The following is a 111,597-nucleotide window of genomic DNA, read 5'->3' on the forward strand; positions in this document are numbered from 1 at the left end:
CGTTACATTTTTGCTTTTTTCCATCCTTACCTTTACCACATTTTTGCTTTTTCCCATAATTACATTAGATAAGGCACTGGCTTGACGTGGTCTTTTATTAATTTGATCTATTGGGAGCAGACGGAAAAAAAAAAGAAAAAAGAAACCTAAAAATGTCTTCAGGTCCCAGGCGTGTTCAGAAAAGAAAGACTTCTGTGGTGAGAGTGCTACCTGGTAGGGGCGTATGGACGGACACACGTGGAGGGCAAGAAATGTTGGGTCTGGTGCCGAAACATCTTCCTTCCCACTGCTGTGATTTTTGTTTTCTGGTCAAAGTAATATATGCTCGTTGTGGAAAAAAAAAAAAAAAGGAAAATTCAGAGGAAATTGAAAACAACTCGTAATCAACGTGCTTTTTGGATGTGAACTACTCCCTTTGGGAAGCCAATGGAGAAGTGAGGATGCACTGGGTATTCGGCAGTGGGTACACCCTGGCTTATGGATTCGACCGGGGTTTGGGGGACCCGCCACTCAAAGGCCAGGAAGCAGGGCCGCCCCACGGGCGCTCCCCTTTGGCCATCTAAGTGGCGACTTGGCGTCTTCCTCGGCGCAGCTCCCGGGCTCAGTCGCCCAGGTTCCCACCGGTCCCCTACAAGAGACCAAAGCCAGGAACCTTCCCTCGTAACTATCGACCGACAGAAAATAGATTGAGTCCGCCCCCACCCCTCCCCCCTTAAAATCCTCTCCCCTCTTAAAAATCCTCCCCTTTAAAGGGAGCCACAGGGTGTCGCCGGGGGAGTTTGCGGAAGCGCTAACCGCGTTGGGGACTAGGGCGGATCCCGTGATTGGAACCGGCCCCGCCCCCGGCGCCACTTCCCCCATTGTGTGAGCGGCTCGGGCCTAGGCCCCGCCTCCCTTCGGAGGCCCGGCCCCTCCCCTTTTTCACCCCCCTCCTTTGGCTCATTTCCGGCCGCCGCCGCTACCGCTAGCCTGTAAGGAGGATTCGGCAGAGGGAAGAAACAACAGCCGCCATCTTGTTTGTGTGCTAGGTTGGGGGGGAGAGAGGCGAGAGGGAGCGGGCGAGAGTGGGCAAGCGGGACGCCGAGCTGAGTGCGAACTGCGGGAGCCAGAGAGTGCGGAGGGGATCCGGGACGGAGAGAGGCGGCTGGGGCCGAGACAGTGGCAGGGGGCCTGGGGCGCACGGGTTGAGGCGACCCCTAGCCCCCTCCCGTCCGCACACACCCCCACCGCGGCCCGGGAGCGGGGCCGGCGTCGACGCCTAGGGGGGACCATTACATAACCCCGCGCCCCGCGGCGCCTTCGCCCGCCGTCGCGGTCGGCCCCGAGCGGAGCCCCGGGGGGGCGGGCTCTCCCAGCACCTGGCCGCCGGCGGAGGGGACCGTAGCGGCGGCCGTATTTATTTATTTTCCGCGCGAGAGGAGGGCGAAGGAGAGAAGCGCGGCGCGAGGAGGGGCCGCCTGCGCCGCCGCCGGAGCGGGGCCTCCTCGGTGGGTTTGGCGTCGGCGCGGGCGGGCGGCGCTGCTCGGCCCGGCCCCCTCGGTCCTCTGGGCCGGCCAGCTCCGCGCCTGGCGTTCTTGCCGCGCCTCCGCCGGCCGCCGTGCGATGTGAGGCGGCGGCGCCAGCCTGGCTCTCGGCTCGGTTGAGCTCTCTGCGGCCATTAGGGGCCGGTGCGGCGGCGGCAGCGGCAGGAGGAGGGTTCGGAGGGTGGGGGCGCAGGCCCGGGAGGGGGCACCGGGAGGAGGTGAGTGTCTCTCGTCGCCTCCTCCTCTCCCCCCTTTTCGCCCCCGCCTCCTTGTGGCGATGAGAAGGAGGAGGACAGCGCCGAGGAGGAAGAGGCTGATGGCGGCGGCGGAGCTCCGAGAGACCTCGGCTGGGCAGGGGCCGGCCGTGGCGGGCCGGGGACTGCGCCTCTAGAGCCGCGAGTTCTCGGGAATTCGCCGCAGCAGACGCGCTCGGTGAATTTGTGCTCCTGTGCCCTCCTCCGGGCTTGGGCCCAGGCCCGGCCCCTAGCACTTGCCCCTACCTTTTCTATCGAGTCCGCATCCCTCTCCAGCCACTGCGACCCGGCGAAGAGAAAAAGGAACTTCCCCCACCCCCTCGGGTGCCGTCGGAGCCCCCCAGCCCACCCCTGGGTGCGGGGCGGGGACCCCGGGCCGAAGAGATTTCCTGAGGATTCTGGTTTTCCTCGCCTGTATCTCCGAAAGAATTAAAAATGGCCGAGAATGTGGTGGAACCGGGGCCGCCTTCAGCCAAGCGGCCTAAACTCTCATCTCCGGCCCTCTCGGCGTCGGCCAGCGATGGCACAGGTTAGTTTCGGCAGCCCCGGCCTTCCACGTTCCTCTTAATCTTTTCTACTCGGTGCTCCTTTATTCCATTTTTTTTTTTTCCTCTCTCCCTGTCCCTTAATTAATTTTAAAGGTATTTGAATGAGCTGATCGAAGACGTCCAGTAGCCCAACCATTTTCTTTGCCTCCTAATACATTGGTTGCAACACTGTGTCATATCGGTGTGTGTTCTGGAATTAGAGCTCGTAAGTGGGTGCTGTATAGAAATGGCCTGTATTGTTGCTCCCGTGCAGTTTAATTTGGGAAATGCCAGTGCATTTATGAGTAAGAGCTTCTATGCAATTTAAGTTTTAATTTTTTTTGTTCTTGGTAAATGAAGAATTTCGAATCCTTTCTCCTCATTGTACTTACTCTATTTTCTCTACTTTCCACCCTTTTCAAAATTTTCTCTCCTTTGCAGAATATTTTCTGTTAAATAGGATGTAAAAACTTGATTTTTGTGTGTGCGAGGTCCAAGATTTCAGATTAGAAGCGAAGTTTAACAATTGTTTTGTCTTACCTACCCTTCTTAGCTTTTTCCCCCTGCTTTTTCTTATTTGCTGTAAGAATCAATATGGAGTGCAGTTCATCTCACATCTTCCAGTTTTGGTGTGAGACCAAAATGTCTGAAACTCTGGATTTTCAGGTTGTGAGAACAGGGTCATGTTCTTTGTAGTTTGCATTCACTTTATCATTTTAGGAGGAAGAAAAAAGATAAACAATTTTGTGGAGTTATGTACCTGAAAATCAACGTTAGAAGTTGAAAGAGTTCCAGTCAGGAACTACGAACATGAACTGATTATACAAAAGTTTAAAATGTGCATTAGCTTTGGTGTTTTTGTGTTTGTCTTTTTACACTTTTAAACACATTTGGAGATCAAGATTTTTATTTAAAAGCTTTCCGGATTCTTCAGTTCATTCAGTTGTGGACCAGCCCCTTTGTCAGAGAAGTTCAGGGAGACTTCTTCCATCATCCCCTTCATTCTCTTCTTACAGTTAGTTTAATGGTGTTATCCTGATGGGCGAGGACCTTTTCTTTGCTGGAATAATGAAGATGAAGAATGGCTGGCCATCTGACAGCCCACAAGATGTTCCCCTTTACTACGGAGCATCTCTTTAACTCCCTGAGAACAGGCTCAACGTCATCCTTCCATCTGCCAGTGAGAGTGCATAATGGAGTTAAATGTACCCTTTGAGTTTGTAGAGAACTTGGAGAACATGTTTCTAAGTAGGCTTCATTTCAGAGTGAATATGGAAAGACGGAACAAATGCTTTGAATTCGTTGCTTTTATAAGAAAGATGTAAAATGAATTTCAGTTAACCTGCAACAATTGGGAAATAGGAATCTTGCAGAGTTCCTCTATTTAAGGCTTGTAACACTGATTATGCATGTACTTTGATCTGTACCTATTCTATGAAGGTACTGTAGTCTCCAAGGATATTTTTTAGCTGTTTTTTTTCTTCAAAATTCACGCACATAGACGCACATCATTGTATTCCTTTGCACCTACGAAAGTGCCATTCAGAAGGATTTTTTAGATCATCTTTACACACTTATTCACCTGTAGATTTTTGTGGTGTTCCTTTAGTGTTTGTGAAATGTGGTACTTTTTGCATTTTAGTTTTGGTGTAATGTCATGGAGTTTACGTTGGAGTTAGCCAGAGACTTGGAAAGTAGGGGAAGCTTTTTAATACACTTTACCTTGATGAGTCCTGATTTGAGCGGCTTCATCTTGGAGCTGTATTGTTTAACTGCTTATGTTCAGGTGTGCTACTGCTTTCTTCATATCTGGTCTGTTTTGCTACTTGCAATATGTTTGAATAATTACAAAAGTTCTAAATGTATCAAGTGGGCTTTTGTAGTTTTAAAAAAATCCCTCAACATTGAGATTGATTAATTCATTGGTAATACTAAAAGTTTGTCTTACTTTTATAAATTTTGTAATGAGGGTTGATTTCCCCCCCTCCCCAAATCAAGATTCTACTCCAGGAATTCTTTGGTGTACAGTTTTTAATTGTAACCAGTCTGGGTTTGGGGGAGGGGAGAAATGAGTATAAAGAAAATAGTGTTCCTCTGTGAACTTACTTCAAGTTGGGTACCATTATATTTTTTTTTATTATTTTTTTTTCCCAAGACAGAGTCTCACTCTGTCATCCAGGCTGGAGTGCAGTGGCAGGACCTCACTACAGCCTCTGCTTCTGGGGTTTCAATGGACAGCAGGCACAGGACACTATGCCTGGCTGATTTTTTTGTATTTTTAGTAGAGATGGAGGTTTCACCATATTGGTCACACTGGTCTCGAACTCCTGCCCCCAAGTGATTCACCTGCCTCGCCCCCCATAGTACTGGGATTATAGGCATGAGCCACCGTGCCTGGCCAGGTTTACCATTATATCTTGATTTATTACTTTTTTTTCCACTCAGCAGTTTGTAATATGTTTGCAGGTAACTTTTATTGGAGGCGCATCACCTCTTAAAACTTTAAACTTTTTTTTTTTTTTTTGAGACGGAGTTTCGCTCTTGTTACCCAGGCTGCAGTGCAATGGTGCGATCTTGGCTCACCGCAGCCTCCGCCTCCTGGGTTCAAGCAATTCTGTTTCAGCCTCCTGAGTAGCTGGGACTATAGGCACGCACCACCATGCCCAGCTAATTTTTTGTATTTTTAGTAGAGATGGGGTTTCACCATGTTGACCAGGATGGTCTTGATCCAAAGTGCTGGGATTACAGGCTTGAGCCACCGCGCCTGGCCAAAAACTTTAAATTTCAAACTTGTAACTTTGGACTTTTGAGTTGTCACTTGGGTATTTTATAAATGTGTAAGGAAATTATTCCTTGATACTATGGTTTTTATCTAGAACTGGTTAAAATAAGCCCAAAATTCTAGATCATAAAAACTTTTTTTAAGAAAGTGATTTAGGCTTCCAAATCTTAGGGTGTAAATATATCCACTAAGGGTGTTCTAGTGTCAGCTTTAAAGGAAAGAAAACTGGAATCCAATGGGATGATATGCTAAAGTGTTAAAGATCATATTAGTACTTAAGACTCAATGTCTGAATTTGTTTAATACTCAGATATTCTCCCAAAATATTTACAGGTTGATTCAAATAACTTAAGTTAAACTCAACTTTTACATGTTGGGATGGGGAAGAGAGGACTTGTTTGTAGCGTTTACACCTTTATGTTCCTGTTTCGTATTTGCATTTAATCCATCAAAATTTTTATTTCATTTGGTATGGTTAGGGTAAAATAAATCATTTGGGAAATGACATTTTGTTATACCTCTCTTCCCTCAAAAAAAAAATTATAAAAGCCACTCGTAAACATTTTTTTATAAAATTATTGACCAAAAGACTAGAAAAGTTAGTGTTAGGCAGATCCTGGAAATATTTCGTGAAGCTGTTTCTGATCATCTGAGTGATGGAAATGATGAGGGTCATCTCTTGTCTTCATTACTCAGTGAAGATGTTTTGTCACTGCTTTGTAAATGCTTAATGCCATATGCACTTAAAGAGCACCTGGAAAAATAGGATTTTAGGATATGACATATAATTAAGTAGGGTAAAGATCCTTCTGGTCTTGGTACAGTTTTATGGCCCTGGGTTTTGTGCTTTTTTTTTGCTTTTTGGACTTTTCCCCCATTCAAAGACACACGGCAGGTAGTGTGTAAAGTATACCTGCTTTTTGACCAGTAGAATAATGTACACAGTGGAGAAGTGGTAATTTTGTTTTTTTTTTTCCGTTTGAAATACACAAAGCAGTTAATGTATAAAGTATACCTCCCTTTCGATAGTAGATAAATGTACACAGTGGAGACGTGGTAAGATTTTTTAAAGTGTCAGCTCTACTTTTTTTTTTTTCCTTTTTTGAAACAGTTTCGCTCTTCTTAACTTTTTTTTTTTAAGACGGGGTTTCACCATGTTGGTTGGGCTGGTCTTGAACTCCCAACCTGAGGTGATCCACCCGCCTTGGCCTCCAAAGTGCTTGGATTACAGGAGTAAGCCACCATGCCCAGCTTTCCCCCGACCCCTTCATACCCCGGCTGGAGCGCAGTGGCAAGACTTGGCTCACTCTAACCTCCAACTCCTGGGTTCAAGTGATTATCCTGCTTCAGCCTTCTGAGTAACTGGGATTACAGGCGCCCACCACCATACCTGGCTAATTTTTTTTTCTTTTTTTTTGAGGCAGAGTTTCACTCTTGTTGCCCAGGCTGGAGTGCAATGGCATGATCTTGGCTCACTGCAACTTCTGCCTCCTGGGTTCAAGGGATTCTCCTGCCTCAGCCTCCTGAGTAGCTGCGATTACAAACGTGCCACCACACCTGGCTAATTTTGTCTTTTTAGCAGTGACGGGGTTTCACTCTGATGGTCAGGCTGGTCTTGAACTCCCGACCTCAGGTGATCTGCCCACCTCAGCCTCCCAAAGCGCTGGGATTACAGGTGTGAGCCACCGTGCCCGGCTGTCAGCTCTACTTTCTAAAAATGCCATTGTGTGTTAGTGATTTGTCATCCTGATCAAAACATTTTGGTCAGGACCATTTATTTTCCAGCTCTGTAACTTGTGATATACTGTTTTATTTTATTTTACTTTGGCATGAATGTTTACATGAGAGTTTGCTTCTGGAGTCTTTCAGATACAGGTTTTGATTTAGGGAGGCATTGCTGACCTCAGTGTTAAATTGCAAAACATTTACTAAACTGCCTTAAATTTTTCTGACAATTACTTATTCTTAAGGCCTTCTAAGTTCATTTATAGGACTTCAAGAAGGTTGTCTCTGGTTGATACTGAGATAAAGTGACTTTGAAGTTGTAAATCTTGTGTGCCTTACAGTATGGACGCCTTATTCCAGCAGGAGTTCATCTTCTATTGCAGAGGTAGGAATTGTACTGGCAGGTCCAGTAAATGGATAATAGGAAGGGAGGAAAGGGCTTATGCCTTGGTGGCCTTTTGGCATTATTTTGTGTTTTTCTTTGCTTTTCTGTCTCCTCTTTAGTTTATTTAATAGAAAGGAAAAACATGGAAACAGTTAAAAATTAGTGCAAAGCGGTATTTGTAGAGACATTAAGTGGTAAGTAGGAAACAGAAAAAAGAGTAGGAAGAATGTTGCAGATACAAGTGGGAGTGTAAAATGCTTTTTTCTGGTATATTTATAAAAACAATTTGAGTTATTCTGCCAAGTCATATACCCAGCAATTAATGGAAAAATAAAAGATGCTACTTTTGTGTTTGTCCAGATTTAAGGGTTTTTTCTTTTCAAGATTTCTAAAGTTGAATTTTTTTTTTAAGTGAGGCAAGCAGTAAAATTAATGGACAAAAGAAAAATTATACCAAGTCTAAAAATTTTTTAACATTGAACTTTGCTGGTGATTTTTTTTCCCACTTAATAGATGGTAGTTTCATTCTGAAATTTTAATGCAAAGTTTTTTATTACTGCTCACTTTCCCAGAAAAGCTTAAGAGGATGAATATTAATTGAGGTGTTAAGCCTCTTCTGAGCATTTTGGATATAATTTGTTTTTAGATATAGATTCCTTTTTATAAATGCCCCAGAGCAATTAGGAGTAATTTTGTTAAGAGAGAAAGTAAAACTAAAACTACTGAATGAGTATTGGAGTCAGACTGCTGGAGTTCGTATCCCAGACTTCTATTTATTAACTGGGAACTTTGGGCCAAATATTTAACCTGGCTCAACGTCTTCACATTTATTCCTAACCACAGCCCTATAGAGTGGGTCAGGTGGGTACCCACCTGACAGAAACCCACCTCACCCATCTTACAGGGTTGTGGTTAGGAATAAACGAGAATTCTCTTTATCAGATGCTTAGGGCTATGCTTGCTCCTGTGTAGTATGTGTTCATTGTTAACTGTTTTTAACTTTACTGCTAAATAAACCAGCAGGAAAGCAGTGGTAGATAGTTTGGTGGTGGTTTTGTTTTTTTTTTTTTTTTAGTGAACATACAGTAGTCCTCCCTTATCTTTGGGGAATGCATTCCAAGATCTCCAGTGGATACCTGAAGCCCTGCATAGTAGTGAACATAATTGTCATCAGTCAAAACACGTTTCTGTCCATGTCTTCCACACACAAATTTAATGGCCTTTTTCATCTTAACTAATCACTTGTCTTGCACTGTGGTGTGATGTTTGCAGTTTGAGGTGCAGCAGCAAAAACTCACTAATTTTTTTCCTTCACAATTTCACAGATAGATTTGATCTTTGCAACTTTTGCGTACAATTTTTTTCATTCCTTATTAGTCAAGAACTTTCACCTTTAAGCAATTTACAGCTTCTCTTTGGCATATCCAAATTGCTGTCATCGCTACTCCTGCACTTAGAGACTGTCATTAAGGAAAGTAAGAATTTCTTAAAACTCAAGCAGTGCCCTACCCCGTGGTCAGTCTGACAGTCGATCTGATAATAGAGATGGCTACTAAGTGAGAAGTGGCTGATAGTTTATACAGGTGAATACATTAGACCAAGGGGAGATTCACTACCTGGTCAGGTGAGATTTTGTCAGGCTACTCAGCTCCTAGCACTTTGGGAGACTAAGGCAGGAGGATTGCTTGAGGCCAGGCATTCAAGACCAGCCTAGGCAATGTAGTGAGACCCCCACCATCTCTACAGAAATTTGTAAAAATTAGCCTATGATGGCATGCATCTGTAGTCCTGGCTACTTGGGAGGCTGAGGTGTGAGACTCACTTGAGCCCAGGAGTTACAGTGAGCTATGATCACACCACTGCACACTCCAGCCTGGGTGACAGAGCAAGACTATGTTTCTAAAACCAAAACAAAAATTAGTGTTTATTTCTGCAATTTTCTTTGTAATACTTTTGGACCACAAGTATCTGAAATGGCAGAAAGCAAAACAGAGGGTAAGAATGAACTACTCTATAGATAGAATGGATAAAGAGAAAGTCAAGTGCATGATGTTCATAGACGAGTCTTAGAATGAGCCTTATGTCATCCATCCAAAGGTGGTTTTCTAGGAGCATAAGCATATGGGAACAGAGCTTAAAATAGAAAAATACAGTACAGTTAGCCTTTCATATCTGTGGGTTCCACGTTTGTGGATTCAACCACGGATTGAAAATATTTAGGGGAAAATATGCATGGTTGCATCTGTACTGGACATGTGCAGACTTTTACCTGTCATTATTCCCTAAACAATACAGAATAACAGCTATATATGTTGCATTTACACTACATTAGGTATTGTAAATACTAGAAAGAATTCAAAGTATATGGGAGGATGTGTGTAGGTTATATGCAAATACTACGTATCCCCTTTATATCAGGGACTGGGGTATCCTCAGATTTTGGTGTCTGCAGTGGAGTGGGTTCTGAAACTAATTCCCAGCAGATACCAAGGGACACCTGTATCTATATCTATCTGTATAATCGCTAAGATGTCTTGTATACGTAAGTAATTGAAATGAAAAGCAGCAGCAGATATTTAAGGCATAATGAGAAAATGGAAAACATTGTTCATGTTAGAATTTGTTCAAGATAAGAATGGCTTGCTAAAGAACTGTGTAACTGTTAAGCATAATTTTTTTTTTCTTTCTTTCTTTCTTTCTTTTTTTGAGACAGAGTCTCATTCTGTTTCCCAGGCTTGAGTGCAGTGGCACAGTCTTGGCTCACTGCAACCTCCAGCTCCTGGGTTCAGGTGGTTCTCCCGCCTCACTCCAGCTCCTAAGTTAAAGCAGTTCTCCTGCCTCAGCCTCCGAAGTAGCTGGGATTACAGGCACCTGCCAGCATACCTGGCTAATGTTTGTATTTTTAGTAGAGAAAGGGTTTCACCATGTTGGTCAGGCTGGTCTCAAACTCCTGACCTCAGGTGATCCACCTGCCTCGGCCTCCCAAAGTGCTACAGTCAGGAGCCACCATGCTTGACCGATTAAGCATAATTTTTTTTCTATTTTTCATTTTCTCACCTGGGTCTTAATTTTCTTTTTTTGAAATGGGGGTCTTCCTGTGTCGCCCAGGCTGAAGTTAACCTTCTGCTTCAGGTTCCTCAGTGGCTGGGATTACAGACATGAGTCATTATACCTGGTTCCAAGAAACTTTCTTATAAAGGAAGAAGAAGAAAAGTAGAAGCAGTGCAGTGCTCCAAATAATTTTTTTTTGCCGCAATTAAGGAAGAACTACCTTTTACTTGTAGCACTAGAGACTGTTTCAAAGAATGAACAAAGAATACATACACTTATTACTTGTAATGTCCTCTGATATTTTCTGTTGCTTTTTCTTTTAGTACTGGTTGCAACCTACTATATTGATTTCATGACCCACTGTTGGCTTGTGGGCCATAATTTGAAGAATACTGGCTTAGAAGAGTTAACAAAACAGTAGTTATTCTGTATTGGACCAACATTTTCTGTATGCTAAGCACTTACCCTCAGTACACTGTTCCTTCTTTCCTTCCTGAAGTTTATAGATAAGGGGAGAAGACTAGCATTCATTAAATCTGGTATGATCAGCATTGTATTTGTAAAGTACATGTATAGTGGGAGGAACAGGAGGACCTAACCCAGTAGTTACAGACCCTGGTGGCTGTCTTTGAGGAATTGTTTCTGATCTTGAGATCTCAAGGATAGAGATAGGATTAATAAAAACGAGCCCAGGCTGGAAAGGAGATTGTATGAGGCCTGAGTATACCCTGTTCTGAGAACCCATAAGTACTATCTAACTGGTGGGAAAGCAAAAAACAGGACTGTAGAGGTGAGCAAGGAGCCAATCCTGCAGGTATTATAGGAATTTAGACTTTACATTTTACCCATTTAATGGATAGGACAGAATTGTACCTTAGGCAGCTCAGTGAAAGTAGAAATGGTTTGGGAAGAAGCAGGGAAAAATGGGAGGCAGGGAGACCAGTGAAACAGCTGTTTTAGGGTTCCAGCCACTCTTGCCACAGAAGATGGAAAGACTTGGAAAGATTTGAAGGAAGATGGATGATTGACAGAACTTGGTGATTGATTAGAAAGCACTCAAGATGGAAAGAAGTGGGAAGATTTGAGGGAAGATGGATGGTCAAGAGAACTTGGTGATTGATTACAAGTTAGGTAGTGAGATGGAGAAATCAAGGATAATTCCCAGGTTTAAAGTTTGAGCAATTTGATGGGCGACGAATTATTTATTTATTTATGAGAGTGTCTCTCAGTCACCCAGGCTGGAGTGCAGTGGCATGATCTTGGCTCACTCCCTGTAACTTCTGCCTCCCAGGTTCAAGCGATTCTTACGCTTCGGCTTCCCAAGTAGCTGGGACTACAGGCATGCACCACCACACCCAGCTGATTTTTGTACTTTCAGTTGAGATGGGGGTTTCACCATTTTGGCCAGGCTGGTCTCAAACTCCAGGCCTCAAGTGATACACCCGCCTTGGCCTCCCAAAGTGCTGGGATTACAGGTGTGATTCACAGTGCCTGGCTGGGTAATGATTTAAGAAATTTGGAAACATAGGAAGCATAGTATTTTTTTTTTCTTGAGATAGTCTCCCTCTGTTGTCCAGGCTGGAATACAGTGGCACGATCTCGGCTAACTGCAACCTCTGCCACCCAGGTTCAGGCAATTCTCCTGCCCCAGCCTCCTGAAGAGCTGGGATTACAGCCATGCACCACCATGCCTGGCTAATTTTTTGTATTTTTGGTAGAAACAGGGTTTCACCATGTTGGTCAGGCTGGTCTTGAACTCCTGACCTCCGTGATACACCACCTTCGGCCTCTAAAAGTGCTGGGATTACAGGCATGAGCCACAGCATCTGAAATCATAGTATTTGTGAGGTGGGTGGGCAGGTGTGATGGGGGTAGGGATGTTACATTTGGGGCATTTGGAAGTTGTGTGGTTCTTCTGAGTTGAGTAGTCACTCTTTTCATTTGCTGTACCTTTATCTTATTTCAGCCGACAGACACTAAATACCTACCAAGTCTTAGGCATTTGAAATACAAAAACAATTAAGGTGCCTTCTCTTAAAGCCTTTAGAGATACAGTGGGGTTGTTACACATGTCCACACAATTTTCCCATGAGTTATGCTTTAAAGGTTTTTTTAAATGGTCTATATAAAGGCAGGGGATAGGGCTTGTTTTTGACAATTTTCTTCATGGAAAACATGTATTATTTGAACAGGGTTTGGAGGGAATTAAAGTAGCGTAGGGAAAGTTGGAAGGGTTTTTCAGATGGAGCTAAAGAGCATGGTTCTGATGTGGCTAGAATATAGGCTATGTGGTAGGTTTTTCATGGGCGATAGATGGAAAAGGATGTTGGGGTCCCATTATGGAAAGATAAGTATGCCAAGGAATTTGCCATTTATCTTAGCATCAGGATAAAAATTTTATGACCAGCGGAGTGACAGCATTGAGGAAATTCTAGTAACACTGTACAGAGCAGCGGTAGGGAGAATAATGGCAGGAAGACTAGGAGTATGTTATTTACCTCTTTTGAAATGAGCTTGTCATTTGCCTTGGAAGTTTTTGGTAAATTGTAATTGAGAAAGTGAATTGTTTATTTTGTTCAAGATCCATGTTTGAGTTACCAGTTGTCATAAATGTAAAAAATATACCAGATACCAACCTGGATACTATTCACTCTCCCCGTTGTTTACAGATATACAGGTTTTTGTTTGTTTTAGTTTTTAAAAGGTAGTATGTTATTTTCTCCATCTAGGATTCCCTTTAGGCGTTTCCTTGTAACAAATACCAAGGTTTGCCCAAAATCAAGAAATGTTCAGTGACAGTTAAGTTAGCACACAGTTTTGGTGTACTATAAAACACGTCCTTGAGTTGATTCTTAAGGTGAGATTTTAATAAATAATAGTGTCCTCATTGGGTAGTTGTGTTTTTATTTTGTTTTGTTTTTTGGCCACAGAGTCTTGCTGTTTCCGAGTGCAGTGGCATGATACCGGCCCACTGCAGCCTCTGCCTCCCGGGTTCAAGCAATTCTCCTGCCTCAGCCTCAAAAGTAGCTGAGATTACAGGCACACTCCACCACACCTGGCTAATTTTCGTATTTTTAGTAGAGACAGGGTTTTGCCAGGTTCACCAGGCTGGTCTCGAACTCCTGACCTCAGGCCATCTGTGCACCTCTGCCTCCCAAAGTGCTGGTGTTACAGGTGTAAGCCATAGCATCTGGCCTTTCTAAACAGAGCTCCAGGTCACATTCTTGATCAATTAAAGCACTTCATTTCTGTTTAAAATTCAAGACTTAAGCCTGGGCAAGGTGGCTTACACCTGTAATCCCAGCACTTTGGGGATCCAAGGCAGGCGAATTGCCTGAGGTCAGGAATTCAAGACTAGCCTGGCCAACATGGTGAAACTCCGTCTCTACTAAAAATACAAAAATTAGCCAGGCGTGGTGGTTAGTGCCTGTAGTCCCACCTACTCTGGAGGCTGAGGCAAGGGAATCGCTTGAACGTGGGAGGCGGAGGCTGCAGTGAGCCGAGATTGTGCCATTGCACTCCAGCCTGGGCAACAAGAGCAAAAAACTCCATCTCAAAAAAAATTTGTGTGTGTGTGTGTGTGTGTGTGTGTGTGTGTGTGAGAGAGAGAGAGAGATGCTTTGGTTGTTTTGTTTTTTTAAGATGCAGTCTTGCTCTATCACCCAGGCTGGAGTGTAATGGTATAGTCTTGGCTCACTGCAACCTCCTCCACCTCCCAGGTTCAAGCGATTTTCCTGCCTTAGCCTCCTGAATAGCTGGGACTATGGGCACACGACTCCACCTCCAGCTCATTTCTGTATTTTTAGTAGAGACAGGGTTTCACCATATCAGCCAGGCTGGTCTTGAGCTCCTGACCTCATGATCTGTCTGCCTTGGCTTCCAGAGTTGCTAGGATTACAGGTGTGAGCCCCCGTGCCCACTGTGTTGGGGTTTAAGAATAAACTTCAATATGGTCTCTTCCCAAAGTAAAGGTATACCTTTTGATGTTATGATAGCAGGACAGTGTTAAGAGTACATATTTTGAAATTTGCTTGCACTTTTGCCCTTTCACTCTATTGGATTTCAAAATTCAACAGCTGCTAGCATTTGTAGCTATGTAATTGTGTGTAATTATCGTCTTTTATCCAAATTAGTATAAAATGTACAGGTTTTTCTGATTTTTTTTGAAGTATTAGAAATCTTGCCTATCGTTCCGGCATGGATATTTCATTTTAATTTTCTTAATGTTTCTTTAAATTATGTAGTTTGAAATGTTTGTACATCTTTATTTCCTTGGTAGCTGGGTTCTTTATATGATTAGATAATTCTGCTTCATCTATGGAGGGTTAAAGTACCTTTTATAATGAAGTACTGAATAGAGGTTGGGACAGTTGTTTGAACCTGATAAATTTGTAAGATATACAAAATTTTCTCGTTTTAAAAAGCTATAGTTGTAAAATTCATGCTTTTTAAGCATCCAGTTTAAGGGTAGAAGTGTCCCAAAGCAATAAGAACAAGAAATCTTTGTAAGATCAGTAGTTTCAGTGTTTAGCCAAACCATTATGAGAATTAGAATGACTCATGTTATGTAGATTTGATTTTCAACTCCATTCTTTTTGTTTGTTTGTTTTTTTAAAAATCCCAAATCTGTAACCTGGACTAGGGACTCTGAAATGTTCTGATCTCTTCTCACCTCATCACTCATTCTGTTCTCCCCACTCTTTCAATTGCTGAACTAACTGGCTGAGCTTTTACTCTTCCCCACCATAGGTTGTTCCACTCTTTATCTGTCTAGCTCCTGCTCAACCTGTGGACTCACCACTGGATTAGATAAAAGAAATAAAAGATTGTATTGTCCACTCTTTAAAAATATTAAGCATTTTTTATTGTTTGTTTGAGACAAGGTCTCACTCTGTCTTCTGGCTTGGAGTGCAATGGCTCAATCTTGGCTCACGGTAGCCTCGACCTCCCAGGCTAAATGATCCTCCAACCTCAACCTGTAGCTGCAGCCTAGCTAATTTTTAAATTTTTTTTGTAGAGACAGGGTCTTGCTCTGTTGCCCAGGATCATCTCAAACTCTTGGGCTCAAGCAGTTCGCCTGCCTTGGCCTCCCAAAGTGCTGAGATTTCAGGTGTGAGCCACCCACTGGCCTAAAACAATTTTTTTTTTTTTTAACCTGGAGTCTCGCTCTGTTGGGCAGGCTGGAGTGTAGTGGCATGATCTCTGCTCGCTTCAACCTCTGCCTTCCAGGTTCAAGTGATTATTGAGCCTCAGCCTCCTGAGTAGCTCGGATTACAGGCATGCACCACCACGCCAGCTCATTTTTGTATTTGTAGTAGAGATGCGATTTTACCATGTTGGCCAGGTTGGTCTCAAACTCCTGATCTAAGGTGATCCACCTTCTTCCACCTCCCAAAGTGCTGGGATTACAGGCATGAGCCACCATGCCAAGCCCTAAAAGCATTTTAATGCTACAGAGAAAGCCAGCTAAAGGGAGGAGGAACAGAAGATAGATTCTGTCTTCTAAGTGGGATTTGAGAATTGACTAGATTTAAAATAGTTAATAAAGGTATTTTACTTAATGAACACAGTTTAAAAGAACTGAGTTGATTTTACTTCATTTTACCTTAAATATAAAGGTAAGTGTGTTTATTCAACAAATAATGTGACCCTTTTAAATAAAAAAAAGTGTAAATGTGAGAGGTACTAATATAGTAGAATTATATTTTGAGCCAAATTATTTTAATTTTAAATTAAATTTTATGTCATAGTTTAGTAACTAGAAACTTGTCTGATTATGTTCGTAGACAGTGCAGTGTTTAGGGTTATGATTTTAATGGTACTAATTTTGAAGGTTATGCAGTTATATATATTATATTTCATTTGTTTCTCACATATCATGGAATTGTTTTGATCCTTTGATTTTTGGAAAGACTAAATGAGCCGAGTTTACTATTTATTTATTTATTTTTGAGACAGAGTGTTACTCTTGTTACCCAGGCTGGAGTGCAATGGATCCATCTCAGCTCACTTCACTATCCGCCTCCTGGGTTCAAGCGATTCTCCTACCTTAGCCTCTCGAGTAGCTGGAATTAGAGGCATGCATGCGCCACCACACCCAGCTAATACTGTGTTTGTTTGTTTTTAAGTAGAGATGGGGTTCTGCATGTTGGTCAGGCAGGTCTCGAACTCCCGACCTCAGGTGATCCACTCACCTTGGCCTCCCAAAGTGCTGGGATTACTGGTGTGATCCAGTATGCCTGGCTGCCAAGTTTATTTTATAAGGGATTATATGGTTAAATCTATTTCAAGGAGCAGACCACAAGCAATATAGAGGACAGCAAGAGTGATCTACAGAATCAGTATGTAATAATGAAAGGATAGTTTGACTCAACACTGGTTTCCCCCGTGTTTAATCCAGACTTGGTGGTGGTTGAAATTGTCACATTTCTAATACGTGGTCCACTGGGTAAATCATGTATTAGGCTAAACCTCTCTCTTTTTTTTTTTTTTTCCCCAAGGCAGGGTCTCATTCTGTCACCCAGTCTGGAGTGCAGTGGTGTGATCATGGCTCACTGCAACCACACCCTCCTGAGCTCAAGCAGTCTTCCCATCTCAGCCTCTCAAGTAGCTGGGACTACAGGTGTGCACCACCATGCCTGGCTAATTTTTGGGTTTTGTTGTTGTTGTTGAGACTGGGATCTTTCTACATTCCAGGCTAATGGTCTTGAACTCCTGCACTCAAGCAACCCTTCTGCCTTGGCCTTCCAAAGTGCTAGGATTACAGGTGTTAGCCACGGCACCCAGCCTATGCTAAACTTCTCAAATCAGATTTATATGTGTCCTGTCAGTCACATTTTACTCCACCATGTTTGGACTGAATGTACACTCAGATGAAGAAACTTAAAAAAAAATACTGCTCCTTGGGAAACAGAAGAAATACTTTACTCAGAGTCATTTTTGTACTGAAGCATCATTAAAGGCATAAAGGAACTTAAGAACAAACTACTGGTAGAAGCAGCCTAGTGATTTTGATTGGTTGACACTTTTGTAAGCAGGAAATGTCTTACTGGAGATAGTTTATTCATTTCAGTATTCATTTGTGATACTGTTTTTCAATATTTGCTACAGGATAGTTAGATGGTAATGGAACAAACTTCAGATTCATAAATTTTTAATTAAATATAAAGGGGGCAAAAGTAGATAAACATCTGAGAGCTCACCTTACTATCTAGAAAAAATACTTGCTGGCCCGGTGCCATGGCACATGTGTAATCCCAGCACTTTGGAAGGCCAAGGTGGGAGGCTTGCTTGAGCCCAGGAGATTCAGGCCATCCTGGACAACATGGTGAGACCCCATCTCAATAAAATTTAAAAAATATTAGTCAGGTGTTGTGATGTGTGTCTATTTGAGAGGCTAAGGAGGACTGCTTGAGCTGGGAGGTTGAGGCTGCAGTGAACTGTGATCCTCCCCACTCCACTCCAGGCTGGGCAAGAGAGCAGGAAAGACCCTGTCTCCAAAAAAAGAGGAGAAAATATGAGACAGCAATCAATTACAATAGATTTGGCTTCAGTACAGATTAAATTAAAACCCTCGCTGTAGGCCCTAGAATAATAAAGACTTCTGTATTACTAAAGCTGGTTACTGCTTCATGAACTCTGTACATGGGCTAGTATGGACTTAGGAGGTTATCGAGATTAATGACAATAATATGTGAGGTGCCAGGAAAAATGCCTGACACATTGAAAGTGCCAGATAAATGCATGCTGGCATCATTATAAGCTGGCCTAGCTCCTAATAGTGTAATCAGTCTATTGAATAACAGTCGGTAACATGTTTATAGTGTTTAGTGTGTGCCAGGTACTGTTCTAAACACTTTACATTTATTCACTCATTTAATCACAAATAACATGAATTAGGCACTTTGTTGTTATGCAGAGGTGGAAACAAGGTTATTTCCTGCTTTTTTTTCTTTTTCTTTTTCTTTTTTGAGTTGTAGTCTCGCTCTTGTTGCCCAGGCAGGAGTGCAGTGGTGTGATCTTGGCTCACTATAACCTCTGCCTCCTGGGTTCAAGCAGTTCTCCTGCTTCAACCTCCTGAGTAGCTGGAATTACAGGAGACTGCCATCATGCCCAGCTAATTTTTGTATTTTTAGTAGAGCCAGGGTTTCAGCATGTTGGCCAGGCTGGTCTGCAACTCCTGACCTCAGGTGATCCACCCGCCTCATCTTCCCAAAGTGCTGGGATTACAGGCATGAGCCACTGTACCTGGTTCATCCTTTTTTTAAATTATTGCGACAGGGCCTCACTTTCACTCAGGCTAGAGTGCAGTGGTGGGATCATAGTGCACTGCAGCCTCAATCAAGCCCTGTGAGTAGTAGGTGCATGCCAGCACACCTAGCTAGGTTTTAAAAATTTATTTTTGTAGAGATGAGGTCTTTCTCGCCTTGGCCTTCCAATGTGCTAGGATTATAGGCATGAGCTACCCTGCTGGCTTTCTTTTCCTTTTTATTTTTTCACAATTCCAATGGTCCTTGGGATTTGTGTATACTTTAGAATCGTCTTGTCCAGTTCCCTGAAAAACCTTTAGAAGTTTGATTGATATTTGCATTGAATCTATAGATCAGTACTCCGGGAGAATTAATGTCTTTTAATACTGAGGATTTCTGTCTAGGTGTTTTTGAGATACTCCATTTAAGTAGCCTTCACTTTTTTGTATGTTGTCAGTTTTTCCCTATGTTATAAATCATTGCTTTTTTTTTTTTTTTTTTTTTTTTTGACTAAATTTCACGGCTGGGCACAGTGGCTCATGCCTGTAATCCCAGCACTTTGGGAAGCTGAGACAGGCGGATCACCTGAGATCAGGAGTTCAAGACCAGCCTGAGCAACATGGAGAAAACCTGTCTCTACTAAAAAATACAAAATTAGTCGGGCATGGTGGTGCATGCCTGTGATCCCAGCTACTCTGGAGGCTGAGGCAGGAGAATCACTTGAACCCGGGAGGCAGAGGTAGCAGTGAGCCAAGACTGCACCATTGCACTCCAGCCTGGGCAACAAGAGTGATACTCATTTTCAAAAAAAAAAGAATTTCACCCTGTCATCCAGGCCTAATGCAGTGGCCCAATCTCTGCTCACTGCAACCTCCATTTCCTGGATTTAGGTGATTCTCGTGCCTCAGCCTTCCAAGTAGCTGGGACTGCAGGCGTGCGCCACCATGCCCAGCTAATTTTAGTGTTCTTAGTAGAGACCAGGTTTTACCACATTGACCAGGCTGGTCTTGAACTCCTGACCTCCAGCAATCCACCCATCTCAGCTTTCCAAAGTGCTAGGATTACAGGTGTGAGCTACCATGCCAAGCTATACATTGTTTAAAAAAATATTTGTAACCGTTTGTTGCTGGCATGCAGAAATTGACTTTGATTGGTTATACCATAAATAAAAACAAATCACCTTCCTAACCTCTCACAATTTCCAGTTGTTTGTATTTCTTTAAAATTGACAATAGTTGTATATATTCATGGGACACAGTGTGATGTTACATGTGTTTGCTTTGAATTTTCTCTGTCAGCAGTTATATTATCTGTAGACAGTTAAGTTTTGCTTCTTTTTTTTTTGAGACAGAGTTTTGGTCTTGTTGCCCAGGTGGAAGTGCAATAGCAGGACCTTGGCTCACTGCAACGTTCGCCTCCCGGGTTCAAGCGAATTCTCCTGCCTCAGCCTCCTGAGTAGCTATGATTACAGGCATGTGCCAACATGTCCAATTAATTTTGTATTTTTAGTACAAAGGGGGTTTCACCATTTTGACCAGGCTGGTCGGCCTCCCAAAGTTTCGAGATTACTGGTATGGGCCACTGTGCCCGGCTCTTTTTTGCAAAGGAGTCTCACCCTGTTGCCCAGGCTGGAGTGCGATGGTGCGATCTCAGTTCACTACAACTTCTACCTCCCAGGGTCAAGCAAGTCTCCTGCCTGCCTCAGCCTCCCAAGTAGCTGGGACTACAGGTGTGTGCCACCACACAGCTAATTTTTTTTTTTTTTTGAGTTGTTGTCTCGCTCTGTCGAGGCTCACTGCAACCTCTGCCTCTCAGGTTCAAGCTATTCTTCTGCCTCAGCCTCTAAAGTATCTAGGATTACAGAGGCCCGCCACCCCACCCGGCTAATTTTTGTATTTTTAGTAGAGTTGGGGTTTCACCATGTTGGCCAGGTTGATCTCAAACTTCCTGACCTTGTTACCTACCTGCCTTGGTCTCCCAGAGTGCTGGGCTTACAGGCGTGGCGTGAGCCACCACATCCAGCCAAAAAACTTGTAATCTGTCTTATACTGTTGCTCTAGCTAAGTAGATAACTCCAGTACAATGTTGAATAGAAATAGTAGTAAGAAGTTTTTTTCTTGTTCTGATACTGAAGAGATTACTTTTAATGTTTTAATGTTGGTTCATTATGCAGATTTGCTCTTAGTTTAGGTTTTGGAGGAAACTTCATGAGTATAAAGCTTCCTTCAGTTTCTAGATGGCTGAAAGTTTTGTTGTTATATTGTGATTGGGTATTGAATTTTATCCAGTGCTTTTCTTAGAGTCAAAATGAATCTTATGTTTTCTTTATCCTTTGTTATTATGGCGAGTGACAGTTACTGATGTTCTCATGTCCCCTAGGTTCCTGGGATTATCCCAACTGGATGATGATTTTTTTTTTTTTTTTTTTTAATATGGAGTCTTATTGTGTTGCCCAGGCTGGAGTACAGTGGTGTGGTCTTGGCTCACTGCCACCTTCACCTTCTGGTTTCAAGCGATTCTCCTGCCTCAGCCTCCTAAGTAGCTGGGATTACAGGTGCCCACCACCACGCATGGCTAATTTTTGTATTTTTAGTAGAGATGGGGTTTCACCATGTTGGCCAGGCTGGTCTCGAACCCCTGACCTCGTGATCTGCCTGCCTCAGCCTCCCAAAGTGCTGGGATTACAGGCGTGAGCCACCACACCCAGCGAATGATGATTTTTAAGACATGAATTTGGTTTTCTCTTTTAAAGAGTCTTGTTTCTGTGTCCGTAAAGAAGATTGACCTGTTCTTATATTGGCCTTTTGTCATTTTTAAAATGCTACTTGTAGTTTTTAGAAGTATTTTCATAAGCTTGAATTATCTTTTCCTTGAAAGTTTGGTGTAGGACATGCCTGTAAACAATTCAGATAATGATGCTTTTTTTATGGAAAAATAAAGCAAGGATTAATGTTCTTTAGTAGTAGTAGGATTACAGTAGTCTGACTTCCCATGTTGTTTTCTTTTAAACTTTTTTAAATGGGAAATTTTAGTTTAATGAAATATATATTAAAAAATATATATATTTTAATAAGAAATACGTTGTGCTTATTATCCAGCTTCAAGTTTATTAGTATATGCCACCAACACCCCCCCTTTTTTTTTTTTTTTCCCTGGAGTATTTTAAAGCAAGTCCTAACCATGTCGTTTCACCAGAAATATTTTAGGTACATCACTCAGTAAAAAGGATTTATTTAAAAATTTTGCCATTGTTGTAGTCAATAAAGTTAATAATTTTTTAATATCACCCATTACTCAGTCTGTATTTAAAGATCCCTTACTCTCATTTCAAAATGTGTTTTTTTTTTTTTGAGACGGAGTTTGGCTCTTGTTACCCAGGCTGGAGTGCAATGGCACGATCTCGGCTCACCGCAACCTCCGCCTCCTGAATCCAGGCAATTCTCCTGCCTCAGCCTCCTGAGTAGTTGGGATTACAGGCACGTGCCACCATGCCCAGCTTATTTTTTGTATTTTTAGTAGAGATGGGGTTTCACCATGTTGACCAGGATGGTCAAGATGTCTTGACCTTGTGATCCACCCGCCTCCCAAAGTGCTGGGATTACAGGCATGAGCTACCGCACCCGGCCTCAAAATGTGTTTTTATAGTTGGGTTGTTTGAATCAGGATCCCCACCGCCCCCCCCAAACCAATTTAGGCTATGGAATTGTTGGACAAACTGGGACATTCCATCCTATATGATTTTTTTATTAAGGTTTAAGTATTTTCTCTGGAATGTATTTATTTTGTATATTTTAATTTTTTTTTGTACAAAGTTGATAATAGTATTGCTTTGTCAATTTTTTTTTTTTTTTTTTTTTTTGATACAGCGTCTCACTCTGTCGCCCAGGCTGGATGGAGTGCAGTGGCGCAGTCTCGGTTCACTGCAACCTCCACCTCGCAGGTTCAAGCGATTCTCCTGCCTCAGCCTCCTGAATAGCTAGGATTACAGGCACATGCCACCATGCCCAGCTAATTTTTTTTGTATTTTTAGTACAGATAGGGTTTCACCAGTTGGCCAGGCTGGTCTTGAACTGTCTCAAGTGATCCGCCTGCCTCGGCCTTCCAAAGTGCTGGGATTATAGGTGAGCCACTGTACCAGGCCAGGTTATATTATTTTTTAAGACGATAACAGCTGTGGATTTTTTGTTATTGTTAGTAGACAGGATCTCACTATGTTGCCCAGACTTGATATGAATTCCTGGGCTCAAGCTATCCTCTTGCCCCAGCCTTCTGAGTAGCTGGGACTATAGGTGTGTACCACTGTGCCAGCACCCAGTTTAATGTGAAAACTACTTTAGAGAATTAAAAGGAAAGAAAACTTAAATAATTTCTATAATAGGTTAATACTGTCAATAGGTCAATCAGGAGTAATTTTGTTTCCCCAGGGGATGTTTGATGATGTCTGGAGACATTTTTGGTTGTCACAATTGGGGAATGGGTGCCACTAGCATATATAAGGACCAGGAGACTCTTGATGGTATTAGAGGGCACAAGACAATCTCCTTCCACTTACAGCAAAGAAAATTATACAGCTCAAAATGTTAACATTGCCAAGGTTGATTATCCCTGCATTAATTTATAATCACCGGTTTTGTTTGTTTCTTCTTTTTTGAGACAGGATCTTGTTCTTTCACCCAGGCTGGAGTGCAGTTGTGCAGTAGAGCTCACTACAACCTTAAATTCCTGGACTCAAGTAATTCTCCCACCTTAGCCTCCTGAGTAGCTAGGACTATAGCCAAGTACTACCACACTCAACTGACTTTATTATTTGTAGAGACAGAGTCTTGCTGTGTTGGCCTGGGCTCAAGCATTTCTGCTGCCTTGGCCTCCCAAAGTACTTAGATTACAGGTGTGAGCCACCAGGGCTGGTCTTGCACTCTGTATTTGATAGGGGTGGTTTGTATGGTGAAGGAGCCAGAGGCATGGTTTTCTACCCTGTTCTGCTATGTTTTGCTTAAGGAAAAGTATTCTGTAGTTCAAGTTGAAAGTAAATTTACTCAGCCTGTTGAGGGCCTACTTTGACGCCCTTTACAGGAACTTGGTAAAAATAATGAATAGCTTCTGCTTAACTGGAGCACACACTGAATGTTCCACAAATGACAGGTCTTTTGTATCAGTTGTCTGTCTTTATGTATTAGAATATTTAAAATCTTTCCTTTCCTTCCTGAATTTAGTTTGTGTATAGACAAGTTATTATGACTGTTCTTCTAAGGAACTTGGGAATATTAATACAGCTTAATTTCATTACTTTTTTCCATGACTGTGAATATAAACTTTTAGCAACTCATGTAATAATTGGTGTTCTACTTATTATTATTTTTCTTTTACTAAAAATAAAATTTCATTTCAACTACTATGTTAATTCTGTAACATTATTTAGAATGTTGGGTTTTTTTCTTTTTTTATTATACTTTAAGTTCTGGGATCCATGTGCAGAATATGCAGGTTTGTTACCTAGGTATACACGTGCCATGGCGGTTTGCTGCACCCATCAATGTGTCATCTACATTAGCTATGTCTCCTAATGCTGTCCTCCACTAGCCCCCTACTCTCCCACAGGCTCTGGTGTGTGATGTACCCTTCGCTGTGTCCCATGTGTTCTCACTATTCAACTCCCACTTATGAGTGAGAACATGCCCAACCAAAAAACTTGTAATCTCTTATGAGAACATGCAGTATTTGGTTGTCCGTTCTTGTGTTAGTTTGCCGAGAATGATGGTTTCCAGCTTCATCCATGTCCCTGCAAAGGACATAAACTCATTTTTTTTTATGGCTGCATAATATTCCATGGTGTATATGTGCCACATTTTCTTTATCCATTGATGGGGTGGGGGGGTTGTACTTTTAATTCTTCTTTCCTTCAGTCTTACTTTAGGTATAGTTCTTAAGTGTTTAAGTCTGTTGATATAACCAAATATTTCCTCAATTTAAATAATCTGTAACATAAAATTGTTTTAGTATGAACTAAAAAACTACAATATGAATAATATATAAGGGTGCATGTGGTGTCTCAAGCCTGTAATTCCAGCACTTTGGAGGGCCAGCATGGGTAGATAGCTTAACTCAGGAGTTCAAGCCTAGCCAGGTCAGCATGGCAAACCGCGCCTCTACTAAAAATACAAAATTTAGCCATGTGTGGTGGCACACACCTGTAGTCATAGCTATTTGGGAGGCTGAGATGGGAGAATCACTTAAATCTGTGGATGGAGGTTACAATGAGCCAAGATACCTGCCACTACATTCCAGCCTAGGCAACAGATCAAAACCCTGTCTCAAATAAATAGAAAGAAAAATGTGGAGTGAGGTTTGGAAATGATGTTTAATGCTTATGAAGAAATAAAATATAGAGCAGTTTTTTATTTTGGTTTTGTCATTCTTTGACCTTTATCTTTTCCCTTTGCTTTTTAGATTTTGGTTCTCTCTTTGACTTGGAGCACGACTTACCAGATGAATTAATCAACTCTACAGAGTTGGGACTAACCAATGGTGGTGATATTAATCAGCTTCAGACAAGTCTTGGCATAGTACAAGATGCAGCTTCTAAACATAAACAGCTATCAGAATTGCTGCGATCTGGTAGTTCGCCTAACCTCAATATGGGAGTTGGTGGCCCAGGTCAAGTCATGGCCAGCCAGGCCCAACAGAACAGTCCTGGATTAGGTTTGATAAATAGCATGGTCAAAAGCCCAATGACACAGGCAGGCTTGACTTCTCCCAACATGGGAATGGGCACTAGTGGACCAAATCAGGGTCCTACGCAGTCAACAGGTATGATGAACAGTCCAGTAAATCAGCCTGCCATGGGAATGAACACAGGGATGAATGCTGGCATGAATCCTGGAATGTTGGCTGCAGGCAATGGACAAGGGATAATGCCTAATCAAGTCATGAACGGTTCAATTGGAGCAGGCCGAGGGCGACAGAGTATGCAGTACCCAAACCCAAGCATGGGAAGTGCTGGCAACTTACTGACTGAGCCTCTTCAGCAGGGCTCTCCCCAGATGGGAGGACAAACAGGATTGAGAGGCCCGCAGCCTCTTAAGGTAAGCACAGTTTTGATTTGTGTGCACATTTGGCACACATGAGTATTCCCATGATGGAGGGAGGGTTTGCCTTACATAGTGAAGCAGTTTCCACATATTACATGCCAGGAATTTACTGTGCTATCTTAAGTTTTAAGAAGTGCATACATTAAATTTAAGTAAAACATGTATTTTACAACTGATGTTGTATAACTTCATATTTCCAAGTGATCGCTGGCTAATGCCGTTTCTCTCTGGCACAAGCATTGGAATGTTTTTAATCTCATTTCCAAGTCCAGTTTAGCCTTGTAGTAGCATCATTATAAAAATACAGTTTGGAGGTCAGGCACGGTGGCTCATGCCTGTAATCCCAGCACTTGGAGAGGCCGAGGTGGGTGGATCATGAGGTCAGGAGTTTAAGACCAGCCTGGCCAATATGGTAAATCCCCATCTCTACTAAAAATACAAAAATTAGCCTGGTGTGGTGGTGCATGCCTGTAGTCCCAGCTACTTGAGAGGCTGAGGCAGGAGAATCACTTGAACCCATGAGGCGGAGGTTGCAGTGAGCCGAGATCATGCCACTTACTCCAGCCTAGGTGACAGAGTGAGACTCTGTCTCAAAAAAAAAAAAAACCAGTTTGGAGATAGCTGGCATTACACTGTCTTCAGATGGAGACTTCATTTGTTCCTATTGCTTTGAATGTCCCTGGTTATCAGGAGATATGTTTATTCTGAGAAATGTATTACTGTTTTTTTTCTTTATTGATGGAAATTAAGGTACATTTGTTTATGTGAAACCTCAATAGTCTGGATGTTTCAATGAAACCAGATCTTGGCCAGAGACTTCTGTTAGCTTTATTAACTAGAGAATGCTAAGTATATTATTTAAAATATTTTAAACTGGCCAGGCGTGGTGACTCTCACCTGTAATCCCAGCAGTTTGGGAGGTTGAGGCAGGCGGATCATGAAGTCAGGAGATCGAGACCATCCTGACCAACATGTTGAAACCCTGTCTCTGATAAAAACATAAAAATTAGCTGAGCATGGTGTTTGAGCCTGTAGTCCCAGCTACTCAGGAGGCTGAGGCAGGAGAATCACTTGAACCCGAGAGGAGATTGCAGTAAGCTAAGATCATGCTGTTGCACTCCAGCCTGGGCAACAGAGTGAGATTCTCTCAAAGACACTTTTAAATGTGTACCCTATGTAGACAAATAAGACATAATTACACGTACTTTAGTGTTTATTCCTCCTTTTTTTTTTTTTTCCCCCGTATTTCATCTTTTTTTTTTTTTTTTTAAATTGAATCACACTGTGGTTGCCAGTGCTTGGCATGTAGTTACTTTTTGTTGAATTAGAGATGGCTTCACTTGGAAGATGGAATTGGAGATAGATATGATTTTCACAAGGAGTCAAGAGAAAACTTTCTCTGTAAGAGGAATAATTTGAGCAGACATTAGGACTTAAGCGTTCCCGAGAATCTTGGGTGCAGTGGCTCATGTCTATAATCCCAGCACTTTGGGAGGCCGAGGCAGGAGGATCACTTGAGCACAAGAGTTAGGGAGCAACCAGGCAACTTTGACCCCATCTCTATTTAAAGAAAAGAGAGAACCTTGACGGTGACAGAATGCAAGTGTGAATTGAAGACAAATTGACAAACTTGTGTTGAGGGGACTGAGGTCACATGTAGGAATTCAAAAGCCTTAAATGTTTTTTTGCTACAAGAATATTGACAAGTTAGGATTAGGTTTTAGCATTAGTGCTTTGTAGAGTCTCCCTTTCTGTCCCCCACCCCCACCACTTTTTTTGTTTTTTTTTAAGACAGATCTTGCTTAGTCACCCACGCTGGAGTGCACTAGCCTAATCATGGCTCACTGCAGCCTCAACCTGCCAGGCTTAAAAATCCTCTCGCCTAAGCCTCCTGAGTAGCTGGAATTGAAGGCATGCACCATCATGCCTGGCTGATTTTTTATTTTTTGTGGGGACGGAGTCTCACTATGTTGCTCAGGCTAATCTCAGGCTCCTCCTGGACTCAAGTGATCCTCTTGACTCGGCCTCCCAAAGTGCTGGGATTACAGGTATGAGCCACTGTACCCAGCCTCTTGACACTTTTAGATTGTTGTGTCAATGTGGTTTACTTACAATATTTGGAATGAGAACCAGAAACAACAAGGTAAATTATTAAGTACCTTTTAAAAGATCTAGAAACCTAGCTATAAAGAGATAAAATCCTTGCCACCAAGGTTTATATTTTGCTATGGAGAGGAGGGATGACAGACAACCCTCATTGGTTGACAGAATACTGTAGTGTATGAATTTACTTCATGTAACCTACTTTCTACTATGCACATAAGATATAAATTTAGAGTATGCCCGGTAAATGCTATGGAGAAAAATTAAGGCTCATTGACAACTGCTTGGGAATGTGGCACTATTCTGGTTATAATCTAAATTTCTTTTAGAAACTGGGTTTATATAGAAGTGAACAAAACAAAAATCCCTATGCTTGTGGAGCTTTTATTTTGATGTGAAGGAGCAATTCAAATTTTAAACTTTCATTAAATGATATTTTATTTCCTCATTTTTATTTTTATCTTGAGACAGAGTCTTGCTCTGTTGCCTATGCTAGAGTGCAGTGAGACAGTCTTGCTCTGTTGCCTATGCTAGAGTGCAGTGGCATGATCTTACCTCACTGTAACCTCTGCCTCCTGGGTTCAGGTGATTCTCCTGCCTCACCCACCCAAATAACTGGGACCACAGGTATGTGCCACCATTCGTGGGTAATTTTTGTTTTTAGTAGAGTAGGGATTTCACCATGTTGCCCAGGCTGGTTGTAAACTCCTGACCTCAAGTGATCTGCCCACCTTAGCCTCTCAAGTGCTGGGACTGTAGGTGTAAGCTACCATGCCTGGGCTTATTTCCTTTTTCTTTACTTTTTTTTTTTCTTTTGTGAGACAGAGTCTCACTCTGTCATTCAGGCTGGAGTGCAGTGGCGCGATTTCCACTCACTGCAGCCTCCACCTCTCAGGTTCAAGTGATTCTTCTGCCTCAGCCTCCCGAGTAGCTGGGATAACAGGCACTCACCTCCGTGCCTGGCTAATTTCTGTATTTTTAGTAGAGACAGGGTTTCACCATGTTAGGCTGGTCTGGAACTCCTGACCTCGTGATCCGCTTGCCTAGGCCTCCCAAAGTGCTGGGATTACAGCCACCACACCCAAGTATTTCCTTATTTTAAATGAGCCCACCTATATTGATATTTGTAAAGTACTTATATTAGTGTTTGACAAATGAGGGAGCTTTAAATGTTTAATAAATTAAAAAATCTGGAGCCAGGCGTGGTGGCTCACGCCTGTAATCCCAACACTTTGGGAGGCCGAGATGGGCAGATCATGAGGTCAGGAGTTTGAGCCCAGCCTGGTCAACATGGTGAAATCTGTCTCTACTAAAAATACAAAATTTCCCTCCAGATACATAGTTAGGTACTAGGTTTAAAAAAAAAAAAAAAATACAAAAATTAGCTGGGCGTGGTTGTGTCTGTCTGCAATCCCAGCTACTCATTAGGCTGAGGCAGGAGAATTGCCTGAATTGGAGCCGGAGGTTACAGTGAGCTGAGATCACGCCACTGCACTCCAGCCTGGCGAGAGAATGAGACTCCGTCTCAAAAAAATAAGTTAACTGAGGTTTAGGGTAACATACCCATTTAAGGCTGGGTATGATGGTTCACACTTGTAATCATTCCGACCAGCCCTAGCAACATAGGCCCCCATCTCTACCAAAAAAAAGTACCCAACTCTCATGGCACACCCACACCAGCAGTTGCCCTTTCACTGTAGTCCTAAAATTATCTTGTAGAGTTAATTATATTTATTATATTTCTTATTTCTTCTAAAACCTCTAAGACTTGGGATATTTAAGAATTAGGATTTAAGGTGTAAGGAAATTTTCGTGAGGTTGGATGACTGGAACCCTGCTTGCAAATGACATCAGCCTTTTTATGGATGAATCTGGTTCAGAATGTGCAGGCAGGTGGTGACATTACTACTACAGCTGTCTTCTGAAAGCCTGACCCATGGTGGTTTATGGGAAGAAATTTGGATCGAATTGCCTTTCACCCCAGTCTTCAGAATTAGCATAAACTATTCAAAGCCAAAACATTTTAAGTTAACTTCTGTTTTTGAGACAGAATCTCTTTCTGTCACCCAGGCTGGAGTGCAGTAGCACAATCATAGCTCACTTGCAGCCTTGATCACCCAGGCTGAAGTGATCCTCCTATCTCAGCCTCCTGATAGCTGGTACTACAGGGACTGCCATGCCCTGCCAGTTACTTTTATTTTTGTTGAGACAGGGTCTCACTATGTTGCCCAGGCTGTTCTCAGACTCCTGGCGTCAAGCAGTCCACCTGCCTTGGTCTTCCAAAGTGCTAGGATTACAGATGTGAGCCATTGAGCCTGGCCAGCTTTTCAAAAAGAAAATATAGGCATGGCTCAGTGGCTCACTTCTGTATTCCTGCCACTTTGGGAGGCTGAGGCAGGAGGATTTCTTGAGGCCAGGAGTTCGAGATGTACCTGGGCAACATAACGAGATCTCTACTTTTTCCTTTTCTTTTCTTTTCTTTTTTTTTCCCCAAAAAAAAGAATAGTTCTCTGCAGGACCCATTTCTTATAGCTGCCTAGAACTGAATGTGGCTTCCTCACCCTCTGCCTTTTCAGTTTAGGGTGGTGGGTAGTTGGACATCTGGAGAATATTAGCTATGGAGAAAGAAACAAGATGAAATAACGATAGTGTAGCAGAACTTAAATACAAATATTTCTTCCTTACTACATTTAGTGCAGAGAGTAAATAAAGGGATTCAGGAGATAGAAGGGGCAATGATCTGGAGATTGGTTGTTATTTTATTTTCTAACTCCTCAGCAGATTCTGTAGGAGATGGAAAAACAAAAGCTAGAGAAATCTTTTTTGGTTACAGTGACCAAAAATGTCAGGAAGAAATTACTTCAAGTTGATCAGCAATCTGTAGTCTGTGTATTTGAGCACATAGTCTGCCATAGAGGAAACTGGAGTTTCCAGGTAATAATGCATCGTGATTGAGGGAACAAGCAGTGTAAGGAACTGGTCAAAATTCAGTTGGTCTAGTCAGACAAGGCTATGCAATCATGAAGGACCACATTGTTATGGAAAATATTTGAATGAAGACATTACGTTTATTAGCAAGAGACAACTAGGCAGCTTCGAACTTCCAGCGTTTTGTTCATTTAGATAATGGTACTCTTTAGGGCATAATTTATTGTCTTAGTTTTTTATTGTCTGTCATGCAGGTTGTGTGATGGAATGGCCTTCATATTATGTCATAGGTAGCAGCAGCACTTGGAGCCAAATTTGTTACTACCAAAAGTAGCCTGGACTTCATAATCTGTTTCTAGATTCTATTGCCCCTACAATCTTATTGGCCATATATATATTTTTTTTTTTTTTTTTTTTTTTCTTTTTTTGAGACAGTTTCACTCTTGTTTCCCAGGCTGGAGTGCAGTGGAACAATCTTGACTAAGTTGCAGCCTCCGACTCCTGGGTTCAAGTGATTCTACTACCTCAGCCTCCCAAGTAGCTGAAATTATGGCATGCGCCACCATGCCTGGCTAATTTTGTATTTTTAGTAGAGTTGGGATTTTTCCATGTTGGTCAGGCTGGTCTTGAACTCCTGACCTCAGGTAATCCACCCACCTTGGCCTCCCAAAGTGCTGAGGTTACAGGCATGAGCCACCCTGCGCAGCCTAATTTTTGCGTTACTAGTAAAGACAGGGTTTCACCATGTTGGCCAGACTGGTCTCGAACTGCTGGCCTCAGGTGAATCTACCAACCTCAGCCTCTCAACGTGCTGGGATTACAGGTGTGAGCCACTGTGTCAGGCCAAGAAGTTATTTTCTCTGAATTCTCATTTCAGGCCACCCCATTCTTTTATGCTTCCATCAAACAGCCACTTGTAAATTACTTGCAAATCATTCTTAGAAATTACTTACCTTAGATTACTTTAGTCTCTAAGTTTCATCTAGAAACGAAAATGTTCTTTAACTTTTTTTTTTCCTTCATTCTTTGGTAATACCATAAAGAAGGAAGATTGCCAGGCGCGGTGGCTCATGCCTGTAATCCCAGCACTTTGGGAAGCTGAGGCAGGTTCGAGACCATCCTGACCAACATGGTGAAACCCTGTCTCTACTAAAAATACAAAAATTAGCCAGGTGTGGTGGCACGCGCCTGTAATCCCGGCTTCTCAGGAGGCTGAGGCAGGAGAATTACTTGAACCTGGGAGTTGGAGGTTGCAGTAAGCCAAGATTGCGCCACTGCACTCCCACAGACAGAGTGAGACTCTGTCTCAAAAAAAAAAAAATATTAATTTTTTTTTTGTTTTTTTAATAAAGGCAAAAAGCTGAATAAAGATGTTATATTCATATAGATTGGCAGAGTATAGATACTGCATATAATTTAAGAAACAAATTTTAGGCCAGGCATGTTGGGAGATGCTGGTAATCCCAGCACTCAAACAGAAGGATCACTTGAGTCTAGGAGTTAGTCAACTTTCTACAAAAATAAAAATGAAAATTAGCTGGGCATGGTGGCGTTAGCTGGTAGTCCCAGCTACTTGGGAGGCTGAGGTGGGAGAATTGCTTACCCCAGAGGTTGGAAATTATAATGAACTATGATCACGCCACTGCACTCCAGCCTGGGTGACAGAGTGAGACTCTTGTCTTTTTATAGAAAATTTAGAAGAAAAAGATTTTATCAAGAGTTCTATACTTGTGTAAAACAGACAGATGCTTCACAGAGGTAGTAATATTTGATATAGCATAAGGATGAATAGAATCTGCAGGTGTTTCTTAGGTTGTACCATCTAAGGAACCAGACAGAAAATGCCTGTCTGTGAACTTGGTATTTATTTCTAGGGCAGCATTAAGGAGTCAAATAGGAAAGGAAATGTGCCACTGTTAAGTTGCAGGGAAAAGGAAAAGCTTGAGGCAAATGCTGAAGGTTCAAGGTGTATGGTACTTTCATATTTTAAGAAATCGGTACAGGAAATAAAAAGACACCATAGATAGGCAGTCAGATTTCACAAAGTCTTTAGTGTACGTACTGTGGGCTTGTGGTTTTTTTTTGTTGTTTTTTTATTTTAATAGAGGCAGGTGAAAATAGACGACAGGCAGACCTGTTGTCTACAATGTACTGGTTTGAATTAAGACAGTCACAGTGGGTAGGAATACATGGGAAGGATTTTAGTGTATATGTGCTTAGAGGTAGAATTGAAGGACCCTTTGGTCTTGGCAGACAGAGATAGAAATCTGATATGAATTCTTTGATTGGGCAATAGCAATAGCAATTTTTGTGTTTTGGAGGCAGAGTTTTGCTCTTGTTCCCCAGGCTGGAGTGCAGTGGCTTGATCTCTACTCACTGCAACCGCTGCCTCCCGGATTCAAGCAATTCTCCTGCCTCCCCAGTAGCTGGGATTACAGGCGCTCACCACCACACCTTGCTAATTTATGTATTTTTAGTAGAGACGAGGTTTTACCATGTTGGCCAGGCTGTTCTTAAACTCCCGACCTCAGTTGTGATTTGCCTGCCTCAGTCTTCCAAAGTATGGGATTACGGGGTGAGCCACCGTGCCCAGCCAGCTATAGCATCTTAAATTATTCTGAGTGCTTGCTGAATGTTTCTTTCTCTCTTTTTTTTTTTGGAGACTGAGTCTCACTCTGTTGCCCTGGTTGGAGTGCAGTGGTGCGATCTCGGCTCCCTGCAACCTCCACCTCCTGGGTTCAAGCGATTCTCCTGCTTCAGTCTCCTGAGTAGCTGGGATTACAGGTGCGCACCACGATGTCCAGTTAATTTTTACATTTTTAGTAGAGACGGGTTTCGCCATATTGGCCAAGCTGGTCTTGAACTCCTGACCTCGTGATCTGCCTGCCTTAGCCTCCCAAAGTGCTGGGATTACAGGCATGAGCCACTATGCCCAGTCATGCTTGCTGAATTTTCTAGTAGTGATGTTGACTTACAGTTGGGATCCTATGTGTAATTTGGCAGAAGAGAAGGAAGGGTGGCTTCATACTTTATGTTTGGGATATAAAGTTGACTGCAATTTTAATTATTTAAAATAATTTTTAAATAGTTTGAAAGATTAATGAAAATTCATTATTATAACTTTCATTATCAGTAAAATGTTTGACTTTTGAATAATAAATGCTGTTTTTCAATTTATTATTCTAGTATGATGGCTCCAAGTGAGCTTAACGTGAATATAGAAAAGAACTGCTTTTTAATGTACATGTGGGGCCTTACACAGCGGCTCACACCTGTAATGCCAGCACTTTGGGAGGCCGAGGTGGGCAGATAACTTGAGGCCAGGAGTTCCAGACCAGCCTGGCTGACATGGTGAAACCCCATCTCGACTAAAAATAACAAAAATTAGCTGGGTGTGGTGGTACACACCTGTAGTCTCAGCTACTCAGGAGGCTGAGGCAGGAGAATTGCTTGAACCAAGGAGGCCCACAGCCTAGGCAACAGAGTGAGACTTCATCTCAAAGAAAAGAATAATACCTAGGGGTTGCAAAGTCAAATGACTTGAAGGGCCAAGCAGATAACTTAGAGCAGGTAGATTTAGAACAGCAAGGAGTAGTGTGGAGTCTGGACTTTGGCATGCTATATCTAAAGGATTCAGAATCAGAAGTTTTAAAAAATACTCTTACCATAAGTGTCCCTAAACAAAAAAGGACATTCCCAAAACATCCATTTTCTACTTTTTTTTTTCCCCAAGGCAGAGTTTTTGCTCTTGTTGCCCAGGCTGGAGTGCAATGGTGTGATCTTGGCTCACCACAACCTCTGACTCCCGGGTTCAAGCCATTCTCCTGCCTCAGCCTTCCAAGTAGCTGGGGTTAAAAACATGTGCCACCATGCTCGGCTAATGTTGTATTTTTAGTAGAGATGGGGTTTCACCATGTTGGTCAGGCTGGTCTTGAACTCCTGACCTCAGGTGATCCACCCACCCAGGCTTCCCAAAGTGCTGGGATTACAGGTGTGAGCCACCACACCCAACCAAGTTTTCTGCTTTGTATATAAGCAAAATATAGGAATAATCATTTAAATGAGGCCCAGCATGGGGCTTACATTTACAATTCCAGCACTTTGGGAAGCGGAGCGGGGAGAATTGCTTGAGCCCAGGAGGTTGAGACCAGCTAGGCAACATGGCAAGACCCTGTCTCCCTTTTAATAGTCAGAAAAAAATAAAATCATTTAAATGTTAGGACATGACAAAAGGGTTAGGTGGTTTATTAAGTTGAATTTGCCATATAGTATCATGTGTCACTTTTAGTGGATATGAATGGCAAACCTTGTTTAGCAGATAGAATTAAATGAAGATGATTAAAAGTATTAAACACCTTTATTTCAAATATTTACAAAAATATCCCTGTAAATGTGCCGTACCCAAGGCCCCTAAATCTTAATCTTGAAAATGTATTCTTATTAGCATATTTATAGAGTGGGTTTTTGGGGGTTAGTTTGTTTTGGAGATAGGGTCTCACTGTGTTGTCCAGGCTGGAGTACAGTGCCCTGATCTCACGCCTCACTTGCAGCCTCAGCCTCCCTGGCTCAGGTGATTGTCCTATTTCAGCCTCCTGAGTAGCTGGGACCACAGGCACATGTCATCATGCCCGGCTTTTTTTTTTTTTTTTTTTTTTTGTATAGATGGGGTTTCACCATGTTGCCCAGGTTGTTCTTAAACTCCTGGCCTCAAGAAACCCTCCTGCCTTGGCCTCTCAAAGTGGTGGGATTACAGGTATGAGTCACTAGGCCCGGCTAGGCCATTGCGACCATACCTCCCTGCAACCTCCACCTCCCAGGCTTCAGTGATCCTCCCACTTTAACCTTTCAGTTAGCTGGGACTATACACATGCACCACAATGCCCAGCTGATCTTTGTATTTTTATTAGAGATAAAATAATAAAATACAGATGGGGTTTTGCCATGTTGCCCAGGCTGTTGTATGTTGTTGAGGATTTTCTTTAAAACCTGTCTTTTCGAATGAGGAAGTAAAATCAGAAAGAGAATAATAATGTCTTAAATTTTATTGCTCATTTTGTTTTCTTTTGTTTCTTTCTCTTAGGTGGGAATGATGAACAATCCCAATCCTTATGGTTCACCATATACTCAGAATCCTGGACAGCAGATTGGAGCCAGTGGCCTTGGTCTCCAGATTCAAACAAAGACTGTACTATCAAATAACTTACCTCCATTTGCAATGGATAAAAAGACAGTTCCTGGTGGAGGAATGTCCAGCATGGTGAGTACTAATCAATTACAGACTTGTTTTCATACTGGCATTTTGATAAAAGAATTGTGTTAAACTTTTCACAGCTTCTATTCTATACACTGAGATTTGTATACACTTGAAGCCTAAATTGATAAGTAATTGATGATCCCTGTGAGTCAGAAGACTTGTCCTTCCTTTCCATTTTTCGTAATTTTGTTTTCCTTGTGGTTGTTGATCAGTGAGCATGTTGATCCAAACAGGAGTAAGTAGAAACAGTGATTTTTGTTACAATTTTTGTACAGACCGCTAGTAGTAAATATGTCGTAGTCTGCATTCATCTTTGGAAAAAATTGTCCTGTAATTTCTCTTTCAGATGTTTTAGTTTTTCCTTTCCTTTGTGTCATTATGTTCATGGACTACTTGTATTTCAAATACTCTCCCAAGTACTAGAGCTATACAGGTGAATGAAACATGTCATCTCTGTCCTGTGAAATGTTCGCTTTTTTTTTTTTTTAAGTCGGAGTCTTGCTCTGTCCCCCAGACTGGAGTGCAGTGGCTCGATCCTGACTCATTGCAACCTCCACCTCCCGGGTTTGAGCAGTTCTCCTGCCTCAGCCTCCCCGGTAGCTGGGACTACAGGCACATGCTGCCATGCCTGGGTAATTTTTTGTATTTTTAGGAGAGACAGGGTTTCACCATGTTGCCCAGGCTGTGGAACTCCTTAGCTCAGGCAATCCACCCTCCTGGGCCTCCCAAAGTGCTGGGATAACCGGTGTGAGTCACCTGCCCAGCCCCAATGTTCACTTTTCAGTTTAAAAAGCTAAATTTCTCCCAGAGCTTAGAAAAACTAATTTTTCAGCCACCTGAAAAACCCCTCTGCTCAGTCTCCCGAGAATTCTTCATTGCTCTTTAAAACCTAATTTGGGTATGCTTCTGACTACAGACACCTTTTCTCCTTTCCCTCTTCCACTGGAGTTTACCATGTCCTTCTCTCTGCTTTTGCTCTCTGTATATTATGCATAGTTATATCACTTAATAATACCTTTTTTTGTCTTACTAAATTGAGCTTCTTAAAAGTAGGAGCCTTGGTTTATGAATTCCCTGTGGCAAAAAATGGAGTCTGGCTTATAGTATATCAACCATAAAGGTTTTAATTGAAAATATCCACATCTCTATTTATTAAGAGATAGCACATTATGACTCCTGCCGTTAAACATATTATTATATCTCTCAGGGCCAACAGCCAGCCTCGCAGGTCCAGCAGCCAGGCCTGGTGACTCCGGTTGCCCAAGGGATGGGTTCTGGAGCACATACAGCTGATCCAGAGAAGCGCAAGCTCATCCAGCAGCAACTTGTTCTCCTTTTGCACGCTCACAAGTGCCAGCGCCGAGAGCAAGCCAATGGGGAAGTGAGGCAGTGCAACCTTCCCCACTGTCGCACAATGAAGAATGTCCTAAACCACATGACACACTGTCAGTCAGGCAAGTCTTGCCAAGGTAAGTGGACCCGCAGGGTTACTGTATTTAGCAATTAATTTTTACAGTCAGGGAGAAGGAGGTAAATGTGACCAAGTCTATTTTGTGGTGATGGATATGTTTAGTACCTTAATTGTGGTGTATGGGTATGTACAAAGTCATTAAAATAGGCCAGGCCAGGTGTGGTGGCTCACACTTAAAATCCCAGCACTTTGATAGGCCAAATGGGGAGGATTTCTTGAGGCCATGAATTTGAGACCAGCCTGGACAACACAGTGAGACCTCGCCGGGCATAGTGGTGCAGTTGTAGTCTTAGCTGAGGACTAAGAAGGCTGAGGAAGGAGGATTACCTAAGCCCAGGAAGTCAAGGCTGCAGTGGGCTATGATTGCACCACTGTACTTCAGCCTGGGTGACAATGCGAGACCACGTCTTTAAAAAAAAGTCGGCGCGGTGGCTCATGCCTGTCATCCCAGCACTTTGAGAGACTGAGACGGGCAGGTCAGTTGAGCTCAGGATTCAAGACCAGCCTGGGCAATATGGTGAAACCACATCTCTACAAAAATTACAAAAGAAAATCAGCCGGATGCCTGGGTATGTGCCTGCAGTCCCAGCTACTTGGGAGACTGAGGTCGGAGGATGTCTTGAGCCCAAGAGAGAGGTTAGGGTTGCTGTGTTTCAGCCTCATACCACTGCACTCCAGCCTGGGCAATAGCGCCAAACCCTATTTCAGAAAACAAAAAAGTATACATAAATATGTGCAATTTTTAAAATACCGTGTATACCTCAGCATTTTAAAAATTCGATTGTCTAAATGCATCATCACAGTTCACTCGGTAAAGGTCGTCTTGGCTGCATCCATTCTATGGTAGTTACGGATAAAGCTGCCATAATAAACAAAATCAATTTTGAGACTCCTTTGCTAATAGTGTCTAACATTATTTTAGGAAATGATAAAAAACACAGTATCATTTTTGTGAGCAAATATTAAGAATATGGGAAGAGAAGAAATTTAAAAGGTCTTTCCATGTGCTGATCCTAATAGACTTTGAGTTTTATTTGCCCCAGCATAGCATACTTTAAATGTTATTGAGGGTTTGCTAACTGTCATGTAGGCAAGTGTTCAATTTAATACAATTTACTATAGTCATTTTTAGCCAATCTAATGCAGTTTTTGTGGAGTCATTAAACGTGTTCTTATAGGTATGTATGTCATAACATTGGTTTAGAGTACATTTGCTTAGACTAAAGTAGGTTGTATAGCATCATGGTGAAAAATGAGGGCTCTAGAGCCAGACTGCTTGAGGTTGAATCTCACTTTGAGTACTCTGTGACTTTGTGCAAATTGCTTTATCCATTCTTTTGTTTTCTTGAGTGTAAATTCTGAGTATTAATAGGAGCTATACCTTATAGGGCTGTTATGAAGATGAAATAAGTTAATGCATTTATAGTACTTACTAAGTGATCAACAAATTAGCTATTATTAATGTAAAAGCATAACCTGTTCTTGAAAAAAATTTTTCTTCTCTTTAGTGGCACACTGTGCGTCTTCTCGACAAATCATTTCACACTGGAAGAATTGTACAAGACATGATTGTCCTGTGTGTCTCCCCCTCAAAAATGCTGGTGATAAGAGAAATCAACAGCGTAAGTGATGAAGTCTTTAAAGGTTTATATGAAAAGTTTTTAAAGGTCTCACCAGTGCCATTTATAGTACTTCTTGATTATGTGAGGGACCTGTGGTATTGTACTACTGTGTTGAAAAAGTGTTTTTTTTTCCCCTTTTAATTTTTTTGTATCCCTCATATTAGTGCATAGAATTGAACTGCTTAGGGAGTTTGAAGCTACAGTGAGCTATGGTTATGCTACTGTACTCCAGCCTGGGTGATGGCATGAGACCTTGCCTCAATTTAAAAAAAAAAGAAGACCAATGCAGTGGCTCACACCTGTCATTCAAACAATTTTAGAGGCCAAGGCAAGAGGATTGCTTGAGGCCAGGAGTTCAGCCTAGGCAATTTAGCAAGACCTTGTATCTTCCAAAAAATTTAAAAATTAACTGTGTGGTATATGCAACCTCCATCTCCCGGATTCAAGTGATTCCCCTGCCTCAGCCTCCTGAGTAGCTGGGGCTATAGGTGCACACCACCACACCTGGCTGATTTTTTGTATTTTAGTAGAAACGGGGTTTCACCATGGCCAGGGTGGTTCTCAATCTCCTGACCTCATGATCCGCCCGCTTTGGCCTCCCAAAGTGCTAGGATTACAGGCTTGAGTAACCTCGCCTGGCCTCAATAGTCATTCTTTAGACAAACAGCAAATAGGTAAATTTATGTTCCACTTTGAACCTATGAAAATTCAAAGAATATTGCTTTGGCATTGGGCAAGTTGCACTTTAATACTTGTGATCTAAACATTCCAGTACTTGGAAATTATTTAAAAGCAAAAAATTGGGGATTATTTTTATAATATTGGGATAAAGAAGAACTTTTAAGAGCAAAGACAAGTAAAAATATTAACATTTTAAAACTGTAGCTACCACATCTCTGTAGCAATAGAACTTTGAACGTTTAGGGTTAAAGGACAAATTTGGGATGTATATGTACAGCATATGAAAATGGAATTACATTTTATTACAAAATTTGGAATAGGAAATAGACAATTCAGCAGGGCTAGAGGAGAGAGTGGGGACTCCCATATAATTCACTATTGAATTAAGAGAAACAGGTACTATTTCTCTTTTGTGGTGTTGGCAGAAATGATGCTGCCAGGTGTTGGCAGTTGAATGGCTCTAAAGAATTCATACAGTGTTGGTCAGAACATTAATAAAGCCCTTTGGGAAGACTGTTTGGCATTCAGAATCAAAAGCCTTTTATACCAGTAGTCAACTTTTACCAATTAGTTCTGCAACTAGAAATTTCTTCAAGGAAATAATGGAAGACAAGATTCATGTACTAAGATGTTTCATAATCACATAACAATTTTGTGTGTGGGGGTGTGTGTGTGTGTGTGTGTGTTTAATTTACTCAGACATGTTAGTTTTCTTTTCTCACCAACCTTAATGTAATACTGTGTCTTTTGTTTTTTTGTAGCAATTTTGACTGGAGCACCTGTTGGACTTGGAAATCCTAGCTCTCTAGGGGTGGGTCAACAGTCTACCCCCAACCTAAGTACTGTTAGTCAGATTGATCCCAGCTCTATAGAAAGAGCCTATGCAGCTCTTGGACTACCCTATCAAGTAAATCAGATGCCAACACAACCCCAGGTGCAAGCAAAGAACCAGCAGAATCAGCAGTCTGGGCAGTCTCCCCAAGGCATGCGGCCCATGAGCAACATGAGTAAGTTTGTGTCATCCTAATAACATGGTTTTGGTTGTGTTGGTAAATGACATCTATAAATGGAGGGTTGTTAGCTTCTTCTTTTTCTGCGACGTGATTAATTTTTTGAAGTAATTTTTTTTTTTTTGAGACTGAGTCTCACTATGTCACCCAGGCTGGAGTGCAGTGGTGCAATCTCAGCTCACTGCAACCTCTGCCTTCCCTGTTCAAGCGATTCTCCTGTCTGAACCTCCCAAGTAGCTGGGATTATAGGCGCCTACCACCATGCCTAGCTAATTTTTTTTTTTGTATTTTTAATAGAGACAGGGTTTCCCTGTATTGGCCAGGCTGGTCTCAAGCTCCTGACCTCAAGTGATCCTCCTCCCTCTACCTCCCAAATTGCTGGGATTATAGGCGTGAGCCACTGTGCCTAGCCTAAAGTAATTTTTTAAAGATTACAGTTTAAAAGGTCTCTAACAATTCATCTATATGAGGTAACCGCCGTTGGTTTGTATCTTCGTTGATCCTTTTTTGCATTATATGAGTTTAGATTTGCAGAAATGAGATCCCATATATTATTACACAACAGCTTTCTTTAATAATGTGTAGATATCTTTCATAGTCAGCACCCCATGTATCGTTTTAAATGGTTTTGTAGTATGTCATTCTATGTAACAGTCTTGGCTTTTGTTTTTTGTTAGTTTTTAAGATAGATTCTCGCTCTGTCACCCAGACTGGAGTGCAGTGCCACAATCTTGGCTCACTGCAACCTGCACCTGTCGGGTTCAAGTGATTCTCCTGCCTCAGCCTCCCAAGTAGCTGGGACTGCTGCTAAAACCAGCTACTATATGTATACACATAAACACACACACACACACACTCTCTCTCTCGCTCTCGCTCTCGCTCTAACCGTAGTAGCCACCATGCCTAGCTGATTTTTGTGTTTTTAGTAGAAATGGGGTTTCACTATGTTGGCCAGGCTGGTCTCGAACTCCTGACCTGGTGATCCACCTGCCTCTGCCTCCCAAAGTGCTGGGTTTACAGGTATGAACCATCACACCCGGCCTAACGATCTTTTACAGATGGACATTGAGATCTCTAATTAGTTAGCTTTTTTAAACTGTACAATAGAAATTGTTGTGTTTTGACTTGAGGCATTTTGGTTTGAAATGTATAGAAATGAGTGTAGTTGTTGGTAATGATTATTTCCATGTGTTTGGCAGGAGGTATGGTATGCCTTTTCAAATATGTGTTTTTTGTTTTTTTGTTTTTTTTCTTGAGGTGGAGTTTCACTCTTGTTGTTCAGGCTAGAGTGCACTCTTGGCTCACTGCAACCTTCGCCTCCTGGGTTCAGGCAATTCTCTTGCCTCAGCCTCCCAAGTAGCTTGCGTTTACAGGCATGAACCACCACGCCTGGCTAATTTTTGTGTTTTTTAGTAGAGATGGGGTTTCACCGTGTTGGCCAGGCTGGTCTTGAACTCCTGACCTCAGCCTGCCTCGGCCTCCCAAAGTACTGGGGTTACAGGCGTGAGCTACCGCGCTTGGCTCAAATAGTTTTTTTTATGACTTGTTTGCCTCACTTGTATGAATGACAGAGAAGAGGGAGAAGTGTTCTAATATCCTAATGTGGGGATATATGTATGTTTCTCTGATTGCATATGATAAAAGTGGGAGATTTGTTCTAATATCTTAATTTTGGGATATATATGTTTGTCTAATTGCATATGATAAAATCAGACAGCTTTGTTCTGTGTCTTACCACTCTGCTGTCAAGCAATTCAAATATCTAAGCTGTTTTGTTTTGAGTAGTTAGACATCCAGCATTGTAAAGATGGGGTCTTGTCCAGGCTGGTCTTGAACTCCTGGGTTCAACCACTTCTCCTGTCTTGGCCTCCCAAAGTGCTTTGATTATAGGCATGAGCCCCTGCACCTGGCCTAAGGTTTTTTTTTTTTTCCCTTGAGACTGAGTCTCACTGTATCGCCCAGGCTGGAGTGCAGTGGCACAGTCTTGGCTTACTGCAGCTTTTGCCTCCCAGGTTCAAGCATCAAGCAGTTCTTGCTTCAGCCTCCCGAGTAGCTTGAATTGCAGGTGCCTGCCACTATGCCCAGCTAATTTATTTATTATTTTTTTTATTATTATTTTTTGTAGAGACAGGGTTTTGCCATATTGGCTAGGCTGGTCTTGAACTCCTGACCTCTGGTGATACACAGGCCCTGCCTCCCAAAATGCTGGGATTACCAGCATTGGCTTGAACCATCACACCCGGCCCTGCTATGACTATTTTAGAAAGTCATGCTAATGCTTATTACCAGACCATTTCTACTTTAATATTACTTATATTCTTCATTCCTGCCCTGTTGTTATTGTTTATTACTTGGTCCGTTTATTTCATTCCTTTTTTTTTCTTTTCTGATTTCATTCTTGAAAGCAGCATTTTCAAAGAGGATGTTTTTCTTGATTTTTACCTAATTAGGAATTTAGATAAGTTTTCTTAGATAAATTTTGGATAACTAGAAGATGTGTGTGTGTGTGTGTGTGTGTGTGTGCGCGCGCGTGTGAGAGAGAAAGAGACTGACTGAGACTGACCGGGTCTTGCTTTGTCACCCACACTGGAATGCAGTAGTGCGATCTTGGCTTACTGCTACCTCTGCCTCCTTGTCTCAAGTGATTCTCCCACCTCATCCTCCCAAGTAGCCGGGTCCACACATGTGCACCATCACACCTAGATAATTTTTGTATGTTTTATAGAGACAGGATTTCCTCATGTTGCCCAGGCTGGTCTTGAACTCCTGAGCTCAAGTGATCCACCTGCCTCGTCCTCCCAAAGTAGTTTGTGTTTTTCATTACTTCCGGGGGACAATCAGTGTAACTTGTTAAATAATTATTGAGTGACCAGTTTTTAAGCAGGACTAAGAAATGGAATGAGGAGCAATCCTGCCTTTTCAAGCCTCCTTTCACCTCTTCTGTATTGAAAGTACATATACAAGGGTAATGGAAAGTTGGACCTCAAGATGATCATATTTTCCCCTCTTGTTTTATATCTTTTGTCTTGGAATTAGCATTGCTTTTTTCTCTCCCATTCCGTGTTATGCAGAATGCACCTTGCCTTCTTCCTTAATTTTTAGGATGTTGACCTTAGGTTGTTGTTTTCCCCTGGCCTAAAATTTTATTATTGTAATTGGGTAGTTCCCTTTTATTGTTCAAACTTCTATGTGCAGTTCCTATTACAGCTCTTTTCCTTTCCTTGTATTATCTACCTGTATACTTTTTATATATGCAGAATTATTTGAATGATAGTTTTGGGGGATTTTCTTTTCCCCATTTCTTGGTTGTCTTTTTATGTTAGAATTAGGTTTAAGATTATTCCAGTTTCCTTGTTTTTTTTTTAAATTTCTTCAGTTAATAATATCTTTGTAGTAATAATTGTCTTTGTGAACAAGAACCTGGAGACTTCGGAGAGAATGTGTTGCTGTGTTTTTATGTATCAGCAGACGTCACTAAGATAAGCAAATTCATGTACAGTGTAATCAGTCTTTCATTTCATTGCAGTAAACAAGTTTATGTTAGATATAATTTATCTACAAACGTGATTTTCACACAAGATTTTTTTTTTTTTTTTAATATGGAACACTTCATGAATTTGCGTGTCATCCTTGCACAGGGGCCATGCTAATCTTCTCTGTGTTGTTCCAAGTTTAGGACATGTGCTGCCATAGCGAGCACTGACAAAAGATTTTTACAGTAACACATACATAATTAATGACGTCACAGTTCTAGTTGGAAAAGACCACTTGTAACAGCTAAATTTCAGAGAACTAGCCTGATAATATTAGAAGGAAAATTTTGTCTGGGCACAGTAACTCATGCCTGTAATCCTGTCACATGGGAGGCCAAGGTGGGAGGATTACTTGAACCCAGGAGTTTCAGGATGCTGTTGTCATTGTGTGCCTGCATTCCAACCTGGGTGACAGAGTGAGACTTTGTCTCAAAAACAAAGCAATGAAGGAAAGTTCATCCTAAGCATTTAGGGAACATGATGAATGAAGGCAGCAGCATTTCTCTTCGTTAAAAATGATTTGTAGATTGAGCCAGTTATTTTCATTTTAGTGGGAGGTTTTGTTTTTGACTAAAAATAACTTGGGTGTATTAATAGAACTGTATCGAAAGTCTTTTAACTACATGAAAATTTGGTTTGATGTGAGTGTTGCCGTTGGTTTAGTGATTTTTTTTAACATTGAACAACATGGGTTTGAATGTGTTTAGTTTTTCTTTTTTGTTTGTTTGTTTTTTTGTTTGGTTTATCTCTCCGAGTCACTTAACATGTTTTTAGTGTTTAAAGCAATAGAATATACAGCCAGGCGTGATGGCTTATGCCCATAATCCCAACACACTGGGAGGCCAAGACCCGAGGATTGCTTGAGCATAGGCATTTGAGACCAGCCTGGTCAACATAGTGAATAGCCCCATCTCTATTTACTTTTTGAAATGGAGTTTCTGTCAGTGCAGTGGCATGGTCTCGGCTCACTGCACCCTCTACCTCCCAGGTTCAGGCAATTCTTCTGCCTCAGCCTCCCGTGTAGCTGGGACCACCGGCACGTACCACCACACCCAGCTAATATTTGTATTTTTAGGAGAGATGGGGATTCACTGCTCATTCTATACGTATGTAACTGTAAGACATCAAAAGTGGAAATTCTAGGAATATATGCATGAATGTTTTTACTTGCCAAATAGCTCTTCCAAGAGATTATCAGTTTATACATCTGTGCATTTTGGTTGAAAAATGTATATTTCCACACATCACTCTCAACACTTGGATTTAGAAAACCAACATCTACAAGCTTTGAGAATTTCATACATGAAAATATGTTTTAACTGTAAGTGTTGTGCACATTTGTATTTTTTTTAAAAAAGTTACTATATTTCATTTTCTATAATTTACTGTTGGGTGGTTCATCTTTTTCTTACCTGTTTGTAAGGGTTCAGCTCAGCCTTTATATTGCCAATTATTTATTGTATGTGCTGCTAATATTTTTTCTGATTTGTCATTTGTTTGTTGACTTTATGGTGTTTATTGTATGGTGGCTGTTGGATTTATTTCTGTCTTTTGTTATTTTGTTTTGTCTTAGGTGCTAGTCCTATGGGAGTAAATGGAGGTGTAGGAGTTCAAACGCCGAGTCTTCTTTCTGACTCAATGTTGCATTCAGCTATAAATTCTCAAAAGTAAGTCTTATCATGGTTTGTACCCTGGGTCACATTACAAATACTGGTTAACAACTCCTTGTTTGAGTTTTTAACTTAGTTTTCATGGTTTGTGGATGTCCTTGAATATAGACAGACGTTTAAGTCCATTCATTCTTCTTTCTACAGTCTTATTTGAAATTATATTGATTATCTAGTGTAGCCTAGACCTTCCCTAATACAGCAGGATGTTGCAAGGTTACAGCTCTATTAGAATGAGTTCGCCTTATCCTGATGTTAAGAATTAGTCCACCAGCCTGGGCAATATGTCAAGACCTCTTCTCTACAAGAAAATACTAAAATGTTTGCTAGGTCTGGTGATGTGCACCTGTACTCCCAGCTACTGAGGAGGCTGAGTTGGGAGAAGCACTTGAGCTTGGGAGGTCAAGGCTATGATGAGTGGTGATTACACCACTGCACCCCAGTCTGAGTGACAGCGAGACTCTGTCTGAAAAAAATAATTTTTTTCTTTAAAAAAAGAATTAGTCCATCATCCAAAGGATTCCCTGAGGTGAGCTGTGTTAAAATGGCAGCTTAGTCTGATAACACAAGACTTACAAAACTTAAGTCTGGACCAGGCATGGCAGTTCACCTGTAATCCCAGCACTGTGGGAGGCTGAGGCAGGTAGATCACTTGACCTTAGGAGTTCAAGACCAGCCTGGACAACATGGCGAAACCTTGTCTCTGCTAAAAATACAAAAATTTGCCGGGTATGGTGGCACACATCTCTAATCCCAGCTACTCAGGATGCTGAGGCAGGAGAATCACTTGAACCCGGGAGGCAGAGGTTGCAGTTAGCCAAGATCACGCCACTGCACTCCTGCCTGAGCAACAGGATAAGACTGTCTCAAAAAAAAAAAAAAATAGGCCGGGCACGGTGGCTCAAGCCTGTAATCCCAGCACTTTGGGAGGCCGAGACGGGTGGATCACGAGGTCAAGAGATCGAGACCATCCTGGTCAACATGGTGAAACCCCGTCTCTACTAAAAATACAAAAAATTAGCTGGGCATGGTGGCGTGTGCCTGTAATCCCAGCTACTCGGGAGGCTGAGGCAGGAGAATTGCCTGAACCCAGGAGGCGGAGGTTGCGGTGAGCCGAGATCGCGCCATTGCACTCCAGCCTGGGTAACAAGAGCGAAACTCCGTCTCAAAAAAAAAATAGTACAAAAAATTGCCAGGCGCAGTGGCTCACGCCTTTAATCCCAGCATTTTGGGAGGATAAACCAGGTGGATTACTTGAAGTGAGAAGTTTGAGACCAACCTAGTCAACATCGTCAAACCCCGGCTCTACTAAAATAGAAAAATTATCAGGATGTGGTGGCAGGTGCCTGTAATCCCAGCAACTCAGGAGGCTAAGGCAGGAGAATTGCTTGAATCCAGGAGGCAGAAGTTGCAGTGAGCTGGAATTGGCTCACTACACGCCAGCCTGCACGACAGAGCAAGGCTCCCATCTCAAAAACAAAATAAAGAAAATTAGCTGGACATGGTGATGCATGCCTGTAATCCAAGCCACTTGGGAGGCTAAGGCACAAGAATTGCCTGAACCTGGGAGGCAGAGGTTGCAGTGAGCTGAAATTGCACCACTGCACTCCAGCCTGGGCGACAGAACAAGACTGTGTCTCAAAAAAAAAAGCATAACAAAACCTAGAAAATTAAGTCTTATGTTATCTTGTGTGAGGACCTCATTCTGCCCTCCAAACAAAGAAATACAACTTTCCCTCACACCGGTATGAACATGCACACTTTAAAATGAGTCTAGTCACATAGTTCTCCCTGCCCATCTCCTTAATGCAAATAAACGTGACATAGTGTATTGGTTCCATTACAATAATCAGTCAGCTTGAATTAAATGAGGTCTTCTTTCTCCTACCCTTCTTCACTAAAACTATTTGGTGACCCCTTTTTGAAGCCCAATGATGAGTGAAAATGCCAGTGTGGCCTCCCTGGGTCCTATGCCAACAGCAGCTCAACCATCCACTACTGGAATTCGGAAACAGTGGCATGAAGATATTACTCAGGATCTTCGAAATCATCTTGTTCACAAACTGTAAGTAAGATTGTGGACATGTCTTATTCATAGATGTCATGCTAACATGCTTTAAATCTCCTGGGCATTTAACCACCAAAGGAGTATCAGCAGTTCTTCTGTAGCCTGGCCAATGATGTTAATACTTCTAGTCTTGCGGAATTCTTGCTGCTGCTTCTTTTTTCCTTCTCAGCCTTTCTCATCATCTATAGTCTTTCAGCTTTAATAGCGTGTGAACGGTTCTATCTAGTGCCATTAATTAACATATTAATTAAAAATTTGTTTTTAGTCATTGCCTTTGCAAGACTTATAAGAAAAACTAGGCCTCAGCTCATTAAAATATTGTGGTGGTAACATCCTTTTCTGTTACTCCTTGTAGAGGTTTTTTTTGAGACAGTCTCACTCTGTTGCCTAGGCTGGAGTGCCATGGCTCAATTTCAGCTCACTGCAAACTCCGCTTCCCGGATTCCATTGATTGTCCTGCCTCAGCCTCTTGGGTAGCTGGGACTAAAGGCATGCGCCACCACACCTGGCTAATTTTTGTATTTTTAGTAGAGATGGGATTTCACCATGTTGGCCAGGCTGGTCACGAACTTCTGACCTCAAGTGACCCACCCACCTCGGCCTCCCAAATTGCTGGGATTACAGGTGTGAGCCACTGTGCCCAGCAAAGTGGAGCTTTTATTATGCTGAAAAGTTGAATCTGATAGGATCGTCTCTCTGGTCGTCTCGTCCTCCAGATGTGCACATGGCAGTTTATTTTTGAGAAGTTGGTATATTTCATGTACTGTCCCCTCACAAACTCCATCTTAATCTAAAAAGTTCTTGTCAGATGAAGGAAGGGGAGACATAGAGCAAGGAAATGAAATGTGCTCAGCATCATAAAAAGGTTGAGCTTGGACCTCACTGATTACAGAGTTTACCCTTCAAACACCATGCTGCATTTTTTTCTTGGAGAAGTCTTTTCATTTCAGTTCCACTTAATAGCAGGGTATTCTTGACTGTATCCATATTTTTAATTGATTGGGGAACTATTTATCATCCTGTTTTCATGTTAGGTCAGATTACCAATTATATGTGTTTAATTTAGGAATTCTTTTTTTGGAAACAGAGTCTTGCTCTGTTTCCCAGCCGGAGTGCAGTGGTGCAATCTTGCCTGGCTAATATTTGTATTTTTAGTAGAGATGGGGTTTTGCCATGTTGGCCAGGCTGGTCTTGAACTCCTGGCCTCAGGTGATTAACCTGCCTTGCCCTCCCAAAGTGCTGGGGTTACAGGTGTAAGCCAGTTTGACCAGTCAGAAATTTTTTTTTTTTTTGAGACCAAGTCCTGCTTTTGTTTCCCAGACTTGAGTGCAGTGGCACGATCTCGGCTCGCTGCACCTCCACCTCCTGGTTTCAAGAGATTCTCTTGCCACAGCCTCCTGAGTATCTGGGACTACAGGTGCCTGTCACCATGCCTGGCTAGTTTTTTGTATTTTTAATAGAGACGGGGGTTCACTGTGTTAGCCAGGATGGGCTTGATCTCCTGACCTTGTGATCTGCCTGCCTCGGCCTCGCAGAGTGCTGGGATTACAGGTGTGAGCAACTGCGCCCAGCCCAGAAATTCTTAAATGGTAGTACTTAGTAGTAGGATTTGACAAGGAAAGAACTCCATCCACAAGTGGAATGAAATGATTGCTTTAATAAGGAATAACGAGTCTCTTATTTTGTGACAAAAAATTAGCACCTAAAAAATCACATTTATCAATCATAGGAAATACTAATGCAAAACATTTTGTTAGGGAATTGTTAGAAAGTGAAAAACTGAATCTAGCAGAATCATTATGCATTTCTGCTCCCTCCACTTCAGGTTTTTGGTTTTTTGTTTGTTTTTTATAAGGCTTTGTCAGAACACTTTGAGTTTTTGATGTTTAAAAAATTTTAGAGTGGTTGGTTATTAAGTTTCATTTCAATAAGATGAATAATAAACTTAGAAGAGTAGAAGGAACTCTGAAGGCTTTTGCTACTTGATACTATGACAAAGTTCGTTTTTCTCACTTTCTTTACTATGTAGCTCAAAGTAATATTTTGCTTTACGTCTAGAGTAACAGGGACCAAAGAATATTTTTTGTGGAGTCATTTTCTGTATTGTGATCGGAAATATAGACAGAAATTGTTTTATTTGTCACTAAAGGACAATTTGATTTCACTAAGTATTACATTTGAATATGTCTCACCTTGCCATTATTTTTTCTTTTCCTCTATGTGTTCAGTGTATAAAAATCAGGAAAAAAAACCTAATTAAAAGCTCACATGATATTACAGTGGTGGGATTTTCTTTTTCCAGCGTCCAAGCCATATTTCCTACACCAGATCCTGCTGCTTTAAAAGACAGACGGATGGAAAACCTAGTTGCATATGCTCGGAAAGTCGAAGGCGACATGTATGAATCTGCAAACAATCGAGTGAGCATCTGGTTTTTTTGTTTTGTTTTGTTTTGTTTTGTTTTGTTTTTTTCTATTAATAGCCAAGATTGGGCCTGTTGTGGTTATTTGTTCCTGTTTGTTTTTTGTTTTGAGACAGAGTTTCGGTCTTCTTGCCCAGACTGGAGTGCAGTGGTGCAATCTCGGCTCACCGCAACCTCCACCTCCTGAGTAGTTGGGATTACAGTCATGCGCCACCATGCCCAACTAATTTTTTTTGTATTTTTAGTAGAGACGGGGTTTCTTCATGTGACAGGCTGGTCTTGAACTCTCGACCTCAGGCAATCCACCCACCTCAGCCTCCCAAAGTGCTGGGATTACAGGCATGAGCCACGGTGCCTATCCAGTTTATTCCTCTTTAGCATGTGCAGGTAGTACATGTTCTTCAGTCGGGGTACACGGTCAAGCTATCCCATCTTATTGTCACCAAGCACAGTTAGGATAACAAAGCAATTTCTTAAATGTATGTCATCAAGAATTTTATTTTTTTCCTCCTAATACAGTGCACTCATGTGGCACTTGATTTAGTTGTCTTGTCAACCTAAAAAGTGTCGAGTTGGCCGAGCACTGTGGCTCGGTGCCTGTAATCTCAGCAGTTTGAAAGTCTCAGGTGGGTGGATCATTGAGCCTAGGAGTTGGAGACTAGCGCAGGCAACATGGCAAAACCCTGTCTCTACAAAAAATATAAGAAATTAGGCGGGCATGATGGCACATGCCTGTAGTCACAGCTAGTCAAAAGGCTGAGGTGGGGGAATTAACTGAGCCTTGGAAGTCAAGCTACAGTGATCCATGATTGTGCCACTGGCAACAGAGAGACAGACCTTGTCTCTCCCCAAAAAAGGGGTGGTGGTGGTGCTGAGCTGTACCATCTCTGTTCTCTCTTCACTAGAATATGAAAAGTAACTTAGTATTGTTCATGGTAGTTCAGTTTCTTTGCATAAGTTGAACTTTTTCTAAATTGGTACCACTTCTTAATGCAGCATAAAAAACGAAACTAATACCTGTTCTCAGTTTATTTTTCCTGTTATCTGGTGGTAGTTCCTTTTTCCTCATCTCCCTTATTTTACTTCAACAATTCAAAAGGCGGAATACTACCACCTTCTAGCTGAGAAAATCTATAAGATCCAGAAAGAACTAGAAGAAAAACGAAGGACTAGACTACAGAAACAGAACATGCTACCAAATGCTGGAGGCATGGTTCCAGTTTCCATGAATCCAGGGCCTAACATGGGACAGCCGCAACCAGGAATGACTTCTAGTAAGTATTTTTTGTTATACTTACATTTGAGAGAAATTGATAAACAAATAGTTTCTATCCAAAGTCATTAATTTCTATAGGCTTGTGTTACTATTTTAGAGTTTTTAAATAACGATTTGCCTTTGCAAAGAAAATAACTTATAGTAAAAAACAGAAGCAGAACAGTATATTTAAGATGTCTGGGCATAGTACTTAACACACCTTGATGATCTGGCATTGATTTAGAGCCCAAAGTAAAGTTCTCTAATGGTGACACCTAGAAAGTGATAACCTACAGATATTCACAGATTTCTCTGAGACTGGCTTGTGTTGTAAGTAGCCAGTAGATGTTTGTAGGGTGACCAGGTTCAGGACCCCCATAGAGGTTTACACTCTGTGACACACATAATATCATGTTACACTGTCACACTTTCTAATTGACATAAATATTCTAAGGCTAGGAGCTCTTTTTTTTTGCGGGGCGGGGGGGTAGACATTGACGCACTGTGTGTCCTAGACTGGAATGCAGTGGCAGGATCTCTGCCTCCCAGGTTCAAGCAGTTCTCCCACCTTGGCCTTCCGAGTAGTTGGGATTACAGGCACATGCCACCATGGCTGGCTAATTTTTGTATTTTTCATAGAAACTGGTTTCGACATGTTGGCCAGGCTGGTCTGGAACTCTGGGCCTCAAGTGATCCTCCTCCTCCCCCCCACCCCACCCCCCTACCTTGGCCTCCCAAATTACTGAGATTACAGGCGTGAGCCACCACCACCCAGCCTAGAAGCATCATTTAAAATTACATTTTGGCAGCTTCAATTTCTGGTTATATCATCATTGTTGACGTGATGAATTAACCAGATAGCCAAGACTATGATACATTGTTGTCTTATTCAATCATTGACTTACTGGTAGAATCAAAATATTGAAATACTGAGCAGGCACACCATTTTCAGGAATGATACAGGCTGTTTAAATGCTGTGGCATTGATAAGAAAAACCTGCCTTTGCTGAGTTAGGAAATGCTAATGACCTAAAGTGCCAACTGAGCCAGCAGGTAGTAACCCTCATACCATCAGTAGATTATAGGTAGACTGAGAAGTTCATCTTCTTTATTTATTGAAGTAATAAATGATTTCCAATGGCCATTAGCAGCCTCATTTATTAATTTCATTATTAACTAAAGTGTGCCAGATACTGTTTTCTAATTGGGCCAAGATGTGTAAAAAGTTGGGAAGAGCAACATTTCTGGCAGAGGAAATAGTATACATGGAGGCCCAATAGTAAGGAAAAACAGATTTTTTTGAGTAGTTAGGAGAACACATTTTCAGGAATGAGAAAGTCAAGATTACAGTTGAGACTGCTTCAGTACATGATTTGAACTTGAGTAGTAACTAAAGATACAAAAACAAATAGACATACATGAGATACTTGGTTTTGGTAGAATTAACTCAAGTTCTGGGTGAAATTTGAGCCAAGTCTAAAGTCTGTGAGATACTAAATTTTATTCTAATGTCAGAGTAAAAACAGTTTGGTACCGATGAAAGCAGGAATAAAAGGTAGTGGAACTGAATATCAGCCTTAATTGTTGACCTTTAGCTTATACTAAATCTGACATTTTGTAAAATGAGATTCTTACCTTAACCTAATACACCGAAAATAATAGAAGCATAAAAGGGGTTGGGCATGTGGACTCACGCCTATAATCGCAGCACTTTGGAGCTTGAGGCTGCGGATCACTTGAGCTCAGGAGTTCAGGACCAGCCTGGGCAATATCCTGAAACTCCATCTCTACAAAAAATACAAAAATTAGCCAGGCATGGGAGCATGTGCCTGTAGTCCCAGCTATTTGAGAGGATAAGGCAGGAACATCACTTGAGAAACAAAATAAAAAAGAATTACTTCTATTTTTCTATTTTAGAGGTACAAGATATATAGTGTGTTATAATATGCATATTATTTAAGATCAGTGTTCACAGTGAGTTTGGTTGTTTAAGGGCAGATGGTGCAAAGATACTTCTTTATTTCTCTTTTTTACTCTAGATGGTCCTCTGCCTGATCCAACTATGATCCGTGGCAGTGTGCCAAACCAGATGATCCCTCGGATAACTTCACAGTCTGGTAAATAGTGAAAAAAAATTATTTTAAAAGAATCCCTGATGTACTGCAAGATAATACCTGCTATCTGGATACCCACTTTATGTCAACAGCAAGTGTCATGATAACCTGCCTGAGAAATTCAAAAAACCCCTTGGAGTTGGAGCCCTTAGAGGAAGAGGGGGTGAAGAGCAGGTTGGCTGGCAGATCACTGGGCAGGTGACATTAAATGATGCAGCATCCATTTTAAAAGAAGTGCAGGCTGGGCACGGTGGCCTAAAGCTGTAATCCCAGCACTTTGGGAGGCTGAGGCTGGTATATCACCTGAGGTCAAAGTTCAAGACCAGCCTGGCCAATGTGGTAAACCCTGTCTCTACTAAAAATACAAAAATTAGCCAAGTATGGTGGCTCAGGCCTGTCAGTCATCCCATCTACTTGGGAGGCTGAGGCAGGAGAATCTCTTGAACCCAGGAGGTGGAAATTGCAATGAACAGATCATGCCACTACACTCCAGCCTGGGCAACAGAGCGAGACTCTGTCTCAAAAAAAAAAAGGTACATTTGTAGAGTGTAAAATTTAGTTTGGAGATCCTGTTAATGCCTGTATACAACTGCTGCAAATGAGACAGATATATTTATACATGGAAGATTGAAAGCAGGTTTATTAGCCCTGATAAAATGTTATAGAATTAGACATAAGAATTATTTTATTCTTCAATTTCACAAAGGCATTCAGATCTACTATTTTGTACATATTCACAGGTTTGAATCAATTTGGCCAGATGAGCATGGCCCAGCCCCCTATTGTACCCCGGCAAACCCCTCCTCTTCAGCACCATGGACAGTTGGCTCAGCCTGGAACTCTCAACCCGGTTAGTTTGCCATCTTTGGGTAATCTCTTTGGCCTTTACCTGGTATTTTGAAAATCCTGTTTGTTCCTGCTTAATCCTGTTTGTTCCTGCTTTGTAAATTCTCACAGTCATTTAAACAGACCATAACTCCTAGTTCTTCTGTAATTCTGTAATTTTAATGTATTTAGCCCTATTAGAAAGCTGACAAAAAAATAAAAACAGCCAGGCCCTTATCCCTGGAGTCTCAATGTTTAGTAGCCTGCATGCATATTCACAGTCACTTCTCTTCCCTGATGTCTGTCTTCCCTTCTCCAGGCAGAGAACTGTCTGTCGTTTGCAAGGGTGATGGTGTGTTTGACTGGTTCTTGAGACCAGAAAAGAAAGACTAGGCATCTCCTGCTCCTTAGGCGAACTCTTAACCAGTCCATCTCTTCACACTGACCCCAACCCTCCTGCTGCCCTTTAGAGTTAGCTGGTGCCTCTGATTCTTCAGCCTTTTGAGGGGTTCCTGAGCATTACTACTTCTCACTAATCTGCCGTTTTCAACAAGGAGTTCTGTCCTTCATTTCAACCTGTAAGACAGATGTTCTTAGCTTACGAAGTTTTTGGCTGGCCTTTGGTACTACAGATTTCTTTCTTTAAGGCCTGGATTTGTGTAGGGTAATTTTAGAAGTGTAACAATCCTGGAGCATTTGTGGACCGTGAATGCTACCAGATTGTGCCACAACGTGTAAGATTTTATTTGTTTTTACATATTATGGTTCTTAGAATTTGTGCTATTACTACATCACTGATGTGAGCTCATGAAATTGTGATTCACTCTCCTCACTTAGAGCATGCAAAGAAAGTTACCTGCTATCCTTGTTAGAGCTAGGTATATTTGTATATCAAGAGAATGTATGTTTGTCCCATTCTTATTATTTCTTGAGCATAGGCCTAGGTAAGCTGTGAGGCTATTCCCGTTTATCTTGGCGCAACAGTCAGTTGTTCCACAACTTTCTTCCTATTCCTCTCCAGCCCTTTTCACCTATACTCCTGTCTTTGACTTTTCTCTGCTTAATAAGCCTGACATTAGGATCATTTGATGATTTCAGTTATAGTAGAATGAATAGTTTGGTGCTCTGGTTTTTTGCAGCCTATGGGCTATGGGCCTCGTATGCAGCAGCCTTCCAGCCAGAGCCAGTTCCTTCCTCAGACTCAGTTCCCATCACAGGGAATGAATGTAACAAATATGTCTTTGGCTCCGTCCAGCGGTCAAGCTCCAGTGTCTCAAGTATGTCTTATAAGTGGATTTTTTTTTTAACTTATTTTTGATTCTTGAAATTTCTCTTGACTTAGGTTTTTATAGGAAAGAGTGGCAGCAAACAATGAGTGAAAACAGATGATTCTTTAAAAAATAACAATTTTGGACTTAGGGCATTCAGAACATGAAGAGATTATGACATAGCAATGGTGTTGTTACAAATTAGGAAATAATTTAAATGGATGGTTTTAATTTTTTTTTTGTAGTGAACACTTTTAAAGTAAAATCTTAGAATTTACTAGACCGTAGAAGGAACTCTGGCTGAAGAGAGCATAGGGAGGCCCTAGAGTACTATGCACTCAATTCTGCCATTTTTCTGCAGTGACTAAGGCCATTCTGCTGAATGGTTTGAAGTCTCTTTAGTTAAGTACTTTATTGATGGTGCTCTCCAAAGATATATCCCCAGTAATAGGGTTTTTACACTTTATGAAATAGACACATTGCTACTGTTTGTTTAATCAGTTTGTGTCCTAAATGCATATAACATGCCTGTATAAATATTTCCTTCTGTTTTGAATTGCTGTCTTGTTGTTTTTTAACAGGCACAAATGTCTAGTTCTTCCTGCCCAGTGAACTCTCCTATAATGCCTCCAGGGTCTCAGGGGAGCCACATTCACTGTCCCCAGCTTCCTCAACCAGCTCTGCATCAGAATTCCCCCTCGCCTGTACCTAGTCGTACCCCTACCCCCCATCATACTCCCCCAAGCATAGGGGCTCAGCAGCCACCAGCAACAGCAATTCCAGCCCCTGTTCCTACGCCTCCTGCCATTCCATCTGGGCCACAGTCCCAGGCTTTACATCCCCCTCCAAGGCAGACACCTACACCACCAACACAACTTACCCCACAAGTGCAGTCTTCACTTCCTGCTGCTCCTTCAGCTGACCAGTCCCAACAGCAGCCTCGCTCACAGCAGAGCACAGCAGCCTCTGTTCCTACCCCAACAGCACCGCTGCTTCCTCCACAGCCTGCAACTCCAGTAAGTAGAGATTTGGATTTAGGCAGAATCATTAGAGTTACACTGTAGTATTATATTACTTCTGGGCCATTTCTGTTATTCTCTTTTATCACTTACTGTTTTCTCCACAAGTAGAATGTAATCTCTTTTTCATTAGGGACTTTCTTACCCTGTTGTGCCTTGCTGTGATAGGACCTATTATAGTAGCAGGAGCATAAAGATTTTATTTCTATCTGACTTTGACCATTATGTTTCATGTTGTACTCTAAGGTTGAAGGTATGTAAAGAGGTATGGCAAGGGGACACAGTCCTCTTCCTTATTTAGTATATCATTTAGTGCAGTATATAAATATGACACATATTTAAAGAATTTTTTTCAAACAGTTTGAGCTGTAAAACTTAAGAGACTGAATTTTAAAATTCTAGAGTCAGGCAGGCATGGTGGGTTACACCTGTAACCCCAGCACTTTGGGAGGCCACGACGGACAGATCACTTGAGGTCAGGAGTTCAAGACCAGCCTGGCCAACATGGTGAAACCCCATCTCTACAAAAAATACAAAATTTAGCCAGATGTGTTAGTGGGTACCTCTAATTCCAGCTGCTTGGGGGACTAAGGCAGGAGAATTGCTTAAACCTGGGAGGCGTTGGAGGTTGCAGTAATTGAGATGGCACCCACTGCACTCCAGCCTAAGCAACAGCAAAACTCTGTCTTTAAAAAAAAAAATCGCAGATTTATGAGTCCCTGTGGCCCTATCCAAAATTAAAAAATCATCTAAGATGAGAGAATTACAGACCCAGAACAACCTGTAGCTCACTTGTGAGAAGTTGGTTATGTATATAATAAAAATCCAAATTCTCATATAATAGTTGAGTCCTTATTAATAGAACTCTTTTTGTTAAGGGTTTAGCAGCTTCTACTTTGATATCGATAGTAATATATTAGTTCTCAACAGTTTGAACTGAGAAGTCCCATGTGTCACAGCCATTTTATAAAATACTGTAGTTGATGGATGGCTGGTTCATCGTGGCCTCTGATAGACAAGGAAGGACAGAAAGAGGAACCAGTAGATTTGTTTAATTTTATTCTTTATAAAATCAAGGGTAGTTTCAGAAAATACTGACTTCTCATTAAGAGGTTTCTTATGACAAGACTTAGGAAGAAGATAGGGATTGCCAGTTATCTCATTAGAATCTAGTGATTGAAAACAGCCACTATGTGGGACATCATTATATTTATTCTCTTTTTCTGTACATTTGAAACTTTATGTAATGAGAAGGTAAAAACAAAAAAGATAGCCAGTTTTGTTATTTTCTTTCATCCCATTTTTGTATAAATATGAGCTCCTATGAAGCAGACATCTTTGAAACCCCCACACGGCCAGAGAACGATAGTTATCAGTGAAATAGTTGCTGGCTGTTGGATGTACACCCAGCCAGCCAGCATTTACGAGTCTTAATTCTCCTGTCCTTAAGCATAATTAAAGGAGGTGAAATGAGCAGACCAAATGAAGGCACCGTGAATGAATATAAGCCAAGAAATAGGTGTTTAATTCTGCTGTCCTGTTGCTTACCTTACACTCAGATTGTATCACTGGCAAACTGTGTGTATGTGTCTCACCCACTCCCCTTTTTTTCTGCCTAGCTTTCCCAGCTAGCTGTAAACACTGAAGGACAGGTATCAAACCCTCCATCTACTAGTAGCACAGAAGTGAATTCTCAGGCCATTCCTGAGAAGCAACCTTCCCAGGAAGTGAAAATGGAGGCTAAAATGGAGGTGGATCAACCAGAACCAGCAGATACTCAGCCGGAGGATATTACAGAGGTGAGAGTAGGGAAGTTACTATTTGATGTGGTTAGGACCTCAGTCTGGGAACCCAATTTTTTAAAAATACTGCGGAAGAATATTTTGATAATTACATCTCATGGCATGAGAAAGGGTGGTGAGATTACATCCATAGGGGAGAGTAAATGATGTAATGAATGATAGTGATCTTATTGATTCCCAAGTAGATATTTTTGAAATACTAAAAACCCTTTTCTTTTAGTCTAAAGTAGATGACTGTAAAGTGGAACCTACAGAAACAGAAGAGAGAGGCACTGATTCAAAAACTGAAATAAAAGAGGAGGAAGACCAGCCAAGTACTTCAGCTACCCAGTCATCTCCAGCTCCGGGACAGTCAAAGAAAAAGAGTTGAGTCTCTTAGGCTGTTGGTTCTAGAAGTAGCTGAAGAAACCAAAGACCCAAGGCGGTATTGTGATCATGCCTCTTGGGCCTCAGAAGTTGCCATTAATGTGATTTCATTAACCTTGAAGCCCTGGGCCTGGTCTCTTCCTTGTTACTAATGTATTTTTTTTTTTTTAAGTTATATTCACTTGCAGCAACCATTGAGTTAGTCATTCCCCTCATTTCTTCAGAGTTCCTTGGTTAGCACCCTCTAAAAATTCTCTCTTTGGCCAGGCACGGTGACTCACACCTGTAATCCCAGCACTTTGGGAGGCTGAGGTGGGCGGATCACTTTGAGGTCAGGAGTTGGAGACCAGCCTGACCAACATGGTGAAACTCTGTCTCTACCAAAAATACAAAAATTAGCCAGGTGTGGTGGCACGTGCCTGTAATCCCAGCTATGCAGGAGACTGACGCATGAGAATCATTTGAACCTGGGAGGCGGAGGTTGCAGTGAGCCGAGATTGTGCCACTGCACTCCAGCCTGAGCAACAGAGTGAGACTTCATCTCAAAAAAAAAGTTCTATTTCTCAAAAGAGAAATGTTTGTAAATAGCCTTGGCTAAAATACAGGAAAGACTAGGAATAATAATAGCATTTATCATTTACCTTCCGTGTGTTAAGTACCCACATTGTCTCATTTAATAATTTATTTTCTTTTTTTTTTTTTGGAGATGGAGTCTCACTCTGTTTCCCAGGCTGGAGTGTAGTGGCACAATCTCAGCTCACTGCAACATCTGCCTCCCAAGTTCAGACAGTTCTCTTGCCTCAGCCTACTGAGTAGTTGAGACTAGCGTGCCACCACATCCAACTATATATTTTTTTTGTTTTTTTAGTAGAGACAAGGTTTCACCATGTTGGCCAGGCTGAAACTATCCTTAAAGTGATCTGCCCACCTCAGCCTGCCAAAGTGCTGGGATTATAGACACGGGCCACCGTTCCTGGCCCCATGGACTCTTATTTAGCAAAGCCTCTTCATACATTTTTAGAAGCCTTTGGATTCTGTTTCTAATTGACCAAATCTGTCTTTGTTGAGGGTGAAGGGTGTTTAAAGATGATAAGGCACACTTTTTAGGAGCTGCCTGAAGCAGAGCGGCACTTAGAATCAGTAATTAAGTCCTTAGTGATATTTCCATAGGGACAGAGTAGTTAATTTTGTGTTATTTGATTGTTGAGATGCTTTTAGAGCTGGTTTTTAAAAGTTCTTTTGATTAATTGATAACTAATTTCAGATACACTTTTTTTTCCAAAGTTTTCAAACCAGAAGAACTACGACAGGCACTGATGCCAACATTGGAGGCACTTTACCGTCAAGATCCAGAATCCCTTCCTTTTCGTCAGCCTGTGGACCCTCAGCTTTTAGGAATCCCTGTAAGTATCTGGTGGTACTTCTGATTTTGTTTTTTAATTTGATAACAGCTTTATTGAGAGAGAATTCACATTCCAAATAGTATAACTACTCATTTCAAATGTATAATTCAGTGATTTTTTTTTTTTTTGAGACCGTCTTAATCTGGTTGCCCAGGCTGCAGTGCAGTGGCTCGATCTTGGCTCACTACTGCCTCTACCTCTTGGGCTCAGATGATTCTCCCACTTTAGCCTCCTGAGTAGCTGGGACTACAGGCATGTGCCACCTCAGCTGGCTAGTTCTTTGCATTTTTTAGTAGAGTTGGGGTTTCACCATGTTGCCCAAGCTGGTCTTGAACTCCTGCCTGGACTCAAGCAGTCAGCCCACCTCAGACTCTCAGAGTGCTGAAATTGTAGGCATGAACCACCAGGCCTGGCCTAATTCGGTGATTCTTAGTATATTCACAGAGTTGTGCATGAGACTTCTATTTTCATCATTCAAAAAAATCCTGTACCATTAACAGGATTTAATGGTAACTCACCATTTTCTCCCATAGCACCCCAATCCTAGACCATCACTAAACTGCAGTCTATTTCTGGATTTGTCTATTCTACACACTTAATTAAATTAAACATACAATATGTGATTCTTCGTGCCAGAACTTTCCTTAGCATAATGTTTTCAAGGTTCATTCATGTTGTAGCACGAATCAGTACCTCATACTTATTTATAGCCAATAATATTCCATTATACACATTTTCTTTACCCATTGATTAGTTGGTAGACATTTGGGTTGTTTACACTTTTTGACTTTTTTTTTTTTCTGAGACAGGGTTTCGCTCGTTACCCAGGCGCTGGAGTGCAATGGTGCGATCTCGGCTCACCGCAAGCTCCACCTCCTGGGTTCAGGCAATTCTCCTGCCTCAGCCTCTTGAGTAGCTGGGATTACAGGCGCGCGCCACCGTGCCTAGCTAATTTTTTTTTTTGTATTTTTAGTAGAGATGGGGTTTCACCATGTTGACCAGGATGATCCCGATCTGTTGACCTTGTGATCCACCTGCCTCGGCCTCCCAAAGTGTTGGGATTACAGGCGTGAGCCACCGCGCCCGGTCCACTTATTGACTATTAAGATAGTACTACAGTGAATATTGGTGTACAAGTTTTGCGTGGATTTCTATTTTTATTTTTTTTTAGTATTTACCGAGGAGTGGAATTCCTGGGTGTAGTATATTTACTTTTGTTGTTTTAAGAGCCAATAGATCATAGCAGAAAAATGGACCCCAGTTATCTTTGTTTATAAAGTTGCCTCCATATATTAGGCTGCTGGCAGGTGTCATTTGGGGGTTTTACACTGTTACTGGGCCGGGCCCTGTGGCTCATGCCTGTAATCCCATCACTTTAGGAGGCCAAGGTGGGCAAATCACTTGAGGTCAGGAGTTTGAGACCAGCCTGGCCAAACATAGTGAAACCCCATCTCTGCTAAAAATACAAAAATTAGCTGGGCGTGGTGGCACATTGGGAGGCTGAGGCAGGAGAATTGTTTGAACCTGGGAGGCGGAGGTTGCAGTGAGCCAAGATAGCACCACTGCACTCCAGCCTGGACAACAGACCGAGACTCTGTCTCAAAAGTCAAGTGCTAGGCCGGGCACGGTGGCTCACGCCTATAATCCCAGCACTTTGGGAGGCCGAGCCGGGTGGATCACAAGGTCAAGAGATCGAGACCATCCTGGTCAACGTGGTGAAAGCCCATCTCTACTAAAAATACAAAAATTAGCTGGGCATGATGGCATAAGCCTGTAGTCCCAGCTGTTCGGGAGGCTGAGGCAAGAGAATTGCTTTAACCCAGGGGCAGAGGTTGCAGTGAGCTGAGATCGTGCCATTGTACTCCAGCCTGGGTAACAAGCGAAACTCTGTCTCAAAAAAAAAAAAAAAAAAAAAATCAAGTGCTTCCAGGGGCAAAAGGTTTTAGGAATTTTCTCCTCCTGTATCTTCCTGTGATTTCAGGTGGAACACTTTAAGTTCTGTAGGCTTAATTTCCTAATTGTACACCTCTTCTAGTACTAAAATTTTAAATGTCTTTGACTTTACTGATCTGACATGTACTTTCATGAAGTACCTGGAATAGTTTCAGTAAACTCCCAGCCTGATGTCTAAAAAGTCCATAGTAGTTCTGTTTTTCTGCCCTTTGAGTAGGTTAGTATCTCTGTAGACTGATGATCTATCTAAAGAAGTATCGGACATCCGTCACCTCTTGGGGAATACAATCAGGTCAGAAACTAAAACACTGCCTCAAAGATTAACAGTGATAATGGATGATACTCCATCTCCCATAAATATAGTTAGACTTGACTAATGTTTGATGTCACTTGTCTTCTTTCTAGGATTACTTTGATATTGTGAAGAGCCCTATGGATCTTTCTACAATTAAGAGGAAGTTAGACACTGGACAGTATCAGGAGCCCTGGCAATATGTTGATGATATTTGGCTTATGTTCAATAATGCCTGGTTATATAACCGGAAAACATCACGGGTATACAAATACTGCTCCAAACTATCTGAGGTCTTTGAACAGGAAATTGACCCAGTGATGCAAAGCCTTGGATACTGTTGTGGCAGAAAGGTAAGAAATGGGTTTCAAATTTGTAACTTTTTGAGGATACCTAGAATAATACAGTGATGACTGTGATAAGAGAATATCTGACTTCTGGCTTTGACATGGCTTGCTTATTCATTCATTCTGTCTCCCAGGCTAGAGTGTAGTTGTGAAGTCATAGCTCACTGCAGTCTCAACCTCCAGGGCTCAAGCAGTTCTCCCACCTTAGCCTCCTGAGCAACTGGGACTACAGGCATGAGCCACCTCTCCCAGCTGACACAGTCTTTCTTTTAATGTGTGCCATGGTAGTAATAGCTCTTAATATGAAGTGGAATTTCTTTAAAGGCATTTTTTCACAGGGGTCAATTATATGGAAAAGTTGACCAATCAAATACTGAATCAGCAGACTGAGCTCATCTGGAGTAGAGGCATTCTTTTATGTTCAGCTGTAGGACCAGATTCCTCAGCATCTGTTGGCTTTTCAGTACATACCACTTCACATTATTGGTTTTTTGTTTTTAAAATGAGATTGGGGTCTTGCTGTGTTTCCTGAGCTGGTCTGGAACTCTTGGGCTCATGCAGTCTTCCCAGCTTGGCTTCCTGAGCACTGCAGGCAAGCACCACCATGCCCAGCTATTCCTGTTGGGTTCTTTGATAAAGTGATGGAAGGATAATGACTGCTAAGCCTACCTCAGCATTTTGAAATAATGTAGAAGTTAAACTGAGAATGATTTTCAGAAACTGAATTAGCCCATTATAATGAAGATAAATGAGAACTAAGACACCACTGACTTTTGTTTCTGATTTGCCATTCTTAACTATTCTAGCTTGTCCTTAAGGCCTCTGTGCTTTTTAACAAATGGTTTCTTTTGCAGTTGGAATTCTCTCCACAAACACTGTGTTGCTATGGCAAACAGTTATGCACAATACCTCGTGATGCCACTTACTACAGTTACCAGAACAGGTAAGCTTGGCCAGGTGTAGACCATGGTCCATGTGTCCACATGTCCAGGGAGTGCATGCGGATGGACCAGCACACGTACAGTCATGGTTCATGTGTATCTTGCTTGAAGACAGCTGTATAGCACAAGTTCTGTTTTTTGCCTTCTGCCTTTGTTTACAGAATTAGAAAATTTTCTATCAAAATAGCCTTGCATCAGTTGTCATGGTTTCCTACCAAGACTCTGAGAAGTTAAGCAACTTTGTGAGTTGTTGACATAGATGTGTCTGTATCCCAGGCTCCACTTCTCTTTCTACTGTGTTTTCAATTGATCACCACAGCCTGAGGCAAAACGGAGATGATTTTCAAACTTGTGAAACTAGCTAGATAGCTTTTTGAAAATGTTTCCCTTTTATATGAGGCCTATCGCTGAGTTGTTCTTGGAATATATGAAAACAGGATTCTGGAGTCTTTTATTTGCCTCATATTAAGCAAATAGAAAGGAAAACCTCAAATAGCTCTGTACCTTGCTTTTCGCAACATAGCCTTGCATATGACAGAGGGGACATTTTGAGTCTGATAAACTAGGCACCTCTGCCTAATTTTCTCCTGCCCAATCAATGGCTGTAATCACATAAATCTCATTCACTAATCTATCTTTTTTGTTTGTTTGTTTTTTAACGGAGTCTCACTCTGTTACCAGGCTGGAGTGCAATAGCAAGATCTCGGCTGACTGCAACCTCCAACTCCCTGGTTCAAGTGATTCTCCTGACTCAGCCTCCCAAGTAGCTGGGATTACAGGCATGTGCCACCACACCCAGCTAATTTTTTAGTAGAGATGAGGTTATACCATGTTGGCCTGGATGGTCTCAATCTTCTGACCTAGTGATCCACCCACCTCGGCCTTCCAAAATGCTAGGATTGCTAGGACTGCGTCAGCTGCGTTCACTAACCTATCTTAATCACAATTTATCTCTTGTTTTCAGTGATCAGCCTACAGTATAGCTTGCATTGGGTGTTTATTCAGGGCTCTGATAATAGTAATAACAAGGCTGGATGGTACTAAAACTCTTTGCTTGTTAATACCAAATACATGGTATTGGTTTTTGCTGAACTTGTGTGATGCAGATGTATTTCTAGCTTTGAAAAGTCACTTAAGCTTATTTTATTTACGAAAAGTTAGATATGCTTCTAATGCTTTGTAAACCTAATGCTTTGATTTTGCAGTGAGTAAAAATCTAGCTTTTTACTCATTTGAAACCTAGAAAAGGTGAGAGTCAAATGTATAAGTACCTTATGTTTGAAAAAGCAAGTAACTTGACAAACTTTTCTCATGTTTACTAAAACAGTAGTCTAAAGTGTTTATCTTTGCACCATGTCACCTTTAATCATGTACCTGCACACATCACTTCCTTTTAAAATGTGTCCACTTGATGGCTATAGTCAGTATTTAACTGCTTGTGCAGGCTTTTAAGTAAACCATTTTTTTCTTTGTTTTTTGAGATAGGGTTTCACTCTGTCACCAGGCTAGAGTGTAGTGGCGTGATCTTGTCTCACTGCAGCTTCTGCCTCTCGCTGGGTCAGGTGATCTCCTAACTCAGTTTCCCGAGTAGCTGAGACTTCAAGCACATGCCACCACACACACACAGCTAATTTTTTGTTGAGACGGGGTTTTGACATGTTGCCCAGGCTGGTCTCAAACTCCTGAGCTCAAGCGTTCTGCCTGCCTCAGCCTCCCAAAGTGCTGATAATATAGATAAGAGCCACCATGCCTGGCCAGAAAGCTGTTTTTTTACTTAAGGCTTCCTTGGGATAAGAAAGAAATTTTGCGTCTTTTAATCCATGGTGTTTTTTTGTTTTGTTTTGTTTTTCTTTTTTTGAGACGGAGTCTCACTCTGTTACCCAGGCTGGAGTGCAGTGACATGTTCTTGGCTCACTGCAACCTCTGCCTAACAGGTTCAAGTGATTGTCCTGCCTCAGCCTCCCAAGTAGCTGGAATTACAGGCATGTGCCACCATGCTTAGCTAATTTTGGTATTTTTAGTAGCGACAGGGTTTTACCATGTTGGGCAGGCTGGTCTTGAACCCCTGGCCTCAGGTGATCCACTCACCTTGGTTTCCCAAAGTCCTAGGATTACAGGCTTGAGCCACTGCACCTGGCTATGGTTTTTTACATTATTGTTTTCTGCAACTGTATCTCTAGTGGGCTTTTTAAAGGGGAAGGGGGAGGCTATGGCTTTTTGTTTTATAAGTGGGAAGAAGTGTGATTCCTATATTTAGGTAGTGAGTAGCAGCTCTTCTCTCCCTGGTATATTTATCCTTCTTCCTCCTTTTGATTATTTACATCACATAGCGTTAATTGCTGAAATGAAAGGATATGGGTCTGTGTAATTGAGACTTTTGCTTTTATTTGCAGTAATCATTTGCTACTTGTGATCCCATTTGAGATATTTAATGCTAATCTGTGCTTTGCCTTGGCTTTCTGCTTTGTGTTGTTCTGTCTTGCTTTTATGTTTTTTGTTGTCTTGCAATCCCTCATTTCTTCGTTTGTTTTGTGTTTTTTTTTCTCCCTCATGCTTGTCGTTGTCTGCACTTGGCTTTGATTGCAAAAAAAAAAAAACCAAAAAAAAACAAACAAAAAAAAACCCAAACTGTGGGGCCCATATATCTGCATCATTGAATGTCCTTGTCGCCGTTGATGACCTGCTCTCTGCTCCCGTCCCCCTCCTTGGCCTGCTGTGATTGGTGGCTTCGTTGCTTGGCTTGGGCTGTGTTGTGTGAACGGAACAGTTCACCCCAGTATGGCCTTCTTGCCGACAGGTATCATTTCTGTGAGAAGTGTTTCAATGAGATCCAAGGGGAGAGCGTTTCTTTGGGGGATGACCCTTCCCAGCCTCAAACGTAAGTAACCATTATTTTGAAAAGTGCTAATTAGTTGTTGTCATGTGATTGTACACAGCCTTATTTCTAAATGAACTTAAGCTGTGCTGTTGAATATGGTAGCCATTAGTCATGTCTTGCTATTTAAATGCAAATTAAATACAGTTAAAAATTGTTTATCACATGGACTACTTACAGTTAAAGTGTTCAGTAGCTATCTGTGTCTGCTGGCTACCATATTGGCCAACCCAGAGAATATATCCATCATAGTAGAAAGCTCTATGAGACACTGGACTAGGGAATATGTCAGCAGTAGGCAGTCATCTTAGTTATAGTAAAAGTTACTCTGTATAGGAAGCAATCAGTTTCTCTCTGAAAAATTGAAAGTTTAGTATAAGAAAACTTCATTATTAACTTTTCTGAATTTGAGGGTAATTGAATTGATAAGCACTTTATACCCTTCTCTTGTAAGTTAACAGAAGACCCAAGTCACTATTTTAATGAATATTAGACTTTAACAACATGCAGGGGTTTAAGAGACTTGCTTGGGCTTTGCAATCTCACAAGCTCTTATCATTTGGTAAATGGCTGAGAAAAAAATTTCAAACATATAGTCTAATAGTAATAGTAGTAATCTCTTAAGATTTAGGCAGTCACTATAATTCAAACTTGGACTGTTGAAGAAGGAAAAATTGCTTAGTATAATTTTAATATTGCAGGTTCATATTTACTTCTGTTTAGGACATTGCACAAAAATATGTAATTGTTTTGTTCCTAGTAAATGGGGCTTCTGAGAAAAGCTGTGTTTAACTTTTCTAAATTGAGTTGTCAAAACAGCAGTGTCTGGGTGCCAGCTAAGAGAGTAGATACTGGGAGCCTATAATCCTTGAAACATTTTGACACTTGGTTAAGCCAGGAAGGTCAGCTCTAGGGTAAGTTTTCTTGATTCGGGAAGAGACATAATCCTTGCCATTGAACTCTGTCAAGTGGCTTACCAAATATTCTAAACCTGAAAGCAGTATATCTCTTGCTTTGAAAAGTGTAGGAACAAGACCCTTCCCAATTCTGCAGGTCTATAGTGGACACAAGTGTCTGTTTTTAACAAATTACGAGATTTCTTCTGGTGCTGCTGGTCTTCAGACTTGTAGTAGCACGACAGGCCATTCAGGAGAATGCTGTCAACAGAGACGAAAGAATCTCTAGGCCACAACTAGTATGAGAAACAGTTTTCAGTATGGATATGTCCTCATTTTTGTAAGGAAGAATCACAGTAGTCCAAGTTGGGCCCACTAATGTCGATTCTAGTTGGAGAATGGTAAGAACTGTTAGCTTTTGTATGTAGTGAGGCTATGAACAGTCTGGTATGCTAGGTTTTAGGATGGGAAACCATGTGAAATTTTGAAATGTGAAATCATGGAATTTTTGTCCTTCAGATTTACTACCCCAAAATATGTGTTTTGTTTTTGTTTTTGTTTTTTTTGAGACGGAGTTTCGCTGTTGTTACCCAGGCTGGAGTGCAATGGCATGATCTTGGCTCACCGCAACCTCCACCTTCTGGGTTCAAGCAATTCTCCTGCCTCAGCCTCCCGAGTAGCTGGGACTATAGGCACGCACCACCATGCCCAGCTAATTTTTGTATTTTTAGTAGAGATGGGGTTTCACCTCATTGACCAGGATGGTCTCGATCTCTTGACCTCGCGATCCACCCGCCTCGGCCTCCCAAAGTGCTGGGATTACAGGCATAAGCCACCGGCCCGGCCTGTATTTTTTTTTTTTTTTTTTAGACAGGGTTTCACCATGTTGGTCAGGCTGGTCTTGAACTCCCAGCCTCAGATGATCTGCCTGCCTTAGCCTCCAAAGTGCTTGGCTTGGATTGCAGGCAGGAGCCGCCATGCCCAGCATTTTTTTTTTTTTTTTAAAGACAGAGTTTCGCTCTTATTACCCAGACTGGAGTGCAATGGCGTGATCTCGGCTCACCGCAACCTTCGCCTCCTGGGTTCAAGCAATTCTCCTACCTCAGCCTCCTCAGTAGCTGGGACTACAGGCTGCGCCACCATGCCCAGCTAAGTTTTTGTATTTTTAGTAGAGACGGGGTTTCACCGTGTTGACCAGGATGATCTCGATCTCTTGACCTAGTGATCCACCCGCTTTGGCCTCCCAAAGTGCTGGGATTACAGGCATGAGCCACTGTGCCCGGCCCCTTTTTTTTTTTTAATAAAAATGGGATTTCACCATGGTGGCCAGGCTGGTTTTGAACTCCTGACCTCCAGTGATCCACCCACCTCGGCCTCCCAAAGTGCTAGGATTACAAGTGTGAGTCACCATGCCCGGCCCACATGTATTCTTAATGTTGAAATTTTCTGTTGTAAAAAGTTGTTTGACGAGATTCTTCCTGAAAACTTTTTATTTAAATAGTGGTTTACTTCCCAGTATACATGCCATTTTTTTATAACTCAGTCTAGGAACATTAAATGAACACCTCAAGAGTAGTAATATGCAAGATTTTAAAAGGAAAAGAAGGAATAGTTTTTCTAGTTCTTCCTGGGTTCTCCATTTCTGATAAGAGGAAATGTATTTCCTCTTAAGCCCTATAGAATATTCCTTTACCGTAAACATGCATTTTGTGTGAGCCAAGAATGCATCTGTTTAAATGTGTATTCTTAAAAGACCTAAATCCATTTATAGTGTGAAGTTTGTTCCTTTTGTTAGATAAAGCAGTCTGATTGGTCATCTCTATCACTTTTTCTCATTGTGTCCCTTTTCTCTCCTTAGTACAATAAATAAAGAACAATTTTCCAAGAGAAAAAATGACACACTGGATCCTGAACTGTAAGTAAGACCCCCTTGAATAGTTAGTACGCTTTGATTTTTCCTTTTCCCTTTTATTCTCTGGGTTTGCACGATCCATCAGATGATCTTGTATTCTTGGGCTAAATCTATATAACATACATCTAATGAGTAGTAAAACCACGGAAAACATTGAAGAACTAAGAAACATTAGTTTTTAATGTTAATTTTTTTTTTTTTTTTTTTTGGCCTGTGCAGAAGATAGAAGTTTTTAATGTTAATTTTAATGTTCATAATGTTCAATGGAAAACATTAAAGATCTAAACCTCCAGTTTGCAGTGAGGCCTTTAGAGCGTGAAGGACTGAAATGTATTCTAGATGTTCTTAAAATGGATGGGATGGTATCAGATTCATTTGGAATTTTCAACACCAGTAATCTGTCTTTTAATAATTAGCTGGGCTTGGTCAGGAGCAGTGGCTCATGCCTGTGATCCCAGCACTTTGGGAGGATAAGGTGGGTAGATCACCTGAGGTCAGGAGTTGGAGACCAGCCTGGCCAACTTGTTGAAACCCAAATTAGCTGAGTATGGTGGTGCACACCTGTAATCTCAGCTACTTGGGAGGCTGAGGCAGGAGAATCACTGGAACCTGGGAGGCAGAGGTTTCAGTGAACTGACATCATGCCACTACACTCCAGCCTGGGTGACAGAGCGAGATTCCGTCTCAGAAAAATTGGCCAGGCATGATGGTATGTGCTTACGGTCCCAGCCAGGTAGCTGAGAGGCCAAGGCAGGAAAATGTCTTGAGCACAGGAGTTTAGGGTTACAGTGAGCTGTGAGCATGCCACCCACTTCAGCCTTTACAAGAGAATGAGACCCTATCTCTAAAAAAAAAAAATAGAAACTTTGTTAAAACTGTTCCCAGTTCTTTGATCGTGACCATGAGTATCTTTGTCAGAAATCATGGGAAATATTTGAAGTTTTCATTTGGTTAAGGTTTGAGGTTAATCTATCTTGGAATTGTCTCTGCTCTTCCAGGTTTGTTGAATGTACAGAGTGCGGAAGAAAGATGCATCAAATCTGTGTCCTTCACCATGAGATAATCTGGCCTGCTGGGTAAGGCTTAAGTTGCTTATTTCTCTGGAATTTCTCTTTATCATGAATATTAACGAGTTTTTTATTCTATGCATGCAATGACTATATTGTATCTTCCAAGTTACTGTCTTTAAGTTTTCTTCTTTGGGTTTGGCAACGATAATTACAGTTCACTTTTTAAAAATTAAAGATATTTAATTTTTTTAAATTTAAATACACATTCTTTTTAGCCATATATATATTTTTTTTATTCTGGATTTTTTACTAAAACTATGTTGTAGTTATTACACATTAAAAATAAATGCTTTTGGCCAAGCAAGGTGGCTCACGCCTGTAATCCCTGCACTTTGGGAGACTGGGGCTGGTGGATCACCTGAGGTCAGGAATTCCAGACCAGCCTGACCAACATGGCAAAACCCCATCTCTACTGAAAATACAAAAATTAGCCGGGCGTGGTGGCGCACACCTGTAATCCTAGCTACAGGTGAGCTGAGGCAAGAGAATCACTTGAACCTGGGAGGTGGTTGCATTGAGCTGAGATTGCACCATTGCGCTCCAAACTGGGTGACAGAGTGAGACTGTCTCAAAAAAAAAAAAAAAAGAGAGAAAGAAAAAAGTAAATGCTTTTAATAAGACATCTAGAAACTAGCATCATGCTGTGAATGATACCATTGGTCTGGCCCTGGTAAGGATCATCTTTTGGTTAGGGCTGGGGACAGCAAATTATAAAGCTGTAGTCATAGTATAATTGTCTAGTAAAAGGGAGAGGCCATCACTCTGTACAAGAGGAACTAATCCGAGCCATGTTCCAAAGGAAGAGGGTATGATGGGCATCAAGTGCCTCTCATTAGGATGGGATCTCCATGGATCTCGATGTCTTCTGCTCCATTCTTGGGCTGATTGTTGCTCCTGATTTGGAGGTTAGAAGAAAGGGCAGGCTGGTTTAACAAATTTCACTTTTCTTTTTTACTGTTATTTTCACATAGAAAATAACACTAAGGAAAATTAGAATAGGGGATGGTTTGGTGGCTGTTGTATTTTCAGCATGACTTGTCTTTTACGTGTGCCATTTTAATGCTTTCCTTAATCATAGACTTCTTAGAAATGATTAAGAGACTTCTTATGGTTGTTGGAATTTAGGATCAGTCGGCTGAATGACAATCCCTGTTATTACTGTGTTAAGCTTTTGCTTTTTCTTAAAATTTGAATAGTATGAGAGTTCATAAAGTAAAAAGTGATGGTCTCAGCTTCTCCTTTCCCACGCACATTCCCCGCCACAGAATTAGCATGGCCATCAGTTTGGAAAGATTCTTTCTACACCCTTTTGTACATACAATCATACTTTCTTAATTTACATGTATTTAATTTTTAATTTTTGTATCTTGTTATAGGTCATAGATTTTTTTTTTTTTTAATTGAGTCTCACTTTCATTGCCCAGGCTGGAGTACAGTGGTACAATCTTGGTTCACTGCAACCTCTGCCTCCTGGGTTCAAGCAGTTCTGCCTCAGCTTCCTGAGTAGCTGGGATTACGGGTGCATACCACCATGCCCAGCTAATTCTCTTGCATTTTTAGTAGAGATGGGGTTTCATTACATTGGCCAGTGTGGTCTTAAACTCCTGACCTCAAATGATACACCCACCTCAACCTCCCAAAGTACTGGGTTCATAGACGTTTTTTTATGTCTGCTGCATTTTTTGTTTTGTTTGTTTTGAGACAGAGTCTCACTCTGTCGCGCAGGCTGGAGTGCAGTGGTATGGTCTCAGCTCACTGCAACCTCTGCCTCCTGGGTTCAAGCCTCCCAAGTAGCTGGGACTACAGGAATGCCCAACTAATTTTTTGTATTTTTAGTAGAGACAGGGTTTCACCATGCTGGCAAGGCTGGTCTCGAACACCTGACCTCATGATCCGCCCACCTCAGGCTCCCAAAGTGCTGGGATTACAGGCATGAGCCACCTCGCCTGGCTGGCTGCTGCAGTTTTAATGGATGCATAGTATTCTTTAATATACTGTAATCCATTTATTTACTTAGTTGGTAAACAAGTTTCTGTGGAAACTCTCATTAAAGACATATCCTATACATCTTCAGTAACAATCTACTGGTTCTACTCTTAAAATGTACATTCCAACTAGTAGCGTATAGGCAGTATCACCACTTAGGATTTTTCTCCCCAATTACATTGGCAAAACTTCTATCTTGATTTGTAATCCTTGATCATCTTTCTGTGTGTAAACCAATTTATATGCTCTTCATGTTTTTTCATGTCTGTTGCCTGTTTTTCAGTTATCTCTTTTGTTCTTCGTGATTTCTAAAAGCTCTTTGTATGTTAGTTTTATTAACTCGTTAGAAATTTAGAAATGGTTCCACCAGATTGTCTTTTAAATTTTAACTTTATTTAAACAATAGATTTTGTTACATGCCTTAATCGTTTCTTTAAGATGTGTAAACGAAGTTTTTTGCATTTAGATTCGTCTGTGATGGCTGTTTAAAGAAAAGTGCACGAACTAGGAAAGAAAATAAGTTTTCTGCTAAAAGTAAGTTTTATTCTTAAAAGTAAATTTTGTCCAAACTTACCTGAAGCCTAGACAAGAAGAAACCACCCGAAGTGAATTACTTTCTTTAATCACTGTAATAATCAGAGTAAAAATAAAATGATTGGTTACTCTCCTTATAGTTGATCTGTACTTTTTGGTGTGAAATTTATTAGACCAAAGAAAAACTTCCAAGGAATGGATTTGTAGATGTACAAGATGGATGTTTTTCCTGTTCCTATGTTTTTTCTTATTTGGGGCATTTCATAAAGGAGGAATAAGATGTGGAAATAATTGGCCAGAATTGCCATCCCTCTGTCTGTTTGGAGAGTCTCACTCTGTCACCCAGGCTAGAGTGCAGTTGCAGGATCTCAGCTCACATCAACCGCCGCCTCCAGGTTCATGTGACTGGTCCTACATCAGCCTCCCAAGTAGCTGGGATTATAGGCATCTGCTACCACGCTAGGCTAATTTTTGTATTCTTAGTAGAGACAGGATTTCATCATCTTGGCCAGGGTGATCTTGAACTCCTGACCTCGTAGTCCGCTCTCCTTGACCTCCCAAAGTGCTGGAATTACAGGCATGAGCCACGGCACGCAGCCCGTTCTGTATTTTTGTAGACTCTTCCAAAATTAGTCATTTTTCAAAATGAAAAAGTTGGGGAAAATGACATTTAGAAAACATTGAGTACTGTGTCTGCTTTAACAGCACATATGTTAGAATGATACGGAGAAGATTTGCATGGTCCCTGAACCTCTAGTATAACATGCAGATCTGCAAAGTAATGACTGCTTTGCTATGATTTTTTAAATTTCACTAATTTATCCTATTTGTATTGAAAAAAGTATAAATAAGATTTGAGGTTGAACCTTAAGACTAACGGTAGTAAATTTGCACCTCAGTAACTTTTAACTTTTACATTCTAGGGTTGCCATCTACCAGACTTGGTACCTTTCTAGAGAATCGTGTGAATGACTTTCTGAGGCGACAGAATCACCCTGAGTCAGGAGAGGTCACTGTTAGAGTAGTTCATGCTTCTGACAAAACCGTGGAAGTAAAACCAGGCATGAAAGCAAGGTATCTAGTCATTTCACTTTTCTTCTCTTGTGGATCCAGAATTGCTCATACATGGTTACCACTGGTGATTCCAATCTGAATGAGTTATATTGTGGTCCCCCCCACCATCTGAATTGTATAGGTTTGTGGACAGTGGAGAGATGGCAGAATCCTTTCCATACCGAACCAAAGCCCTCTTTGCCTTTGAAGAAATTGATGGTGTTGACCTGTGCTTCTTTGGCATGCATGTTCAAGAGTATGGCTCTGACTGCCCTCCACCCAACCAGAGGTATGACTGGCTCACAGTGGCTACTTCCTGATTTGTGTGGGAGTTCCAAGTTATAATAGTAGGTGGAAAAGCATAACAGGCAAGAGTTTATTGTGCTTGGTTTAGAAATGCAAAATCTCAAGTGTCGAATGATTTTAAAGTGAAACAGATTAAAAAGCAAACCCCCAAACAAAATAACTGCTCAATACTGCTCTTCTGTGGTCATAGTAATAAAGGATATAAATAGCAACCTGAAATTGGAATTTGGAAACAAACGTGTTATACTCTTCAGAAAATGAGCTTCAATCTGGATAGTTAAGTAGCTTTGTGAAAGTATGTCTTACAAATAGGGTGGGAATTTCTTATCTCCAAAAGTAGTATAAAGGCAGTAGTAAGAATGTATAGTGATCAGCAAATACTGATTGATATGTATGTGCCAAGCACTGCTAGGTACTACAGACAGAAGGAAGCCACTGGCTCACTGAACTTCCCTGAAGGGTTCACAGTCGAGTCACCCACCTGCCTGTGATGAGCTTCACAAATAATAGTAGGCACATAAAGAACTCATTATGTAAGACTTGACTTTTTTTTTGTTCTCCCCATTTTGTATAGGAGAGTATACATATCTTACCTCGATAGTGTTCATTTCTTCCGTCCTAAATGCCTGAGGACTGCAGTCTATCATGAAATCCTAATTGGATATTTAGAATATGTCAAGAAATTAGGGTAAGCATATTTTGATAATGGATTTTTTTTTTTTTTTAATTAGCATGGCCTTCTGGTAAGACATAGGTTAAATATGCAAATGTATAACTCTTTGCCCTTTTTCCCCTTATTTTAGTTCTTACATAACAATTATTCTCTCAACTTTGTCGGTGCCCCTTCGAAGTTAATGTTGTCAGTAGGAAAGAAATGGTTATGGTGGCCCTAATTCCTCCCATTCAGCATTAGTTTTATTTTGTTCAGCTAAGCCATTGGGTCCAGTTTGCTTTGAAGTTTGATTTTTGCCTCTCACTTGAGGGCAGAATTTTAACTTTTACAACCTGGGATCGAGACCAAAAACAAAACAGCTCTGGAGATACTTCTTACCTTTAGAATATGCACATCATTGGAGACATTCACTCCCTCATCTGGAAGGCTGCTTCTCTGAAGACTCTGCCTTTTTTTTTTAGCTCCCTTGTTAAACAGATCCATTTTCCTTTACAATGTAATCTTCATTTGGTATTAATATGCAGACAGAGTTTTTGGATCCAGGGCTAAGTTACCTGCTTTATGGCTGAAATTCACAACATTCTGCTGCCTCCAAAAATAAGTAGGCAATGTGTGATCCATTGTTTTTACTGTGGGTTATGCCTAGTTCTGGCTTCACAATGTTAATTAATCTCATGTTAGGTTATTGACTGTGTTATCTTGGGAGGAATCATTGATATCTGTATCAGCTCCGTCTTCTGGTTTAAACTATAGCCTTCTAGAATAGATTATCTTTTTTCCTTAATGTTCTTTTTCTATTGCTAGTTACACAACAGGGCATATTTGGGCATGTCCACCAAGTGAGGGAGATGATTATATCTTCCATTGCCATCCTCCTGACCAGAAGATACCCAAGCCCAAGCGACTGCAGGAATGGTACAAAAAAATGCTTGACAAGGCTGTATCAGAGCGTATTGTCCATGACTACAAGGTCAGTTGGGACATGGGGGCCAGGTGCTGACAGTAGATCTGGAAATTCACTAATGTTGCTGCTCTATATTCTGTCATTTAACTTAAAAAAAAAAAAAGTCTTGTTTGTCCTAACACTTGCATGTAATTCCTAAAACTGCTAATTTGATTGCTTTTATTTCGTATATTCAAAATTTTTCAATGTAAGGAAAACTTGGTCTTTGAAGAGTGGTAGATCAAGAAATCCCTGTTTTAAACATGTAACCAAAATTTTTGTCGTTGTTTTGGTAGAAATGGGGTATCGCTGTGCTGCCTAGGCTGGACTTGAACTCTTGGCCTCAGGTGATCCAAAGTGCTGGGATTACAGGCGTGAGCTACTGTGCCTGGCCTTAAAATGTATTTTTTCGTTTCGGTTTTTTGTTTGGTTTGGGTTGGTTGAGGTTTTAGGGGTGGGGGTGTTCTGTTTTGTTTTCAGACAGGGTCATACACTGTCACCCAAGCTAGGGTGCAGTGGCATTATCTCTGCTCACTGCAACCTCTGCCACCCAGGCTCTGAGCCATCTTCCCACTCAGCTTCCTGAGTTGCCGGAACTACAGGTGCACACCATGACACCTGGTTAATTATGTGTTGTTTTTTTTTTGTTTGTTTGCTGTTGTAGAGACAGGATTTCACCATGTTGCCCAAGCTGGCCTCAAACTCCTGAGCACAAGTCTCAGCCTCCCAAGTGCTGGGATTACAGGTGTGAGCCACCTCACCCAGCCAAAAATAGATAAACATTCATGAATATAGGCTGTCTCATGACACAAACTTGTCTTCCTCATTTTAGTAGTTCATCAAGTGGATGTTTTCCTGAGCACCCCAGCAAATCATTCTGCAGCAGATACAATTTCCAATATTTGTAGTTATGGTCATTTTGAACAAAGCTGTCAGTAAAAGCTGCTGAAATTCCAAGGATGGTAGCGAGGAGAGCATGCTTCACACCACATATTCTATGATAAGGAGTGGTAAGGGCCATGGCATACATGATGGTGCTGCCACCCTGACATTGATGCTGGCAGGATAATTGCCACTTGTTTGTATAAAAGCCTATAAGTTCCCTGTTTTTATAGGTAGAGGAAATAGAAAACCAGAATATTTAACTTTAGGCCAGGCCTTTTCAGTGTTTTTCTACATACCTCCCTGGGTTATGGCTTAGATATAACATGTCTGCCAACTTCCAAGACATTTTAAGCTTTTGTGTTTCTTGTTCGTTAGCTGTGATTATTCTCTATAATCAGTGCTTTAAAAGAACATAGAAATTCCTATTTTACATGCATATTTTTGCAGGATATTTTTAAACAAGCTACTGAAGATAGATTAACAAGTGCAAAGGAATTGCCTTACTTCGAGGGTGATTTCTGGCCCAATGTTCTGGAAGAAAGCATTAAGGAACTGGAGCAAGAGGAGGAAGAGAGAAAACGAGAAGAAAACACCAGCAATGAAAGCACAGATGTAAGGACACTGAGTTTCCTTTCAAATCTATACCTTGATTCTAATATTTAACCCAGAAGTGCACTTAAACTTTCAGTTGGGTTTTAAAGCTCTCAGGTGTGAAAGAGCTCTTTAAAATTGGGCAAGAAATGTTGGCTTAGAAAGGTTACTAGGGTTCTGTTTCAGTGGCATTAAACCTTTAAAGCCTCAGACCCAGACCCCCTTTTAAAATGGTATCTCAGACTGAGTAATGTGAAATGATAAAAGAAACTGAAGGATTACTTATCTGAAAGACTAAGTTATGAATATTATAGGCCTGTGGGCCACATATAATCTCTAGCGTATTTTCTCTCTCTTAAAAAAAAATCTTTTGAAATTTAAAAACCATTCTTAGCGATATAAAACAGGCCTGAGGCAGAATTTGCCTGTTAAATAACTTAAGTCTGGCTTAATAACCTCACCAGTTATTTCCCCATAGCATATCTAGAATTACCTCCATTGAATTTAACTTACAGAGGCACCCTTTAATACTCTGTTAACGAAGTCTTACAGCCTTGTCATTTAGTATTTGTGGGCTCATACCATTTTAGAATATGGGTGGAAGGAGATAAAACCAAGGTCTTCTGGCTCCCCACTTTCATGCACTCTTCACTACCCCAAAGTGCCATCCATTCCTTGTTCCCTCGCCCCAATCTGGTATACATTCAGTCTGCATGGTCTGCATACTCTGTGGCCTCTTCTAGGCAAAAAGCTAAAGAGCCACCATTGCCTTAAGGATCACTGGTAAAAAAATTAGGTCAAAATAAGGTCTTTCTAAAGGAAAAAGAATAAATAAAAAGAAAACAACTAGTAAAATAAGATACAGGCATAAGATTATGATGTCTGGTTTCAAATAAGGGCGATATTCAGTGTTAGTCCCACATCACTTTTTTTTGGGGAGACAGAGTCTCGCTCTGTCACCAGGCACCAGGCTGGAGTGCACTGGCGCAATCTCGGCTCACTGCAACCTCCGCTTCCGGGTTCAAGCAATTATCCTGCCTCTCGAGTAGCTGGAACCACAGGCATGTGCCACCACATCCAGCTAATTTTTGTATTTTTTAGTAGAGATGGGATTTCACCATGGTCTCGATCTCTTGACCTCGTGATCCACCTGCCTCGGCCTGCTAAAGTGCTGGGTTTAACAGGCATGAGCCACCGGCGCCCAGCCCCACATCACTTAACAAAAACTTATTTTCTTGTCTCCTTTGTGCTATTCTGCAGGTGACCAAGGGAGACAGCAAAAATGCTAAAAAGAAGAATAATAAGAAAACCAGCAAAAATAAGAGCAGCCTGAGTAGGGGCAACAAGAAGAAACCTGGGATGCCCAATGTATCTAACGACCTCTCACAGAAACTGTATGCCACCATGGAGAAGCATAAAGAGGTAAGATGCAGCCACGGGAAGATTTCTGGCTGGGTGCAGTGGATCACCTAAAATGAAGAGTTTGAGACCAGCCTGACCAACATTGAAACCCTGTCTCTACTAAAAGTAGAAAAATTAGCCAGGCATGGTGTTGTGGGCCTGTGGTCTCAGCTACTCAGGAGGCAGAGATGGGACAATTGCTTGAGCCCAAGAGGCAAAGGCTGTAGTGAGTCATGGTCACGCCACTCCACTCCAGCCTGGGTGACAAAGTGAGACCCTGTCTCAAAAAAAGAGATTTGTCTGTTTTGCAGGTCTTCTTTGTGATCCGCCTCATTGCTGGCCCTGCTGCCAACTCCCTGCCTCCCATTGTTGACCCTGACCCTCTCATCCCCTGCGATCTGATGGATGGTCGGGATGCGTTTCTCACGCTGGCAAGGGACAAGCACCTGGAGTTCTCTTCACTCCGAAGAGCCCAGTGGTCCACCATGTGCATGCTGGTGGAGCTGCACACACAGAGCCAGGACCGCTTTGTCTACACCTGTAATGAATGCAAGCACCATGTGGAGACACGCTGGCACTGCACTGTCTGTGAGGTAGGCACCTGGTTGTGGAAGGGAGGAGATGAGCTCTGCAGGGTTTTTCACTGTTACGAGGGGCCGTGCAGTTATATAGGCCTGTGGGGTGCTGGGGCTTGGCCTCATGTTTGAGTGGCAGAGCTGAAGAGGCTAGTTTTTGTTCTACAAAATGGGCTTTTCTGGCCCAAACAGAATGTCTAAAATACTTTTGAGTAACTTAAATCTTGGAGAATTTACCTGGACCTCCTGTTTTTTCCCCAGGATTATGACTTGTGTATCACTTGCTATAACACTAAAAACCATGACCACAAAATGGAGAAACTAGGTTTGGGCTTAGATGATGAGAGCAACAACCAGCAGGCTGCAGCCACCCAGAGCCCAGGCGATTCCCGCCGCCTGAGTATCCAGCGCTGCATCCAGTCTCTGGTCCATGCTTGCCAGTGTCGGAATGCCAATTGCTCCCTGCCCTCCTGCCAGAAGATGAAGCGGGTTGTACAGCATACTAAGGGTTGCAAACGGAAAACCAATGGTGGGTGCCCCATCTGCAAGCAGCTCATTGCCCTCTGCTGCTACCATGCCAAGCACTGCCAGGAGAACAAATGCCCGGTGCCGTTCTGCCTAAATATCAAACAGAAGCTCCGGCAACAGCAGCTCCAGCACCGACTACAGCAGGCCCAAATGCTTCGCAGGCGGATGGCCAGCATGCAGCGGACTGGTGTGGTCGGGCAACAACAGGGCCTGCCTTCTCCCACTCCTGCCACTCCAACAACACCAACTGGCCAACAGCCAACCACCCCACAGACACCCCAGCCCACCTCTCAGCCTCAGCCTACCCCTCCCAGTAGCATGCCACCCTACTTGCCCAGGACTCAAGCTGCTGGCCCTGTGTCCCAGGGTAAGGCAGCAGGCCAGGTGACCCCTCCAACCCCCCCTCAGACTGCTCAGCCACCCCTTCCAGGGCCCCCACCTGCAGCAGTGGAAATGGCAATGCAGATTCAGAGAGCAGCAGAGACACAGCGCCAGATGGCCCATGTGCAAATTTTTCAAAGGCCAATCCAACACCAAATGCCTCCAATGGCTCCCATGGCCCCCATGGGTATGAATCCACCTCCAATGACCAGAGGTCCCAGTGGGCATTTGGAGCCAGGGATGGGACCAACAGGGATGCAGCAACAGCCACCCTGGGCCCAAGGAGGATTGCCTCAGCCCCAGCAACTACAGTCTGGGATGCCAAGGCCAGCCATGATGTCAGTGGCCCAGCATGGTCAACCCTTGAACATGGCTCCACAACCAGGATTGGGCCAGGTAGGTGTGAGCCCACTCAAACCAGGCACTGTGTCTCAGCAAGCCTTACAAAACCTTCTGCGGACTCTCAGGTCTCCCAGCTCTCCTTTACAGCAGCAACAGGTGCTTAGTATCCTTCATGCCAACCCCCAACTGTTGGCTGCATTCATCAAGCAGCGGGCTGCCAAGTATGCCAACTCTAATCCGCAATCCCTCCCTGGGCAGCCTGGCATGCCCCAGGGGCAGCCAGGGCTACAGCCACCTACCATGCCAGGGCAGCAGGCGGTCCACTCCAATCCAGCCATGCAGAACATGAATCCAATGCAGGCAGGCGTCCAGAGGGCTGGCCTGCCACAGCAGCAACCACAGCAGCAACTCCAGCCACCCATGGGAGGGATGAGCCCCCAGGCTCAGCAGATGAACATGAACCACAACGCCATGCCTTCACAGTTCCGAGACATCTTGAGACGACAGCAGATGATGCAGCAACAGCAGCAGCAGGGAGCAGGGCCAGGAATAGGCCCTGGAATGGCCAACCATAATCAGTTTCAGCAACCCCAAGGCGTTGGCTACCCACCCCAGCAGCAGCAGCAGCAGCAACAGCAGCGGATGCAGCATCACATGCAACAGATGCAACAAGGAAATATAGGACAGATGGGCCAGCTCCCCCAGGCCTTGGGAGCAGAGGCAGGTGCCAGTCTACAGGCCTATCAGCAGCGACTCCTTCAGCAACAGATGGGGTCCCCTGCTCAGCCCAACCCCATGAGCCCCCAGCAGCATATGCTCCCAAATCAGGCCCAGTCCCCACACCTACAAGGCCAGCAGATCCCTAATTCTCTCTCCAATCAAGTGCGTTCTCCCCAGCCTGTCCCCTCTCCACGGCCACAGTCCCAGCCCCCCCACTCCAGCCCTTCCCCAAGGATGCAGCCTCAGCCTTCTCCACACCACGTTTCCCCACAGACAAGTTCCCCACATCCTGGACTGGTAGCTGCCCAGGCCAACCCTATGGAACAAGGGCATTTTGCCAGCCCGGAGCAGAATTCAATGCTTTCTCAGCTCACTAGCAATCCAGGCATGGCAAACCTCCATGGTGCAAGCGCCACGGACCTGGGACTCAGCACCGATAACTCAGACTTGAATTCAAACCTCTCACAGAGTACACTAGACATACACTAGAGACACCTTGTAATATTTTGGGAGCAAAAAAATTATTTTCTCTTAACAAGACTTTTTGTACTGAAAACAATTTTTTTGAATCTTTCGTAGCCTAAAAGACAATTTTCCTTGGAACACATAAGAACTGTGCAGTAGCCGTTTGTGGTTTAAAGCAAACATGCAAGATGAACCTGAGGGATGATAGAATACAAAGAATATATTTTTGTTATGGCTGGTTACCACCAGCTTTTTTCCCCCTTGTGTGTGTGGTTCAAGTGTGCACTGGGAGGAGGCTGAGGCCTGTGAAGCCAAACAATATGCTCCTGCCTTGCACCTCCAATAGGTTTTATTATTTTTTTTAAATTAATGAAAGTATGTAATATTAATAGTTATTATTTACTGGTGCAGATGGTTGACATTTTTCCCTGTTTTCCTCACTTTATGGAAGAGTTAAAACATTTCTAAAACCAGAGGACAAAAGGGGTTAATGTTACTTTAAAATTACATTCTATATATATATATAAATATATATAAATATATATTAAAATACCAATTTTTTTTTTCTCCGGGTGCAAAGATGTTCATTCTTTTAAAAATGCTTAAAAAAAAATCTCCCTTTCTTCCCCTCATGTCAACTTTTGTGCTCCAGAAAATTTTCTATTCTGTAATAAGTCTGAGCGTAAAACTTCAAGTATTAAAATAATTTGTACATGTAGAGAGAAAAATGACTTTTTCAAAAATATACAGGGGCAGCTGCCAAATTGATGTATTATATATTGTGGTTTCTGTTTCTTGAAAGAATTTTTTTCGTTATTTTTACATCTAACAAAGGAAAAAAAAAGAGGGTAAGAAACGATTCCGGTGGGATGATTTTAACATGCAAAATGTCCCTGGGGGTTTCTTCTTTGCTTGCTTTCTTCCTCCTTACCCTACCCCCAACTCCCCCCCCCCTCTCTCTCTCTCTCTCTCTCTCTCTCTCTCTCTCTCTCTCTCTCTCTCACACACACACACACACACACACACACACACACACTTTCTATAAAACTTGAAAATAGCAAAAACCCTCAACCGTTGTAAATCATGCAATTAAAGTTGATTACTTATAAATATGAACTTTGGATCACTGTATAGACTGTTAAATTTGATTTCTTATTACCTATTGTTAAATAAACTGTGTGAGACAGACACCCTGACTTTGTTTCAATTCTTGATATCCTATCTGTGTTTTGGAGTACACCAGTTTAAGTGCCTGATGCTTAGGATTCAGAGAAAAAAGTGAAAGCATTAGCTTATAGCCTCATTAACATACTGTGTATGTATTCACAAGTAGATCTGGGTGAATTTGTCTAAAGGTCTGGGAAAAAATATAAGTACCAGCTAGTAGTCAAGGTTGAAATGATACCTATTTACATCTTGATTCAGGACCCCTTACGAATGACCTCATGGTCTTCTAATCACCTTTGTCTTACATGGGATGAGGAGGACCCAAGACTGTTTATGCCTAAGTCCCAGGTAACTTCTTGGAAAAAAAAACAAGACTTGCCAGGCACAGTGGCTCGCGCCTGTAATCCCAGCACTTTGGGAAGCCAAGGCAGGCAGATCACGAGGTCTGGAGTTCGAGACCAGCCTGGCCAATAAGGTGAAACCCTGTCTCTCTTAAAAATGTAAAAATTAGCCAGGTGTGGTGGCAGGCGCCTATAGTCCCAGCTACTCGGGAGGCTGAGGCAGGAGAATCGCTTGAACTCAGGAGGTAGAGATTGCAGTGAGCCAAGATTGCACCACTGCACTCCAGCCTGGGTGACAGAGCCAGACTTTGTCTCAAAAAAGAAACGACATGAAGCTAGGGAGCTCATTACTTCTGTTTGCTAAACTGCTCATCAAAAAGTCAGTTGGAATCAGGTTGAAAGGAAGGAAAATGTGTGGAAATAAAACCTAGAAGGCTGAGAGAGATTACAATCCGGTAATATGCTAGATACTGAAAGAATAGAGAGGTTATTTATCCTCCAACTGAACATTACACTGGCTGTGAACAAACTTAAATGTTAGAATTCCAGATCGTATTTTTATCACAGATGAACACTAACCATATGTGACTGCTAGAGACATGATTGTCAGATATCTTGAACTGTTACTACTATTTTACAGTCTGAAAACAACCAGCATCTTTTTTTTTTTTTTTTTAAGACAAGTCTGGTCACCCAGGCCAGAATGCAATGGCATAATTGTTGACTGTAGCCTCAAACTCATGGGCTGAAGCAATCCTCTCAATTCAGCCTCCCTAGTAGCTGGGACTTACAGATGTGTACCATTATGCCTGGCTGACTTCTTAAAATTTTTATAGAGGTCACGTCTAAAACACCTGGGCTCAAGTGATCCTCCCACCTTGGCCTCCCAAAATGCTGGGATTAGAGGCATGAGCCACCTTGCCCAGCCCCTAAACCAGCATCTTAATGTGAGATGAACTCACTCAGCAATAATCAGAGCCAGCCCAGAAAAATGTATCAAGCAACCACCTGCTTCAGCTCAGTGACCCAGCAGATATCCATGGAGCAGCTATATATGCGCCAGCTGGGCAGAGCACACATGAACGGTGTGCAGCCCTGCCCTGAAGCTAACCAGCTTAAGGTCTATAAAAGAAGATGGCATGACAAAGTACAGAGTACCAAGTGATGTGATGTATGCAAGGAATGCAAGAAGGAATTCATTAAAGAAAACCTAGCTGACGGGAATTGGAGATGTTTCTGGAAAGGACAGCATGGAAGCTGGACGGTGGAGGGGAGACGAATGGGAAAAGGAGAGGCGGAGGTGCCCAGAAGAGTGCACCAGATCCTGCTAGGGAGCAGCTCCAGGTCTACTTGGCTGAGACCTGATAACAGAAAGTAGTGAACTCTGTTCCAGAAAGACTGCCTCCTGCTCCCTAAGACTAGGAGCCCAGGATTCATCTAAATAAACCCTCAAGAGGGAAATGTTTAGAATACAGTAAATTCCCAGTTTTGAAAGCTCTGCCTCTGGCTAAAGATAGCTGGGTTGAAATGTTACACCAGCACATTGTCACTGCAATGTTGAAAAAAGGAAGTAGGGACAGAAGTCGATTAAATAGAAAGAAAGCTGGACGCAGTGGCTCACACCTATAATCTCAGCACTTTGAGAAGCCGAGGTGGGTGGATTACCTGAAGTCAGGAGTTCGAGACCAGCCTGGAAAACGTGAAACCCCATCGCCACTAAAAATACAAAATTAGGCGGGGTGCGGTGGCTCATGTCTTTAATCCCAGCACTTTGGGAGGCCCAGGCAGGCAGATTACCTGAGGTCAGGAGTTCAAGACAAGCCTGGCTAACATGGTGAAACCCTGTCTCTACTAAAAATACAAAACTTAGCCAGGTGGTGTGGTGGACGTCTGTAATCCCAGCTACTCAAAAGGCTGAGGCAGGAGAATCACTTGAACCCAGGAGGCGGAGGTTGCAATAAGTCCAGATTGTGCCATTGCACTCCAGCCTGGCCTCCATTCAAAAAAAGAGCCGGGTGCAGTGGTTCTCACCTGTAATCCCAGCACTTTGGGAGGCCGAGGTGGGTGGATCACCTGACATTGGGAGTTCAAGACCAGCCAACCAACATGGTGAAACCCTGTCTCTACTAAAAATGCAAAAAAGCCAGGCACTGTAATCCCAGCTACTCGGAAGGCTGAGGCAGGAGAATTGCTTGAATCCAGGAGGTGGTGGAAGTTGCAGTGAGCTGAGATCAGACCATTGCACTCTAGCCTGGGTGACGAGAAAAACTGCCTCTCAAAAAAAAGGGAAGGGCAGAGGGGAAAGCTGCCCTTGCCCAGATGAGCCATAGTGCAAAGGTAGAAAATAAGGATTAATCCAGAATCAGCAATACAAGAAGATAATTTCAATGTTGGTGCAAGTTTCCACCTGTAATCCCAGCATTGTGGGAGGCTGAGGGAGGAAAGATTGCTTGAGGCCAGGAGTCAGGAGACCAGCCTGGGTAAGAGTGAGACCCCCATCTCTACCAAAAATAATAAAAAGCAGGCATAGCAGCACCCCAGGTACTTGGGATGCTGAGGCAGGAGGACTGCTTGAGCCCAGGAGGTTTAGGCTGCAGTGAGCCATGATTGTGGCACTGCACCTCTGCTTGGGTGGCTGAGTGAGACCCTCCTGGGCTATTACTGCTCATCAATCTAGGAAATGGGCCCAGTGGGCTAGCAGTGCTCCAGTTGCCCTCATTCACTGCACTTACTGAATCCTCAATAACAGCCCCACTCGACAAATGGTAAAACAAGCTCAGGTGAAATAATGTGCTCAAGACCACACAGCCAGTAAAAGGCTTACCAGAACAATAGCCTGTTGGACTCCAAAGCCATTCCTCTCCATGTCCTTTTATCTCCCTTATGGCAGAGAAGCCCCAGTGATGGCTGCAAATTAACCAGCAGATATGTCATGGGGACCCTGTTTCAAGCAAATTCAAAATACAGACTAAAAACTGAAAAGTGGAAGGGAGGGGGCAAGTAAGGAATGATAAAAAAATCTCCCTGAGGTTCTCATTTTACAACCAAGGAAACATCTCTAGACAGTATTATGTTCATGATGAGGTCATCCTACTTAGAGAGGACAAAGGCCATCATCAAAAAGAATAAAATTGGCCAGGCACAGTGGCTCACACCTGTAATCCCAGCATTTTGGGAGGCTGAGGCAGGCGGATCATGAGGTCAAGAGATTGAGACCATCCTGGTCAACATGGTGAAACCCATCACTACTAAAAATACAAACAATAGTGGGGCATGGTGGCATGTGCCTGTAATCCCAGCTACTCGGGAGGGTGAGGAAGGAGAATCTCTTGAACCTGGGAGGCGGAGGTTGCAGTGAGCCAAGATTGTGCGATTGCACTCCAGCCTGGGTGACAAGAATGAAACTCCATCTAAGAAAAAAAAAGAAAGAAGATGTAGGCATAAATTTTCATGACCTTGGAATAGGCAATAGCTTCTTAAATATAACACCAAAAACATACAAGAAACCAAAGCAAAAATAAATTAGACCTCAAAACTTTTGTGCATCAGAGGACATGACCAAGAAAGTAAAAAGACATACAGAATGGCAGAATATATTTGCAGATCACATATTTCTGTATTTAGATTATATTTAAAAATCTGGCCGGGCGCAGTGGCTCAAGCCTGTAATCCCAGCACTTTGGGAGGCGGAGGCAGGTGGATCACGAGGTCAAGAGATCGAGACCATCTGGTCAACATGGTGAAACCCCGTCTCTACTAAAAATACAAAAAATTAGCTGGGCACGGTGGTGTGTGCCTGTAATCCCAGCTACTGAGGAGGCTGAGGCAGGAGAATTGCCTGAACCCAGGAAGTGGAGGTTGCGGTGATCCGAGATCGCACCATTGCACTCCAGCCTGGGTAACAAGAGCGAAACTCCATCTCAAAAAAAAAAATATATATATATATATATATATTTATATATATATATATATATATATATATATATATATATTGGCCAGGTGCAGTGGTTCATGTCTGTAATCCCAGCACTTTGGGAGGCCAACGTAGGCTGAAGGCAAGAGATAGAGACCATCCTGGTCAACATGGTGAAGACCCATCTCTACTAAAAATACAAAACTTAGCTGGGCGTCAGCTGGGTGCAGTGGCTCATGCCTGTAATCCCAGCACTTTGGGAGGCCAAGGCAGGTGGATCACGAGGTCAGGAGATTGAGACCATCCTGGCCAACATGGTGAAATCCTGTCTCTACTAACAATACAAAAAAATTAGCTGGGGGCCGGGCACGGTGGCTCACACCTATAATCCCAGCACTTTGGGAGGCCGAGGCGGGTGGATCACGAGGTCAAGAGATCGAGACCATCCTGATCATCATGGTGAAACCCCGTCTCTACTAAAAATACAAAAAATTAGCTGGGCATGGTAGCGCGTGCCTGTAATCCCAGCTACTCAGGAGGCTGAGGCAGGAGAATTGCCTGAACCCAGGAGGTGGAGGTTGCGGTGAGCCGAGATCACGCCATTGCACTCCAGCCTGGGTAACGAGTGAAACTCCGTCTCAAAAACAAAAACAAAAACAAAACGAAAGAAAAAAAACAATCAAAAAAGGAGTAAGACAATTTTTTCAATGGGCAAAGGATTTTCATAGATATTTCTCCAAAGATAATATGCAAATGGCCAAAAAGCATAAAAAAGACACTCAAAACCATTAGTCATCAGGGAAATGCAAGTCAAAACCACAATGAGATACTGCTTCCAACCCACTCGCATGGCAGTAGTCCAAAGGACAATAACAAGTGTTGGCTAGAATGGGGAAAAGCTGGAACCCTCATACACTGCTAGTGATTATGGAAAATGGAAGTCTAGCAGTTCCTCTAAAAAGTTAAACAGTTACCATAGGACCTAGCAATTCTACTCCTGAGTATACACCTAAGAGAACTGAAAACATATGTTCACACAAAGACACATACACAAACATTCACAGCATTTGTGTGCAAAGGAAATGTCCATCAAAAGTATAAGCAAGGCCAGGTGCGGCGGCTCACGCCTATAATCCCAACACTTTGGAAGGCCGAGGCGGGTGGATCACAAGGTCAAGAGATCGAGACCATCCTGGTCAACAAGGTGAAACCCCGTCTCTACTAAAAATACAAAAATTAGCTGGGCAGGGTGGCGCATGCCTGTAATCCCAGCCACTTGGGAGGGTGAGGCAGGAGAATTCCTTGAACCCAGAAGGCAGAGGTTGCGGTAAGACGAGATTGTGCCATTGCACTCCAGTCTGGGTAACAAGAGCGAAACTCCGTCTCAGAAACAAAAAAAAAGCATAAGCAACGCGAATGCCCATCAACTGATTAATGAATATCCATACAACGGAGTGTTATTCAGCCACTGAAGTAAGTACTGATGTGTCTATGACATGGATGAACCTTACGAAAACCAGACATAGAAGAAAGACCACATATTGTATGATTTAATTTACATGAAGTGTCCAAAATCAGCAAATCCACAGAGATTTGCAAGTAGCTTAGTGGTTGCCAGGGGCTGCATAAAGGGAGAATAAAGATTCACTGCGATTGGGTAGGGATTTGGGTGGGCGGTGATGAAGACACTGTGGTATTAGGTAATGTGATGGTTGCACAACTGTGAATATACTAAAAACCACTGAATTGTACACTTTGAAAGGGGGAATTTTGTGATATGTGAATTATATCTCAGTGAAAAAACAGGAGGACACAGAGCAGCAGGCTGGCCAGCCAGGAGAGTGCTGGATCTGCATTTCATCTCACAAGAGCCCACCTGAAGGGATCAGGATGTGCAGTAGGCAGATGGGAAGACTGGAAATGGGTCTGAAGGACCATTAAGAAGAAGAAGGAGGCTTGCTCTTAGTTGTAGGATTGAGCAAAACTTGTCCCAGAATAAGTTGCCTTGTGAGTTTCTGCTTAGAGTGGAAGAAAACGAGACCTCTAAGAGAACTCTTATAACTGTAAAGGACCTTCAATCTTTTGATAGAAAGATACAAACAGCTGGGTGTGGTGGTGTTCACCTGTAGTCCCAGCTACTCTGGAAGCTGAGACAGGAGCGCTGTTTGAGTCCAGGAGTTTGAGTTCATCCTGAGCAACAGAGTGAGATTCTGTCTCTAAAAACAAAGGCCAGGCGTGGTGATTCACGCCTGTAATCCAAGCAGTTTGGGAAGCTGAGGCAGGCAGATCACTTGAGGTCATGAGTTCGAGACCAGCCTGGCCAATATGATGAAATCCTGTCTCTACTAAAAATATAAAAATCAGGCCAGGCATGGTGGCTCATGCCTGTAATCCCAGCACCTTGGGAGGCCGAGGTGGGTGAATCAAGAGATCAGGAGTTCGAGACCAGCCAGACCAACATGGTGAAACCTCATCTCTACTAAAAATACAAAAAAAAAAAATAGCCAGTGGTGCACACCTGTAATCCCAGTTACTCAGGAGGCTGAGGCAGGACAATCACCTGAACCCAGGAGGCAGAGGCTGCAGTGAGCAGAGATTGCGTCACTGCCTTCCATCCTGGGTGACAGAGGGAGATTCTGTCTCAAAAAAAAAAATTAGCTGGGCATGGTGGCTCACACCCATAGTCCTAGCTACTTGGGAGGCTGAAGCAGAAGAATCACTTGAACCCTGGAGGCAGAGGTTTGCAGTGAGCCGAAATCGTACCACTGCACCGCAGCCTGGGTGACAGAGCCAGACTCCATCTCAAAAACAAAAAAATTTAATTAAAAAAAAAAAAAAAAACAGAAAAATTAGCTGGGCATGGTGGCGCACACCTATAATCCCAGCTACTCAGGAGGCTGAGGCAGGAGAATCGCTTGAACCCTGGTGGCAGAGGCTGCAGTGAGCCAAGACTGAGCCACTGCACTCCAGCCTGGGAACAGAGCGAGACTCCATCTGAGGGGCGGCAGGGAGTCGGGGGCGGGGGGAGGATATAAACAGAAAAAAAAAATGAACTGGATAATTCATTTTACAAATGAATGCTCAGGCCGGGTGTGGTGGCTCATGACTGTAATCCCAGCACTTTGGGAGGTCAAGACAGGCAGATCACCTGAGGACAAGAGTTCGAGACCATCCTGGCCAACATGGTGAAATCCTGTCTCTACTAAAAAATACAAAAATTACAGGATGGTGGCCATGGAAGTCGGAATCCGCTAAGGAGTGTGTAACAACTCACCTGCCAAATCAACTAGCCCTGTATTTAAAAATATTTTTAAAAAATACAAAAATTAGCTGGGCATTGTGGCAGGCACTTGTAATCCCAGCTACTGGGGAGGCTGAGGCAGGAGAATCTCTTAAACCCGGGAAAAAAAGGTTGCAGTGAGCCGAGATTACACCACTGCACTCCAGCCTGGGAGACAGAGCAAGACTCTGTCTCAAAAAAAAAAAAAAAAAATGCTCAATAGTGATACAATGATGTCACCTAATAGGCCTGACATTTTTTTGTTTGACTAATGTGTACGAAGAGAACTCAACAGTTCTATGACCTTTCACAAGGAACTGACTTCAGTTGAGTCATCTGGGAAATGAAGATAACACTGTGTCTTACTACCTCATTGGCTGGTTTTAAAGATAAATAAACGTTGGCAAAGATGTAGAGAAATGAGAACTATTGAATGAATATTCCTGGTAGCAAAATGGTTCAGAACTGTGGAAAACAGTATGGTGGTTCCTCAACAAATGGAATGACCATATGATCCAGAATTCCACTTCCGGGTATGTACACAAAGAATCAAAAGCACAGATTTGAACATATTTGTACATCCGTGTTCATAGCCGCGTTAGTCACAATAGCCAAAAAGTGCCAAAAGGTGTGGCAAAGTGGCTCATGCCTGTAATCCCAACACTTTTTTCTTTTTTTCAGGGTGGGGGTGGAGGGACAGAGTTTCACTCTTGTTGCCCAGGCTGGAGTGCAGTGGTGCAATCTCAGCTCACTGCAACCTCCATCTCCAGGGTTCAAGAGATTCTCCTGCCTCAGCCTCTGGAGGAGCTGGAATTACAGGCACCCATCACCACATCCGGCCAATTTTTGTATTTTTAGTAGAGACAGGGTTTCACCATGTTATCCAGGCTGGCTTCAAAACGCCCAGCCCAAAACGTTATTAAAAGCAAAGAAAGGGCCAGGCATGGTGACTCATACCTGTAATCCCAGCACTTTTGGAGGCCGAGGTGGGCAGATCACCTGAGGCCAGGAATTCAAGATGGCCAACATATGAAACCCCATCTCAAAAATAATAACAATAAAATAAAAAAGAAATGACTGGCTCATGCCTGTAATCCCAGCACATTGATAGGCTGAGGCAGGCGGATTACAAGATCAGGAGATCAAAACCATCCTGACCAACATGGTGAAACTGGTCTCCACTAAAATATAAAAAATTAGCCGGGCATGGTGGCACACACTTTTAGTCCCAGCTACTCAGGAGGCTGAGCCAGGAGATCACTTGAACCCGGGAGGTGGAGGTTGCAGTGAGCTGTCAGTGCACCCCTGCACTCCAGCCTGGCGACAGATGAAACTCCGTCTCAAAAAAAAGGCAAAGAAAAAAGTGGCAACAGCCCAAATGTCAATCAACAGACAAATAAACAAAATGTGTTCAAGGTAAGCTTTGGGTGAAAAAAGAAAAAATAATAAACAAAATGTGGTATATACAAACAATGGAATATATTTAGGCAAAAAAAAAAAGAACAGAGGAATGAAATGCTACAACATGGATGAACCTTGATACACTGTGCTAAGTGAAAGAAGGCAGACACAAGAAAACCTTTAGTGTATGATTCCACCTATATCAAGTATCTAGAGTATTCCTATTCAGAGAGAGAGACAGCAAATAGAATGCTGGGCCAGGCGTGGTAGCTCAGACCTGTAATGCCAGCACTTTAGGAGGCTGCGGCAGGCAGATCACGAGGTCAAGAGATCGAGACCATCCTGGTCAACACCATGAAACCCCGTCTCTATTAAAAATACAAAAATTAAACAGGCACAGTGGCGCGCACCTGTAGTCCCAGCTACATGGGAGGCTGAGGCAGGAGAATAGCTTGAACCCAGGGGCAGAGGCTGAAGTGAGCTGAGATCGCACCACTACTCCACTCCAGACTGTTGACAGAGCTAGACCTCGTCAAAAAAAAAAAAAAAAAAAAAAAATAGAATGGCGGCCAGGTGTGGTGGCTTACACCTGCAATTCAGCTCTTTGGGAGGCGAAGGTGGGAAGAATTGCTTGAGCTCAGCTTGGGCAACATAGTGAGACCCCATCTCTATAAAAAGAAAAAGAAAATAGGGCCTTGTCTCAAAAAAAAAAAAAAGGAAAACAAAAATAACAAGTATTTTTCACATTTTGGAACTGAGATATGAGAGAAATTCCCACACTGCACCACAGTTGAGGTAGTGGACCACCAAGTTCAGGCTATACACATTTCACTTGGCTGTTGCTTCAAAGGTCTTGTGATGTAACAACAAAGAGAACTTCGGTTGAAGCAATTTTATGAGAGGCCACAACACATGAATCTGACCCCACTGAAACCAGTAGTCAGGATAAATGAACATGCTGTTAGGGTACAAGTCAGCCAAAAATTTTTCTTTAAGGAAAAATAGACATTACTAACCTAATAACACACCTGATTCTTTGCTTTAGCCTAATAAGGAAAGCAGATTTCAAATCAGTATGAGGAGCCGGGCAGGGTGGCTCAGGCCTGTAATCCCAGCACTTTGGGAGGCTGAGGCAGGTGGATCACAAGGTCAGGAGTTCAAGACCAGCCTGGCCAACATGGTAAAACCCTGTCTCTATTAAAAGTACAAAAAAAATTAGCTGGGCGTGGTGGTACACACCTGTAATCCCAGCTACTCAGGAGACTGAGGCAGGAGAATCGCTTGAACCTGGGAGGTGGAGTTTGAAGTGAGCCGAGATCGTGCCACTGCACTCCAGCCTGGGCAACAGAGTGAGACTCCATCTCAAAAAAAAAAATCAGTGAGAGGAGTTCCCCTTAGCCAGTGATTTGGGAAACTGTTGGGAGCTGTGGTAGTAGCAGAACACAGGAGAAAGCCACTCAGGAGCTGGACAACGTGGTAGCAGTGGGAATGCAGAAAGTGGACATACTAGAGACATGTTTTATGGTGAGACGTAGTTCAGATTCACAACTGGCTCACAGATTTGAAAGTGGGAACAAGTGAAATCAAGGCTAATAGTTCCTAGGCTTTGGTTTATAGTTTTGTTTTCTCTGGTGACTACATTCTTTCATTTCACAACTTTGAGAGCCTGCTAGGCAACACATTACATTCAAGGTGCCCAATTACAGAGGTGGGGAAGGTAAGGCCCCACTTTTGCTTGAATGCTGAAGCTAGTCTGCTGGATTCAAATCCCAGCTCTGGTCTGGGCATGCTGGTTCGTGCCTGTAATCCCAACACTTTGGGAGGTCAAGGTGGGAGGATCACTTGAGCCCAGGAGTTTGAGAGCAACCTGGGCAACATAGTGAGACTGTCTCTACCAAAAAAAAAAAAAGAAAAAGAAAAATTAGCTGGGCATGGTGGCACATGCTCATAACCTTAGCTACTCGGGAAGCTAAGGTGAAAGGATGGCTTGAGCCCAGGAGATCATGGCTGCAGTGAGCCATGATCATAACACTGCTCTCCAGCCTGGGTGATAGAGTGAGACCCTGCCTCAAAAAATAAAAAATCCTGGCCAGGCATGGTGGCTCACACCTGTAATACCAATACTTTGGGAGGCCAAGGCAGGTGGATCATTTGAGGTCAGGAGTTCGAGACCAGACTGACCAACATGGTGAAAGCCCATCTCTGCTATAAATATAAAAAAATTAGCTGAGCATGGTGGCACGTGCCTGTATGTCCCAGGCTGAAGCAGGAGAATTGCTTGAACCCAGGAGACAGAGGTTGCAGTGAGCAGAGATTGCGCCACTGCACTTCAGCCTGGGAGAAAGACTGAGACTCCATCTCAAAACAAAAAAAAAGAAAGAGGCCAGGCGCTGTGGCTCATGCCTATAATACCAGCACTTTGGGAGGCTGAGGCGGGTGGATCACGAGGTCAAAAGATCGAGACCATCCTGGTCAACAAGGTGAAACCCCATCTCTACTAAAAATACAAAAATTAGCTGGGCATGGTGGTGCGCGCCTGTAGTCCCAGCTACTCGGGAGGCTGAGGCAGGAGAATTGCCTGAACCCAGGAGGCGGAGGTTGCGGTGAGCCAAGATCTCTCCATTGCACTCCAGTCTGGGTAACAACAGCGAAACTCCGTCTCAAAAAAAAAGAAAGAAAGAAAGAAAGAAAAAAAAAAAAAATCCCAGCTCTGCCACTAACCCTGTGACCATGGGCAAGTTACTTAATCTATCAAGACTCATCTGTAAAATAGGCATAATCAAAGTATCCACCTCCTAGAGTTGTTAAAGGCACTATTCTAAATGCCTAACAAGATTAAACATTAGCCAAGTACAGGCTCATGCCTGTAATCCCAACATTTTAGGAGGGCAAGGCAAAAGGATTACCTGAGCCCAGAATTTTGAGACTAGCCTGGGCAACATGTCAAGTCAAAACCCTCCCTGTCTCTACAAAAAATTAGCACACCTGTGGTCCCAGCTACTCAGGAGGCTGAGGTGGGAGGATCACTTGAGCCTGGGAAGTGGAGGTTGACATACTACAGCCTGGGCAATAGAGCGAGACCCTGTCTTAAAAAAAAAAAAAAAGCAACCAAAATAAGTTTTAGCTATTAAAAAAAATTTTTTTTTTTTTTGAGATGGAGTTTCGCTGTTATTGCCCAGACTGGAGTGCAATGGCACAATCTCGGCTCACCGCAACCTCTGCCTCCTGGGTTCAGGCAATTCTCCTGCCTCAGCCGCCCGAGTAGCTGGAACTACAGGCGCACACCACCATGCCCAACTAATTTTTGTATTTTTAGTAGAGACAGGGTTTCACCTTGTTGACCAGGATGGTCTGGATCTCTTGACCTCGTGATCCACCCGCCTCAGCCTCCCAAAGTGCTGGGATTATAGGCATGAGCCCCGCGCCCAGCCGTTAGCTTTCATTCTAGTGGAAGGAAGCAGAAAATAAACTAGCAGTAAATATTACGTTAAAGTTCAATGAGGAACATTTAAAAAGGAGATAATCAGAGAGAGCTTCTTGAACTACTTTACTTAAGTGTTCAGGAGATGACATTTAATCTGAGACCTAAATGGCAAGGGGCTAGACATGAGAATATCTAGGAAAATAACATTCTAGAAAGAAACAACAAATGCAAACTCCCCAAGGCAAGGAGCAAGCTTAGCACATTCCAGGGACAGAAAGAAGTTACAGCCAGGCACGGTGGCTCACACCTATAATCCCAGCACTTTGGGAGGCCACGGAGGGCAGATCACTTGAGGTCAGGAGTTTGAGACCAGCCTGGCCAATGTAATAAAACCCTGTTTCTACTAAAAATACAAAAAAAAAAAAAGGACCGAGTGTGGTGGTGCATTCCTGTAATCCCAGCTACTCAGAAGGCTGAGGCATGAGAATTAGTTGAACCCAGGAGGTAGAGGATGCAGTGAGCTGAGATCATGCCACTGCACTCCAGCCTGGGTAGACAGAGTGAGACCCTGTCTCAAAAAAAAAAAGGGGGGGGGGTAACAAAGCTGGAATTCAATGATAGAGGGACAAAATGAAGTTGTAAAGCAAGTAGTTGACGAATCACTAGGTCCTGATAGGTCCAGGCAAGGAATTAGATTTTATTTACTTATTATCATTATTTTGGGGGAGAGTCTCACTCTGTCTCCCAGGCTGCAGTGCAGTGGCAAGATAGCTCACTACAACCTCCACCTCCCAGGTTCAAGTGATTCTCCTGCCTCAGCCTCCTGAGTAGCTGGCATTACAGTTGTGTACCACCATGCCCAGCTAATTTCTGTATTTTTAGTAGAGATGGGGTTTTGCCATGTTGGCCAACCTGGTCTTCAACTCCTGACTCAAGCGATCTGCCTGCCTCAGTCTCCCAAAGTGCTAGGATTACAGGCGTGAACCACCACCCTCAGTCTTAGATTTTATCTTAAGTGCAATGAGGACCTAGGGGAGCACTTTAAGAGGAGGGTGGCATGATTTGTCTTACATTTTAAATAGATCAGTCAGGCTGCTGTGTGGAGAATACGTTTTAGGGTAGCAAGAAAGGAAGCAGAAAATTAGGAAGCTATTACAGGACTGCAGGCAAGAAATGACAGTGACTTCATTTGGGGTAGTCCGTGATAGATCTGGGATGTGTCTTTGATACAGCATCAACAAGACTTAACACTTTAGCTGGAGCACAGTGGCTCACACTTGTAATCTCAGCACTTTGAGAGGTGGAGGCAGGACGATGGCTCGAGTCCAGGAGTCTGAGACCAGTCTCAGCAGTATGGTGAGACTGTGCATTTCTTTAAAAAAAAAAAACACTGCACTCTAGCCCTCTAGCCTGGGCGACAGTTAGACCATCAAAATAAATAAATAAATAAATAAACAAATAGCTTACTTCTGCCTTTCAAGTTTGTTGGGAGGATAAACAGAGCTGTAGGATAAGAGAAAAACACTTAGTCCAGCACCTGACACATATCATAGACATTAGGGTAACAGCTGGCTCTTCCTCCCTTTCACAGCCCTGTGGGGATTTTAAAAAATAGCATCTCATGGTATATTGTCAGTGTTTGTAGTGATGGACTACACCTGTGTAGACCTCGTAGCATGTATTAATAAATATATTCTTCAAAAACAGACATTTGGGGGTTGGGCACGGTGGCTCACACCTGTAATCCCAGCACTTTAGGAGGCTGAGGTAACCTTAGTTCAGGAGTTCAGTACCAGCCTGGCTAACATGGTGAAAACTGGTCTCTACTAAAAATACAAAAAATGAGTCTGGTGTGGTGGCACGTGCCTTTAATGCCAGCTACTCAGGAGGCTGAGGCAGGAGAATCACTTGAACCTGGGAGGCAAAGGTTGCAGTGAGCTGAGACTGCGCCATCGCACTTCAGCCTGGCCGTTAGAGTGAATGAGATTCTATATCACACACACACACACACACACACACACACACACACACACACGGCATTTGAGAAGCACTTGCCAATTAACTTTATACATCTAGAAATAACATCACCAAATTAACTACCATTATTCTATATATAAACAATTTGGGTTCTTTTAACTGATACTTCAAAATCTCTACTTACTTTTCTCATATTCCTTGCAATCATTTGCTAGGAGGTGGACCTGTCAACAGGAAGGGAAAAAAATTATTTTCACCAATACTCAAAATAATTATCACCTAGAAAACCCAAAACACTCAGGGAATTTTCAGAATTCAATCAAGCCCATCCTACTACCTCCAAGTTTTGACTCTGCCTAAAACACTTCTCCTCACAGTCGGTTTACCCCAAACCAGTAAGAAACATTTAACAAATAATTAAAAGTACTGTGCCAGGGTGATTGTGTTGCTGAGACATGGTTGTTGGTGGCTGGGGAGTGGCAGGCAAATCCAGCCAAGAATTGTATCCTAAACCATGAGCTCTGATGATTAAATCACAGGATGTTTGAGTTTGGGGGCTTGATGTTCATCCCAGTTTGTTTCCTATCGAGGAAAGCATTTGATGTATAAGAGGCTCCACTGGGTGCAGTGGCTCATGCCTGTAATCCCAGCACTTTGGGAGGCTGAGGTGGGCAGATCACTTGAGGTCAGGAGTTCGAGACCCGGCCAACATGGCAAAAGTCCATCTCAATTAAAAATACTAAAGTAGAGCCTGGCATGGTGACTCACACCTGTAATGCCAGGACTTTGGGAGGCAGAGATGGAGGATCACAAGGTGCAGAACAAGACCAGCCTAACATGGTGAAACCCCATCTCTACTAAAAATACCAAAAGTTGCCGGGCATGGTGGCGCATGCCTGTAATCCCAACTACTCAGGAGGCTGAGGCAAGAGAATCATTTCAACCCAGGAGGCAGAGGTTGCAGCGAGCTGCGATAAAGCCACCGCACTCTAGCCTGGGCAATAGAGTGAGATTCCATCTCAAAAAAAAAAATTACAAAAGTAGGCTGGGCACAGTGGTTCACGCCTGTAATTCCATCACTTTGGGAGGTTGAGATGGTTGGATCACAAGGTCAGGAGTTCGAGACCAGCCTGGCCAATATGGTGAAACCCTGTCTCTACTAAAAAATTAGCTTGCCGTGGTGCTATGGGCCTATAGTCCTAGTTACTCGGGAGGATAGGCAGGAGAATTGCTGGAACCCAGGCAGTGTAGGCTGCAGTGAGCGGAGATCACGCCACTGCATTCCAGCCTAGGCAACAGAGCAAGACTCCATCTCAAAATAAATAAATAAATAAAAGTAGCTGGGTGTGGTGGCAGGTGCCTGTAATCCCAGCTACTAGGGAGGCTAAGACAGGGAGAATTGCTTAAACCTGGGAGGAGGAGGTTGCAATGAGCCGAGATCGTACCTTTGCATTCCAGCCTGGGCAACAGAGCCAGACTCGGTCTCAAAAAGAAAAAAGGCCAGGCGCGGTGGCTCAAGCCTGTAATCCCAGCACTTTGGGAGGCCAAGGCAGGTGGATCACGAGGTCAAGAGATCGAGACCTTCCTGGTCAACATGGTGAAACCCCGTCTCTACTAAAAATACAAAAACTTAGCTGGGCATGGTGGTGCGTGCCTGTAATCCCAGCTATTCAGAAGGCTGAGGCGGGAGAATTGCCTGAACCCAGGAGGCGGAGGTTGCGGTGGAGCCGAGATCGCGCCATTGCACTCCAGCCTGGGTAACAAGAGTGAAACTCCGTCTCAAAAAAAAAAAAAAAAAAAAGAGTAATGGTCTGTTCTACTCCCTGATTTAATGAACGTCTCTGGGACACAATTTCTTCAACTGTAAAAAAAGGCAAAGAAAACGCTTACTTGGTAAGTTCATTGTGAGGGATTATCTATGACGCCGGAATGGAAAGAGCTTTACAGAGTGCAGAGCACTGCTCACACATGAGTAAGTGTTTGCAGGTCCAACCACTTCTGGGGAGGAGGAAAGTGTCGCCTCTTAAAAGAGGCCAAACGCTTTCCCAAAGTCCTAACAGCCAATGAAGGGCTCGGTGATCTCCACGCATCAAGCTCTGCCCAATTCTCAAAGCCTGGTTCAGGTACACTTTTCCCCCAGCCTAAGGCAGAAGCCCAAGGGCGAACCGTCCCGGGTTCTTCTCCCACCTCTGCCTCCAAGTTTACACCCTCCTAGGACTGGTGCGTGTCCCCGGTGGCCTGGGCTGCCAGCTCGGGAAGAAGGCGGTGGCAAGAGCACCCGGGCGGCCGAGGGCTAAATAACGGCAGTTGCCCTGTCAGCCCGGTCACCTGTCACTCCCTCCCCCGCTTCTCCCGCACCGTGGCCGCAATCCAGCCCGGGCACTCCGGGGGCTCTCTTTGAGCCGGGCACGGTCCTCGCCGCTCGGCCGAGTGCAGCCCCCTCACCTCAGTGCGACTGAAACAAAGCAGGGTCCCGCCGGCCCCTGTCCTCTCCCTGAGGCGCGCCCTCAGTGGGGGAGCCCCCACCTTGGCCAGCCTCCAGCTCAGTGGTCCAGAGGCTCGGCTTCCGCGCCGCCGCCCAGGACCTTCCTCCTCCACAGCCGTCACTGACCGCTCCCTCTAGACTGGACCCCGCTGTCCAGCAGTCCGGACAAGCCCGCGCCGCACTCCTCCCGCTCTGGCCGTGCTGGCACCGGTAGGGCGCCCGCAGCCCCCCAGCCTAGAGGGCGCCCGGCGGGCAAGCGCCGGGGGCGAGGGGGCGGGGCGACGCAGCGCGGGGCGGCCGGCGGTTGGTGCTCGCAGTCCGCGCGCCCGTCCTCCAGGCCACGTGACCTTTGGGCCCCGCCCAAACCGGGAGTTGCGCGCGGGCTCAGGGTGCGACCCCCTCCCAACCGAGCGCCGGGGTCGGGGCCTTCCTGGTGAAAGAGGACACCTTCCCATGATCGGCCCGTTGTGCAGAAGAAGCGAACTGAGGCACGGCGGCAGGCGGGGCGTCCAAGCAGTTAGAGCAGCGCCTGGCCGCTAGTTCGTGCGGGAAAGCGTTGTCTCCCTTCCTTCGGATGGAATTGGAACTGCAGCTCCGGGACCGAACTGTGCGGTCCTTGAGTTCACTGTTGTACCCACAGTGCGCAGAGCACAGGGGCACGCAGTACATTATTTGAATGACCAACTCTGTTACCTGGCCTTTCTCTCTCTCACTTGTTACTCGTCCCCTCCCCAGGAGTCTTATAAAATAACCAGTGGAAGGAGAGACAGAAGTGACTTATCTGGGGAAGAAAACCTCCTCTTGCAAATCAGTGACACAAGGGAGTTAGTCCACCCAATGTACAGCTTTAAAAAAAAATTGCGGGCCGGGCGCGTTGGCTCACGCCTGTAATCCCAGCACTTTGGGAGGCCGAGGCGGGTGGATCACGAGGTCAAGAGATCGAGATCCTGGTCAACATGGTGAAACCCCGTCTCTACTAAAGATACAAAAAATTAGCTGGGCATGGTGGTGCGTGCCTGTAATCCCAGCTACTCAGGAGGCTGAGGCAGTAGAATTGCCTGAACCCAGGAGGCGGAGGTTGCGGTGAGCCGAGATGGCGCCATTGCACTCCAGCCTGGGTAACAAGAGCAAAACTCGGTCTCAAAAAAAAAAAATTGCTACGTAGGAAAATAATAGAATAGGGTCAGAGGGGAGCTCAGCTAAGAGCTTCACTGGGATCCAGGTTTGATATGATGGTGGTCTGAATTTAAGTGATGACAGTAGGGATAAAAAGAAAGAAAAATTCCAGCCTGGGTAACATAATGAGACCCTGTCTCTACAAAAATAATAATAATAATTATCCATGTGTGACGGCTCACTCCTGTAGTCCCAGCTATTGGGGCAGGTGTTGGGGTTGGCTGAGGTGGCAGAATCGCTTCAGCTCCAGGAGATGGAGGCTGCAGTGATCACGACACTGCATTCTAGCCTGAACGACAGAGGGAGACTCTGTCTCAAAAAAATAAACAGAAGTAAAAAATATTTGAGGTAGTTTTTGGAGAATAAATGGGACTTGCTGATGGATTGAACAATGAGGAATGGAGAGGGAGAAATCAAGAGGAAATCCCAGGGATAAAGTGTTCTGTTTGGGTTTACGACGCAATGTCAAGTTGTCACCGAGACAAATGGATACATTAGTCTGGAGCTCAAACAACACACTGCTGAACTAAAGGTGTGAAATGGGAGCATATAAATGTGTATTTAAACCAGGCTCGGTGGCTCATGCCTGTAATCCCAGCACATTGGGAGGTTGAGGCAGGTCAGGAGATCGAGACCATCCTGGCCAACATGATGAAACCCCATCTCTACTGAAAAAAAAAAAGATGGGCGTGGTGGCACGTGCCTGTAATTCCAGCTACTCAGGAGGCTGAGGCAAGAGAATTGCTTCAACCAGGAAGTCAGAGGTTGCAATGAGCAAAGATCACGCCACTGCACTCCAGCCTGGCGACAGAGCAAGACTTCATCTCAAAAAAAAAAAGTGTATTTATAGCACTAAAAATGAAAAATATCACTTAAGGTGAAAGTAAAGAGAAAAGAGAAAAGAAAGGGCCTGTGGCTAGGCACAGGGGCTCACGCCTGTAATCCCAGCATTTCAGGAGGCTGAGGTGGGTGGATCACCTGAGGTCAGGAGTTTGAGAACCGACTGACCAATATGGTAAAATCCCATCTCTACTAAAAATACAAAAATTAGCTGGACATAATGGTGTGTGCCTGTAATCCCAGCTACTCAGGAGGCTGAGGCAGAAGAATTGCTTGAACCCGGGAGGGAGAGGTTGCAGTGAGCTGAGATCATGCCACTGCACTGCAGCCTGGGTGACAGAGTAAGACTTTCTCAAAAAAAAAAAGTTATTGTGGTAGAATAGCACAGTGGCAGGGGATAGAGTAGAGGCATTAAGTTCAAGGAATTTATTTATATAGTATGGAACAGAAGAACATGTTTGTGTTGCTATTGCGAATGACCCAGTAGAGAGAGACAGATCAATGATCCCAGACAGAGGGACAGCGATGCCACACTCTTACTGTTCTGGGGGTGGCCACTGTTGCTTAGCAACCTGTATTTAATGTTTCAACTGAATTCCTAATCAGTGGCCATTTCAACTTATGCCAATGGTTCCTATCACTGGGGTTCCTGCTTTACTTATTTCCAACTCTGAAACCAGACGTTCAGGTTTTTACTTCCTTGTTCTGTTGATGATGTATGCATTTTTTGTTTGTTTATTTGTTTGAGATGGAGTCTCACTCCGTTGTCCTGACCTCAGGTGATCCACCTGCCTCAGCCACCCAAAGTGCTGGGATTACAGGCGTGAACCACACACCCAGCCTTTTTTTCTTTTTTTTCAAGATGGGGTTTCACCATGTTGGTCAGGCTGGCCTTGAACTCCCAACTTCAGGTGATCCTCCCGCCTTGGCCTCCAAAGTGCTTGGATTACAGGTGTGAGCCACCCCGCCTGGCCAAATTTGCCGGGTCATGGCCTTTTTTATTGAGAGGGAGTTTTGCTCCTGTTGCCCAGGCTAGAGTACAATGACACATCTCTGCTCTGGGGCCCCGGAAACCTCCACCTCCCGGGTTCAAGTGATTCTCATGGCTTAGCCTCCCGAGTGGCTGGGACTATAGGCATGTGCCACCACGATGGCTAATTATTTTTTTAATTTATTTTTTATTTTTTTATTTTTTTTGAGACGGAGTTTCGCTCTTGTTACCCAGGCTGGAGTGCAATGGTGCAATCTCGGTTCACCACAACCTCCGCCTCCTGGGTTCAGGCAATTCTCCTGCCTCAGCCTCCTGAGTAGCTGGGATTACAGGCATGTGCCACCATGCCCACCTAATTTTTTGTATTTTTAGTAGAGACGGGGTTTCACCATGTTGACCAGGATGGTCTCAATCTCTTGACCTTGTGATCCACCTGCCTCGGCCTCCCAAAATGCTGGGATTACAGGCATGAGCCACCGCGCCCGGCCCTATTTTTTTTTTTAAACAGAGTTTCACTCTTGTTGCCCAGGCTGGAGTACAATGGCTCCATCTCGGCTCACTGCAACCTCCACCTCCTGGGTTCAAGTTATTGTCCTGCCTCAGCCTCCCAAGTAGCTGGGACTACAGGCACATGTCACCACACTGGGCTAACTTTTTGTATTTAGTAAAGGTGGTGTTTCACCATCTTGGTCAGGCTGGTCTCAAACTTCTGACGTCAGGTGATCCACCCACCTCAGCCTCCCAAACTGCTGGGATTACAGGCAGGCGTGAGCCATGACATGGGGCTTTTTGTTAAAACGGAGTCTTGCTTTGTCACCCAGGCTGGAGTGCAGTGGCATAATCCTGCCTCACTGCAACCTCCGCCTCCGAGGTTCAAAGATTATCCTGCCTCAGTCTCCGGAGTAGTTGGAACTACAGGCACATGCCACCATGCTGGGTTAATATTTTGTTTTTTGTTTTTTTGAGATGGAGTTTCGCTCTTGTTACCCAGGCTGGAGTGCAATGGCACCATCTCGGCTCACTGCAACCTCCGCCTCCTGGGTTCAGGCAATTCTCCTGCCTCAGCCTCCTGAGTAGCTGGGATTACAGGCATGCGCCACCATGCCCAGCTAATTTTTTGTATCTTTAGTAGAGACAGGGTTTCACCATGTTGATGGCCTCGATCTCTTGACCTCGTGATCCACCCGCCTCGGCATGCGCCACCATGCCCAGCTAATGTATCTTATTTTATTTATTTATTTTAGTTTTTGGTTTTAGGGTTTTTTTGTTCATTTGTCTTTGTTTTTGTTTGAGACAGGGTCTCGCTCTGTTGCCCAGGCTGGAGTGCAGTGGCACTGTCTTGGCTCATTGCAGCCTCTACTTCCCGGGTTCCAGCAATTCTCCTGCCTCAGCCTCCTGAGTAGCTGGGATGACAGGCGCCCACCACCGTGCCCAGCTACTTTTTGTATTTTTAAGTAGAGATGGGGTTTCTCCATGTTGGCCAAGATGATCTCGATCTCCTGAACTTGTGATCTACCCACCTCAGCCTCCCAAAGTGCTGGGATTACAGGCACAAGCCACCACACTTGGCATATTTTCATTTTTTAGAGACAAGGTCTTGCTCTGCTGGAGTGCAGTGGCACAATCATAGCTTGCTGCAGCCTTGAACTCCTGGCCTTAAGCTATCCTTCCACCTCAGCCCCCCAAAGTGCTAGGATTACAGGTGTGAGCCACTACATCCAGCCACAAGAAATGTTTTTTTTTTTTTTGAGATAGGGTCTTGCTCTGTCACCATTCAGGCTGGAGTGCTGTGGCCCAATCTTAGCTCACTGCAGCCCCAACCTCCCAGTGTCAAGCAATCCTCCCATCTCAGCCAACCTCCTGAGTAGTAGGGACCACAGGTGTGTGCCACAAGGCATGGCTAATTTTTGTATTTTTTTGTAGAGGGGGTTTCTCCATGTTGCCCAAGCTGGTCTTGAACTTTTGGACTCAAGCAATCCACCCACCTTGTCCTCCCAAAGTGCTGGCATTACAGCTGTGAGCTACAGAGCCAGGCCTCACGGGAACCAAACCTTCTAATTGGTCTCCCTGCTTTTTCTCTCTCTCTCTTTTTTTTTTTTTTGAGACAGAGTCTCACTCTATCACCCAGGCTGGAGTGCAGTGGCGCAATCTCAGCTCATTGCAACCTTGGCCCTTGGGGTTGAAGCAATTTTCCTGCCTCAGCCTGGAATTACAGGTGTGCAATAGTATACAAGCTAATTTTTGTATTTTTAGTAGTGACAGGGTTTTGCCATGTTGGCCAGGCTGGTCTCGATTCTTGACCTCAAGTGATCTGCCCTCCTCTGCCTCCCAAAGTGCTGGAATTGATCCACCTCTAATCCATTCTCTACACAGATACTAAATGTAATACAGACATCGAATCAGTTTACTCTCCTGCTTAAAACCTTCAAAGCTTGGCCAGGTGTGGTGGCTCACGCCTGTAGTCCTAGCACTTTGAGAAGCCGAGGTGGGTGGAAAACGAGGTCAATAGATCGAGACCATCCTGGCCAACATGGTGAAACGCCATCTCTATTTTAAAAAACAACTTCAAAGCTTTTCCATTGTCTATTTGTGCTCTCCTGCTAACTGGAACTTTTCTCCACCTCAGTCCCTATATTATATGTCTCTGCGTGAAATGCTTCCCCAACAATTCCCTTCCCAGAAATGGCTCATCATCCTGCAAGCCAATGTATATTACCTACTTAGCAGGCCTTTCCCCTGGTTGCCTAGGCTCTATCACAACACCTGCTAAATTCCTTCTCAGTTGGAACTAGATGTTTGTTAAGTCTTCACTGTTTCCCTACAGGAGGTAGGAAGCTCCATGAGGACAGAGAGATTCACCTGTGTTTTCCCAGAGTCCAGCATGGGCCTGGTGCACAGAGGCACTAAATAAATGTTTGATAAATAAGACAATGTGTCACTAGCAGATTCTCTGTGAAATGTGTGGCGGGGCTCCTAAAATATTTATAAAAGATTAGGCAACTAATAAAGGTCATTTTTCTCAGCTGGTTGCTATCATCTCAATGTCTAATAGGATGATCATAACTACCATATACTGTGCCCAGTACTTCACACTTATTATTAAATTTATTTATTTATTTTACAATTTTCTGAGACGCAGTCTTGCTCTGTCGCCCAAGCTGGAGTGTAGTGGCATGATCTTGGCTCACTGCAACCTCTGCCTTCTGGGTTCAAGCAATTCTCCTGCCTCAGCTTCCCGAGTAGCTGGGACTGCAGGAATGCATCACTATGCCTGGCTAATTTTTGTATTTTTTTTTTTTTTTTGAGACAGAGTCTCTCTCTGTTACCCAGGCTGGAGTGCAGTGGTGCAATCTCAGCTCACTGCAACCTCTGCCTCCCGGGTTCAAGCAATTTTACCACCTCAGCCTCCCGAGTAGCTGGGATTACAGGCACACACCACCATGCCTGGCTCATTTTTATATTTCTAGTAGAGATGGGGTTTCACCATGTTGGTCAGACTAGTCTATTGGTTAGGCAACTCTTGACCTCATGATTCACCCACCTTAGCCTCCCAAAGTCCAGGATCAAAGGTCTGAGCCACCGCACCTGGCCTAATTTTTGTATTTTTAGTAGAGACAGGGTTTTACCATATTGGCCAGGCTGGTCTCAAACTCCTCACCTCAGGTTATCCGCCCACCTTGGCCTCCCAAAGTGCTGGGATTAAAGGCATGAGCCACCTCACCCAGCCTATTATTCATTTTTTTAAAATTTATTTATTTTAATTTTTTTTTGAGACAGAGTCTTGCTCTGTCACCCAGGCTGGAGTACAGATGACCTCTGCCTCTACGTTTCAAGCAATTCTCCTGCCTCAGCCTCCTGAGTAGCTGGGATTACAGGCGTGAGCCACCACACCTAGCTAATTTTTTTTTTTTTTTTTTTTTGTAATTTTAGTAAATACGGGGTTTTACCATGTTGGTCAGCCTGGTCTCGAACTCCTGACCTCAGGTGATCTGCCCGCCTTGGCCTCCCAAAGTGCTGGGATTACAGGTGTGAGCCACCGTGCCTGGACTATTATTATTATTATTTGAGACAGGGTTTCACTCTATTGCCAGGCTGGAGTGCAGTGGTGTGATCTTGGCTCACTGCATCCTCTGCCTCATGGGTCTCAAGCAATCCTCCTGTCTCAGGCCAACAAATAGATGGGAATACAATGAAGCCACCATGCCAGGCTAATTTTTGTATTTTTTTGTAGAGATGGGTTTTCACTATGTTGCCCAGGCTAGTCTTCAACTCCTGAGCTCAAGTGATCCACCTGCCTCAGCCTCCCAAAGTGCTGGGAATACAGGTGTGAACCACCACACCCGGCTGGTCTATGAGTTTTAAAGATCACCTATGTGGATTAACTGTCAAGATTTTAAAAGGGTGATCAGTCGAGGGGCTGCTGCAATGGGCTGGTGGCTTGTACTAGAATGGTAGTTAGGCCGGGTGCAGTGGCTCAAGCCTGTAATCCCAGCACTTTGGGAGGCCGAGGCGGGTGGCTCACGAGGTCAAGAGATCGAGACCACCCTGGTCAACATGGTAAAACCCCGTCTCTACTAAAAATACAAAAAATTAGCTGGGCATGGTGGCGTGTGCCTGTAATCCCAGCTATTCAGGAGGCTAAGGCAGGAGAATTGGCGGAACCCAGGAGGCGGAGGTTGTGGTGAGCCGAGATTGCGCCATTGCAATCCATCCTGGGTAACAAGAGCGAAACTCCGTCTTAAAAAAAAAAAGAAGAGGGGAACGATCCAAGACGGCCGATCGATAACAGCTCGGGATTGCAGCTCTCAGTCAAAGCGCAGAGAACTAGAGGACGCCACACTTTCAGACAAATTCTGGTCGCTCAGGGAACAGAAGATCCCCAGTGGAGGAACCACACGGGTCGCCAGCGCGACTCTTGTGGCCGGCGCAGCGGCTTCGCAGGCACCTCGGCGCCTGCAGCTCTCCGAGCAGAGTAAACAGGGCCGGCTCCCCTTCTGACCGAGGTTTGGAGAACCCACACGGGTCCCCAGCACGACTCCTGAGACCGGCACAGCGGCTGTGACGGCACCTCAGTGGGGCAGCTCTCGGCGCAGAGTAAACGAGACTGGTTCCCCTTCTGACCAAGCTTTGGAGCCCCAGGAAGGCAGAGTCGCCCATTACGGACACAAGAAGGAAGCCAGACAGGAGAATCCTGGGCAGAAAAGCACCATCAGTCTTAACGCCTCCGTTCTGGCCCTGGGAACTAACAACTTGGGCGTCCAATCAAGAGACCTAATCTGAAAGTTGGTAATTTCAAAGACGACAGGAGGATACATTTACAATGATGGGAAGAAACCAGCGTAAAGAGGCTGAGAATACTCAAAATCAGAACGCCTCTCCCTCTAAAGATGATCACAGTTCCACATCAACAATGGAACAAGGCTTGACAGAGAACGAGCGCATCCCAATGACAGAATCACTCTTCAAGGAATGGATAATAAGAAACTTCTGTGAGTTAAAAGAACATGTTGTAGCCCAACGTAAAGAAACTAGGAACTTTGAAAAAAGGTTTGACGAAATCCTATTGAGAATAGACAACATAGAGAGGAATATAAGTGAATTAATGGAACTGAAGAATACAATACAGGAACTCCGAGAAGTATGCACAGGTTTAAACACTCGAATTGTTCAAGCAGAAGAAAGGATAACAGAGGTCAAAGTCCAACTTAATGAAAGAAAACAAGAAGACGAGATTAGAGATAAAAGGATAAAAAGGAATGAGCAAAGTCTTCAAGAAATGTGGGACTATGTGAAAAGACCAAATTTACGTCTGATAGGTGTACCTGAATGCAACGGAGAGAATGAATCCAAGCTGGAAAATACCCTTCAGGATATGACTCAGGAAAATTTTCCTGAACTAGCAAAGCAGGTCAATATTCAACCCCAGGTAATACAGAGAACACCACAAAGATATTCCTCAAGAAGAGCAACCCCAAGGCACATAACCGTTAGATTCACCAGGGTTGAAACGAAGGAGAAAATACTAAGGGCAGCCAGAGAGAAAGGTCAGGTTACCCACAAAGGCAAGTCTATCAGACTTACAGCAGATCTCTCAGCAGAAACTCTACAAGCCAGAAGAGAGTGGGGGCCAATATTCAACATCCTCAAAGAACAGAACCTTCAGCCCAGAATTTCATATCCAGCCAAACTAAGCTTCACAACTGAAGGGAAAATAAAATATTTTATGAACAAGCAAGTACTCAGAGATTTTATTACCAACAGGCCTGCTTTACAAGAGCTTCTGAAAGAGGCATTACACACAGAAAGAAACAACCAGTATTAGCCTTACTAAAAATATACCAAAAAGTAAAGAGCACCAACATAAAGAAGAATTTTCATCAACGAATGGATCAAACAGCCAGTTAACATCAAATGGCAGTAACCCTAAATTTAAATCGACTAAATCCCCCAATCAAAAGACACAGCCAAAACCCAACGGCATGTTACATCCAGACCTGTTTCATGTGCAAGGATACACAAAGACCCAAAACAAAGGAATGGAGAAAGATTTACCAACCAAATGGAGAGCAAAAATAAATAAATAAATAAATAAAAAGCAGGAGTTGCAATTCTCGTAGTGGATAAAATATATTTTAAAGCAACAAAGATATAGTGGTAAAAGGATCAATACAACAACAAGAGCTAACGATCCTAACACCCAGATACATAGAGACTTAAATTCAATAAGACAGAAAATTAATAAGGATATCAAGGACTCGAACTCAGATCCGGAACAAGTAAACTTAATAAATATTTATAGAGCTCTCCACTTCAAATACACAAAATATACATTCTTGTCAATACCACATCACACCAACTCATAGGTTTAAATGAAACATTGATTGGCCATTTTTTTTTTCAGAATAAAGCAATATTTCCATTCACCCTTCCTCTCTCTCTTCCTCTTTCTTTCTCTCCTTTACTCATTTTTTTTTCTTTTCTTCTCTCAAAAAAAGAAATCAACTTGTAAACCTCTAGATCCAGGTCGGCAATGTCTCTCTCATTGCTTGAATTCCTTCCTTCCCTTCCCTTCCCTTCCCTCCCTCCCTCCCTCCGTCCCTCTCTCCCTCCCCACCTTCCTCCCTTCCTTCCTTCATCCCTTCCTTCCTCCCTCTCTTCCTCCTTCCCTCCCTTCCTTCCTCCTTCTCTTCCTCCTTCCCTCCCTTCCTAAAAAAAAAAGAAGAAGATTCAGCCTGGCGACAGAAGGAGACTCTATCTCAAAAAACCAAAAACGTAAAACCAACATGTGTACAGCATGGATACAGGAGGAGTTGAGGGTGGAAGGAGTTGAAGGAAAGACAGACATCTAGGAAGAGTTTCACATTTCCATGGTGGACCTCAGATTCAGGCATATATTTTATATGTATCCAGCCTCTACATATTGCATTTAGAGTCTCAATTAATTCATCAGGACATAGCACAGTGTAGGGAAAGAAATTGTACTAAATTTGGAATACCAATCCTGTGTGAGCTTGGAAAGTGTCTAAACCTGAAGAGCCACCAAGTCCCTCTTCTTTCAAACAGTGATAGGATATGTAAGGGTTTGAGAAGATGTTTGCAAACTCCACAACAGCGCCCAGAACTCAAGGTGTGTAAGGAGGTGTGGGAAACCCTAATGGGATGAGGCAGAGAGCCTCAGATTCGAGGTTTTTTACCCAGGAGAGAGTGGTGAAGGACGAATGTTGCAAGATTTTGAGTAGGCTAGACATTTATAGCATTGAGCATAAGAATATTCCAGTTTCAGCTGGGCACAGTGGCTCACAACTGGAATCCCAGCACTTTGGGAGGCTGAGGCAGGTGGATCACAAGGTCAAGAGTTCAAGACCAGCCTGGCCAAGATGATGAAACCCTGTTTCTACTAAAAAATACAAAAATTAGTCGGGCGTGGTGGCAGACACCTGTAATCCCAGCTACTTGGGAGGCTGAGGCAGATAATTACTTGAACCTGAGAGGCGGAGGTTACAGTGAGTTGAGATCCTGCCACTGCACTCCAGCCAGGGCATCACAGCAAGCCTCCATCTCAAAATAAAAATAATACAAATGATTTAAGAAAAGAAAAGAAAAAGAATATTACAGTTTCTGGCTGCGCGCGGTGGCTAATGTCTGTAATCCCAGCATTTTGAGAGGCCGAGGTGGGCAGATCACCTGAGGTCAGGAGTTTGAGATCAGCCTGGCTAACTTGGAGAAACCCGGTCTCTACTAAAAACACAAAATTAGCCAGGAGTAGTGGCACGCGCCTGTAATCCCAGCTACTTGGGAGGCTGAGGCAGGAGAATCACTTGAACCTGGGAGGCGGAGATTGCAGTGAGCCGAGTTTGCGCCACTGCACTCCGCCTGGACAAAGGAGCTAGACTTTGTCTCGCTGGAAATGAATTCCTCTGCTATGCATCCCAGCAAAAGGGCACCTTAAATGTCTAACCCGGGAAAGTACAAGGTTATTCCTGGAATCTGGAACAGTGACTATTGTAGGTGCGCAATAACCGTTTAGTGAAGAATAAA

At 43.1% G+C, this 111,597-nt stretch overlaps 1 protein-coding gene, 1 long non-coding RNA gene and 1 other non-coding gene across 7 annotated transcripts; 1 reads left to right on the forward strand and 2 right to left on the reverse strand.

Moving 5' to 3' along the window:
- Window positions 1-987: 987 nt before the first annotated feature.
- Window positions 988-82,423, forward strand: EP300 (EP300 lysine acetyltransferase). 5 transcript variants are annotated; one of them, XM_078334899.1, is made up of 31 exons: window positions 988-2,306; window positions 24,944-25,578; window positions 35,696-35,872; window positions 37,077-37,338; window positions 38,849-38,962; window positions 40,405-40,650; window positions 45,760-45,853; window positions 47,781-47,918; window positions 50,224-50,341; window positions 51,443-51,617; window positions 53,638-53,715; window positions 54,453-54,562; window positions 55,677-55,814; window positions 56,387-56,821; window positions 58,444-58,623; window positions 58,847-58,991; window positions 60,277-60,395; window positions 62,754-62,993; window positions 63,842-63,930; window positions 66,696-66,806; window positions 69,558-69,614; window positions 70,610-70,687; window positions 73,134-73,201; window positions 74,125-74,275; window positions 74,397-74,543; window positions 75,135-75,248; window positions 76,038-76,203; window positions 77,509-77,673; window positions 78,913-79,074; window positions 79,365-79,646; window positions 79,890-82,423. In XM_078334899.1, the coding sequence occupies exons 1-31, from the start codon at window positions 2,213-2,215 to the stop codon at window positions 82,086-82,088; spliced, it is 7,287 nt and encodes a 2,428-aa protein (XP_078191025.1). In that variant the 5' UTR covers window positions 988-2,212; the 3' UTR covers window positions 82,089-82,423. The 5 variants fall into 5 exon arrangements, with proteins under 5 accessions (XP_078191025.1, XP_078191028.1, XP_078191040.1 ...); XM_078334902.1 differs by having other exon boundaries at window positions 66,726-66,806; XM_078334909.1 differs by lacking the exon at window positions 988-2,306 and adding an exon at window positions 7,051-7,196.
- Window positions 44,247-44,353, reverse strand: LOC118148075 (U6 spliceosomal RNA). Its single transcript, XR_004734867.2, has one exon. It is a non-coding gene; the product is annotated as a U6 spliceosomal RNA (small nuclear RNA).
- On the reverse strand, window positions 82,130-100,283 carry LOC103787576 (uncharacterized). The gene is made up of 5 exons (XR_001906860.4): window positions 100,013-100,283; window positions 97,752-97,791; window positions 86,908-86,982; window positions 86,397-86,479; window positions 82,130-82,258 (listed from the first exon to the last, which is right to left on the reverse strand). It is a non-coding gene; the product is annotated as an uncharacterized LOC103787576 (long non-coding RNA).
- Between the last annotated feature and the right edge of the window lie 11,314 nt (window positions 100,284-111,597).

The sequence above is a fragment of the Callithrix jacchus genome, chromosome 1, assembly GCF_049354715.1.
Source record: "Callithrix jacchus isolate 240 chromosome 1, calJac240_pri, whole genome shotgun sequence".
Taxonomy (NCBI): domain Eukaryota; kingdom Metazoa; phylum Chordata; class Mammalia; order Primates; family Cebidae; genus Callithrix; species Callithrix jacchus.

Excerpts from the sequence above, each read along its gene's own strand:
- EP300 (XM_078334899.1), top strand. The coding sequence starts at position 2,213 with ATGGCCGAGAATGTGGTGGAACCGGGGCCGCCTTCAGCCAAGCGGCCT. Across the intron at positions 58,992-60,276 it reads GGGACAGTCAAAGAAAAAGA|TTTTCAAACCAGAAGAACTA; the intron begins GTTGAGTCTCTT and ends TTTTTTCCAAAG. Across the intron at positions 74,276-74,396 it reads AAACCAGGCATGAAAGCAAG|GTTTGTGGACAGTGGAGAGA; the intron begins GTATCTAGTCAT and ends TGAATTGTATAG.